The sequence below is a fragment of the Hibiscus syriacus genome, unplaced genomic scaffold (assembly GCF_006381635.1).
Source record: "Hibiscus syriacus cultivar Baekdansim isolate YM2019G1 unplaced genomic scaffold, ASM638163v2 tig00116954_pilon, whole genome shotgun sequence".
NCBI lineage: Eukaryota > Viridiplantae > Streptophyta > Magnoliopsida > Malvales > Malvaceae > Hibiscus > Hibiscus syriacus.
In genome coordinates this window covers 525,963-656,412 of record NW_024063483.1, presented here as the reverse complement: position 1 = coordinate 656,412, position 130,450 = coordinate 525,963, and the positions used below count along the sequence as shown (strand labels likewise).

The following is a 130,450-nucleotide window of genomic DNA, read 5'->3' as shown; positions in this document are numbered from 1 at the left end:
TCAAATACGATGATTAACAATTGTTTATGTATAAAATATAAATGTGATTACCCTAGGTCTAGTACTAGTCATCCTACAATCGAAGTATTTATACCACAAAAGAGACTAAAAAAGAGGTTATTTCCTCCTAGCTTTCACTAAAATCTACTATCTTTCATTCAACATTTCCTTTATTATTCTCCCATAATAAACCTATCAATGAACGATTGTTTTCTTATTAATTGTGATTTTTCGCCCAAATCAAAAGGAAATTGTCAATGATCAATGAGACAATATTGTTTCCATCAACAGTTACTTAATTGCACCATTAAGAAGTGTTAGGTACCTAACTTCACCCAAAAAAAATTGGTTGGTACCAAATTACACATCAGTGCAGAAATTATGTACCAAGAGTTATATTAAGCCTTTTAAAAATACAGATATCAGAAGTACAGGGACCTGTGCGGAAAATTTACGTATAATAACATTAAATTGTGTCGTTCTTTGTGTTCGACGTAGTAAACCCTTCCAAAACCCTTGCTCACCCCTCTCATTTCCGGAAATCGCCGCCGATGAAGTTCCCGAACCACGTTATACAAAGGCGCCACCGCGGCTGCAGGACCTTCATGGACGGTTCCGCCGCCACCACCGCCATCAAATTCGTCAGAGACCGCGGCCTTGATCATGCAGTGGAGCGAGAGAAGAACCTTTGCCCACTCCTAAACGTCAAAAACCTTATCAAATCGGAGCCATCAAAGTCCCTTCCGATTTCCATAATCTCTCAGAACAGAGATTCACTCAAAATCCCTTTTCGCCCCATCGAATTCATCCGCAAGTACCCTTCAGTATTCCACGAATTCCACCCCGGCGGAATCGAGACCCACCCCCATATCAAGCTGACACAAGAAGTGCTCGATGTCGATGCTGACGAGCATTTGGTTTACGAGAGTGTTTCCTACAGGCAATTAGTAGCTGACAGGCTTTTGAAACTGCTGATGATATCGAGAATGAACAAAATCCCCATTAGCATCCTCGATAAACTGAAATGGGATATGGGTCTTCCGCAAAATTACTTGAAACCCTCGTCCCGGAATTCCCCGATTATTTTCGGGTTGTCGGGGCGGATGGATTTGGTCAATTGGAGTTGGTTTGTTGGAGTGAGGAATTGGCTGTTTCGGTTCTTGAAAAGAAGGCTATGGAAGGAGGTTCTGGGTATTCAAAGGGGATGCCTTTAGCATTTCCAGTGAAGTTTTCTCCCGGATTCGAGATGGATAAGAAGGTGAAAAAATGGTGGGACGATTGGCAGAAATTGCCTTACGTTTCACCATATGAAAATGCTCTTCATCTTTCACCAAAAACTGACGAATCCGATAAGTGGACAGCTGCTGTTTTGCATGAAATTTTGAATCTTTTTATCTCGAAAAAGGCCGAGAGGGATGATGTGCTGTGTCTTGGGGAGTATTTGGGCATAAGGTCTAGGTTCAAGAGAGTTTTGCTTCAGCATCCACACATTTTTTACTTATCTAGTAAGATTGGAACTATACAGTTGTTTTGAAAGAGGCATATAAAAGGGGACTATTGATTGAGAGTAATCCATTGATGAATGTCCGGAATCGATATCTTCATCTAATGCACACTGTTAAAGAACACGGTAAAGACCTTTCTGCGTCGTCTGGAAGCAGTCGAGAAAAGAAAGCAGCTAGCAATGCACCCAAAAAGGAAGCTGCTGCTGCTACTGATGATGATAGTGAAGAGGAGAAAAGTGGGATTTTGAATGCTTTTTCCGCTTCAGAAACTGAAAATGGTGATAGCGATGATGAAGAGGATCGATTCGAGGGTGGGCTGCGAGGATCTCGTGAAGCTGTTGCTGTTAGTAAACGAAGAGCAACAAGAAGTAAGAGGAGGAATGTGGACTTGAAAGCTCATTCGCGAGATGGTGTAGGTGAAAGCAAAATGAAAAAGAAGCATGGTAGGACTAAACCCAGAGTTCCACTTGAAGCAAATGCTTCTAGCAATGTCCATTGGAGATCTCAACAGAGTTCTTCAAATTTACATCAGAAGCAGTAGGTGAATTGTCAGAATTGAATTCTGTTTAACCTTTAGGACGACTTGTTCGGTACTTGCTCTGATTCTTTTGGTATGAATTGCGAAAAGAAAAAGAAGGGCAAAACGAGACCAGTTTGAGCTACAAAGGAAGGTTTTGTATTGGTATTGAAATGAGTGAACATGATATTTGGTTTGTCTTTGTATATTAAATTTTCTGGAAGCATATTCCTTGAAAATTCATTCAGTTTAAGACTATGTTGGCCTTTGGTCTTTATCCACTTTTAACTCCATGCATGTATCCCTTGAATGTAATTCTAATATGCACAATTCCAGTTAAACAAAGTTTTATAATCCACTTCATCTCCGTTTTGATGAGAAAATGAAAGAAGATGTAGAATTTAAAGAGTCAAAATCAACCACGGTTTAGTTGTATGTATAGCAACTGTATATAGGTTCAATGACAGCAGAAGTAGATGCATTCATCCATGTCAGGCAGTCTGAGCCTCCTCCTGACATGGTGGTTAATGGGGGTGGTCCGGATATGGTCAGGGAGTAAGACATTAAGGCTTTGAAAAATAGTTTTAGGTTACATACCAAGAGCTGAGGGTGATGGTTAGGTCTTGGCCCTAGCTAGCTGGACTTGGTTGCTATAAGCTATGTTCCTGGGGTTGGTTGGTTTATGTGTTTTCTGCGGGATTTGACAAATAATTGATGTTCATTGGAGTCGAGGTGATCAACTAGTCGAAGGTGCGGGGAACCTCGCTCTAATGGTTAGAGCTAGATGAGTTAGTCTCAGAAGAGCCGAGAGACAGTATCACTTGCGCTCCTAAGGGTCATGACCTTGGTCGTTAGACTTTACAGATTGGACTGTGCTCCCCAAGAGGCAGAATTGGCTTTGTAAGTGAGGCCATCACAGAGATGGAAAATATGTGAATCAACAATTAGACGAGAAAGGAAAGTAATTCCCACCAACTAATATATTTATTGCCAACCAAAGTCGGATGCAACCGATTCACGCTAATTTCAAACTGCTCATTCAATCGCCAAAGTCATAAACCCATAACCCTACCAACCTTCATTGCTCCGATCCAAAACTATCCCGACCCAGAATTATGATAGAAATCATAACCATAGCAATAAAGCACACAAAAATCCGGTATGAATTCCAAGGCAAACAAAATCCAATAGACCAACATACACTTGATCTTTACATGTTTTCACCAATTAAACTGCTTTTTGTGTATGTTCAGAAGGTATTGAAAATGGTCCTAATAAACCAGTAAATGATCCACTTAATCTTCCACATAATCTCTCTTTTCAGGTTGTATTATACAATAAAAAGTTTGAACCACAATAAAAGCAATTTATATTCTTCATTGCCTTTTTCTGCTTTTTTGCTCGGAACACTCTCAACCAAGAAGAATAAATTAAAACAGGGATTGACATTTATCCTCTCCTATGATAAAACGATGACGGTGAGGGGAATCCTGATGGATGAAGTTACCTCCATCACTTGCTCTCATCCATGGGGTCGTTACGATTACATGATTGAGGTCTTACATCTTTGTCATCTTGTTGCGTTTCCCCGGACTTGGAGACGGAATCTTCAAGTGCCTCGAGAAAAGATAAAACGGTGAACTTGTCTGCAAGAAAAGGAATAGGTGGTTAAATAAGTTAACCATGAAGCACCATCACAGTGTCCACTGCAAAAATTTACTAGCAAAGGTATGTAGTATTGGAACCGCAGACTACTCACATTTACTTGGATCGATACCGAACTGAGACAAATCTATCTGTCCAGTTCGAAGTACCTATAACAGAGAGGAAGAAACCTCATGAAATCTGAACAGTGCCATGCGAAATTACAAACAAATAAAAGGGTGGGTTCTAATTCCTCACATATGTAAATGAATCTACTTGTTGACGGAAAGGAGGGCTCTGCAGCAACTCTAAAAGATCCTCTGGTGTCCATTGACCCTGAAACTCAATAACTTCAAATTCCGAAAAACATAAACTAGAGAAAGAAAACTGGAACAATTCAGCTATTATATACCTCAGGTAAATATGAAGCTAATCGCTCTTCCAACGACAATGACTCAATCAATGGAAGTATCAAATCTGGCTTCAAAATATCATCCAACCCCAAGCCTGGTAGGACAAAAATGGTTAGTGTCAAAGAAAAAGCGAAAAAAAATGTTTGGTTATGCCTCAAACTACCTTCTTTCTAACGGTATGGTATCAAATATGAATAGTGGACAGCTCTTGAGAAATAATGGACTAATAAAAAATCTCTAGTACAAGCAAAAAGTTAAAAGATGCAACATAACTTTGAAACAACTTCAAGCAGAAACTGACATTTCAAGAACTGCATATCAGACTACTATCACTCTTAAAAAAGTGCTAAATTGTTAAAAGTATTGGATCAAAAGCATAATAACTAGCCTCACGCTGATAATATGAATATAATTTTATTATGAACTCTACAAATCTACTGGAAAAACACTTCACATGGAAATACACAAGATCTGAAGTCTTAATCAACTTGGGATGCAGGAAGCAAAACCAGTTTCTACTGACATATACCAAACACCTCACTCTCCCCAAAACAAAAAAAGGTGCAAGCAAAAGTTACTTCAAACATTCACAGGAAGTAAACAGCCCAGAAACTATGAGAACCATAAGCTCAACAACTTCGACATTAATATTACAAGATACTATTAAATGTGAGGAAGAAAAGAAAATCACCTCCATCTGGATCACCAGCTATCTCTGCAACAGATAAAACCTCAAAACAACCATGTTAGAGCTCAAAATGATCTACAGTAACAAGCATTATGCAAATAATGAATTGCATACCTGCTGGCCCGATACTGCTCAATATTCTTTGCAAGTCCTCCAATTTAACTGGCCCTGATGAAGAGGTTACATCACTAATTGCTTCAGCCCCTAAGTTTGGAACAGACAAGTTTCCAGCTCTGAAAAGTTAGGATACAAAAATCGTAAGAATCTTGAACGAGTGGCTAATATCTTGAACAAAAAATGGGACAATATGATAACCATTCAAGAAATCTTCTGAATAAGATCACTTAAAAAATTGCATAATATCAGATTAAATTGCAAATGTTCCTTCAATTTCCTTTCAAGGAGGCACACACAATGACAGCAAACTGCCCAACATATGCTCTTGAGAATATGTATACCAATGTTGTTGCATGCTTAAAATTTAGCTCCAGGAAGTCTGGATGGAATAACAAAGTATGAAATACCTAACTCATTTTATAATGAAAACATTACCCATTGGTTCAGCATTGAATCACACACGGCCATCCTAGGCTTATGTCTTTAAATTTTTAATAAAATCTGGCTATCGTGGCATGCTATATTAGAGCTCAAATTTCAAATGTTCTTTCAGCCTAAGCCAACCAAGATCTATGAACAAAGGAACCCACGGGTACTTCAATAAAACAACACTGATACATTCAATCTTAAAATTGATTCTAAAATCTAAGTCCTCTTAAGATATTTATAAACACTAAAATCTCTAATTCTCCTAGAACTAATCCACCACAAATCATATAAGTAGACTCTTCAATGTGACTAACCTTGTTTGTTAATATTTTTTTTAATTAGGAAGTTTCATAACCATTTCAAAACCATTTTGTTAAGTAATTGATAAGGAACAGGGTAGGCTAGACCACAAGACATCTGAAAACAAATTTCATAACATTTAGCTTTTCAATTGAGTTTCCAAAAACAAATTTATTTATGATCTTTCAGCATGGAGGGTATCTTTATAACAATAGCTTTACCTTGACGAAATATCATCTTCAACCATGTCTTCAGACACTTGCAAAGGTTCAGAAGCATCAGGCTCTTCTACACCAAGTTCTGTTGAACATAATTAAAAAATTGGTTTAAGGAAACCGCCCCCAATCCCACCCACATTGAGCAATATATGAAGTCCTAGACCACTAATAGAGCAATTTTGACCAGCGGGGAAATACACCGAAATCTTAAGACAAAGAGATTAAAAAATAAGTAGAAAGCAAGAAATGGCACCTATGCATGCAGGGGTTTCCAATTTCATATAATGAAATATATTACAGAAGATGGGGTGAGAATCAAGCGAAACAAGAAGCAGACTTTGATCAAGAAAGCCATGTTTGATTATGTGATTATTTACATCGGAGCTGCAGGAACCAACACACACACACAAATTCCTTTATACCTAATGGTTGATTGATGAAATTATTGACTGCGATACATAATTGTGAGTCATCTTCAGCTTTTGGCTCCTGAGAGAATAAGAATAAAAACAACTTATCAATAAATAGCAGACACTTAGCTACACAGGAAGCATATCAATAAACCTAACCTGCATCCAGAAAAAGAACTTCCGGTCGTCGGTATTGAACTTTAATATGTAAACCCTGCCTGATGCTTGATTAACCTGAGTTGTCCAAGAAAAATAATATTCAACATTATTTAAAGGAGCTAACAGAATCCAATTTGACAATTAATTATTTAAGATCTAAATGGTGCAAAAGGAAATTATATACCTTCTCAAAAACAGCCTCATCAGGAAAAATAATCTGATCCTATAATATGTCACGTCAAGGAAAAAAAGAGTAGTCACAATAAAAGAAATTATAAGATAAGTTATATGAGCATCTTTATGAATCACACAATAATAACAGGGTTAAGTAGGCATATGGAAATGTTAATCACATATCTGAATATTAACTGTGATAAGCTATTCGAGGACAACAATTAAAAATCAATTCTTAACAATACCAGTTAACCAGACGGAAATATAAAAAACAATGTGTAACACAAGAACAACAATGCTACCGACTACAATAGCAAAGATGGCAACAGAGCAAACCAGATCAATTCTTAACATACAATATGTAATGTGCATACATGCTGAACCGATATTAAAATAAAAAAACCCCCTCCCAAGTGCATTTTAGAAAGAAATGCATGCGCATGCATACACACATGCAAAACAGATTCTTAGACTTCCAAATCTGAAGAAGCATAAAACAAATGCCACAACAGAAAAACTGTTGCGATAAAACCTGCAAGCTTCGATGTAAATATGGAATGAAATATTTTTAAGTCAAGCAAAAAAGCAAACTATAGGAAGTGGGATACATCTTCAATAACATTTTGAGTTCGATCAAGCCACTGAAAATGAACCAGTCCCTCCTCACCCTGGAACAGAAAAGCGGTAAGCTTGCAACAATTTCAGATAAAAATTCGTTAAACAGAAATCTGAAGAATAAAAATCCTATTATCTAAACACGCCGCATAAACCTAGTATAACATAAAAGAAAAATATTACTATAACTGAAATTGCTTTGATTAATAATACCCTGGCTATGCGAATGAGTCCTTTGCGTGTATCAGGTCCAACCCTTTTCCCTTCCAACAACATTTTACCAGCACGAAACTCCAGCAATGTTTCCTGCCAATACAAAAAGGCGAACTGATTTCAAGCACGATAGCCTATGACATCCATTCAATGCAGAAACTTTTTTTTTCGGAAAGCTTTCAATTTGATTTTAATGTAGTTAGCTAAGGACATTACCTGCATTGCTGGAAAAGCTTCTGCAAAAGACGAACTCATTTGCTCCACTTCTTTCAAAATCATGGGGAAAAAATAGAAAAAAATCAAAACCAAATTCAAAACGCAAACCAGAACAAGAGATGAAATTCAAGAAACAAGACGACAACAAACGCAGTAAAATAATTAAAAATTGATCAACAAAACCCTAGAATCAGATGTACAGGGTTTAAACAATATATTGCTTCTCACAATCGGTAAAGATTCAAAGGCAATAGAATACCTGTTTATATATAGCTTTACTTCTTGCTGGATTTGATCAATTTCTTCTGCATGTACAAGATTTGTGATGTGAAGGAAACACGAATTCTGTATATCAGCTAAGGCCGACTTTTGGCTTTCCAAATTCAGACATTAACTCTCCCAATATTACGAAATTGACAGGACTTTTTGAGGACTAATTCTACCTTTAGTCCCTATACTATGCTGAAATTTAGATTTAATTAAAATATGGTATATTTATATCTTATTTGTATAATATTATCAGTAAATTTAAAGTTGTTTTATTTTTTAATTTGATTAGTATATGAAGATTGATAATATTATTAATTATTATAGTTAAACTAATAATATGAATTTTAAAAAGTAGTTTTAACCATTATGTTGAAATATAAGATTATTATCGAACACAATTAATTAAATATTTATATTATCTTATTTGTGTGAATTTTACATCATCATTTTAATTATAATAATTGATATTATAAATAACATTATAAAATTAAATAATTAAATTATGTCAAATAAAATAACTAAAATTTTCAAATTTTATTATAATAAAAGGACTAAAATCACAATTATCTTTTGTATTATTCTTTCATTTTCTAGCATTTAAGCGGCAAACTGACGAGGTAGGGTTCGGTGAGCATTAATTTGGGTTTTAGGGTTAAGCAAAATTAAAAAGTAATATTATATTATGTTTGTATATTAATTTATTCTTCCAATTTGGATATTTTAATAGAAGAAAACTAGATTTAAAAAATCATCTTTATAATAGACCTCCGTAACATTTAATATGGATTAATTGATTAATAAGTCAAATACAAGTGATTATATTAAAAAAATTAACGAATTAAAATATGGTTAAACTTTTTTAGAACAAATATTAAAATTTCACAGAATTTCAATTACATCAAACTTCAAACCTCAAATGCTCAAGCACAAGCTTCAAACTTTAAGACAAGACCCATTATTATTGTTCTTTTATTTGTTTCTTTTTATGTTCAAGGCAATCTGACCAAGAAAGCTCAAAAATAATGATAGTTAATGATAACAAACAATTCATGTATGGAGTGAGCGATGTCAACAGCGGAAGACAACTGAATGTGAAGTAAAACAAATTAAGTTGCAGGAGCAGTGATTAAAACTTTCATTGATATCCGTCTCGATCGGTCTCGGCTCGTCAGCTCACAGTAGTCAAGGGTTGAATAGCAGCAAGAGGATAACCATCTCAACTGGTGTCGGTTCATCAGCTCGCTGCAGTCAAGGGTTGAATAGCAGCAAGCGGATTTACTTGGTACGAAAATGCAAGTTCCCACAAGTCCACCAAAGGCTTCCTCACAAACAAAGCTTGTCTCTTAACAATCCTATAAACAACAACAAATATATATCATATATATTTCCTCTTCTCTGCAAAACAAGCATTCATCATTCGATATGGCACCATTTAGAATTTTCGGTCCGTTTTTCCTCGTTCAATTTTTTGGTAAACTGAATATATTGAAGTGAGAATGCAGGACTACAGATACATGCAGTATTAATACAGAATTGCAGATAAATATTGAATATCCTGTGTTTTCAGGGTAATTAAGAACATTAAGCATGCTTGAACCATTTATGAATAACTATTAGAGGATAAATAGTTAAACAGCATTTCGATTCGGGGAACACTGAAGAGTTACTTAAAAACAATTTAACCATGAATCTAATCAAATTACTGATATTGACATCTAAGGCGTGCATGAAAAAACAAGAAGACAAACTTACCTCTGTAAAGAGACTCCTTTCCTTCGAATGATGTAATATACGAAAAGGATGAGACAGCCAATCAAAATGTTACCATTTGATATGACCATCTGATGATTACCAAACTTCAAAGTGATATTACGAAACCAAGATAAAAAGCCATGTGATTGTCTGTACAATTTCAAATTGGACTGCTTTAAATCTTTCTCTCCATTAATTAGGTAGCTGGCCTGTAATCCTCTCGATGTCCCCTCAGACACATTTGACCCCTTAGCAGAAGAATGAGATTCATGGTTTGCTAGAGGCAAAGGTGACAAGGAGCCTTGTGATAAATGAGTTACCTTTGTGGAATATAGGGAGTGCAATCTTCTCAAAAGTTCCTAGAACAATATACATAGAAAGATAGTAAGTCGGTGTAATACTCTTCTATTCAACAAGAAAACTAAAAATATACCCTCATAATTAATAAGAATCAAGAACATTCAACACCAGTCAAGCAAACGACTCAATCTAACAGTGGACCAAGACAGAAAATTATGCTTAACATATATTACCTGTCGGTTTTTCTCTGGCAAAGCAGCTTGCTTGACCCAAGAGATAGCAAGATCGACATCACTGGAAACTGTTCCAAGAAGCATGACAGCATACAGCTCAACAACTTGAATATACGTATCAGTTCCCAGGACAAAATAACTATCACTTCCTTCCTTGAAATTCAAACTTCTTTCAGCACTAGCAAGGACATAATAATGTTCGTCCACGTATTTCCACTTGCTTATAAATTCCTCAAGAAATTCTTTGGCTCCTAAAGTAGAACCTTCTGATATTTGGAAACATACACTGAAAATTAAAAAATGGAAGGAAATTTAGCACCAAGGCTAAATTCGATCATGTTTATGGTACAGTGGTAAATCAAGATGACTGAAGCATTTAAACTGGACGTTATATAATATAACATTGGTAGGGGTGAATGTACAACTTTCATTCACAAGTGAGAACTCGACAAGTATGGCAATGTCAAACTGCAACATGATTAAATCACTAGCCTCTGAAAATAAGAAAGAGGGAAGCATCATTGTACACTCATCAGAAGTAATAGTAAAAATGTAATATTGGTAAGGGTGAATGTACAACTTTCATTCACAAGTGAGACCTCGACAAGTATGGCAATGTCAAACCGCAACATGATTAAATCACTAGCCTCAAAAAATAAGAAAGAGGGAAGCATCATTGTACACTCATCAGAAGTAATAGTAAAACCAAAAAGTTAAGAGACAAGGATCAATTTGACTTTGGCTGAAAGAAGAAAAGGGGTAAAATTTAACACTTTGACCACCTATGAAGCTGGATTCGGAATGGGATAACAATTTGGAAACCATGTGATATTCTTTTTAAGATTAGAGAAGCACTTAGAACACAAAAATAGGAAGCATTTTGAATGAATTGCTATGCCACTCAGACTCTTTATCTTCTTTAAATTCAGACAAAGGAATTGGGATATGATCCTCGAAATATATATGCATACATAAAGAGATAAAGCATATCCGTATCAAACACATATTCATACCCGACACTCATTCTGGAGTCAAGATAACATACACATATAGAAGAAAGAAAAAGATTACCCAATAAGAAGAACTTGAACAGGGATTGCTTCAACTGAAACAAACAAAGTTTTGAGCTCATTCAGAATCGTAGATGTCCTGCATAAGATAACATCGTAAACAAATATAATAAGCAAAAAAGGAAGTCATATCATGTTCTTTTTTCCATTGTCCCTCCCAGAAAACAAAGAAAACAGAAGGTAGCTGTACCTCGAAAGTTGTTTCAAGGACTGAACCAAGACCATACCAGCGGCCTCCATGGCTTCATACAAATCAAACTCAAAATCATCATCAACGGAATGCTTGGGTCGGCCTATTTTCTTTATTATGGAGGAAGCTAAGGATGCAGCCTCTTCATACATGGAGCAAACCAGGAAACTTTTTACAAAAAATCAAACGAAATTTATCAATAAAGACATAAAAACTTTAATCTAAAAACAAATTTCATCAAATTAGTCATTGAAATTACCTTTCGGAACGCTCAATCTCTGCCCAAATTGCGTCAGCCATCTTGCTCGTCCGATAAAATTAGGGTAAGATGAAGATAGTGAAAGAACGGGATGGCTTAGATGATGTGAATTTATCTTTGCTCAGAATCAGAATTGATTAAATTCGAATAAAGGATTCAAATAACTATCTAAAATACCCGAAATTATTCCTTTTTTTAATGATTCCTCTGTTTAATGATTAAAGGCGTTAGTATATTTTATTCATTCCTTCGCGAGAGTGTTTCTTCTTGGCATGGTGGTGTTATGTGAGTGAACATTCAATCCATTCAAGTTAATTAAAAAAAATAAATTATTTGAATTAATGAGTTGTATTTTATAATTTTAATTTATTTTCGAATCAAATTGAGCTATTAGAATTTTTATATTAATTTAATTATAATTATTTATAATAGTATAATACATATTTGTTCCAATTTTTAGACTATTTCTAACTATATAAGATATATATATATATATTTCTTTATATTCTTTTCGCATTATATTATAATTTAATATATCACGTACAATCTAAAATTATAAAATATATTTTCATTATTATATTTCAAAGAAGATATTTTGAGGATAAATGATTGATAGGTAGGGATGGCAAAAAAACTCGAACCCGATGGGAAAAACCGAAAACGAATTAAACGGGTCGGGTTCGGGGATGATAACGGAGACGGGGACAGGGACGGGGAAAATCTATTTATTTTAAATGGGGGCGGGGACGGGTTTGGTAATCCCCACCCCGATTACCCGATTACCCGGCCCGATACCCGACCCGATAAATATTAAAAATAATTATTTATATATATATAATATTAATAAATTTAATTTAAATAAAAAATATATATTTAATTTAAATATATATATATATATATATATATATACCCGGCCCGAATCTCGGCCCAATACCCGTTTAAATAACCGTTTATGCTAAACGGAGATACCCGTTTCCCGCGGTTTTCCCCGATTACCCGACGGGGATCTCCGTTTAAATCTCCGTGGTTTTTTAAACGGGGACGGATACCGGTTTTTTAAACGGGGACGGGGACGTGGGGACCAATACCCGGCCCGAACCCGACCCGTTGTCATCCCTATTGATAGGAGTATAAAGGGATCAAAGATCCGATGTGAAGAAATTATTTGTAAACAATTATAGTCAAAGAACTAAAATGAGTAAAATGCAAAGTTGAATGATTAAATTAAAAAGACGCGTACAATTTTAGTAAAAATAATAATAATTGGAGTTATATAAGTATTCTATAATGGTAGGGGAGCATGTGGTTTAAATTTGGTAAAAAACATACTTAAAATGAAAGATGAATTGAATAAATACGGAAATCATGCAAAAATGAGAGACTAAATTGAAACAATAAAAAAATTTCTATCAAAAAGTGAAACTGATAGGACATATATATTCTATGATGGTTTAGGAGCATGTGGTTAAAATTTAGTAAAAATTGACTTAAAATGAAGAAGGAATTGAATTAATAGGAAATTAAGGACCAAATCATAAATATGTCAAAATTCTCATACAAATTTTTTATTTTTCGAGTTACTTGAAATTTTGAAACTTCAACTTGAACTCGAAAACCGAATTGATATTTCGAGTTAACTCAAATAACTCAAAATAAAAAAAAAATTAAATCGAGTCGAGTTTTACTCACTCTTATACTAGATGTATATAAGTTTTATATAATCTTTTCACACACATATATATAAGAGTCATCATGATCGAACTGAATCAGATTGAGATTTTGGGTTATTTAATATTTAATTTAAATTTTAAGATGAAAAAATTATATTTAACTTAAACTCACGTTTATATAAGAAACAAATTTGTATAAAAATTATGAATCTAAATAAAAATATATAACATATAAGAGTATTATAAGAATTATCTTTTAATATATAGATAATTATATTATTATTTTTGAATAAATTAAAAAATATTAATTTCAAATTCAAATTTTTAATTTACAGTAATTATAAGATAATATTTATTTAAAATATTTTTTAGTCATTAATAGTGCATACATACACATCATATTTTATGAATACAAATGTTTAAACTCAAAATTACAAAAAAAAAATGTTTGCATTTATCACTATGGTCGCAGAATTAAAAAAAAAATCTAATAACACATGGCATGTTATCTGTGTCAAATTTATTTATTTTAGAATGTAGCCAACTAATACATGACACGTTTATAAACTCATAAATCATTACTCTTATTCTAAATTATCCTCAAACTTTTAAACATTTTAAATTTATCCTTAAATTATGACCTTTATTTTAAATTAACCTTTAAACTTTTAAATATTCTAATCTCATGCTAAATTTATCCAAATATATAATTAGTTTCAACCATAATTTAACATTTTTTTTAAATATAATAATAGAACTTGGCCTAATGATTTTATTAACAGTGGATGCGATTAGCATATATCAATAGTTTAAGATGAAATTGAAATATTCAAAAGTTCTAAGATCAATTTAAAATGAGAGTCATAATTTATGGATGAAATTATAATGCTCAGAAGTTAGACAACTAATTTATAATGAGAAACATAGTTTATAAATAAAATGAAACGTGCAAAAGTTTAGGAATGAATCTGAAATAACAGTCAGAAATTGTGAAGGTGTAATATAATTAATTCTTTTAAAATTAAATAATTTGTTCTGTGATTCCGTTCTTCCACGAACAACTCGAACAACTTAACCTTCTAAATCATAAATCCACACTCGAGTTGCTTGAAATGTCTGAAAATTGAAAACCTGAAATTTATTTCACAAAATTTGAACTTAAATAAGGAATGTGACAGATAAAGGAGAAGACGAAGACGTTATGAACGCAACACATGCAGAGCCCTTCGTTGAAACTCACCCATTTAACAAACAACTCAATCCATTATTAGCAACTCAATCTCTCGTCCTCTTTCAAAGCCATCCAAATCCCCACCACTTCTCATTTTTTTCTCCTTTTGGTTTCATCCGCATTGTAGGTCCCGTGGCGAAGGGGTGCACGCGCCGCCCTCCTTCACAGAACGTCAACGAAACCCTCCGCCATGGCCACATCTCAGTTTTACCTCCGTTTCATACTATTTTCGATATCGTCGATGCTTTTTGTTCATTCTTATTCGTTATCTGAACCGGACACCCTTTTGAAATTCAAAGCTTCTTTAAGAAATGCTAGTCATTTGGATTGGGAAAAAAGCCCCAAGCCGCCGTGCAACGGCCACCGCTCGAGATGGGTCGGCGTCGTTTGCATGAACAGCTCCGTCTTGGGTCTGCAGCTCGAGGGCATGGGATTATCAGGCACCATTGATGTCAATACATTGACTGGGTTTCCCAACTTGAAATCCCTGAGCTTTATGAACAATCGTTTCAATGGTTCCATGCCGGATTTCAGGAAACTTAAAACCTTGAAATCCCTTTATTTGTCGAAGAATCAATTTTCCGGTGACATTCCGGAGAATGCATTCAAAGGTTTAATTAAGATGATGAAGTTGTATCTGTCGGGAAATAAGTTCACCGGTGAGATTCCTTCGTCGGTGTTGGATCTTCCTAAGCTGAAAGAGATTAAACTCGATCGGAATCAATTTTCGGGTCGGATACCTGACTTTAGACAGACGAACCTACAAGTAGCAAACTTCTCGAACAATGAATTGGAAGGTCCTATACCGGTAAGGCTTAGGAGGATGACTGCTACCATGTTTTCAGGTGAGTGTGATTGAATTCCGGCGAGGTTTATTATAGTTGATGTTATAAATATTAATGAAAATAATGTCAAAAGTATCAGTTTTTCGAAAAATATAATCAAATTTTTTGTTTTTCTACACACAATTAGACTTTTAAATTGAAAAATTAAATAAATTACTTTTTAAAATATAACAATCAAATCAATTATGCTTTTCTGACTAATTTGATAGTTAATTTTTAATATTTTTTCTGAAATATTATTATTACACTATACAATATAAATCTATGACATGAAATTTACATATTTTTGAAGAAATTTTAAAATAATTTTAATTTAAAAAAAATAAATTTCTGAAAATACCACTTAATTATGTAACTTGTGGTATCAAATGATCTAAAAAAATATTAAATTTAACTATCAATGTTGAACAAAGGGGTGAATTGATAAAATTTTAAAGCACAATAACTTAATTAGTGCAAAAAAAAGTAGGATTTAATTGATATTTTTTAAAATTCAAGTGTTTTCAACAACATTAAACCTCTTTTTCAAACATGAATTTTTTTTAGTAGTTTAAAAACCTATCCTTTTCTTTGGTTGCATGCAGGTAATAAAGGTCTTTGTGGAGCACCATTGAAGAAAAAATGTTCCTCCCCATCCCCCTCCCCATCTCCATCCCCACCCCCTCCGCCCGCTCCTCCGCCCACCCCCACCGTCGCTTCTTCCAAACCCTCCACCACCGGTGCCCCTCCCCCTCCACCGAACATCATGAGATCACCGATATGGCTTTTCATGATCATTTTCTTAGCCGGGGTATTAATACTATTCTCCATATTTACCGGCTTCTTAATGGATCGGCGCAGAGAGCAACCACCGAAATCGGTGGAGACTCCGCCTCCGGCAGTTCGAAAAGCGGAGGCCGTAAAACTTTGTTTCTTGATGAATGATAGGGAGAAGTTCGATTTGACGGAGCTACTGAAATCCTCGGCCGAGGTGTTGGGAAGTGGAAGCTTCGGGGCGTCGTATAAGGCGGCGATACGGACAGAGCCAGCAATGGTGGTGAAGAGGTTTCAGCAGATGAATAACGCGGGGAAAGAAGAGTTCCATGATCATATGAAAAGCTTGGGGAGATTGAGACATAAGAACTTGCTTCCCCTCATTGCTTACTTTTATAGGAGGGAAGAGAAGCTTCTCGTCTCCGATTTTGTTCCCAATGGAAGCTTGGCTGCTCATCTTCATGGTTAGTCATTCATTACTTTGAAATATCATCAGTTTTGCTACTTTTAGGAATTCAATACACCATCAACAACCATATACATGACCCAAATTTAAGTAGCGTATCATTTTCACTAATAAACTTTAAACTACTTTAATTTCGAGCTTAATCAAAGTATTGTCACACTAAATTATTAAACATCTAGATGATACAGTAATTTGATAATGGTGTAACAGCCAAAAACTGATTTTTTTAATTATACACCATCGTATTTCTCATCAAAGTTAAGACCTTTTTTTACTCAATTTTAATTACGATTGAAAACTATCATTCTTCGTTACTTTTTGCTATCGAACTTTTACCAAAAAAACTGATTTTACATAGATGAAATTGATAGGAAAACTAAAACTCAAAACTTATATTTTAAGTGTTTTAAAATTTAATGATAAAATTGATACATTTACGAAGGAAAAACGATTTACTGGAAATTAACATCTAAAATTCAATGATGATATAGTTTGCCTCTAGAAATTATTTTACCCTATAAGCATATTGTCCAATCTCAAATGCCAACACATTCACATAGAAATAACAATCATTTATATCTTCTATAGTGTCAGAATAAATAAATAAATAAATAAATAAATAAATAAAACCCTTTTATTGAGTATTAACCATTTCTAATCAGATCCATAACTGATAACTCTTGTTTTTTGCAGGTCATCGTAGCCTAGGTCAACCGCCTCTCGACTGGCCAACACGGTTGCGCATCGTGAAAGGTGTAGCCAGAGGCCTCTACCATCTCTACAAAGAGTTACCAGGTTTAGTAGCACCCCACGGCCACCTCAAATCCTCAAACGTTCTCCTGAACGAATCCTTTGAACCTCTCCTCATGGATTACAGCCTAATCCCAGTTATCAACCAAGAAAGCGCTCAAGAACTCATGGTGGTTTACAAATCACCGGAGTACGTCAAAACCGGGAGAATAACGAAGAAAACCGACTTGTGGAGCCTCGGGGTATTGATTATAGAGATTCTGACGGGAAAATTCCCTACGAATTTCTTGCACAAGGGGAAAAGGAACGATGATCAGGATTTGGCAGTGTGGGTGACGTCCGTTGTGGGTGATGATCATGAAGATTATGTGAAGAAGATTGATTTGATTTTGGATAAAGATATTGGGGAAATAAGCGATGGTGATAGACGGTTGATTGTTGAGTTGTTGAAGATTGGGTTGAGTTGCTGTGAATTGGATATGGAGAAGAGATTAGATTTGAAGGAGGCTGTGGAGAGAATTGAAGGATTAAATGTTGATGAGAAAGAATGATGACGATGATGTCCCAATGAAACTAATAATTAATTGGATAAACTTAGTATTTAGTTGCAACACTATCACTTTAGTTCTATTTTGATCACCCAATTACATTTTTTAAAAAAATCATCACTAACGTTGAACTCATCAAGTGACTTCAATGGTTAAAGGGAGTGTTGTTCTCCCTAGAGGTCTTGGGTTCAAGCAATTGTATTTGTGGGTGTAGGTGCATTATGAATGGTTAAGAAAGATTTGAACAAATACGATCTTGTAGTTATAATCACCCTAAACCATTAAAAAAGTTATCAATGACATTACATTTTGGTTATCCGTCGTTAAAAAATTGGCAATGATGTTGACATGTCACCATAGGATATTTCCATGTCATCATTGGAAAAATAAAATAATACCACGTCATCAGTTCAGTTAATTTTTATTGATAGGTGATTAAAATGAAACTAAAATGTAATGTTAGTAATTATTTAAAAATAATAATTAGCTGATCACCAAAATGAAACTAAAGTGATATTTGGGTGACTAAATACTTAGTTTACACTTAATTTTAATTTTGACTAATTCTTTTACGGTTAAAATATATGTCAAATCCATGTACTCTTTGTACATTTAGAATTTGATCTTCCTAATTTTATTTTTAACATTTTAGATTTTTTTTGATTTAAATTTTTAAGTTTAACTGTTAATCTTGTTAATTTTTTTCTATTAAATTGGTGGACATGACATTCAAAATAATAATGTTGTAACTGATCTCGATTTAATAGAAGAAATCTAATGATCTAAACTATTAGATTTAATTTTTTATAATTTTGGAAATTACATGAACTAAATTCTAAATAATCAACAAGGTATAGGGATTTAGAGTGTATTTTAACTTATTTTCTTGGTTTTACTTCTAAATATTGTTGGTAAATATTTAAATTAAGCACAGTGAATAGCTTTAATTAAAATTTTATAAAGAGATTTTAGTATTTATTAATCTTTTTTTAAAAAAAATTATTCTAATCCATTGCTAACTTTCAAATCCTAAGAATATATTTTATAATCAAAATACCTTTGGAAACTATAATAATATTAATATCAATTGAACTAATACTCATTCTAATCAAATCTTATTTTAATTGAATTAATTAATACTCGATCCAAAATATTCTTTAAAATACAATTATAAGAATAATTATTATAACTTATAATTGAACTACTAATCATAATATATCTTAATTGAAATAAATATAAATCTAAACTCACTCTTTATAATATTCAAATTAATATGGAAAAAGGAGATCAAATCTTATAACGAAACCCTATAGATTTGAAGCCTAATATATAATATTATTCACAAAAAAATAGTAGAAGAACACAGATTTCCATAAGCTATGCTGTTTGAGCGCCATGTAAAGTGAAAGCCGAGAGAGATCGAAACACAAACCTTTCCCCACGACGGCGGTATCGGAAGACGGCGACGAGGAACGCCAGTGAACGACGATCACCAAAATCAAGGAGGTCAAAAGGAGAGCCCTCGCGCTCCCAGAAAATGCATTTTCGTGGTTCCGACGTTGACATTAGTGGTTGAGTTGACGATGGTGCAAGCACGAGCTGCACTGCGCGGGGAGGAGAAGCGAAGAACGGTAAGTATGGCGACCAGCGCCGCCACAACTGGAAGTGGCACCGGTTCTTCGGAAGGAATCTCAAACATGAGCCACATTTTTTGACGTAATTGATACTCACACTCTCCCGTCGTCCACCACCACCAGCAACAATGATAGATATGCGGATCCTGATTGATCAGTTTCTTATTGTTTAGATATTTAACTTTGATTTTGACGATCGGAGTTAGTTATTTGTTCCCGCAATTTTCAAATCTGAATTCTAAATGATCAGTTAAGTTTTTCCATTTTCCTTGTCAGTTTGATCGTAGTAATGTTTTATTAATAGTATAATTAGTTTTTCGTAAAATTAATTTTACATTTAATTTATAAAATAATTAATTACACCATATATTCTCAAATTATGATTTCATTATTGAATTGATTTTTAAACTTTTAAATATTTAATTTTATCTCTAAACTATAATTCTTAGAGTATAAAAATGATTATAATAGTCATTTTAAATTAGTATTCGAACATTTAAATTTCGATCTAATCTTCAAATTCATACGTAATTAATTTCAATTATAACTTAAATTTTTATGATATGTATAGAATGTTGTATGTTTTAAGAATGATTTATTTATCATTTGTCACTTAGATATTACTGACTTTTTTTTGTTTATTTTGATCAGGAGCTTCATTAAATAAATTTGTGGAAAAAAATAAAAATAAAAAAAACCAGCAGTTAAAGGAAGAATCCAAAATTTCACCAAGAATCGTGGCAAGAGTCATAGGCATGACCTAAGGCTCGATGCATTATGAGTCTGACGCAATAGATTTCGATGGTACAGTCTGCAGCTTCTAGAAAACAACCCAACATTTATCTTAACGTCAAAATTCAAAATTATCTTAAAGATAAATGCCTGGAAGATAAATAAGAGCCTATCGAGAAGATAAAACATAATTCAACCAAAACTACAAGTCTTCAAATATTTATTTATATCTTTTGCGATAAACCTTCTTTTTGTCTTTATATTTTATTTAGGATTTTTAGTTATTTTATATTTAGGACTATCCGTATAAATACATTGGACAATCGGTTATTCCTTCGAATAATATTATTCGATTCTCTGAAAATTAGGAGTGACAATCGACTATTCTTTTATAAATTACTACTCCAACTCAAAAAAAAATCGTTGGCTTGAAGGTTGTTTTGACTTGCGATTTGGAAGTTGGATCGATTGGCTGTAATTTAGTTTCCTGCAAACAAACTTAACAACGACCCGTTAAAAGGAATCAATATTGAGTTCGCCTAAGGGGTTAATATTTTATTAATCTTTTAAATACAAAAAGAAATAATTCACAATCTTCTGGTTAGGATCGATTTAAACCAATATACTATGTGTATAATTCAGTATGTCAACTATTAAACAACTTATTAGAAATTGAAGACAACAAATTAGAAATGTCACGAAATCCCCTGCTCTTGGGGGATGTCCTCAGCACCGAGGTTAATGTACTAGAGTGCATGTGCGACTTGTTCAGATCACGAGCTAAGAAATTTTTTTTTTTTCAATATCAACGATAACTCTATTCAGTATCTAAAAAGGATAGATCTATAATATCCTTTTATTGTGTATTAAATTTATGATTTCCGTTGATGAAAATTCAATCTTGGAATTTAAGAAGATTATCGAAAAGACATTATAATTAGAATTGACTAGACAATGTGCCATCTAAGAGACAATTATTTCAATGGTCAATCGAAATTTAGGTTAACAAAATCTAAGACTGTATCATTACTATCGAATTCTTCTACCTTTATTAACTTTTATTTATTTTTCATCATTTTTTTAAATTATTTTTACCTTATTACTCTTATTGTTTCTAGATTCCTCTTTCATTTTTACAGTTAACTCGGTCCAGGATAAGTGTTAATTTCTTAATCATAGTAAATCGACTCTATTTTTTAAAAAATAACATTTTAAAATTGAATAATACAATTTCGACCTAATACTCTTGTTAACGGGATATAACTAGTGTATCAATAATAGATGAAACTAAACGTGCATACACTTAAAACCAAATTTAAAAATAAATTTCATAATTTAAAAATAAAACTAAAACATTTAAAATTAATTTAAAATAAAGAATCATAGTTTAAAACTAGAATTAAATCTTTAAGAGTTCAAAAACTAATTTAAAATAAATTCACATTTAAAAAACGCATGATATATAATCAACTCTTTGTAAAATGACATATTGCCAGTAGCGTCAATTATCATACAAAATAATTCAAAGCATACATTCCCCAAAATATTATATATATATATATAAATTAAAATCCACTTACATAATATAAAACTCTTTAATTTTATACACCATTAGATGAAAAAATAAATAACTAATTTCAATTTTTTTTTTAATAAATATTTTCTCATTTTCAATAACCTCAATCATTTACTTTCACTCATCATCCAACAGACCTAAATCTATAGAAAACTAAAAAAATTTTATATTATATAATAAGATCTTATCTCATATATATTCGCTCATTTAAAAAAAAAAAGCAAATATGGTTATCAACATAATATTACTTTTTATATCTACTACGAGAGCAAATAGATGTATAAACATTTATTTTCAAAATTTATATATAATTGAATTAAAATCAAATTTTATGCAAACAAAAATAGAAATTTCATACATACAATTATATCAAATAACAAAGTTCAACCATAAATTTATGACTAATGCCATAGTACAGGTGTACCTATCTCATAACAAAAACAAATAAAAGAATCAAAATATAGAAAAACCATCAACAAGCTCTTTTCGAGAAGGAAATATATAAACAGGTGTAAATGATAACGGTATTCACCAAGCTCTAACCAAGACATTGATGTATTTAAGAACACGACTCTATTTCAACACACAGCAGTTGGGGTTAAACGAAATCCGAAAACGTTGTCGTTCAACTTCTCCGTGTCTATGATCGGATTCGTGTTAAATAAGGCCAGTTTCCGAAAAGAAGGGGGAACTGTCTTTTAAGATGCAGCATTTGACTCGCCATGCTTTTGACTACCTGAAAGATCCGAGTGGAAAACGAAATAATCAGACCACTAAAGCATATAATCAAATATCAATCACCAATTAATCTGATGAAATAAAACACCAACTTCAAGATCAAAATTCGAATTTTAACACTGTAAATAAGAAAGAACGAAAAAAAAAACTATATATTGAAAAGAACATCTCCATAATGAACTTTTGTAATACCCGATCCAGATAACTGATCGAATAACCATGGCTATAAGAAACAATTCAAAAAGAAACTATAACCAAATGATCTCAAATAAGACTAGACTTTCCAATAGGGTTATTCTGGTTCGGTTGTTATTCTAAATCAAGTCATAAGCAAATTCAGACATTTGACTTTTATGGTTAAATCGAGTTTAGGTCAAGTTTTCGGATTAGACTCGAATTTGACAAATCTAGAACAGACATAAATGAAGATTCTTACTTTCCTTTCTTCGACGTTTAACAATTCTCGAAAAGAACTTGCTGACAGGTTTTTCCGGCACCGGTATAAACTTCCCAATGAGAGCAAGTGGCCAACTGATTGAAAAGCAAACCAGTAATTAGATGAACTCTTAAGATTATAATCAAAATTATTAAGATTTTTCTTGAAAATATATAATTTTTAACTTCAAATCCACGTAGGAAAAACTATCAACCTGATGAAACCAATAGCAACCGATACCAGCCATAGCTGCCAGCTAAGCTGCACGGTTTTAGCAAACTTCCCAAGGAACTCGACGATGACAGCCTGGACAATGAGAAAAAAGAATGTAGAACCAAGAAAACAACTAGAATGAACGCTGATCAGATCGATTGCTAACATACGAATCTCACCTGAAGTATTACTGTTATTGCCACGATCCCAATGAACAGATAGTTTTTACTGAGTCCTCTGAAAATGTTCACTTCATCCGGCTTACGAGCATTGAATTCGTTAAAGATCTGCAATTAACATAAGTTATATTTACATCAATCCGTTGTTGTTAGTTGCATATTCAAATTCAAGCTTATTCGGGTCACTAATTTAAACTCCATTAAGAAGGCAACAAATATGATCAGCCGAGGAAAAATAACATTTACCAGTCGCTGCCAAAACATAAAAAACGAGATTTTCTAATCTGACTAACAATAGTGTGTTTCTGGTGGGTGAGGGTGGGGGCGCAGACAAGTCGTGGCACCCCTGATTTCAGTTATGCTAGCTGAAAAGGATAGTTGCCAAACAACAATACAGCCGGTGTTTCAACAAAAAGCAAACGAGAAGAAAACAATGTTTCAACAAAAAGCAAACGAGAAGAAAACAGAAGTTAAGACTCGATCATAAAACGGGGCTTATCAGTTCTAGTAGCATGCAAAAGCCATAAGCCCCTAATAAGTACTATATTTAATCCAACAGTATTAAATTCTATTAAGTTCTTATCGAGTAATTGTGGCTTACCTGACAAAGGACAAATGCATTGAATATCAGTGTATTCTTCTCTCTGGTAGCATGCTCGCTGCTTTGATGTTCCAGATGCAATATCTTCTTGCCGTCAAAATTGAGAATGAGCAGGACAGTTACTTGATATACAGCCTGAAATTTACATGGACAATACCAGCTTAGTAAAATCACCATCGTTTAGCCATGAGCCACAGTAACCAGGAGAAGAGCATAGTTTAGGAGTAAGGCAATTAAACGTTACCTGTATAAGCAAGTTTCTCCACATGATATTAGTTATAAGAGGCTCCCTGACAAAGCAAACCATCATTTTAACATAATCCTTATTTGGAAGGGAAATGAATCGAGATTTAATCAAAATTTCATACCTTCGACCAACAGGGGGGCGGTGCATCAGATGGTCGGTTGGAGGTTCGGTAGCTAATGCTAATGCTCCAAGAGTATCCATTATAAGATTGACCCAAAGAAGCTGTGCACAGAGTGAAAGTAGAATACAATACTCGTATATTCATAATAGTTGAGAGAAATAATGCATATAAGCACACAGTGAACAAACCTGTACTGCATTCAGAGGAACATCACCAGATGAAACAGCGGCTACAACATTTATAACAAGAGCTGCGACATTAACCGTAAGTTGAAACTGGATGAATTTCTGGATATTTGCATAAACAGATCTACCCCATCTGACAACCTAATTTCATAAGATATTCATGATTATGTTGATTTAAGAAAAGAAGCTTCCAACATTTCTGATAAGTAATAAAATGGGAAGAAAAGAATACAATACCTTCACAACCGAAGCAAAGTTATCATCTAAAATGATGATATCTGAACTCTCTTTTGCAACTTCGGTCCCTTGAATACCCATTGCAAGACCAATGTCGGCCTGTAGTCCAAAGACAAGAAATTCAGCAATTGAATGCTAATCACATGAAACCATGTTTAATGATTAAGATCGTCTAGCCTTGAATCCATTCCTAATAATTGCAGTCAAATAAGCTGGTGTAGCCATCTTCTGGTAACCAAAATTTTATAATTTGCATTGCACTAGAAGCAGGATGGTTTGGACTATAGAGTTCCAACTTAAATTGCCTTACATTCTGGAAGGAAAAATAAAGAAGAAGATCCTAGAATGACATAATAATTTATCTTGATTGATAGTCGAGAAAAAGAAAAATGAATATCAGACCTCGTGTAGAGCAGGAGCATCATTGGTTCCATCTCCAGTTACAGCAACAACATGTCCCCTTCTTCTTAATGCTTGGACAAGCAGAAGTTTATCGTTGGGTGATGATCGTCCCATCACCTATGCATCAATAACATAATTTAAATTCTTTTGATCATTTTTTTAAACCGCAAGGCAAATTCAGAAAATGAATGGCAAAGCAGAACATACAGATAATTTCTCAGCAACTTCTTCCCTTTGCGAATCAGTTAGAGAACGGAAAACTTTCCCTTCAATGAGACTTGACTCAGATGCATCCGCATCTGACGATAATATTCCACACTCTAAAGCAATCGCCCTTGCTGTTTTAAGATTGTCACCAGTGACCATGCGTACCTATGGAACAAAGATGGAAAATCTCTAAATTACTCGTATTTTTATAATCAACCTCCAACTTCATATCAGTATTAGAAGATGAAAGGCAAAGAAAGAAAAATACAACAGTTAATGTCATTGAAAACGAAAGGACTATTTTGTATAATAATCAGATCTTATAGATAGAATGTAGGGAGATGTGGTAAAATATAACCCAAGGCACCACAAAAAACATTGGTTTTATATCATATGGTTTTAATAGTGGTTAGTTATATATCATATAAATAATTATACCTTGACACCAGCCTTTTGGCATAACTGCACTGATTCTTTGACACTAGGCCGACAAGGATCCTGCATAAATTCTCAAAAGTAATTAAAAAGCATATTACAAATCGAGCAAAAACTAAATTCATAACATTCGTGAATGTTAAATTCTTTACAAACTTCAAACTACAAGTCCACAAACAACTGAGCCTTTCTAAATATTTAACGTTAGTCAAATGAATCATATTAGGTCAGCTGAACTCAGAGCAATATCCTCAGTAAGCTCAAGAAAGCTAGAAGTCATTATTTTACAGTTTCCAACCCTATCCTCTTTGGTCTTACTTTCTGTTAACATGGGTATCATCCTTTAACTGAATATTCTGATGAATTTTGTAGTCGCCTTTTACATGTCTCAACCAAATGAAACTGTTTTCTGATGTTGTCTGAGCACATATTATCTCTCTTCAACACTTATTCCCAGCTACATCTTCTCAACCATGCTCATTTTCTTGGGAATGTTAACACTTACACGCTCAACATTCAAATTCATAATACACTGTTGGTCTCATAGCTATCTTCAACCTTTTATTTAATTCCTTGCATTTTGCAATCTGACACAGTTGAAGACAGCACTTCACTCACAAGAAGACAAATTTGCAATTCAAGGATGAAGACTGGTTAGGGATGAAAATATACCATAAATGAGGAAAAAATTACACTATCCCAAATAGAGAAAAGAATGATGAAAAATGAAGCTGCGAAAAGTAGTAAGGATCAGACTATAGCATAAGGACTTCCTTAATTGCTAATTTAGGTGTTTCACATGGAAGGCAAAACTTGCAAAGGGTGGAAAAGTCTATTATGAGGAAAGGTATTTTATATATCAAGAGGAATGAGAAAGTTCTGCGGAAAATGAAGATGGTACAGAATGATATTGAGGGCAATAAACAAACATTTCACGAAGATTATCAGTGGAGAATGACAAGGCAGTGCTAGTGCTTCTATCATATCGTCTGATCTGTCCTCCATATATGAGCATTGAAGTAAGCATAAACGCCTCAAACAACAATGACCATGACATGACTAAGCTCTTTCCCCATGTGCAAATAATAAATAAAAAATGGACCAAGATAAAGACATGAAAGTGCATAATTATTCCCTGAGATAGATACCTTTATACCAACAACAGCAAGAAAAACAAGGTCGTCTTCAGGTACAGCCCATCGAGCAAGCTCTTCTTCATTAGTTGGAACCTTTTCACTTTCATATGATCTGTAAGCAATAGCAACACAGCGCAAACTACCAGAAGCCATAGTTTCAATTGCCTTCTCAAAAAAGGCCACCTGAAGACAAGAATTTCAAGAAATACAAATTCTTCAAATGTTAGCAACCCAATCCTAACAGCATCAAATTACAAGCATTATAAACAACAGAACTGAAATACAGAAAAAGTTCAAGAAATAAAACAATACAATAACCATGATTCAAAAGAAAGTGATTAAAGAAAAAGGAGACACCACCAGTATCCCCACAGGCAAAGTTTCTCAAACCTTTTCTTCGTCCATTGCTACAGTTTCACCGTTACTGTCAAGATACGAAGTGCATGCAGCTAACACTATTTCAGCAGCACCTTTCCAGTGAATACGAACTTTACCATCCGGCTGGGAGACAAATTATCATAAAAAATGGTAGTATCAGAAGAAAAGCCCTTTAACTGGCTAGAGGAAGATATTCTGAATAAAAGTATGTGTATAATTATTTCGTAAAACAATCACCATTATCTTTCAAGTTCAACCTAATACATTTTTAGATACAGTTGCAGCCTGTCATGATGAAAGAATATTTTATATACAATTACGCTATTGATGTTATTCTGAGTAATAATATGATGATATATTGATATACAAGGTGAAAAGATCTAGAAAGAAAATTTGACCAGTATTATTTTTCTTAACAAATTTAATCTGAAGTCTTAAGTTATTTTTAAAAAATTAAATAAGCCTTCGAATGAAAAAAAAAGTTACTTATTCAGCAGCCGTTGCCACTAATCTTCCTATATCTGTCTTTATCATTAGCGTTAAAACAAGTTCAACTATTACTATTATAATTCACTACCGATTCGTCAAATACTAAACCAGAAGGGTTTGTACCGACGTCTAATAGAAAAGCCACCTAACTGTGTCACCCGTTACCCAGAACCTTCTCAAAGAATGACCATAAGCAAACCACACCAACCGAGCTTCATAAACTCCAAAAAAAATGAAATAATGAAATAAAAGTAGCAAAATCTTGCAACATAAACAATCTGAATGGAACTTCAATTGAATGTGTATGCATGCATAGATTAAAACTCAAAAAGAAAAGAGGACCAATAGATATTAAAGGCAGATAACAAATATCCATCCAAAAGGACACATCATCGAATTTCTAATTTTATCTTTGCTCGAAAATCAATCACAAAAAGGGGTCAACATTCAAAATACAGACAAAAATAAAAAAAATTGCTGATGAAAGCTAACAATATAGTAACACTACCAATCGTATTGCAACACCGCCTCGTTTTTTCTCCGAGTTGAAGGGGAATACATTTAGAATAGACGAGCAAGACCTAACAGCATCAAAATCCATACCAAGCTACAAGATTCAAAGACTAACAATTAGTACGGTTAGAAACAAGGACAAGAAGATATTACGAGGTTGAATATGTAACCTTTATTCCCCAATTAAGAATTGCTTTTTCTGTTGGCGATCCAGAAACCTCGACAGCACCTCCCTAAAGAAACAAAAAAAGAAGAAAGTGAAAATAAAAGATATCTAATAAAGACAACTTAATAAACATGGTTCGGAAAAAATGCAAGTTACTGAGACATACCTCTGGGGTGAAGACACTGCCATTGGCATTCACAGCAATGCTCTCAATAAGTAATGAAGTTAGTGTATCAGGCAACTCCGAACTGCTGTCTGGAGGATCAATTTTTCTGCCACCAGCATAAGCTTCAACCACAGTCATCTGTGCAGAATATAAACATTATACACTGATAGACAGACATAGAGTTTTTACTGTGGTCATTCTCCTAGCATTCTATCCCACCCCAGTGGGACCTCCGGAACCTGTTTGTGTAGAAATCATTTAGGTTTTGGCTTAGACTTCCTATAATTTACTCTACATGTTGTATAATATTTTAAATTCTCCTTGCACTTTAAAGGCAAACCCAGGAAGCGGATTTAGTTAAGTACATTGTTTTTTACTGATATCACTAGGGCAAAGATTTTGGTGCTATCCTGGAATTAGAAATTTAGAACTGCGGAAAAAATAACACATCCCAACTTGCCTGATTCAATGTCAAGGTACCAGTCTTGTCACTGCAAATTGTTGTTGCAGAACCCATGGTCTCACAAGCAGAAAGTCTGCGCACCTGCAGCTCAACTTCTATATTAAGCATCATGAAAAATCTATTCCAAAGAAGGAATTTCACACCTGTCTAAAAAATAGATTAAAAGTACTCATCACACATACCAGAGCTTTATCTGCCATCATTTTCTTCATTGAGTAAGCAAGGCTGCATCATAATCAAATAACACAGCTATTATATTGAAAAAGAAAAGGGAATAGATGAGTCAGACTTATGTATATGAACATTTTTGTTACTACTATTTGAATAATTACACTTCATAAACTGCAGCATCTGCCATACGAGACACAACCAAATAAATTTGGAATCAATGCAACAAGAGTACAAAGTATCACCACAACAGAAAACAACTAGGAGAAAAGGAGACAAATGAACATGTGAGAAAAAACATGGCAAGAAATTTATGCGACCTCCATATAAATTGCAACCCAATATCAAGATATCCAATAAAAATTACAACTAGGGACCATGAGTGTTTTGGATTTCGAAAACTTTTACATAAAAAGCAAACTTACGTTAGGGTGACAGCTAAAGGAAGCCCTTCAGGCACCGCAACAACTACAATTGTGACCTACAAAGTTCAAAATGTCAAGACATACAAAAACAAATATGCCCTTAAGCGTGCACATAAGACATGCAATTGGACAAAGGGTGATAGATCAGGAGCACATACTGCAACAGTGAGAATCTTAATGGCTCCATCTACAGCACGACCCACACTTGTTTTGCCTGCAACAAACTCCTTTCTTCCATTTGGGTCTTCGGTGTGGCCAGTGAAGTACCTAAGTCATTCAAAGAACCTTAAGAACAGACCAAATAGCAGAGTGACTGAAAAACAGAAAGTGGGAGAAGCAAAAGATACTGTCATTAAGCCCAAAGTTACCTAACTAAAAGGATAATCAAAACAGCAAAAGCAACACTGAGTCCAACAAAACCAATGAAAGTTGCAACCCCATTCAATCGCACCTAAAAAATTAATTGAGGTAAAGATAACAAGTAAAGCCTAAAATTTAACCAATTGTTGTCATGGGAAAAAGAAACCTGCAAGGGAGTTTCTTCACCATTGTCTTCTGAAAGATTAGACATGAGCAAACCCCACTCAGTATTAATCCCGACTCCTGTTACCTGAGAATTTAAACAAAGATAATCATAGCTGAGCTAAAAACAGATACAAGGTTTCAATACGCCAAAAAAGAGTAAGGAAAGAAAGAAAGCATAGAGAGAGAAGACAGTAATAGTCAAGTTCTAAAATAGCCAAATATAGTTCTCATCTACATGAAACATACATTTGATTCTAAAGAAGAAAGTGAAAACTGCAACATAAATATTTCCAATTAGAATGTGGTAAGCAAATTATCAAAAAGAGGGCCCATGTACTCAAATACATAAAATAAAGTTGGTTAAGAGAACAGAAGAATTTTTTGAATTAACTTCAATAACTTTCAGATCCAGCGTGAAAAGTGTATATGGGAACTGGAACAGGGTGATTGCTGTAAAAACACAATAAAACGATTTAAAGATAAGGTAAAAGAGCAAAGATTACCAGCATAGTCCCACTTCCATCTGCCACTTTGCATCCAGACATTAAAAAAGGCTGTTTGGCATCCTTGTGAACCTATGTCAAGATGAAATAATAGTTTCAAGAAATCTAAGTGTACGAGTTCCATTGAATAGCACATCAGGTAGTAAAGCTTACAATATCACTCTCTCCTGTCATACTAGATTCATCTATTGCAAGTGAATGACCAGAGATTAGAATTCCATCAGCAGGGACCTAAAGAGCATATTTAGAAATTCAGACAAAATGCATTCAAAATAAGCTAAATGTAAAAAGAACATGATAAAGCCACATACCTGATCACCAATGTTGAGGGGTACAACATCACCAACAACAATATCGTAAATTGAAATTTCAACTCTTCTGCCTCCTCTAACAACCTGACAGGTTGCATTTGAGCATAAATTCCAGAAGCATATTGTTCATACTCAATTCAATGGTTAAACAGTGGATACCAACCTCCAAATGTATGTTTCTCTTCTCTTCATCTAGTTTTTGGAACTGAAGAGATTGTTTATAGTCACTGATAGCTGCAAATTTAAAAGCTAATACTAATAAGAACAGAACGGAGAAAATATTCGCGCATTATGCAAAACTTTAAACAATCAGTTGAGCACCTGTCACAACAATAACAAGCAGAACTGCGAACGCTATGCTACCCCCATCATACCAGCCTTCCTTTATGCCCTGTAAATGAAGAATGCAACACAGTAGATGAAAACTGAAAAGTCTTATTTACAAAGCCTAAAGGCTTAGAAAAAGAAAGACTTGCAGAAAAAAATAATGCACTTCAGGGAAAAAAATAACACTTAAAATAATTATTGATCACACTCCAGAAATTATGTTAGTTCTACAATGCAGGGAAAATGTACAGTTGGCCATCATATAGCACCACTGAAAAAATGTTCTAGCAATGCTACTGGAACTCATGATAATAAATATTAAGGAACATATAATCCAGTCCCTGTGAGGCTGTGACACTCTAATTTTAGAATCCAAGTAGTGCATCCAAGACCAAGATAATCTGAATCCTTAAAGCTATGTGACAAAAGACCAGCATTACACAAACCATGATTATCATCCTCATGTATGATTTTAAGAAACATAAGATGGCCCCTTCTATTTGTATTACTCACATAAGGAGTGTTTTATATATAAAAGTAAATCTAATTGACCATACAGAAAAAGCCTCACCTCTGTCTTTATACCCAAAGCCAGAGAAGCCACAGCAGCTACCACCAAAATCATCAAAGTAAGATCTTGGCAAGCTTCCCAAACAAACCTCTGTGTGCAAGAAAGCAAAGATTATAATAACATTACACTCAGAACCAAAAACAAAAGATGATCGTTTTAATAAACATTATATTAGCAAGGAGGCCAAAAAAACAACAAACATGGAGAATAGAAAGAGAACGTGAAACTGGGATATCTAAATACATACCCAAAAACTCCTTCCCTTTTTCTGAGGATACGTGTTTGAACCAAATGCATTCCTCCGTTTCAGTAAATCAGAGTCATCCCCTGGAATACCTTTCTCCAAATTTGTTTTTAGTGACTCTGCCAGCCCATTAACCTGAATTAGAAACCAAAACATAAAACCTGAATAAGTGGGAAAAAAATACCAAAACATAATATCAACATGTTCTATTTTCACTAACTTACCCCTCCATATTCCAGCAGAGTATTAAAATTGTGATCCCTAGACACTGAAGCAAGTTGCTCTGGTCCAACAGAAAAATCACTGCCGGGAACTCGTGGTGGAATTTTTGTTCCTACAAATCAAAGCACTGTGATGAACATCTGCATAGAAATGCTGATATTTTATAAGCAGTTGCAGCGCAAGAACCATTGAGTACAACAGAATACTACATTCAACCAAAGTTTTGAGATGAATCCAATCAAGAAAAGAAGACAACTGACCTAACAAAGAGCCATATCAACTTAATTGTACAGCTAATAAAAAGTTCAAGTTGATAAAAAGAGTAACCAACGGCTATACTCATTAGCATTGAACAAAACAAAGGTTTGACCAGCAGCATGATAATAAATAGTTAGAAATGTAAACATTCATTAGAGATATAATACCCATGAGCAGTTTTTCTAAGACGTGAAATTCGCAACTATACAATCATTTCAGTTTATCAATGCATGCTGCTTCTGTCTAACAACTCCCAAATACTAAAGTTTAAAATAAAAGGAAGAAAAAAGTCATGCATTTTGGGAGATACATTTGGGATAAAGCAAGACAGTGAAGAATAAAGGGCAAAGACAACATATAGCCAATTATAATTTGAACGGAACTGCCAAAAACATAGAAACATGTAAAGGATTGAACATCAAACAGAAGTAGTAAAATATAAGCACTATCCTTAAACATTATTCCACAAATATAAGGAGATAAGTAGGATAAATAAATTACCATTTACTTGTTCCCCAGCTTGTTTGAAAAGATATGCAGCCTAACATAAACAAAAGGTTACAGGGATAAATATGCAACTACATTTCAATGAGAGAAAACTAAAATCAAGGATAACATACTCGTATAGCTTGCGCATGTGCTCTAATCTTCCTTAAAATTTGTTTCTTCTCTTCTTCCTTTTTCAAGTCTAAGGTGTATCTAAATCGACGAGATGCATTGAGCACAAGTGCAGCTTGCTACAAAAGGAAAAAAAAGAAAAGAAGTCAAATAATATTCAGTACCTATGAGTAATTTCACATTGTCAGTAGTAAAGAAAAAAGAAGCCCAAACATAACATAAAGAACTGAGACAAAAAAACAGATATGACACCTAGAGTAGTCAGGTAGACAGATATAGTTGGGTCTGGAATGGGATAATTACTTTGATTGGAAATATTTTAGGGTCATCTTGTTTTGAGTCATTTCAGTTAGAATTGTGTTCATATCCTTTTAAGCCTATATTAGTGAGTTTTATTTCGTCTTCTTTGTGCAGGTTTAGATCATTCTGTATTCTAGTTAATTTGAGTTCAGGTTGTGTCTGGTAAGGTTCAAACTGGGTGGATTTATACGGCTCAGGTTGTTTAGGTAATTTTGGATTCTAGTTAACTGAAGTTCAGGTTGTTTCTGGTATAAATGGAGCAGGTGTATATTGTTCGTGATGTTTGGGTAATTTGGGATTTTAGTTGATTGTTCATGTTATTTTGGTTCAAGTTGGGTGGGTTTATACTGTTACCATTTCTTGATCAAATTAGGAGAGTTTGAGCACGTTACTTTGGTTTGGTTCAACTTTGCAGCTCTAAAAATACTCAGAATATGAATAAAAGGAAAAGCAACCATCCCCAAGCCACAAAGTCGGAACAGCCACTAGGAACTAGGAAGTTAAGGGTATTTGACAACCATGCTCAAGCAACCAACTCACACCTGTTGACTTATGAAAATATTTTCCATTCTTAGTCTCCACTTGTTCTCTACTTATGATCAATGAAGTGAAGTATTTGACAACCTGCTTTTAGTATTAAGAAAACTTGAACTGAAAAATAATCTAAAACAGTTGTCTAGTTCTTCTGAAAATAAGAAAAGCATGGGCCTCCAAGTTTCATTAATTATCCTATTTATGTAGGTAGTGGAAAAGCATAAATGCAAAATCTAGAATCCATTCCAAAACTGGGGGCAAGAGTCCAAAGCTATGTTGGGTGAAAATCTTTGTGATTGCTACTTGTTTCCGCACAACTATCTCACTTGCTATGGTAAGCTTACTCAAGAGGGTACTGTTTCAGCTATCTCCCAACCCCCCATGTTTCAGCCATCATTAATTCACCTTTACTTCGATCAGAATTCATTTTCACTTCAAAAGGCCAAAAGGCTAGAAGGTTCGTTTGAATACAGAACCTTTTTTTATCATAGAAGTAACAAATATTTTAAAATGTAAATAATAATACTAATAAAATGAAAAAATAAAAAATTTTAGAATAATTATCTTATGAGTTGGTGATGCATATTAATCAATTATAATGCTTCAAATCATTTCCTTTTGCTTTTTAAATAAGCAAAGAGAAAAGAAAACCAGAAAGCAAATTGAAAGAGCAAGCCAGCGAAACAATTATAACATTGCTCTGTAATTCAAGACAGGTGATACCCATCAATATTTTCTTGAGCAGAAACGGGAAAGACCAACTTAAAATTTCCGAAAAGAAAGAGAGAAAATGACAGGAAAGGAACAAAAATGATAGAAATTGAGGGGGAGGGTAAAAAAATCAATTAGAAAAATAGCAGTTCAGTGTCCTCTTGATTCATTTAGAGGCACCCAAAAAACTATGCACGATTAACCCTCGATATAACTGTTTCTCTCTAATCCGCCTAAAATTAGCAATCTAAACCACCCAAAATCAAATGCATAAAATAATACTAGATTCAGCATATAAAACTTGACAAAACACATAATATATCAAATAATATATCTATTATCTTATTAGAGAGAGAAATTAGGGCATTACCCTCCAGCGGCGGAGGCGGTCGATAGGAGCATTCTTAGTGCTCGGGATGTAAAAGGGATCAGGGGAAAGCTCACGATCTTCATCTTCGGAGTAAGCGGAGCGGCTGCTTCCGGCTTCCACGTCATTCGGCCGCCGGTACGGCGACCCCTTGAATATGTTACTCATCACTCTGTTTATGTCGCAGGAGAGATGACACAGTCACTCTATTTCTCAGGAAAGCAAGTATTATTTCTCATTCAACATCAACTTTCTTCTATTTTTTCAAGCTCCAGTATCGAATTTTTCCCTCTCTTTTATCTTTGTTCTTTTTTTCACAGAAAGAGATGGATACTTGATGTTTCTTTTTTCAAAAGTTAAAACTAAATTAGAAGAAATTCAAAATACTTACTCCACTCAATCACTAAATTTCTAAGTTTTAGAACTTCCAGCAAGTGACGTGATGGTCCTTTGAAAAAAAGGCAAAAAAGAAAGTGATCAATGCTCTTATTTTATCTTTTCCTCTTTTTTCCCGGGAAAAATCCACTGACGAAGAAACCAAGTTCACACTTACAGAAAAACTAATTATACAAAGAAATGCTAAAAAACAATATTAAAAAATAACAATAATTCAAAAATATATAATTAGAGTTATAATAACCTGATCTCCTGACAAAATAACAAAGGCAATCTTTGATTTATCCACAGAGAACCGTTTTATTATAGAAACTTTAGACCGACTCAAGCAAAATCGAGAGAAACAAAACGACAACCGATGAGGCCGACGCATCGGCCGTTGAACCATGCACGGGTATTTTTTATCATCGAAAGAATAATGCAACAAAAAAAATGTTGATTTCGTTTCATCGATTCCAAAAACTGTACCTCTGCTTTAGTGTTTTCTGGTTCTCTCCTCTGTTAGGAACTGCCGAAAGCAATTTGTTTTAAGTTTCTTTTCTTCGTCCTTCACTAACGCTTCCTGGTTGCTTTCTCTGGCTGTTATTTTGAAATTTGAACGCAACAGTTGATCTGCCTTCAATTACAAACTATACTATATACTCAGGGGAAGAAATTCTTACTCATTGAATCAAACATAATATATATATATATATATTTATAAGATACCACACCTTTAATATACGGTTAAAAAAATATTATTAAAAATATTAATATATTTTTAATATTTCTGATAAAGTATTATTAAACATATTTTTTCTACCGAAAATATTAATATTAATGTATCTAAAATATTTAATATTTTCGATAAACGCTACAAAAGACATTATTTTTTTTACCGGAATTGTTAATATTGGATGCTACTTAAAATATATTTTTTTACCAAAAATTAGGTAGCGAAATTAACATTTTTTAAAAAAATATTTTAAATAACGCTTTACATGAAACATTAAAAAATATTAATATTTTTGATAACATCTTTAGATATCCGTATATTAAGGTTGTCGTACAGTATAACTACTTTAATATATATACTGTTTTGTATGTAATTCATTTATCTGGATCCGCTTATTCTCCGGCCAACGAGATTTGCTTTTTCCTTTTCCCTTTTCCCTTTTCCTTTTTGGGAAAAAACATAATTTGGAAATAAAAATATATACTTTTTAGTTACATATAAATTAGCTTAGCTGAATTGTATGATTAAATTATTTTTATTAATTTTAAGTTAATGTACCAAATCTTCCAAATTATGGTTAGGGATGTGATTTAAATCCCGCGGGCTTTGACTTAATTTGCAAAAAAAATTAAAGAAATAAGGTCGATAAAGAATTTTTAATTTGATTTGAGATAATAATATAATTTTTTTATATTTAGAGATCATTATCATCAGACATCTTTATCTATACTTTTTTAATTAACTATTTATTTTATCAAATAAATATAAAAAATTTCATTATATTTATGTTACATCTAGTTGAATGCAGATTTTTTATCTAAACTTAGATTATGTAAGCTTCGAATAAAATAGTTATCTTTATCAAATCAAGTTGAATTAATAAAAAATCTAACCCAAATCAATTTTTTTTAGTACATACCAAATCAATACGTTGTATCCCTAATTATGATTTTTTAGATAATTATAGTTTTTTCTTAATATATTTATATATATTATATATATATATATATATATATATATATATATATATAAATGATAGAATGTACAACATCGGTATTTTAAAATTTCAATGATATTTTATTTCTTTCTCTATTTAGAATGTAAAATGTAATATTTTTTGTCATTTTTTCTCATAACGTTATTGTTATGTATCCCGAGTCCATAATCGATTTACATACATATCATGTAAAAGTAATTACTTAAACTCAATATTTTAAGAATGTATAATATTTTCTTTAACCACTAATGACTCAATAAATTCTTCAATATTATTATTTTTAGATTTAAATTATTTTTTATATCATATCAATACACTCTAATGTTTCTATAGGCAGTTTTTCTCCTTCTTTAGGGTGCTACGGATAACATTAGTTAGAATTTTAAATCTTATCTTAGTTATATCTCAGAGTTTAATCAAAATATATGATTGAAATTATACGTTACCAATTTTTTTTTAAAATACGTGTCAATATTTACCGTATAAATAAAAATTAAAAAGAATACAATACATTAAAAAACATGTAAATTAAGATTAAAATGATATGTATATTTACCGTATAAACCGCGTAACGTGTTAAACAAAATAACAGTAATAAAAATGGTTGTAAGTGTTTAAGGGGTTAAAGCCAGCTGTGGGAGGTCTTTTTCATATTTCATGCATCGTTGACACGAAAAAGAGGAAAAGAAAAAGGAGAAAATTTAGGATATAAAACGTGGCATCACATGATATTGATTTCTTTAGACGTGTGTCCTTCCCATGCCAGCTTCCCATCTCCATCTTTATTTTTTTATGATAAATTATATATTTAGTCCTTTAATTATTATTTTAATTCCATCTTAATTGTTCGACTATTGTTTAAAAAATTATGTTTAGTATTATATTATATTTTTTTTATTTTTATTATCTATAGTTAAAAATAATAATAATATTGATATATTATCGTAAGATAATTTTACTTCATCATTAAAAAAATTACGTCAATAATTTTATTTATTTTTTACCAGTGAGTGATAAAAATAAAATCATAATAAAATATTAGATATTATTTTTAAAAATAATAATTAAATAACTAAAACAAAATCAATGTAATAATTAGATGACTCAATAATTTATTTCTATTGGTACACATCGCTCCTCTCGTTTTTCCCTCCCTCTGTATCACACACAAAACATGATATCAAAATATTTATATATATATATTATTCGTATTGGATTTATTTGTTGATTTATCTAAATCAAACAATGTAAAATTATTATATATTGTAACGCTTGATATTTAATTAAGACAATCCGATTTAAACAACAAATGTAATATTAAATAATCCGATTTTAAAATATATATTTTTGAAAATTTGATATTATTATCAATAATCTCTAGAATATGTGATTAAAAGTTCTTATTTGATATGTCTGTTTTTCTCCATAAATAATAATTATTTAAAAAAGAAATTGATCTTTTTTAAAGAAATTAACATTAATCAGTTAAATTAATTAGCAATTAAAGATTTTAAATTTATTTTTGTCCCTATTTATTATTTTAATTTTAACTTTGAAATGCAAAATTTTTGCTATCAGTGCAATTGATAAAATCCACAGAGTGGTATAGTTGACATTTTTTAGGATCTAATGGTCGACGGTCGGTGGAGGCGGCAAGGCGTGTTGCGTGGTCTCAAAATTGTGACTGTTTGATCTAATAGAGTATACAAGATTCGAGTTATTTAAGTTGATGAATCAGATTTTATAATTCTAATTTGATTTAAATTTTTTTGAGTCTAATTATTTTTTGAGTTTCTGTTTAAATTTAATTATAAATATTTTTAATATTTATGATATTACTTAATTATAATTTAAATAATTTTTTATAATCATATACATATATATATATATATTCATATGTAATATACATATATCATATAAAGTGAGAGATTTATCTCAAATTTAAAAATTAAATAATTAATTATTAAAAGTTATGAGTTATTCAAGTTATATTTTATAATTCCATTTAAATTTAAATATTTTTCAAATCAAATTAATCAAAAATTCAATTTTTAGTATGGGGTCTAATTTTCTTCCTCCTAATTGTAAATAAGCCTCAACCATGCCGCCCGCGCCACATGCGTGGCCAGAAAGAGCGGTAGCTGTGACGGAGGCCACCGAGCATGCCACCAATAAAGGATCCTCGCAAGGTCTATTTTGGCAGAATAATTTATTGGCCCCTCAATTTTATAAGTTTAATTGTTTTATCCCTTGTACTTTTTTTTGGGTGATAAATTAACTCAAGTATGACGGAACATTAACAGATTGGACATCAACTACGTTGTACTTTCTAAAATACTGATGTTAATTATTTTATTATTTTTGCACATTATCAAAATTTTAAAATATTAAAAAAACTTTACAAACATATAAAAGTCGAGGTTGGTATTTCAATAAAAATAAAATAACTCATATTTAGATAAAATTAATAAAAATAATCAGAATAAAAATTTAAAAACTAAAATAAATAATTAATAAATTTGAAGGCCAAAAAAATTCTCGGGGAGGATGATAACAAGGGCTTGGATAACTTGGCACCCACAAAGTTGTAAGGAATTTGCATTATATATCTAAAATGTTTTTAAAATTTTAATTAGACCCCTTAATTTTTTAAAAAATTCTCATGAAGTTTTATTTTTTTCTTTTAAAATTGTTTTATTTTTCATTAAACCTCTCAGAACTCTTACAAAGATTAATTAAATCCTCATATTTTTAAAAATCGTTAAATTTCTTAAAACTTTTGAAAATTTCGATTAAACTTCTTAATTTTTTGATTAAGTTGTCAAACTAAGCGTCAAGATCCGTCATTATATGGTTTATTTTAAATAATTTTAAAGCCCCCGATTTTATTAATTATTAATAACAATTCGTAGATGAATTAACTTGATTATTAGAGTATAAGACAGGTGTGGGGGCAATGACAAATGTTGGGAAAAGCAACATGGGGGGGCCTGGCATGTTCTGCCGAACCTACGTGTCTCCTCTGCTTTGTCAAATGAAATTTGTTTAAAGGAAAACATCATCAGTTGCCGTTGCAAGAAGAAAAGGTACGAATAAGCTTTTCTTTTTAATTATTTTATGTTATGTTAATCCAAGCTGTTTGGCTCATACTAATAACACGTTCTCCTTTCCTTGCACTGATTTGATCATGTACTTTATAAATTTTTTCATGAGTGAAATGATTATAAGTCAAATATAAGAATTATAAGAAATAATTATAAGGTGATTATTTTTGACGATAAATAAAGACATAAGAGACTCTCGTCGGCATAATATTTATTATATATATTTAAATATAAAAAATAATGATAAGAATTGAAATAGAAACTTATTAATATATCAATATTTGACCGATATATATATTTTTTCTCTCCTGGACCTAAAGAGCTGTCCGACAAACTAAATAAATGTCTTTTAAAACAGAAAAGTAAGAATCCCTTTTTATTGGTCTAAAAGGCAAATTTGTTCTTTCTTCTCGTGCTTTGGTTCTATCCTTCCATTTGGAGCAAACTACTTTTAATATAAAAATGTGCATATTCACCAAAGTATTCAAATCTTAATGTTCACCAAAGTCTTCGAATGTTAAAAGCTTCAACAACGAATATTAACAGTATATTGATTCTCCAATACTTTCAAAAACAAGATCACTAAAGGTTAAAAAGATCAGACGTATCTTTTCAAATCTCAACATTTTAATCCATTGCACCCAACCTAAAATCTACAACATTTGTTTCACATTTTTTTCTTGTACAAGAAAAAGTTTTAGGGTATGGGTGATTCCCCCAATTTAGGTCAAGGGTATATCTAATACCCAATTAAGAATCACATAGGAATTTACAGACTGACCACCGGGAGTGACAATGGTAGGATTCAAACTTGACCTTACAAGCTCAATTCTTGAATCTCAACCATTTGTACGAACACTCGTTGGCATTTGACATTTACTTTTGGCATGATGGATCGATGGTTTTTTTTAGACAATAGTATTCTATAATTTTGATTTCTTATATATTTTAAATTAGTTTTTTCTATTTTATGTTGATGATTTTATTCTCTATATCTTGAACTTTTAATATAATTTTTTTAAACGTTTACACGTTTAATATAAAATCTACGTCCGTCCCTAATTTTGAATAAAGCATTTGGTTGAATAAAATGAGCCGGCGAATAGAATCTAATTACTTGGCTTAATCACAAGCTTTTAATATGTATCCAAAAAGCAAATAAATATATGGAGTTCGTCAAGTAGTAAAAAGAGTTTAACATTTCTCAGATAATTGTTTTAAATCTAATTAAGTTTTATAGATAAAAAGTAGCGTTAAATAAATTGGAATATAGGAAATAAAATCTGATTTGATTCAAATTCAAATTTAATTGAAAAATTTATAACTATGGAACATCAGTCGTTTCAACCAAAATGCTTTGTTCAAAATTCAAAGTAAAAACAGTGAAACAACTACAAAATCAGCAAAGCATATTATCTCAAAACCCAATCAAGAAGCAAAGCTGGTGTGAACCAAATATATAAAATGTTCAATTATTAATTTCAGCGAAGCTAAGCAAGGAATAAAGATTAATTATATGTACCAAAAAGAGACAAAGAAAAACGACATATTAATATTATTATTTTAACATTAACTAATTATATATATATGCAATAAATAATATACAATACAATAATATTTCTTTTTCATGGATAGTTTATTATTGGGTAAACAATACGTAATCCCTTATATTTTCAATTTAATCGATTTTAGTCATCAGATTCAAAAAAAGTAATTTTGATCTCTTACATCATCGATTTGTTCGATTTAAATTTTGAGCCGTTAACTCTCGTTAATCTATTAATGAAGTTTGTAACACCCTCAACCCGTACCCGACCCGAATACGAGTCCGAGGTGTCACATTGACCTTTCAAACTTTGAAAATTACAGAAAATCAGGAAAATTTTAAACTTTCATTAAAATAAAAATTGGTAATTTACATAAGTCGACCAAAATAATACAAAATCGATCAGAGCATTTGTAACTCACGATTTCATACATGCCAACACACTATATACAACAAAATACTTACTTTGTCAGTTACTTCTGATATGATATTCTAATAAGGTATGTTGTTCGTGCCACTCCTAATTATGGTCTTCTTGCTTCTTGGTACCTACGTGTAAATCACTTACACACTAAATCACAGACTTAGTGAGGCATAAAAATAAACATATGACAATAAAATCATAAACATGTATCATTATCAATCTATTATGATATTACAATGTACATATACATATATATACTACACTATAACATGTACAAATATGATATGCACTGTAACATCCTCAATATCAGGTTAGTGACTAAATTGTAAAGTCTTATAATTTGGTGATTAAAATAGAATGATTGAATAGTATAAAGATTTATTTGTAAATTATTGTATAGAATTGAATTGAAAGGAAGAAAGAATGAAAGGGCAAAGAGGTCATTTATACGGAAATAATAAAAGGAAGGGTTATATATTAATCCATGTGGGGTTGAAGAGGGGAGAATACAAAGGCTTCCAGAGTTTTTTTCTTCTTCTTTCTTCATTGTACGAGTAAAGCAAAACAAATGTTAGTTTTCTGATTATTGAGTTTCTTGTTAAATTTAAGATTGGGTTTTGATTATTAGATTATAACTAAGCTTAAGGAAAGCTTAAGTTATCTTAAAATCAAAGGATGATAAAGTTAGAAGAGATTAAAGAGTAGATGTTCTTGAATGAAATCTTGAAATATAGTTCATATCTAGAATTGGAAGTTAAATTTGATTTGTCATCAATCTAGTTAAGACATATTAAGTGTTAGAAGTGGAATTAAATCATGTTGCAAAGTTGGTATAATTCTTGAATTTATGAGGAGGATATTTTGAAGTTTAAGATGAAATAAATGAGTATAGATTGGTTTAAGTATGTGTACTGGAGTTAAGAATATAAAAGGGAATGAAAGATGAAGGAATTAAGCTAAAATGGATAAGCTTTCCGGTTCAAGAAGTGAATTCTAGGCAGAGTGATTCGATACACATCTATTGTGTACCGATGCATCAAGGATAAAATTCCACAAATTGTTGAAGTTGCATCGATGCACATGAAGTGTATCGATGCACTCCTTTAAAATAAAAACATTGAATGCCATCTGTGTATCGATGCACAAGTAGTGCATCGATGCACCCCTTAATATTCAAACATCGAATGAGATTTGTGTACCGATGCACAGGTAGTGCATCGATGCACTGTAGAGTTCATCGATGCATACCTTCATTAAAAGATGAAAATAACTTCCTTTTTAGCCTAAGAAGTAATAGTTTAGAATATATCAATTAGTATTCTTATATGTATCAATGTATTAATTACTATGTAGATATAAAACATAATCTTGTTCCGGAACAATCAAAGTACTAGAATCGAATCAAAACAAGGCTAAGGTGAGTGCATTTTATAGTTAAAGTGTATAGAGACAAGACTTGTGATAAATTTATATCTGATAGTTGAATTCATGATTTTATACTCATGTACATGCATACATATATTATTGTTATAGTGATATCATGCATAATTTATTATGCTTTAATATGATATTATGTGAGCGAACGCCATTACAAGAGAAACAATCCAGGTATGTGAAATAATGGAAATGATTATATGTGTTTATATGAAAAATGATGATAGAGATAAGAAATGAGAAACGTATTCATGTTTAAGCTCATGTTATGTGATATGAGAGCTATAGGTATGGTTGGCATGCCAAGAGTCGAGGGTTACAGTGGTCCTTCGGGACATATCTAGTGGTCCTTCGGGACATATCCAATGGTCTTTCGGGACATATCCAGTGGTCTTTCGGAATATATCCAGTGGTCCTTCGGGACATATCTAGTGGTTCTTCGGGACGTAATGGTCCTTCGGGACATGTCCAGTGGTTCTTCGGGATATATCCAGTGGTCCTTAGGGATGTAATGGTCTTTCGGGACAAATATTCACTGCCCCTAGTGGGAATTTATCGAGCTGTGGTGACAGCGTTAGTGCATAACCTCAATGTACTCACGTACCTTTGTTCTCAATAATGTACATGGGCAATTGAAAGATAAATTAAAGTGAAAGTGATACAATAGGTAAGTTTCATATCTGCATGACATGATTGTATATGTTATAGTGAAATATATATATGTATATTGAAATGTCATGATCAAATGGTAAGAATGCATATTCATGAATCTATTGTTACATATTCATTTATTGCCTCACTAAGTCTATGACTTAACGTGTAAGTGATTTACACGTAGGTACCAAGAAACAAAAGAGCAGTACTAGAAGTGACAAGATCAACATCACTACTAAAAGATCAGATCAGAAGTAATTGACAAAGTAGGTATTTTGGGTTATGCATTGAGTGTTGGCATGTAATAAGTTGTTAATTACGAATGTTCTGATCGATTTTATATTTCGTGGTCTCTCTTATGTAAATTAACATATTTTGTTTTAATGAAAGTTTAAAATTTCCATGTTTTTCTTTAAGTGTCAAAGTTTGAAAAGCCAATGTGACACCTCGGACTCATATTCGGGTCGGATACGGGTTAGGGGTGTTACATGCACAAATGAACTTTAATTCTTATAAGCGTTTTCAATCAATTTATCTTTGGATACCCATGTATAAGTATGCCGAGCTATATATTAGAGAAATTATACGCTTGCATGGTATACCTATTTCTATAATTTCTGATCGGGATCCTAGATTCACATCGCGATTTTGGAAATCATTACATGGAGCGTTGGGAACTCAGTTGAACTTTAGTACAACATTTCATCCTCAGACTGATGGACAATCCGAGTGAACTATCCAAATTTTGGAGGATATGCTTAGAGCTTGTGTAATTGAATTCAAAGGATCGTGGGAAAGGTATTTTCCACTTGCTAAATTTGCATATAACAATAGTTATCAGTCAAGCATCAAAATGGCTCCCTATGAAGCTTTATACGGGAGAAGATGTCGTACACCCTTGAATTAGTTTGAGCTTAATGATAAAGAAGTTATTGGTCTCGAGTTGAATCAGGAAATGGAAGAAAAGGTTCAAGTGATTCAGAGTAACATCAAAACAACAACTGATAGACAGAAATTGTATGCAAATTTAAAGATAAAGGAAATAGAATATCAAGTTGGAGACAAAGTGTTTCTTAAAGTTTCTTCTTGGAAGAAGGTTCTGAGGTTTAGACGTAAAGGAAAATTGAGTCATCGGTTCATTGGACCATACGAGATTATTAAGAGAGTAGGACCAGTAGCATATCAGTTAGCTTTGCCATCTGAAATGGAGAAAATTCACAATATCTTTCATGTTTCAATGCTTCGGAAGTATCAATTTGATCCTTCCCACATTATGACTCCATAAGAGATAGATATTCAACCAGATCTGACTTATGAAGAGGAATCGGTTAAAATCTGAGCTCATGAGGTTAAACAACTAAGGAACAAGACGATTCCATTGGTTAAAGTCTTGTGGAGGAATCACAAAGTAGAGGAAGCAACATGAGAACGTGAAGAGAACGTGAGGATTAAGTACACCCACCTCTTTGTGTAATAAAAATTCGAGGACGAATTTTCTTAAGGGGGAAGATTTGTAACATCCTCAATACCGGGTTAGTGACTAAATTGTAAAGTCTTATAATTTGGTGATTAAAATAGAATGATTGAATAGTATAAAGATTTATTTGTAAATTATTGTATAGAATTGAATTGAAAGGAAGAAGGAATAGAAGGGCAAAGAGGTCATTTATAAGGAAATAAGAAATGAAGGGTTATATATTAATCCACGTGGGTTGAAGAGGGGATAACACAAAGGCTTCCAGAGTTTCTTTATTCTTTCTTCTTTGTACGAGTAAAGCAAAACAAATATGAGTTTTTTGATTATTGCGTTTCTTGTTAAATTTAAGATTGAGTTTTGATTATTAGATGATAACTAAGCTTAAGTTATCTTAAAATCAAATGATGATAAAGTTAGAAAAGATTAAAGATTAGAGGTTCTTGAATGAAATCTTGAAATATAGTTCATATCTAGAATTGGAAGTTAAATTTGACTTGTCATCAATCTAGTTAAGACATATTAAGTGTTAGAAGTGAAATTAAATCATGTTGCAAAGTTGGTATGATTCTTGAATTTCATGAGGATGGTAGGATTTTGAAGTTTAAGATGAAATAAATAAGTATAGATTAGTTTAAGTATGTGTACTGGAGTTAAGAATATAAAGGGAATGAAAGATGAAGGAATTAAGCTAAAATGGATAAGTTTTCGGGTTCAAAAAGTGAATTCTGGGCAGAGTGCATCGATACGCATCCATTGTGTACCGATGCATCAATGATAAAATTCCAGAAATTGTTGATGGTGCATCAATGCACATGAAGTGTATTGATGCACTCCTTTAAAATAAAAACATCAAATGCCATCAGTGTATCGATGCACAAGTAGTGCATCGATGCACCCCTTAATATTCAAACATCGAATGAGATTCGTGTACCGATGCACATGTAGTGCATCGATGCACCCGTTAAGGGATGCATCGATACACTGTAGAGTGCATCGATGCATACCTTCATTAAAAGATGAAAATAACTTCCTTTTTAGCGTAATGAGTAATAGTTTATAATATATCAATTAGTATTATGATATGTATCAATATATTACTATGTAGATATAGAACATAATTTTGTTCCGGAACAATCAAAAGACTAGAATCGAATCAAAATAAGGCTAATGTGAGTGTATTTTATAGTTAAAGTGTATAGAGACAAGACTTGTGATAAGTCTATCTCTGATAGTTGAATTCATGATTTTATACTCATGTACATGCATACATATATTATTGTTATAGTGATATCATGCATAATTCATTATGTTTTAATATGATATTATGTGAACGAACGCCATTACAAGAGAAACAATTCAGGTATGTGGAATAATAGAAATTATTATATGTGTTTATATGAAAAGTGATGAAAGAGATATGGAATGTATTCATGTTTAAACCCGTGTTATATGATATGAGAACTATAGGTATAGTTGGTATGCCAAGAGTCGAGGGTTACAGTGGTCCTTCGGGATATATCTAGTGGTCATTCGGGACATATCCAGTGGTCCTTCGGGATGTAGTGGTCCTTCGGGACATATCCAGTGGTCCTTCGGGACGTAGTAGTCCTTCGGGACATATCCAATGGTTTTTAGGGGCGTAATGATCATTCGGGACAAATATGCACTGCCCCTAGTGTGAATTTATCGAGCTGTGGTGACAGCGTTAGTGCACAACCTCAATGTACTCACGTACCTTTGTTCTCAATAATGTACATGGGTAATTGAAAGATAAATTAAAGTGAAAGTGATATAAGAGGTAAGTTTCATATGTGCATGCCATGATTGTATATGTTATAGTGAAATATATACATGCATATTGAAATGTCATGATCAAATGGTAAGAATGCATATTCATGAATCTATTGTTACATGTTCATTTATCGCCTCACTAAGTCTATGACTTAACGTGTAAGTGATTTACACGTAGGTACCAAGAAACAAAAGAGCAGTACTAGAAGTGACAAGATCAACATCACTACTAAAAGATCAGATCAGAAGTAATTGACAAAGTAGGTATTTTGGGTTATGCATTGAGTGTTGGCATGTAATAAGTTGTTAATTACGAATGTTCTGATCGATTTTATATTTCGTGGTCTCTCTTATGTAAATTAACATATTTTGTTTTAATGAAAGTTTAAAATTTCCATGTTTTTCTTTAAGTGTCAAAGTTTGAAAAGCCAATGTGACACCTCGGACTCATATTCGGGTCGGATACGGGTTAGGGGTGTTACATGCACAAATGAACTTTAATTCTTATAAGCGTTTTCAATCAATTTATCTTTGGATACCCATGTACATTATTGAGAACATGAGGTACGTGAGTACACTGAGATTGTGCACAATATTGTCACCACAGCTTGAATAAATTCCCACTAGGGGCACTGAATATTTGTCCCGAATGACCACTGTCCCGGAAGGACCACTATGTCCCGTAGGACCACTATGTCCCGAAGGACCATTGTTAATCCCTCGACTCTTGGCATGCCAATTATATCTACAACTCTCATATTAAATGTCATGGGCTTAAATATGAATACATTTCTCAGAATATTTTGTCCCGAATGACCTGTCCCGGAAGGACCACTATGTCCGTAGGACCACTATGTCCCGAAGGACCATTGTTAATCCCTCGACTCTGGCATGCCAATTATATCTACAACTCTCATATTAATGTCATGGGCTTAAATATGAATACATTCTCATTTCAATCTCTTCATCACTTTTCATATAAACACATAATTCACTTCACATGCACACGTATATCATTTCCATTATTTCACATATCTGTAAGTTTCTCTTCTAATGGCGTTCATTCATATAATATCATTTAAAGCATAAATGAAATTATGCCATGAAATCACTATACATTGATTTATAAATATATATAAATGCATGTACATGGATATAAAATAATGAATTCAACTATAAGAGATAGACGTATTACAAGTATTATCTCTATACACTCTATCTAGGGTATGCACTCATTTTAGCCTTGTTTGCTTTGACTTGATCCTAATTCTTTGATTGTTCCAGAACGGAATTACGTTCTATATCTACATAATAATACATTGATACATATCAATATACTAATTGATATATTCTAATCTTCCATTTCTTAAACTAAAGAAATGTACTTCATCTTTTATTTAAGGTAGGTATCAGTACACTCTATAGTGTATCGGTACATCCCTTAACGTGTGTATCGGTACATCCCTTAACGTGTGTATCGATACACTACCTATGTATCGATACACAAATTACATTCGATGTTTTTCAATACAAGGGGTTATCGACACTTCCTATGTTCGGTTCCTTTGAATATTTTCTACATTTTACCCTTGATATCAGTACATATTGAATCTGTACCGGTACATCTTGCCTAGAAATTACTTATTGAGCCCGAAAAATCACTCAATTCAACTCAAATGCGTCATATTTCATCCCCTTTTATAATCCTAACTTACATACACATACTTAGCCTCATTAATATCTATTTATCCCATCTTTAACCTTAATATCCTCTTCTCTTTATGAAATTCGAGAATCGTACTCAATTTCAACATGTTAAATTCAATTCTATCTCTCTTAAATTTCAGCTAATAATCAACTATTAAGAAATCTTACATTTGCAATTGGAGTTCACGACTGGGAGAAGGAAGAAGAAAACTCTGGAGACTTTGATATCTCCTACCCCAACCCATGTGGAACCATATATATCCCTTTTCAAATTAATTATATTTTCTACTAAATGACCATTCTTCTTTCTTCACTATTTAATCTTACACAACATTTCTCATATAAGTCCTTGAGCTATTCAATTACTCTAATTTAATCACTAAATTCTGATTTAATCACTAACCCGATATTGAGGATGTTACAAAGTTGGTAATAAAAAAAATAAAGTTTTTCCACGTGGCTCTTATTCTTCTATAAACCTGAAGTATATGAAAGAAGAAGAAATAATTTCCTCGGAGTCAAACTGTCATTGAAGATTTTCTTTAAATTTTCAATTGTCGTTTAACAATTCCGTTAAGAGATTCCAAAAATATAAGGAATCATTTGTATAGTTTATCCTATATTAATTTCGTTTTACAAGTGGTAAGAAGCTCAATGTTTCATAAATAACGTTTTAAATTTAAGTATTACGGATAAAAAAAATACCCGAGAGAGAGGTTGATGTTGGAAAAATGAGGTGAATACATGGACGAATTTAATAATTACCCATCAATTCTGCTTCCGGAATCAGGTATTGTACCCAGCTATGAAGCCATAGAATTGTCCTTCCATAACCGGTTTCATGTTATCCTGTTGACAATAATAACTTAATTCTCTCTGCTTTGCCAAAGCAAAAGTTCAAATCTATGCATTTAAAGTGGTTTTTTACCTCTCGAAAATTGTTCGTTGAAGAACAGAGTTGCATAGATGAGCTCGTTCCAGGCATCGGGAACCCCCGGAAGACACCAATGACTACAATCTTGATGCCTTCCTGAAACCTTTTTCCCTTCCATTGCTCCCTTGCGGTAGATTGACGGGTGGCCATCCTTGCGGAAGTTAGTCAATCTCGTTATGTTTAAGAGTACCACGGGAACCTTCATATCGCGAATCACTTCTTCCACTATTTTCATTTTCGGAGGATAGGTTTCGATGAAGGCACCTCCCTTCAAAATCGGTTCAATTTCCCCGTTAAAAGTTCCACCTGAGTCCCAATCCCCACCTCTATTTCATGGATCAGAAGTTAATTAGCCAACACAAGTTAATCCTATATGCATATCAATATGTCTATATGTGTACGTATGCATGTATATATACAATATGTTTGTATAGCACTTACTACCAGTATATCATACCGGGTTAGATAGTCTGTTGGTTCCCAGTTTAATCGGTCCAGTCTAGCTTTTTAATCACTAATGGAATGAGAATGAAACAAGTCTAATAAAATAAACTGAGTTTCAGCTATACCTGAAATGAGCAGAAGAGTATCCGCGAAAGAAAACCAACTGTTTTGAGGGTTTAATATTGTCATCAATCCATTTTGCCCAGGTCTTCAAAGCTCTTCGATAAGCTTCAATAGCATCAAATTTCGGATACAGATAACCACCTTCTTTGTAGTAATTCATCCTGCATCAATTGATCATGTTCATCATTCTCCGTAAGGCTTTGCTTGATCGAGCGATAAGTGACGGGACAAATGGAAAAGTGGAAAGAAAAAACTTTGAAAAATTTGAACATAGCCATATTCAACACTCACACCCGAGTCCGACTAACATGGGGAGAATCAATATAATAAAACATTTAAAACACTGAATCGAACTTGAAATACTTCATAGAGGTGACAAGCATCCATGCTTGTAAAAAACTCAACTGAAACTAAAGCAAATTCAATGATTGAAATAAGGAAAAACAAGAAGAATAATGGTAGTAAGATTGGTAACGTACCCTCGGGCGGTCTTCCCATGAACCCACCAGTGGCCAGTATGAAAATGAGAATATCAGCCCGCTTCCATTTACGAGATGACTTATCAATTAAATCTATCGATAAAGTGCGGGCTCCTTGTCGTACAAGAAAATGAGACCTTACAAATTCCACTGTACTGTCATAGTCCTGCTCAGAAATTCAAATATATCATATCGAAATAAAAAATTGCTGTTTTTCATATAATCCTTCTCTGGTTTCATTTGTCTGTAAGTTAAAACTTAAAATGACATGATAAAGAAATGCAAGCTCCATTAGCAATTATCGTATGGATTTTAGTTTATTTTTTTGAAATAAAAAAATAAAAGAATAGGGTCGTCAAATGCGGAGGAGGGCTTCGATACTCTGTTGATTATTACAATATCTTAAGATTTCGTACTGTAAACTTTTTGACCACTTTTGAAACGAGATACAAGACTGCAAATAGAAGTATATTACATAATTTCACCAATAGCAGATTACTGCATTGGATAAAGTCGTATACTCTTGAATCAAATCATACATGAAGTGCTTAATGAGGTCAAAAGGTTAACCGAAAAATATGTGTTAAAAAATTATTTCCTAATTAACGAAACATGAAACCTAAAGAAAGATTTGAGAGATGATGAGGCAATTTCGAGTGACACTATGGAAAAAAGTGGTTTTCTAAAAAGAAACATATAAGCATTTTGTTACCTCAATTTTGAATGAAAAGTACCCTCTTCCTTTCGATACTTTGTTGCCACGGGCCTCACACATTTTGCTCTTATTGGTAAGGCCTTCATGGAGAAGGCATAAGATTGACTCAAACTGATTGCGGTTCATTGAGTCTCCGACCAGCATCACCTTTTTACCTCTTAGTCTCTCCAAGAAGTCGGTAGCATTAAACCTGAATTCGTTTGGCAAATAGATAAATAAATAAATAAGATATTGTAATTGGAAAGTAAATGCAAAAAAAGGTTAAATAGAGAAGAAACAGGCATTAATCAGAAATAGAGTTGAGTGAAAAGGGCAACTATGTCAAAACAGACAATAGAAATTCATTGAAATAAGATATCATCAATACGCTGCATTTATAGCTTCAAAGATAAAGTAAAAGTTATTAAAGTCCGAACGATGAAAGTATTAATTACATTCTTAGGTTCTTGTATGAACACTTGGAGTGTGCTTTGAACTTGAACAATGATAGAAAGTCCAAGGTTAATATTACCAACGATAAATGCATGGAATGAGAAAAGATACACCACTTCTTTAGGTCCAAATTTCAATAACTCGATTTCTCATCTATTACCAAGTGATTTAGAGCATTAAAATACTCAAATAATCATCTATTCTACTATTCAACACACACAATAAATGGAAGGGACTTAAAAGAAGACATTCTCTCTGTTTTTTTCTGCAAGTGATTCTTCCTTTGTTTTCTTGTGACTACCCGAAACTCTAGAACCCAAAATAACCAAAGATTGGCCCTTTTATGCTCTTACATAATACGAACTTACAACTGTAGACAGTCTAAACCCCAACATGTAAACACGATCTGTCATTCTGGGGAAATTTCATATGCATTGGCTGGGGGAGCATGCTGCCAGGAGTATGGTTCTTCTCCACACTCTTAGATCAATATAGCTGGACGGATTACGTTCTCCTAAAACTCCCTAAGTTAAATTTACAGTTTTTTCTTAAGCAGGGTAGCAAGGAAATTACTCTTGATAAGTTACGGGGACTCGAGATGGGGCCTCTAATATGAGTATGATTCCAACTCAGGCATTTCATGTTTTCCGGAAATCCTTTTGCAATAATTTTGAGTATCGTGTCGGCCTCAGCGGGTTTAGGATAAAGCAAACAGTTCGTGAAACATGATGTTCCAACTTAGTGCTTGTGAATTGTGATAACTAGAGTTACTCATCCTTGAAGTACCATATCACCGAAGTGGTGTAAAAGAGAGTATTACAAACATTATGAACCGGCATCGATCTATGATAAATCTAGTACTTTTATGAGAAAAGTTGTCATTTATTCATACAACTGATTGTGTGGCATTTGAGAAAAGTTTTCCGCATAGTTTAATTTCAGCAAAAAAATAATATGAAAAACGTGAGAAATAGTAAATTTACTTAATATACTAAATTTTCAATGACACTAGAACAAGTCTAGGTAAATCAAGTCATTCATTTAGCATGAGTATTGTACTATTAGCTCGTTTGAATCATACAACCATTCTTAAAATGTGATATTCTCAAGAAGCAACAATTAACCATTTCACTAGCATATCCATGGCAATCGGAAATGAAGAGAGCTTATACCTTGGTAGATCGCAGCCATCAGGCTTCCAACGCCATTTCAAGTAATCAGTATCTTCCTTCCATTCCCATGGCAATCAAAAGCGTCATCAATGAAAGGACATGAACCCGGCTTGTAAATCGGGTACTCTTCATCTTTCACCCAGGTTCCAGTGTAAAGATCACATGTTTCCCTCTTCTTCTCTTCGCCATTTTCAACAACTAGGCTACTCGGCGGTGGTGGGTCCGGCATCTCTGGAGTAGCTACTTCATCTGCGGTCGGGTCCGGCTTCTCTGGAGCAGAGAGTGAATCGTCGATGCCGGTGGTATTCGAAGAAGGGTCAAGCTTATCAGCTTGGGAAACTGAAAGAACAAGCTCATGGTTGGTTGATAAGTTCCCTGGCTCCGGTGGTGGAAACGAAGGCGGTGGTGGGTCGGGAACGGTGGTGACTGAAAAGGATTGCTGGTAAACGGAAACGGAGGGATCAAGCGTGCGTTTGGTGAAAAGGAGAATGCTGAAGAAGAACAATACAATGAAGAAAATGGTGGTTAATCCGAAACGGATTTTTTTAGAAATGGAAGAAGTGTCCATTTGGGATTGGATTTGGTCGGTGGCGATTGCATCGAATCTTTTGATTTCCTTGTTTTGCTGTCGTTTATTAACTACGAACAGACCACTTTGCTCATCATTCTGCTTCTTATGTCATTTTGTTCTATTTTAAAAAATATATATAATGTGATTTAATTCATTTTTTATTAAAAAATAAAATCTCAAATACACTCACATCTACACGTCGTATCCAGTAAACATTTTATTTAAAAAACAGATAGAATTTCGAATGAGATAAATTTTTCTTAAATTTAATCAAAATGCATAATAATAAATATAATACTCAAATTTTGACCCGGCCCAACCCAATCCATGTACATCATATAAACAATCCTTGTTTGATCCACGGTATCCGTTTCGTTTAATCAGTGGCCTTCATTTTCTCCCCAAGCGAGTCGAAATAGAAACCATTCTAAGCGCCGACCAGCTCTCTTGCGAGTGACTCCCGCCATGGAAATCGCCGACGCCTCGGAGAACGGTTCGAGAAATATCCAGCCAACGATGGATACAGTATCCGACCCATCAGAAACGATCTCCAACAATACAGCTGCAGAGAAGTGGCCCGGCTGGCCTGGTCACTGCGTGTTTCGGCTCATCGTTCCGGTTACGAAAGTCGGCAGCATAATTGGCCGGAAAGGTGAGCTCATCAAGAAGATGTGCGAGGAAACCCGCGCCCGTATCCGCGTCCTTGATGGCGCTGTTGGGACTCCCGATCGGATTGTAACTCCCTTATCTTCTCTCTTTTTTTTCACCTTTGTATTCTAAACTGGAAATATTTCTTTTCTTTTGTTAATAAATTTTGTGGTTGTCGACTCATTCGGTCTGGCCTTTGATCTTGTTAGTTGATATATGCTTTAAAAGAAAGAAATAATCAAAGAGTAAAGGGTAAAAGAAGACAACTTTCAACCCTAATTAATCCATATTGATATAAATCTTGCATCTTTTGCTTCAAGAGATTTCTTTTCAAGTGAAAAATGCTTTGAAAGTAACAAGTGAGCTCCAATTGTGAGATTTCTATAAATTTAGATACACTTTTGTAACTTTTACTGTCTAGAGAAGTACAACTGTTGTATATTAGGCAAAGTTTTGGCTTTTGAGCTAATGGAAAAATACTTTGATATGTTTGTGTAACATAGATTGGAGTATTTCCTGCTGATTATTCTTTAGTTTTTGGATTTCACCACCTGTTGTTGATTTAAGACAAGATATTGGAGTTAAATTACAGTTTTCTCGTTACCCTTTACTGGTTCAATGAATTATTTGGCTTTTATTGTAGGTGCTAATAGCTGGAAAGGAAGAACCAGAGGCACCTCTTTCCCCTGCAATGGATGCTGCTATAAGAGTTTTCAAACGTGTCTCTGGATTTCCAGACAACGATACCGATGCTAAAGCAGTTGGAGCTACATTTTGTTCGATCCGATTGTTGGTAGCATCTACTCAAGCAATCAGTTTAATTGGAAAGCAAGGCTCCTTAATCAAGTCGTTACAAGAGAGCACCGGTGCATCTGTTAGGGTATTGTCAGGAGGTATGTTTTTTACATTTCAAAGTATTTGTTTAATTCATGAGAGGTTGAGTTCCCTTCTTGCTCATCCATGCATTTAGGTTTCAATTTTTGCATAGGACTTTGAATTGATTAATGAAATGTCTTTATCTTGGAACTTTAATGCCCTCGTCCCATTTGATGGCTGATGCAACTATTTTTGTGGGATTATACATTCTTCTGCCTCTCCATAGGGCTGTTTAACCCTATTCACATAGGATAATTCCAGCTGCTTGTTCTATGATAAATATGACACTAAATTAGAGGTTATCCTATCCATTCTTGAGCTACACATGAAATGAACCTCAAATCAATATAGTTGTGGTTAAATTCTTCATGGCTCTGTTCATTCTGGGTGGTCTTATGAGGGATCATTCTGGTGCAATCCTTGGTTCTTTTCAGGAACCGGATGGTTTTGGACCTCCAACATTGAAGGAACTTAAAGCTATCCAAAGGGGTATCTCTTTCTTTACCTCTGTCCTAGGGAGGGTTAAAGATAGGTTGATCATAGAGAGTGATAGCAGAGTTGCAGTAGACTGGATCAATAAGGTTGTCTCATGTCCAGCTGTTTATGGTTTCATTGTTAGAGATATTATTGAGTGTCTTAAAACTATCGGGGGGGTTGTTAGATGGATTGCAAGGACAGCTAATATGGATGCCGATGCTCTAGCAAAGGCTGGTATAGGTTGATTATTATGTTGTTGACTTCTATAGTTCGGTTTTAAGGCTCAAGAATTGTTGTAAGGGTTCTACTTGGATTTTTCTTTCCAAGGTTGTAATTCTTATTTTCTTAAATGAAATTATAAGGCACTCTTTTCCTCCTTCCGATGATTAAGAAGCTTCTTTACAAGCTCCATTAATCAAGAAGGAGGTTTTTAAAGAGACCTTCAAATCTTATCAAAAAAAATTACATGGATAAAAATTGAAATTGTATGCTTCTTTCTTGATTATTTCATGTGTTCGCATCTATGTGCTTTTTTCTAGTTGCATGTCTTCTCAGACCTGTCTTCCATTGGCTGTGTTATGGTTATCTTTTTACAACTACAAAAAGAAGGCTAGATAGTTATTAATTTGGAAGTCCATTTCTTTTCCGGCAAGAAATTTTGGAGGATTGTACTTTAATACCGAAGCAATCGCTCTTCTCTTGACAACTTTTACATGTCAATAATGAAATAAAACTTTTATTTGTGTCTGCTTCCATCCCTGTCAAATTAAGGGCTTACCTTGATGGTGCACAATGTTTTCGAATCTGCATAGCTTAAAGTTCCTTTTTCTGAGACTGGAATAAGATACTGATACCAGCTGTGTGATTTTAGATATATTCTGGATGGCTGATTTTTTGCCGAGTGTTGTTACATTGAGGAATCAAATAAGTGGCTGTCTTTGGGTGCAATTTAAAATCCTGAAAATGTTGGTGTTATTGGCTGCTTCAGTCATTTGATCCTTTGATACTTTATCTGAATTTTACTACTATTGTAACTCAATCCATTGTGATTATGTAGTTCTAGACACATAGAAGCATTTTTTCTCACTTGTAAATGATACTTTCTAGTGGTAAAAGTAAAATAATTTTGTTCTTTTCGTTGATTATTTTAGACAACCATAGTTATACAAATTGTACAATAAATCCAAGCTTTTGCATCTTCTTTTCTGTTCAATAAGTGCCCTATAAATCATAGGTTTTGGGATTTTGTGTTTACGGTGAACTGTTTCTGTTCTGCAGAGGAAACTCCATCTTATGTGGTAGCAGATGAGAGGATTGCGGAGTTGCAGGGGGAAGCCTTGAAGGTTCTTAAAGCTCTTGAAGCTGTGGTGGGCCACCTGAGGAAATTTTTGGTTGATCAAACTGTTCTTCCTCTCTTTGAAAAGACAGTAAGCTCGATTTCTATCAAACTGTTTTATGTAACTTGCAACTGTTTCATGTTAAGTGGTCCCATCAATGTATGCAGCATAATTCAATGGGCACTCAGGACCATCAAGCAGAGACAAGGTCTGAAAAGTCATCTCTGCTTACTGCTTCTCAAAGTGGAATAGGAATTGATCTTCCTATTAGGAGAGACTCTTTGTTCCTGGAACATGAAAAACAGTTCGAGCAGCGAATCCCATCTTCTGGAATTTCATTCTATGGGCAGGATCCTGCACTTTCGATGGTGCGTTCTAGTTCAGGGCTTCATCGATCTGCTGTTCCTATAGTTACGCAGGTTTGTTTTTGTTTGTGCCTGAATTATTATTTCTTGTTTTTAATTTCTTTTCCCAAATGAGCAAGAGTGAAAATAGGGATTATGATGCCGAACAAGGAAGAGAAAAGGGTATATGGAGATCATATTGAAAATTAGAGGACAAAACAGAAATAGGAGTAAGAGGGGAGAGAAATGAAGAGGGCCGACCATAGGGAAATCTAGTACTCAATATTCCAATCTCGGTGAAGTATTCATATATATATATATATATATATAAACATAAATCCTTTACATAAGAAGGCCAATAAATATACCCCATGATGATTCTCCATGAAATTAGTTCTATGTTAATTATTAGTTAATTTGAAAAGGTGAGAAGAAAATCATTTTGAGCCAGATTTTAGGTCATTGATGCCCTACTTGGTTTACATCACTGCTACTTGTGTCAAAGAGCTTTAATGTAGCAATTTTTCTCTTTATTACAATGCTCATCTTACATACATTTAATTCAGCTTGGAGATTTTGCGATGGTACTTTTTAGTTTAAATTAAGCTTTTGAAGAAAAACTTTGTTATGTTTGCCTAGACATATGCTACACATTCTTCATACAATATATATGTATATAATTGGTTTTTGTATTATCATTTATCTTATTGCATTTCTGGAATCAGATTGCTCAAACCATGCAAATTCCATTTTCTTATGCTGAGGACATCATTGGGATTGGAGGAGTTAATATTGCACACATTCGGCGCACTAGTGGAGCCATCATAACTGTGCAAGAAAGTGGTGGCCTGTCTGATGAAATAACCGTCGAAATTAAAGGCACCTCAATACAGGTTCAGTTGGCTCAACAACTGATTCAAGTAAGAAATGACTTCTAATTTAACTATAGCTTGCTGGTGTTTAAAGTTTCACTTTCGCTTATATTAATTACGGAACTATGCCTGCTTTGTATTCTCCTTCATGGGTTTGATCTCTTTGGATTTCTATATTGCTCCAATGCTTCAATTATCATTTCCGGATATGGGTTTGGATATATGATCTAAGAACTTTTCAGATGCATGACATACTCGTGTATACACACTCAAGTTCGAGTTACGTAAATGGATGTTATTAACTTGTTGAGATTGCTGATTCTTTGGTTAATGCAGGAGTTCATGAGCAATCACAAAGATCCGATCACAAGTGGCGGCAGCTACAGAGACACGGGGTATAGGCCCTCCTCGTTTTCACAGTTGGGCTACACACCTTCACTTTCGTCTCAACAACCCTATGGCGGATACGGAGGATCTTCTAGTGTAAGTGGCTACTCTACTTTTAGGCTTTAAGATAATTATCGTTTAACCTTGTTAGACTTTGCAGTCTCTTTGTTGGAATGAATTCGTCTGGGTGTTTCTCTGTTGGGGATTATTAGACTCAGGTTAAGTTTCAGAAAACTTAATATATTATATATATAAATATATATGTAAAATTATCGGTTCACACTAATGCTTTCTTCAAAACATTTGATGTAATGTTTTACATCCAAGTTTGACAACTTAAAACATTAAACATTCAATCTTCTTGCCTAATTCTAACTTGAATTATCTTACAAAAATAATAAGGGTAGTGTAGACCAGAAGTCCCTAAACTAGGCTCAAATGGTTGTTTTTAGTACTGAACTTTTAAAAATTACAAAATGATTGTTAAATTTATTGAAATTTTCACATATAATAATGTCCTAATCTTTATTATAATTTTAGATTATTTCATTAATTATGTAATAATAATAATGCAGATTACATAATTCTTATTGTTAAAAAAATTGATACATAATTTTTTATATAATTTTAATGATAGTTACATAATAATATGCTCCTCACATTTATTTAGCTCTTATCATCTTTTAAGTTAGGTTTGTTTACTTAGAAGCCATAAATAAATACTACTAAGGTTTTGAAATATAATACAAAAAATTAAAATATTTTAATTTTAATTATGAAGTTATTAAAAAATCAAATTTCTTACGGTTTAGATTGAGCTTTGGTTATAATTGATATTGTTATTAATTTTATCAAATAATCCATAAATTGTTCATAATGAAACAAAAGTTAATTTTATAAATTTGGGTTTGGTCCTCTTAGCCAATCACAATTGCTCATAGCGTGGATGTTTAGCTATTTGATCCTCAAATTTAGCTACAAAAAATGTATGGATACTAATATAAAAAAGGTTTTTAGACTTTTACCATTTCTTAGATATAAAATGGATTTGTATCTTAAAATTAAATTTAATATTTGAGATGTGTTGTTTATATATATATATATATATATATATATAATTATGGGGAGAATACAATATACTAGCTATCCAAAGATTTTCAATCATTTCGTAATAAACGTTCATGCTCTTGCATAAGTGGTATTTGAACTCAGGACCTCAAGGGATAAAAACAATCCTTTAATCACCGAGGTCACTTATTTGTGATATTAATTTAATAAAAATATAATCACATTAGAGATTATTCTTCTGAAATTTAAATTAATAACGATTTTAAAAATAAATAAAGTGATAATTAATTTGTAAAACACAATATTTATGTAATTATTTTTCTAAGTTTAAATTAAATTTTTATCAGAAATTATGCGAAGTATTAAAGTAAAATGTTGATAAAACAATAAAAAAAATAACTCCAAAAACGAGTCTGATTCATTTAGGGATGGGTATGGGATTTGATTCAATCGGGTTAGGGTTTATTTTTTTAAAAAAATTGGGTTCGGGTTGGGTCGGATTTTTTTTAAAGGTGATGTTTGGGTCGTGTTGGATTCGGGTTTAGGGTGAAAAATACCCGACTCGGGAAAAAATAATTTTACCTTATATATTTAGAAATAATTACAATAATACTTTTTTATATATTATTTTTTCAATTGAAACACTATTTTTATTGAATAAAAATAATATTTTTTATTATTTTGGATCGGGTTTGTATTTTATCTCAAAAAATCGGATTGGGTTCGGGTTGGGTGGAGTGTATATATTTTCGGGTCGGGTCGACCAAAACCCGACCCATGCTCATCCCTGGATTCATTGCTTTGCGAATATATTGTAGGCAAAACTTAAGATGAGAATTAGCATTTTATAAGATAATAATTGTAAAGATTACAACAATTATATTAACGGTTTACTAGTAATAATTGTAAAACATTTTTGTAACTTCTAATTTGTTTGTTTTGTGAGAAGAATTTGATAAATGATTGTTTTAAAAATATAAGTATATAATATGATACAAATAGATAATTATGTTAAAATTTGTAAAAATATATAATATATTGAGTATTATTATGCTATGGAAAGTAGCATAACACATGAAATAAAATTGGGAGTTATTCTTATAATGATTGATTTGGATTTAGATAATATTTTTAAAAAATTGGTTTAATACCGAAGTGTTTAGTATTACTGTCAGAATGTGATTTTGAAAAGATACATTATCATTGTAGATACAATATTGTAGATTAAAAATATATTCAAATCATATTTGAATTTTTTAATATTATAATATATTAATTTAATTTATAATAAAAATATAAAACAAATTTTATTAAAAATAATTTATAATAATTGTGTGTGTTTTACAAAAAATATATAAAATTTAAAAAAAATTATAAAATGAGAATAATTTCAAACCATAAATAGTTTGCTGATCATGTAATTATATATTAATTAAAAATATAAATTTTTAAATCGTAAAATAAGTAGATCTTACTATTATAAATAAATATTAAAATTGTAATTGTAGTTTTGAAAATATTTTTCAAATGTAAAAGTTGAAATTTTCAACATATATTATCATTAAAACTGTTTTTTAAGAGTTATTATCTGATACACGTGTATTTAAATCTTAAAATCTAAATTCTTAAATTCAAACCCTAAATTTTAAACTCATTTGAATAGAACACACAACATTAAAATAAATATGCTTGTGTAAACTAAAGTTATTGGTTTAGTATTTCTCATGATTCAAACATAACGTTAAACGGGATTTGAATTTGATAATTTAAAGTACAAAATTAATATAGATACAATATGAGAAAATGTTTAGAAATTAACACGAAATAAAATGATATATAACGTGGTAAATAAATGGTTAACATTAGAACTTACCACAAAAGTATTATGATGTGTTATGTTGGTAGGCAGCAGATTAATCCGTCGTACTTTGGTGCAATTTTCTTGTGTGTGTGCGTGTGGTATTTAAGTTATGGAAACTGTTTGAAAAGCAGATATGCGTGTGTTAATGTCTGACGATGCGTATTACCGGTGATAGGTTCGACTTTTAGATGATCTAATGGAGCCACTACGATATGATAGCCCTCCATTTGCGGCTGATCTCCGACTTCGATTTCAGCATAAGTGATGCTGGAGACGACGGCAACCCATTCAAACATATTGCAGTTCATTGAACATGGTTTTAACCGACGGTTTGCCCCGTTATAACGAAGCACGGAAATAACGGAACGGCGGGTTTAGGGTTTCGCCCGATGATGATTGGTTCGGGGTGATGGGGGTGCTATGAAAAACACAATCAAGCTGGATGGCAGACGAGCATTACTCTTGGTGAATAATTACATATGATCCACGGCAGATCATGAACTGGAATTTCGAAATTTCTCACCCATGCTTCTATTCAGTTCATGAATCCGATATGATTTTTCTTTTGTTTAATCATCCATATTCAATCTATTAATCAATGATCAAATATTTTAAAAATTCATTTATGATGACATCATCTTAATTTAATTTGATATATTCACAATTAGGGGTAAATAAAACTCAATTCGGTTCTAAAAATTATTTTTTTTCAATTGAGTCATAAAATACAACTCGAATAACTTTTTATGATATATTTTTATCATATATAAAATATATGAAGAAACATATATTTATTGTATATGATTATAAAAAAACAATTTAAATTAAAATAAAAAAGTGTCATGATTTATAAATATTTATAATTAGTTTTATACAATAACTAGAAACCCCAACTTGAATTTAATAAGTGCGACTCCAATCAAGTTTGAGTTGTAAAATAACTCATCAATTGGAATAAATAAATAAATAATTTATTCGAGTAACTATAAAAAAGTAAATAATTCAAATTCACGATATCAAAATTCAAATTCTTACATCTCATTCCTAGACTAACTATAAAATGTTATTCATAATTATTTAAAAAATGTTGCATGAAAATATCAAATAATAATCGCATTTGATAAAAGACAGTATTTTACTGCCCAATAGTCTTCCGAAATTACAACCGAATGCATTAAGCCATAAGCCCCCACCCCCCTTTGACCTGCAAAAGCCAAACAATGAAATGATAAAATGTTCGCAATCAGGATGGATTTACATATATCTACATAAATGCATGTCATCGCGGATCCAGAAATTTTCTTAAAAGATGGGCACACATGCATTAATAACATAAAATTTTAGTATGGTGTAAATACAATTAATAAAATAGATAAATAACCAAAGAAAATTGAGATTTCACGTATCCACCCTGATCCAAGGGTATATATGACTGTCATAGTACTAGTTAAAATCATTATGTACATCTTCATGCATTCTATCAAATGACAGTCAAACCAAACTGTAAGTCGAAGAGTTGATAGAAAACTTTCCAAAGAATTATAGTCGGACGACTAAACTAAATAAAACGTAAAATTAAGTGACAAGATTGCAAAAAGATTAATTGAATTTACACGTCTATTCTCCAGCGATTGAAGAGCATGTTGTGGTTCCAGTTTGATTAAAATTTGACCTAAAAAGAAGGATGGATTGAAGAAACAATAAAATCAGAGACAAATCACAAAACAATCAAATTATTTAGCTAAAGACCAAAACGATGTTGTTTTAATTTCCGATCTTTTGATTATTCAAATTTTGCAGATTAAAACTCGACTTGAACTCGAAATTTAAATCAATAATTTGAGTTGACTTGAACAACTAGAATAACTCAAAATAAAAAAAAAAAAAAATCAAATCGAATCGAGTCATACCAACCCCTAATTTTGTATGACCAATGAATTCCCAAATACAATCAAGTGCACCATCTAAACAATCAAAATCACAAATCCTTCATCAGTTAAACTTCATCAGAGTCAAAACATCAAAACAGATTCATGTATAATACAATATCATCAAAATCATTGATCCAATAAGCATTACCAAACATGCATGCGAAAACCCACCAATCAAGTTCAGAAAAGAGTCAATCAAATCAGCATCTAAGATTCCCAACATTTCAACAACTAAACGTGAACTTCAGACATCAATCACCCATTTAAAATAATAACCAGATCAACATAACCAAAAAAAATCCAAAAATAAATGGGGGAACATTAGAAATACCTGGATGGGATGGGGATCAATGATTGCCATGTTCCTTGTGCTCAAGATGGCGACGCTCGTTGGGGAGAGCGACGAGGTAAGAGAAGATCATCCCACCGAAGCAGACATGGTAAAGAGGCTGGATTGAATCAGTTTGAATGTATTTGGAATTGTAATTGTCCAAACCCCTTTGAAAAGCTTTCTTCACGTAGTCCATGGATAGCATCGGCTTCACGTAGTTAGGGACTTCCTTCACTTTCATCCCTTTGATCTCGCTGTAAACTTTCCTCATTGCCATTTCTCCCAATCCAAACCCTAGCTTATTGCTTCTAGGAGAATGCGAAATTTAGAGGATGGATTGATGATGATGATGGGATTATCGAGCTTGTTTATTGTTTTTGTAAAAGAGAAGACTATTCTCTCTTGGATTTAAGCCTTCTTAATTGGGCCGGCCTGCTTCACTTCTTCAATTTTATTTTTCAATATCAGTTCGAATGGGTTAGGTGGATTTTGTGAGGAAGAGAATTGGGGTGGGACAAAAACAGGTTTATACTAAAAATTCCAACTTCATTCAATTTGAATAATTATTTTAATATTTTTCTATATTTAAATCTTTTATTATCTTTAAGGAGGTGTCATTCAATCCGAGAATCAATCTTTCTTCACTCGAACTTGATTTAATTTTTTAGAGACGTATAATCCAATTCAAATTTTGAGCTAAAAATTTGTATTTAGTCTGACTCAACACTAATAACTAAAAAAATTATTTTATTTGATAAAATGCAAATCTAATTAAAATTATTATTGAGAGGTATATTAGAGTAATTATCCTTAAATATATAGAAAAAAAATATATTAATATCTTAAGTAAGTTTAAGCCGTTGAGTAAAGTATTTTTCACCTTTAACATTGAACCTAATCCGACTCGTCCTTTATAATATCTTTCTGATCCTGAACCTAATTTTTTTTTAAAACTCTAAATTTGTCATATTCAAATTAAACTGTAATTCCTAATTAAATATATTTTTAATGAATTCTGAAAATATAAAAATATATATAATATAGCTATATAGAAATTGGAATCATTTGGGGCAGTGAAGTGGTCAGTCACATGTGGTGTACTGGTGTATAAGGGAAACGACAAACTCTGGTAGGGCAGACTCACATGTGCTTCAATCTCTCTCCATCGAGCTTTCCCTATTAATAATTAAATATATAATTATCCCCTGTTTAATTGAATTTAATTGTATAAATTATATATATAATTGAAAATTATATTAAACAAAGCTGTTCCACAAAAAGCAATATATCTTGAGATGGAATTAAGATAAATATTAAATTTAAAGGATTTACTTTTAAATATGATTGTAATTTAAAAAATATTAAAAAATAATTTAATAAATTTTAAATTTATAGGAACTTAATGAATATTTAAATAAAAAAGGATGGAAATTATCTAATTTGACTAACTACAAAGCTTTTAGGGACCTAAAATGAATCAAATAAGAAAATTTAAGGGGTTCGAACTTAATTTGATTTACTTCAAAACTAATGTGGACCTAAAAGTAATTAACCCATAAAATTTAGGTGATCGGGATCGCTCTCGGCTCGTACCCAATGTAAACAAAGACTGGACCACTAATGGAAGTTTTCGGTTTTGGCTCTAGGATCGAGTGTGGATTTCATAAGTGGAGAAAAGCACTTGTAAATCATAATTGCCTAAATATCTATTTTGGTATTTTTATATAGTTTTATTTAATTATATATTTGAATTTATATTCTATTAAACAAATTACTCTAAATTATACTTTCATTGAAAAAGCATTAAGCATTTAAATTCAAATTCAAATTTATATATGAACTTAATTTATTGATTCAAGTTAGTACTTAACTTAATTTTTTTAAAATTCAAATTTAAGCAATTTATACAACATAATTCAGGTTCAGATATATAATTAAAAAAGAAAAAGATAAAAGTATCAAATTAAACTTATAAACTAAGTTCAATTACTAAAATGTATGTTTAAATATCTATAATGAAAAATGAAAAAAAATCATTAAAATAATATTGATTTTTTTAATTAAAATAAACTGAACATGAACAAGCTTAATGTTAGAGTTTATGACTTGAAGTCTTTTGCTTTAGCTTGAAATTTTCAAAATGTGACATATTTGATAATGAAATACGGAAGAAAAATAAGAATCTACAGTAGATATGACAAGTCTCGAGCTGATAGATCTAAAATTGTAGCTCACCACTGATCTTATTGGGGGACTTGGGATAGAGTTTTGATGTATGATACAATTTTATTCAGTTCTTAGAGTTTGATGTTATTGTACAACTATATATATATATAAAAAAACTGTTAGGATTTGATGTATTATTCTACAATTCTCTTGTAATTCGTCGTTGCTTATACATATTTGTATTTGATTATCTTTTAAAAGATTTCCATGTATATATATTTTAGGTCTACTCATGTACAAGTGTGATTTATGACACGTGACACGACTCTAAAATTTGAAAGGTCACACATAAATGTCATTCAAATCCGTTTATATGCAATCTTTGTGTCATAATGATATTTTATTTTAAAGGGAAAACAAATTTTTCGTTTGGTTCTCTGGAAAGTGACAAGAAAAATTGTAAGCAAAGATTTTGATTGTATCTTTAATTATTTTTCATGATGAATTTTGGTAAAAAAAAAAACCTCGTAGATCCCTCGTAATTTCAAATTTGATAAATTAATATTTATTATAAAATATTTTAAGAGTCTCATTTTAAATATTAACATAAAGATAACATATATTTTGGGACGGACCACTATATATTTATTATTATCTGTAATACTTTAAAATAAATAAATAAACATTAATAGAAATTCATTTGCTCAAACTCAAATCTATTTTCACCTATGTTTGAAGGGTTAGAGTTGCCATTGCCAACACGTGAAAACAAGGACTCTGCTGTAGGGAATCTCAGCACACAAACGGCTGATGCATGCGACGTATGGCTTGATTTCCTCTGGGTCCCCCTCTTACACAATGCACTGATGCTTTGTAACTCGGTTGTCTTGAGATCCAAATTAGGGAGATACAATGAGCCCATTTTCTGATAATTTTACTTTCAAATAAAATATTTTATCTGAATTCACGTTTGATTATTTTTATTTGTCTCAAATTTATATTAAAATTTTTTAGTAAATATTTTTTATCGATACATTTAATTTTTTGATATAATGTTAAAATCAATCCTTAACATTTGTTAAAATGATCATTTTTAGTTCATATTTTTTAGAATTTTTTTGCCATAATATTTTATTTTAAGATAAAAAGACTCATAACATTTGATAAAATAATCACTTTCGTTCTTATTATTTTTTTCTATATCCTTTTTACTTTCAACATTTTATTTTAGGGTAAAAATATATATATTTTGAAGTGTTAATAATGTGTTAAGTTTATAAAAAAAATAGTGTGTTAAATAACAATTTTCATTTATAGAGGATTTTTTGTTTTAAAATAAAACGTTGAAAGTTAATTTTAGCATCATGTATAATTTTTTCATATTTTCAATAAGATAAAAAGATATCGTATATATATTAAAATGATTTTTCTCTGTTAAAAGTAACGAGAAAATAAATGCTGAGAAAAAAAATTAAAAATGTAGAGATAAAGATTAAATATTTAAAAAACTAAAGATAATTGGACAATACTCTGTAAAGTTGTGGATTGTTGCACACTTGCACTTATCTTCGGTGAAAGTCGTCTATAGGAGATTATGTTTAACCTTTAACCAATTCCAAGGACATCCCCAGCAGTCGACGCTTTGAATTTTGAGAAAGAAAAAGAGAAATCACCTGCAGGAGAAGATGACTTCCACCAAAGAACTTAAACTTCACTCGGTACTATTCAAACATCTCTAATAATTACTTTTCTTCTTCACAACCCTATTTTCTTTTCTCAAGATACGCTTCTCACTATGTTTTTCTATTTCTCTTAATATTTATATATATGCGACATAATAATAATAAGTATTATTATAATTCGAGTTTAATAAAAGTTTTTTAATCATAAATTTAACTCTATCCGACCCTCTCTTTTATAAAGATTATCTCAAATCTGATACGCTTTTATTGAAAATTTAGTTTTATAAAATTAAATTAGTTGGATTTATATATTTTGATATACATATTAAATTTACTAAATTCAGTAATTTTTGTTTATATATATCTTTCGCCAGCTGGCAAAGCTAGTATTATATATGTTTAATTAGGAGAAGTAGGAAAATTAATTTATTCACGTGAGAACATTCTGACTTTAACTCGGCTCATTTACTCGATTTTTCTACTTTTACTCCCTCACCATTGATTTTTTTTTTCTTCTCCCATCTTCACTTTTTCACCATTGATTTTTGAATTTTTTTCCAACGTTTGTTAATGTTCAAAGTTTACTTATTTTTAGACAATAATATTAATTTTAATGTTGATTATCGACCGTCTGTATTACTTATTTTTTCTTAATTTATTTTTTTTATTTTTCAACTCTATCTCTCTGTCACGCTTTCGTTTGTCTTTATAATATGTTTTACTTTACCTTTGTTATCATGTTGATCTTCTATGTTCTGGATCTTCAAAGTGGGTTTAGATATACGGTTTGCATTCAAAAATAGTCTTTTCATACGCTCAACTCTAATTTGTGATTGTCGATGATTTTTCAATAGTTTGATCCCTGTTGTGGTTCATTTTCCAATACAGTCGGATCTATTTATATATGTATTTTGTTCGAATTTTTAGATGAGTTTTAATCTTTTCTTTGTATGCTCCTTGATGATCTCAAATGATTAATTTATTGTATTAATAATTATGAGATATGTCTTAATTATATGTACATTGTAATATTGGATATTATCTATTTTTAAATAAAATTAGTAACTTCTATTTGTATAAAAAATCCAAGGTTTAATATGCAACGAATGGAAATTTTAAGGGACAAATTGGGTAAAAATTGTTAAGGAGCAAAGTGGAAAAAGTTGAATACTTCATGGGTAAACTGTGTATTAAACTGTAAATTAAATATTAGTAGTTGCATCCATTCGTTTCGGTCCAATCAGATCCCCTGCCATGCTGCTCCCTTATCAACTATCCACTCAAAGGTTTAGTTGTGGTTTTAATCCCTCTTTTATATTAAAATTTAAAATCTGGCCACTTTCCTTTGATTTGACACAATATGGTCTTTTATTTCATTAATATTATTAGTAGGTTCAAATTGACAATGTTGACAGTTTCCATTATCAAAGGAATGACCGGATATTTTCAAGACAACTTTAGCATTCGGTTGGTTTGTAAATTTATCATTTGTTAAATATGACTGAATGAATTTTCATGTGACCCTAATTACGAGACGAGATAACAAGAACAGATTTCACATTATTACTTAAATGTAAGAAACTAACGGTGTTTTCGATTTGAATCTATTACTAAGATCATAGAAGTGGATAGACCAAATAATATGAAATTAAAGTTGGGGAGTTAAAATATCATATTTTAGCATGTTGAGGGGCTGAGATGGGAATTAGATCCTATCATTTTCACAACTAATTTCCAGGGTAATTAAGTCATTACAACCGAACAATCAGCCCTACAGCTTGCGCCTCTCACACGATAATTAAAGATAAGAAGAAAACAAAAATTACTACGGAAAGGCAATTCCATTAAGAGAAAATAATTTTAGTGACAAAAAATATCTTATAATATATCATTTTAATCAATTTTTTTTAGATTTGTCAAAATGATTAACTAAATCGCAATGCGATCGATAATTCGTAACGCGATCTCCGGTATTGCAAATCAGTTTCTAGATTCGCAACGCGATTCTTACTATCGCATTGCGATTTTCCAAATTCGCGTTGCGATTTTTCCTAATTCGCAATGCGAATACGTAAATCGCAATGCGAATACGTAAATCGCAATGCGATTCTGACTATCGCAATGCGATTCTGACTATCGCAATGCGATTTACATAGCGTCATTCATATTAACGCGTTTTTTTTTTTCAAATTCTAAACACGAATATATTAATATATCGGAACACTGAACCGTCCACAGTATATCCCTTAATTGCAACTCATAACCTAAAACCCTAAATCACAACTCAGTCTCATCTCCATCTCTCACTCTCTAAGGCGATCCGTCCTCATCTCCGACGAAATCAGTCCCCACGATGATAACAGTCTCCATCTCCGGCGAAATCATTCACGGTCAGAAATGGAAAATCAACCAAATCAACCACCGAGGGTTATTTTTTTAATTATTTTTTTTGAAATTTTTACATTATTATTAGGTTTTTCATATTGAAATTGATGATAAGTTTACTAGTGTTTTCAATAATAGATTAACCATTTCACTTAGATTGCTTATTATATTCATTCGATTGCTGCCAATAATGCTAAACTGTTTAGTCTTTAACCCTGTGAAGTTAGTATTTGTCTTTGTTTTGTCTTTTGGTTGAAGTAATGCAATCCATTCAAGTTTCTTTCAATTTTAGTATTTGAAATCGAGAATGACTATCGCAACGAGTGAATCGTAACGCGAAAATGACTATCGCAATGCGAATTTGACTATCGCAACGAGAGAATCGCAATGTGATTTTCATTTCGCGTTGCGATAGTCATTTTCGTGTTGCGATTTAAAGTTTCATAAACTATTCTTCTTCTGCAAATTGAAACTTGAATGAATTGCATTACTTCAACCAAAAAACAAATATTAAATTCACAGTGTTGCAAATTTAAGTTTGAAGAATAAACTACTACTCTTTATTGTTCATATCTTCACAGTGTAGTTTTTGGTATATCTAAATTGGTATGTTTATTGTTTTTGCAGAACTTTTATTCGGCTCAATTGACCTTAAGAAATAAAGTAAGCATGGCCAAAACAATTGCGTCGAAGCTTTCACCTGCACAAAGAAAAATATTTGAGGATACTTGCTTCGGGCCATGGCTGAAAGTACAACATCCGGGTGGAGATGCTATGTTGACCCATCTGTTTCTTCAAACCATGACTAGCGATCTACCAGAGACTATACAACGTCGTGATGAAGAGATATGGTTTGATTTTTCACGGCGTATACGGTTTTGGGCGGGAGGAGTTTTGCTTAATCACCGGTCTACGCTTCGGACACGATGATGTAGATCGGTACACTAGACATATTACCCGCCTATCATGGTTTTCCTTGGTTTTTCCTGAGCAGTCAACGGAGAAGTCGAATTTACACGTGGAAGACTTGACGAGATTATTGAATAAGAAATATGGTTTTACTCGGATGGATAACGTCGATGTTGTCCGAGTATGCATTCTAATACTTTTGCAAGCCGACTTTTTAGGCAGAGAGGCCCGATAACCTATTCCTAATGATCTAATTAAATTGGTAGAGGACCTAAATGCATGGAACCTATTTCTGTGGGGTTCGTATCTATGGAGAGCTACATGGAATAAGTTGTCGTCTGCCTTTAATGATCGGAAAAGTTTACGTGGCGATGGTTCCAAATACACTTTGTCAGGCTTTATTTGGGCCTTTAAGGTAATAATTTTTATATAATGTTTCCAAAATTATAATTAATTCTTTAACAATTACTAATGTTTGTTATTATATTGTTTGTAGATTTGGATATTTGAGGCCTTTCCCGCCATGCAGACATATGCATTAAAAACTTCTAATGATATTCCTAGGGCTATTTCCTAGAAGAGGAAACGATCCTTGTTGCAATGGGAAGATTTACTACCGTATACTACAATAAATAATGTAAGTTAACACAAATACTACCATATGTTTATAAACAAGTTATTACTAGTACACATTTAACTTTGTTTGAGCTTTTATATTGTTAGGAGGCCAACACTCCATTACAGAGGCTGACACCCACTGAAGATGAGTTTGCCACTGATTGGTGGCAAGCTAGTAAGCTTTTTTTTATGGAACGGATGATGAGCAGCCACCACTTTGAGAGCCATCACCTCACCCAGAGCCATCACCTGATCGACCCGAATATACACCTCCACAACGAGAGTCATCACCTATTCTGTCACATCATCGAGCCTCTTCTTCACCATCACCTCATGATAGGCGACCGGTAAAGATGCCACGACGTTTATCTCCCTGTTCTCCACCTCCACCTCCACGGGATGAGTTAGGGGAGTTACGTAACGAGGTCAATGCCTTGCGTGAGGAGGTCGGTAATTTACGCGATGACAATGGTGCATAGCGTGTTGAGGTGTCTACTTTACGTGGTGAGGTAGCAGCTCTACGTGAGATTGTAGCATCGTTGCAGAAAGAGGTTCATACTCTACGCAACGAGGTAAGTTTAATATTTTTCATATTTAACTTGATGATAAATTTACTCGTAATTTCACTTAGATTGCTTAGTAAATTCATTCGGTTGCTGCCAATACTGTTTAACTGTTTATTCTTTAACTCTGTGAAGTTAGTATTTGTTTTTGGTTGTCTTTTGGTTGAAGTAATGCAATCCATTCAAGTTTCAATTTGCAGAAGAAGAATAGTTTACTATCGCAATGCGAAAATGACTATTGCAATGCGAATTTGACTATCGCAACGAAAGAATTGCAATGCGAAATGAAAATCGCATTGTGATTCTCTCATTGCGATAGTCAAATTAGCATTGCGATAGTCATTTTCACGTTGCGATTTTGTTGTTGCGATTTTCATTTCGCATTGCGATTCTCTCGTTGCGATAGTCAAATTCGCATTGCGATAGTCATTTTCGCATGGCTATAGTTATTTTCACATTGCGATAGTCATTTTCACGTTGCGATTTTAAGCTTCAGATTCTATTATTCTTCTGCAAATTGAAACTTGAATGAATTGCATTACTTCAACCAAAATACAAATACTAACTTCACAGTGTTGAAAATTTAAGTTTCAAGAATAAACTACTACTCTTTATGTTGTCATTGAACCTGCACTAAACTTATATGTTGTCCTTTTAAATGTTTATATAAGTGCTTACTTCTGGAATGTTATCTGATGCATTTTGTGAACAATGATATAATAATGACTTGGGTGAATACCGTGCAAGTTTGAAATATATTTGTATTTGTTCTCACTGTTTAATATCATGTCTGTTTATTTACTGATTTATGTATTAATTTATTTTTAGCGGCCCGCTAAAGTGGATGCTCTACGTCGGGTTTTTCTTGCAAGACGGAGTTCACGCATCAGACGGTGTGCACGTGCCATTACGTCTCCGTTCACCCCAATAGTGCGAAGAATCCGTAAGAAAAAGCCCGACTCACCTGTCATCGTTCAAGAGGCCTCCCCTATCGTTCAAGAGGCCCCTATCATCCCTCAAGAGCCCCCTCCCACCGTTCAAGAGGCCATTGTCATCGTTGAAGAGGTCCCTCCCAACATTCTAGAGCCCGATTCACACGGCGTAATATATCGAATTATTGAGAAGCCCACTCACATGTCGGACATGATGGATGACTGTTGGCTTTCATATAAGTTACCGGCCAGTACCATTCCTGCAGATGAAGTGGAGAGTAAACAACTACCGGAAACAATTCTGAATAATACCCTTTGGGCTAAGACCGCAGTTGATTTTTATCTACATGAGCGGAGCCAAGGGTGTTACGCTGACATATACAAACTCAACGATGATATGCATTTGTTGATTGAACGGTCTTGGTGGGGTGTATTATTAGGGGTTGAAGACAACGGCTATTTCGATGGGGGTAAGTCTTATATTTCTTATATTTCAGTTTGATTAATTTTTTTTAAAATTTATGTAATTCACTAATATATGTCTTTTTTTGTAAAACAGCATATTGATTCATGAGTGACACGTCTTCTAATTGTAAGGAAATTGAAGAAAAATATTAAAAAAACGCGATATACAATTATGCCGACGTCTTTTCACATAGTTCACTTGAAGAATCAACGACATGAATCATATGTGTTGGCTAATAGACAAGCTAAACTTTATCCTGCATGGTGGGAGGTCGATAAGGTTAGTATATTTGTTTAAATATTTTAAAGGTGTTCATAAATAAGTGCGCAATTTGAATTATTATATTTCGATGCAGGTGTTTATCCCTGTTTTGGACCGTACTCATTGGCTTCTCGTCGAGCTTAAGCTCCCATCCCTAAAGACAATAGTATATGACAACATGATAAATTACATATCATTGTTTGATTTGAGAGATATGATTAAGGGATGAAGCTCTCATTTGGCTAAATTCTTGGATGCAATTGATTATTGGACTAAGTCTGGAAACAAGAAGCCAAAGAAGTTTAATGTTAAAGTTATCAGAGACGAGACCGCGCCACAACAAACGAATGAAGCCAGAGGGGATTGTGGTCCTCTCGTATGTATGTGCTTGGAGCGTTTGACGACAGGAAGTACACATTTTCTACCTCCCACTGATAGAGATAGAGGTGCAGTAGGCTTGTGGTTTCGGCATTTTATGGCTAGAGCGATATATGCGAGACGCTGTCTACCTGCATCCGCGTTATGAAAGTGTCCATAAACAATTTTTAAGTCAAATGCAAGTGTTGTTAAACATATTTACTCTTTTTGGTTTGAAAATGTTTGGTTAAGTAACTAGAATTCAATAATTTGCTATTTGTAGGTTTTAGATGTGTAGAAAGTGTTGTTGATTCAATGTTTAGTTTCTGCAGGTTAATCCTAAAGTGAGCTGCGTGAAATGGATGTATGGGTGCAAAAGTTGATTTCATTATTATTTTTTGATTGTTTAATTGATTTGTAAAAGATGATTTGTAAATGTTGATTTGTTTAATTGATGTGTACATAATATTTGTGCTTGTTTAATTGATTGAAATGTAATAGTTGATTTGTTGATTTCAATCTGCATTATGTTGAATGTAAAACAGACTATTGCAACGCGGAAATGACTATCGCGTTGCGATTTTTATTTTCGCATTGCGATTCACTCGTTGCGATTTTCATTTCGCATTGCAATTCTCTCATTGCGATAGTCATTTCCGCGTTGCGATAGTCAATTCCGCATTGCGATAGTCATTTCCGTGTTGCGATAGTCATATTCGCGTTGCGATAGTCAAATGAATGTCTAATAAGTGATAACAACTGAACATATCATAACAATGTTCAAACTCAAGTTACTAATACATGCCTAACTAAAAATGTTAAAAGTTCACACATAATATACATATAATACAATGTTTGCATTTAAAAATCACCTAAGTTAACAGTCCCAAAAGGTGAAGCCGGTTGTGATTGGGATTTTGATGAGGACCCATATTTTGGTAGAGGAAAAGATGATTGTGATGGCACTGGTGATCCACATGTCAACCTTGTATGACCACTTTCCTTGCACCGACTACATGTCGATCTCTTCTTCTCTTCACCCTTAGACGGTATACGATCGTGACTTTTTGGTCGGCCAGGTAGCCTTCTGTCCATGGCTGGTGGCAAAACTGTTTGTAAGTAATCTGGTATGTCCCACTCAGAAGGATGTGGAATAGGGTAGACAATCTCGCCATAAGTCTGTCGATATACTTCTGTAGTGTAGCAATCCATAACGTATGCGCTTGAATCATCTTGGTTTAGATGAAGAGAAACTTTTATAACATGGACACACGGATAACCAGATGTTTTCCATTTCATACAACTACACGTCTTTGCATTTAGATCGACAAGCACATTTAAGTTATTATCCAGTACTTCAAACAAAGTGTTTGAACATGGTTCAACTCTCCATGACGTTGACTTCACAACACGTTTCGTTATCTTTTTTTCTGTCCATAGTGTAACACGATGTTCCAATGTTCCTGTAAATTTAAATAAATAATACTTAGTAAAATATATGATAAGTTACGAATTTAAAGAAATAATACCTGCATGATTTCTTTTCTTGTAGTACCACTGTTGAATAGAGGCTCGAAAAACCTCCATTAACATAGTAATGGGTAATTTTTGGGAATGACGACTTAGAGCGTTGATTGATTCTGTACTATTAGACGTCATGAAACCATATCTTTCTCCAAGTTGATGTACTTTTGACCATCTTTCAAACCCGACATCTTCTAGTGCTTGAGCACACTGAGGCAAAACACGTCTTAAACAGTTTATATGCTTATTAAAATCCACTTCCCGATAAGCTTTTACAGCTTTCCAGTATATCCATTTATGTTTTTTTATACCAGCAGACCTTGATTTTAGTTTTCTATACAAATGAACACCACAAAGTCCATGAAAAGCATCTGGGAAACACCTTCTAACAGCGTTGTCAATTGAGTTTGCCCTATCGGATATGATTGTCAGATTGCTAATAGGACCTATGTAATCCCTAAGATGCCCCATAAACCATGTCCATGAATCAGAGGTTTCAGATTTGCCAACCCCGTAAGCTATTGGCAGTATCTCATTGTTAGCATACATGGCTACTGCTAATAAGTTTACTCCAAGGTATCGACCTTTTAAATGTGCTCCGTCAACTATAATAACTGGGCGAATGCAATTAATAAATGAACGAATCTACAAAATCATATACACAAGAAATATAATCATTTAAATGTGAAATGCATGTAACTAACAAAAATGAGTCAACAAAATTATATTGATTTACTAACCGCAGCACCAATGGCGATAAACAGCAACTCAAAGCATCCATCTCTATCTGTTTTGATATGAGTTACCGACCCAGGATTTTTCAGCTTTAAATTGTGACAATAAGCCGGCAGTTGGGCAAACGATGCTTCTGGCGACCCCCTCAACAATTCCAAGGCATAACATTTGTCTCTTCAAGCTTGAGAATATGAGATACTAATCTTGAACCGAGCATTCATGTCAGTCATAATTTCATGTCCCCGATATACCCTACCATTCAAAAACATTAACTCAGCCAGAAAACCACCCAACACCTTTTTGTTTGCCTGTCTATGGTGAGGAAAAACTTGGGTTCTTGAACATGTATGTTTATCAATAAAAGTCCTAACTTGAAACATTTCACAATCTTTTATCCTCTTTGCAATCATACGCCACATACAGTTTTTGTCAATCATACACCTTATTTTGAAACGATATTTGCTTGATTTGTTAACTTTTAGTTGATAACCATCTTCCACACATTTCGTATACAAAGCTATATTCAAGTCTTCATTTGTATCAAAACAATCATCTTTCTTGATACGAATAATTTTTGTGTAACAATCAACTGCTATCTTTACCAACTCTTCTTCCGGTATCTGAAGTAATTCTGACATATTCCAGTTATACTCCCGTGGCATTTTCTTCGGGGACTTTTCTTTGGGGATTTTTTCTTCTTCTTTTTCTTCTTCAGTGTTATATGAATTACAGAATGGATGTTCAACATGTTCATTTACAGTCGTAACTTCCTCCTCATTATCATCAACAACATCTTCATCGGCAACGGCTGTTTCATCATCAAAATTCGGGTATTGACCAATATCAATATCATTACATGCAGGGTATGTTTATTCTTCTGAAAAATCATCAAAATCCGAGTATTGACCAAGATCAAAGTCCGGGTATTGACTAAGATCAAATTTCGAATACTGACTAGTACTCACAATTTTTTCTGTTGGCTCATCATCGTCTAACTGGTCAATACGAGAACCGGAATTTGGTGCTGAAAGTTGATTGAGATTTGGATTAGGGAAAGGTTGCGGGTTTTGAGATTGTGTTTGGTATTGGAAATGTGGTGAAACAATATTTGCTTGGTGATGAAATTGTGGTGGAACCATTAAATTTTGAGCACCATAAACTGGGGTTGAAAAACTTAGTTGATTACTACCCGCTACTGACCCAACTTCACTACTTCTAGGTTCAACAACATACAATGTAACATCATCACTTGAAACACTAATGTAAGCAATGAATCGTTCAACATCTTCATTGTCGGTTAACAAATAAACTTTACCATTTCTCTGATAAGATAGCCTAAATCCACTTAGGGGCTTTAAATTCAATTTATTTGCAACACGTAACATTAGAGTTTCATAAGTTAACTTTTTTAATGACAGTTTTAGTTGAAGATTCATGGGTAAAGGCATATATTGTAAAAACACCATGAACATTCTCCCATGACCCTCCAAAACACAAATCTATCCAAACATGATCAACATTAGATGATTTCATTATTATAAATTAATTTACTAAACAAACGAGCTGCGAAACTAAAACCTGTTGCCGGATGGGGAAGGATGTCGTTGGATATAGGAACGGATGTCGCCGGAGAGAGTGATAGATGGAGATGGAATGAGTTGCGATTTAGGGATTTAGGTTATAAGTTGTTGTTGCTGCGTAGTTATATACCCAAAACATTTGTGTTGCGAAATTAAAACCTGTTGCGAATTCAAAAATCGAGTTACGAATTTGAAATCCAGTATTGCGATAGTCAGAATCTCGTTGCGATTTATAGATTCGCATTGCGATTTACGTATTCGCATTGCGAATTAGGAAAATCGCAACGCGAATTTGGGAAATCACAATGCGATAGTCAGAATCGCGTTGCGAATCTGGAAACTGATTTGCGATACCGGAGATCGCGTTGCGAATTATCGATCGCATTGCGATTTAGTTGGTCATTTTGGCAAATCCAAAAAAAGTTGGTTAAAGTCGTATATTATAAGGCATTTTTTGTTACTGAAGTTATTTTCTCTACCATTAATTCACCAATAATATATATATATATATATATATATATATATATATATATATATATAATATTATTACTTAAAATAAAAAAATCAAGAAAACCACTAAAATTTAAATTTATTATTTCATTAATTAACCAATAATTTTAAATTTCATGAAAATGTTAAAGAAAATACACGAGAAATCATATGAGAAAGCAATATAAAATAACATAAGTACTTAACCGATTGCAACTAAAAGAAAGAAAAAATAACAGCAAAAAGAGTATTATGAGCCACCAAAGTTTTAATTCGATAATTCGTCATCTTTCAGAAAATGTAAATTTTGATTGCGAGAATTTTAATCGAGAACTTTTTTTAGAACCCTTTTACGTATGAGATAATAAATTGTTATACTTTTGGAAGTCATTCACAAAATTAACTTTTCATCGGTCAAAATTTTCGAATAGATTTGAGTTTTCAAATGATCAATATCCTTAAACTATAAGGGTATCGTAACTTCTAAACTAGTTATAATGTATAGACAATATATCTAATAAACACACATAATATCTTAAAATGAAATCTAAAATTTCACAAATAAATTTATTTAACATGCTGACATACGACTAATCATAATGATTATACGCTTGATACCATGAGACAAGACTAATATAGATATCTTTCAACTATAATAAAAAAGTTTTCCTCTTTCCATCTTCGTACTATTTGATTAAGAGTAAATTTTTATTTCATAAAAAAATATGACCAACGATTATTATGGTAACTTTTATTTGATTAAGAGTAAATTTTTATTTCATAAAAAAATATCGATCAACGATTATTATGGTAACTTTTATTCTAGATAACTTTTTATTCAAGTTAGAAAAAAAAAGGTAAATCACCAACTATCGCCTATTCAAACTTGTTCCAATTAACATAAATCAAAAGTGAACATCAAATTAAAGTCCAATTATACCAAACTAAAGTCAAACGAAAAAATGATAATAATATTTTTTATTTAAAATTTTAAAAAGTAATTTATTTAAGTAAAATATCAAAAAATACAATTAATAACTAATATTCATTTAACTTTTTTAAAAGAAATATATATATTAAAAAAGAAACTACCTACCTCTCACACTCGCACTTAATCTCTGTTCTTCCTCACTGCTCAGACTACTAGCAAACCTACAGACTTTACTCCCTCTGTTGCTTAGATCTCTAATTTTTCCAGCAATTTCCTCTCATTTTCGTTGTTTGGTTTGAATGAATAAAGATCTCTCTATGAACTTATCAGAATCTCTGCAGACGTGAATAACTTCATCTCTCTCTCTCTCTCTCTCTCTCTCTCTCTCTGTGATCCAATCATTTTCTCCTCTGTTTTTTCCTTTCACTTTTACCTTTTTGTTGCTTTGATTGAAATCGTCTTCTAAAAGCTTCCTCGATTCCCTTCTTTATTACTTGCGTAAGTCTAAATTTTCCTTCTCCTTTTATTTGTCGTTCCTTTTGGTTTTCGAGTGATATTGCCGTGATCTTCTTTACCACCGAAACTGCTTATGAAGATTATGGGTTTTCTAGCTTTTTCCCCCTCTTATTTTTGTAACTATTCTTTGTTTGGATCGTAGTTGAAAGACGTTGACGCAGGTTGACGTTAATGTAAGACTAAGAAACGCAAGCTTCCGGCTGGATTGGATCGGGTTTTTTCTAGTCTCTCTTCGAGGTAAATATTTTTGTTATTCCCCCCTTATGTTTTTACTGATTTAAGTACTGTTTTGTTTTTTTAAAGAAAAAATAAGATAGTTTATTTAAGTAGCTGAAACGAGTTTAATAAAGGACAACTAATCTAGTCTCCGTTGGGGTAGGTTTATTTTTAGCAGGAAGGATCTGAATCGAAGTTAGTTAATTTATATTTCTCACTATAAATGTCAATATCAAATAGTCGCTTTTTTCTTAAGTCTTTATCCTTACGTAGAACTGTAGTTTTTTTGGCCTTTTTAAGAAGCAAAAAAAGTAAGTAATTTCTGTTTAAAATTAACTTTGAAATCAGGAAAAAAAAGGCCAATAATTTTTCTTGAATTACTATTTTTTAATACGAAACAGATATTGTAAGCGAGAAAAATGAAGGCGGTGGAGCTTGGGTGGGTTGTCCTGGTGGTGCTATTGGGGCTTGTGGCTAGTGGGAAAGCAAATGTTTACATAGTGACAGTTGAAGGAGAGCCTATCATTAGCTACAAAGGTGGTGAAAATGGGTTTGAAGCTACGGCTGTGGAGTCAGATGAGAAGCTTGACACTGCAAGGTAATTTTTTTTGCTATTATATGTTTTTGATGATTCGCCATTGTTTTTTTGTAATAATGTTTTGTCAGATTCTGCCGTGGGGTATTCACTTGTTTGATATCCTGTTGAGCAATTGACGTATTTGAATGATATATGCACATTTTTTGGGCCTAAAATATTACTATGAATTAGACTCGACTTTGTAAGTATATAGTATTAGTTTATATTATTTGGATTTAAAAGCGAATATTTGAATCTGAATAGGTTCTCAATATGAATATATATTTAGTTTTTGAGTTTCTTTTCATATGTTCATATGCTCTTATACATGTATCGAACATGGATATCGACATATTGTACAAGCGTATTTCTTAAAAGCTCTTTCTTATATTTAGTAACTCATCTTTCCTACCATATTTCATTAAGTGCGGAATACATGCTGGACATGAGTATAAAAATGAAAATTCCAAGTAACATATAAAATATATATCATTAGTGATTAGAGTTTCTTAATTGGATTGGCTTAGTCGAGTGATTAAAGTTGCACATTATTTTTTTGTCCACTCCTTTATATTCTGTATAAATATATTCTTTAAAGAAAAAACTCTATATTGTATATTTTCTGGTTGGAAATTTTGGATCTTTCACCTCAGTGCAGCAAACTCTGTTGTGCTTACTGTTCTAAATTTCCAATGGAATATTTTCAATATTGTTACTGTAAATTTTGATGATGATTTAATCCTGTTTTTCTGTTGAATAATGGTTATTATCAAAGTGAACGCTAGCTTACTCTGTGTGTGAAAACTTGTTACAGAAATAAAATAAAGTTAGGGAGTTTGAGTTATATTAATTGAAGGGGAATTTAGAATAGAGGTGAATGTATAAGAGAGAAGCAAGTAAAATGTGGTGTTTGAAGCTCTGTTCTATCGTGGAGAGTTGCTGTGAAGCCTTAGAAAAGAAACCGACCCAGGTTCACCTCCTATTTTGCATTACTGCTACCTTAGATTCTTGGATGAACTTCAAGGACACGACCTTGTAATTCTATGTTTTACCATTAATTTCAAACTCAAGCAAAATTTAACCCTACTTTGCGATTAATGAAATCTCTTATGTAACACAATGATGTGGTTCATTGTACTGTTGCAAAGTCTTTTGGTATATAACTTACTGCCTTGACATGAATGATTTTGACTTATTTCTCTCACTCAAGTAGATTGAAAAAGCACAATCTATCTCTTAATTGATATAAATCTTCCATCGCTTGCTTCGCTAATTATCTCCTCTTCTGTTTTCTTTGGTTGTTGTTTCAGTGAATTAGTAACATCCTATGCTAGTCATCTTGAAAAAAAACATGATATGCTTCTTGGTATGTTGTTTGAGCATGGGAGTTACAAGAAACTCTACAGTTATAAACATCTGATAAACGGATTTTCAGTTCACCTTTCCCCCGAACAGGTGAAATAAAATTTTAACTACCTTTAGCTGAATAACTTGCATTTTTTTCCGAATCCAATCTCTTTCATTCTCATTCCTTACACTTTGACAATACATTAGCAGGCAGAAACTCTAAGACGTGCTCCCGGTGTAAAGTCTGTGGAGAGAGATTGGAAGGTGAGGAGACTTACAACGCATACCCCACAATTTCTGGGGCTCCCAACTGGTGTATGGCCAACAGGAGGTGGTTGTGACAGGGCAGGAGAGGACATCGTTATAGGATTTGTAGACTCGGGAATCTATCCACATCATCCAAGCTTTTCATCCCATCATACTGACCCGTATGGGCCTGTTCCAAAGTACAGAGGAAAATGTGAAATTGATCCTGATACCAAGAGAAACTTCTGTAATGGCAAGATCATTGGAGCCCAACATTTTGCTGAAGCTGCAAAAGCAGCTGGTGCCTTTAATCCTGCTATTGATTTTGCCTCTCCCTTGGATGGTGATGGACATGGAAGGTCAGTTGCCATACTCAGTTGCAGTTATATCTTTAAATAGGAAACAAATGCTACCTTATCTTAACAATTATACCTTCGAGAGAAGTCTAACTTTTATATGCTTTCTACATTGTGGGAAGGAAAGTGCTGGGAAGAGGGTGATATATAATCTTAAACTGTAAAAAAATATGTTCAGTGTGCATAAAATGAGGTGACTACCTGTAATTTCTTGCACCATTTCTGGGCAAAACTAAGCAGCATAAAACTTTTCTTTATAGAGCTTCTATTTTTCTCACTTTGCAAGAGATTAGCATTTGATAGAAGATTCTTATGTAAAATTACGAGTATTGAGTGAAAAAAAAAATTGTATCTATTATTTCATTCTAACAAGTTCCCCTTCTTTGTTATGCCACTTGTTACCAGCCATACAGCAGCCATTGCAGCTGGGAATAATGGTATTCCTGTGAGAGTGAATGGCCATGAATTTGGAAAAGCAAGTGGAATGGCTCCTCGTGCCAGGTGGAGATTCTTATATCAACCTGGATTAAATGCAATTTAAAGCTGTTTTATTTTCTTTGATATGGAAAATGGCAACTTTCTCTTTTCTCAGGATTGCTGTCTACAAGGCACTATACAGGCTTTTTGGGGGCTTTGTAGCTGATGTGGTAGCTGCAATTGACCAGGTGTGCTACAATCTTTACTTGTGATAGTTATTTCTATGATTCCTATCCATCTGTTTTGAGCTTAGTTTTTCCCTGGATACAAATTCAACATTATTTTAGGTACTATTTTCCTTTTACACCTAATATTTGGGACTCTAGGTAACCAGATAACAGATCTTCCTGGCTATTGTCTTATATGTGTCTCCTCTTGCTAACAATTGAGACACAGCTTGGATATGTTTTTCTATAAAGAACACTTCTCCTTTGTAAAGGTGCAGAAAATGTAGGAGAAGGATGATGATATTATTCTAGTAATCAAGAGTATTTATCCAAAAAATGAGCCAAAACTACCTTCTAAATTATTGAAGAATCAATCAAACATATCAAGAGATAATTAAAAATCAAAACTAAAATGGTTCAATAGTTGTTGCTGCGTATTCAAAATGAAAAGATAACTTTTCTTATAGCAAAAATGGTAGATGACCAAGTCATGTACTGATACTTTGATGATTATCTTCTATAACTGGATATGTTGGTGACTGGCATCTTCCTTTCTCAAGAAAAAAGAATGAATCTGTTTTCGTTTTATTTATTGAATTCTGAACGTGTACAAAGAAGCAAGGGAAGGAAAAATGGAGTAAAATTTTGAGTTTTTTCGTGATATGCCTGAAAAGAAGAAAAAAAATGAAAAGCTATATTTTCTGTTATCAATGTGATTCTGAAAGTTGCCTATTTACCAATCAGTTTTAGACTCTCTTACGTTATATTTGTCAAATATTTATGATTTGATGACTTAAATGAACAGGCTGTTCACGATGGTGTTGATATTCTCAGTCTCTCAGTGGGACCAAATAGTCCGCCAACATCCACGAAGACCACATTTTTAAATCCTTTCGATGCTACACTCCTGGAAGCTGTCAAAGCTGGTGTTTTTGTTGCACAGGCAGCAGGAAATGGAGGCCCTTTCCCTAAAACTTTGGTTTCTTATAGCCCATGGATAACATCTGTTGCAGCAGCAATTGATGATCGTAGATACAAAAACCATCTGACCATGGGAAATGGAAAAATTTTAGCTGGAATTGGATTGTCCCGTAAGTTACCTCAACTTTGGTAATTTTTTTTGTTCTGATCTGGTAACCTACGGGGAAAAAAGTGGAAATATGCATTTAACCTTTGGAAAATGTTTTTCGATAACAGTAGATGAAAATGATTTGGGATCTACACATGAGACTCATATTTTGTTAGTCTATCAAGGATAGGGATTCAAACAACTTGGACGTTCCTTTTTCTAGTTAATGATTTTGTTTTGCTAATGCCTTCGGTATTTGTGGCAAATTGTGTACATATATATAGATCATTAAGGCTAAACTTCTCTGCTTGAGTTTTCGCTGGTCTGATTTAACAAAACAATCATCCTTTAAGATTTTCGATTTTATGCTGTCTGATGTGGTGCAATAAAATTTTCTAGGAAAGAAGATTTAGTTCGAAATTCAGATTAAGCAAACAGAATTGAAAATTTCATACAATGAAATTTTATTCTACTACAATATTTCTGTGTTTCATGTTTGAAGTTAGCTTAAAGGAAAGATGGTACGTTAATTACTTTGGATTAAATTCAGGGTTTAAACTTTCCTCCAATATATGATTCACATGATAATGTAATGAGCTATTAGTCTTGTCATCAGCATGGTTGCTGATTTGCCTATTCCCCATCCTTTTAGTTTCTTTGGATAAATCTGTGTTCTTTTGAAGCTGAAGTGTTTAACTTATGAATTATTACAGCTTCTACACATCCAAATCTAACCTACACCATGGTTGCTGCTAATGATGTGTTATGGGATTCCTCCGTATCTAAGTATAGCCCCTCCGACTGCCAAAGGCCAGAAGTTCTAAACAAGAAGTTGGTTGAGGGGAACATTCTTCTTTGTGGCTATTCCTTCAACTTTGTTGTTGGCACTGCATCAATTAAGAAAGTCTCTGAAACAGCCAAGTCTCTTGGTGCAGTTGGTTTTGTTCTTGCAGTGGAAAATGTTTCTCCTGGAACGAAGTTCGATCCTGTTCCCGTCAGTATACCTGGAATCCTTATCACTGATGTCTCGAAGACAATGGTGCTTCTCCTTGCCCTTATTACCTATTCTTTTTATATGATTATTTAAACTGATAGCTTTCTCACTGGGCCAGAATCTGCAACATGCTCTCATTTGCTTGATAGAATTTGATTAAAGTTGTTTAACTTGATAACGCAAAATTTTCTGATTTGTCTCTTGGAAATCTTTTTTGTAGGATCTTATTGACTACTATAATGTTTCTACGCCAAGAGACTGGACCGGACGAGTCAAGGGCTTCAAAGCTATTGGTAGCATTGGGGATGGTTTGATGCCAATTCTCCATAAATCTGCTCCAGAGGTTGCACTATTTTCTGCTCGAGGGCCCAACATAAAAGATTTCAACTTTCAAGATGCTGATCTTCTCAAGCCTGACATTTTGGCGCCCGGTTCTCTAATTTGGGCTGCTTGGTCTCTGAATGGAACGGACGAGCCTAATTTCGTTGGTAAAGATGTGCTCAGTTTTTTTATTTTGTTTCTCTTCCTCGTATTCTCAACTCTCTCTTTTAGAAAATTGTCACATGTTAAGAGGAAGAGAAGCTAGCATCATGCTTCTACTGATGGAAAATTTGAAATCTTAGTCAATTCCTTATTTTGAGCAGGAGAAGGTTTTGCTTTGATATCCGGAACCAGTATGGCTGCACCGCATATAGCAGGGATAGCTGCTCTTTTGAAGCAGAAACACCCTCGTTGGAGCCCTGCTGCCATAAAATCAGCCTTGATGACTACAACGACAAAGCTCGACCGAGGAGGGAGGCCTCTTCAAGCACAACAGTATTCCGAAACAGAGGCCATGAAACTTGTAACTGCCACTCCTTTTGATTATGGGAGTGGTCATGTCAATCCGAGAGCTGCTTTGGATCCTGGACTCATCTTTGATGCAGGTATTCTTGCTTTTGCTATGTAATTTTACCCTGCAGGTATTCTTACCTTGGAAAGAGGATGGTCTAAATGGGCTCTGACTGTGTATATATTCAACCGGTAAAAACGGACAGAAAATGGATTGAACCACTAAAAAGCCGAGTATATATATGTTTTATATATATATTTTTTTCTTCAAAGTAATAACATAGCCTAAAAGCTAACATCTAACTAGGTGCATTGTAGCCTTGCAAAATCATTTGGATTCTTTATTTGCTTTCCTCTCTCCTTTTGTAGGTTATGAGGATTATCTGGGATTCTTATGCACAACACCTGGTATTGACATTCATGAGATAAGGAAGTACACAAACACCCCCTGCAATACCACCATGGGCCGCCCCTCGAATTTCAATACCCCATCAATCACAATCTCCCATCTAGTTGGAACTCAAACCGTCACTCGTACCGTAACAAATGTCGCCGGGGAAGAAACCTATGCCATCACAGCCAGAATGCATCCATCCATTGCCATCGAAACCAGGCCTTCAGCCATGACCCTGAGACCAGGTGCATCAAGAAAGTTCTCCGTAACCCTTACCACACGGTCAATAACCGGCAGCTACTGCTTTGGATCGATCACCATGAAAGGCAGCAGAGGACACAAGGTGGTTATACCAGTGGTGGCCATGGGACACTGGCGATAGATTAAATCGGTAAGCAGACATGAATGTTTTATGGTTGTATAATTAGGGGAGCATTTCATCTGCAATGTTTCAGGTTACTACATCCTTGCAATTATTCAATCACAAACACTGAATTGTATGGTTTTCGGTTCACAAGTTTAAAAAACACGGATTTTGATATGATTCGGAATTGTGATTGGTTAATTGTATTGTAGTAATTGTCGATGAATATGGTCTGGTATTGTTATTCTTTGTAATTTGTGGGTTAATAAGGTATGATATTTAGATTACATCTATATATATATATGTTATATGTATGTCTGAAATATAGATGTGGAATAGTTTGTATAAGGTAAAACGCTTTGGCATCTTCCTTATATAAGTTTTGCTACTAATTTCATTGCTAATTCCATAAGAAAGAATGCTTCCTTTTGTTGGATTTTGGTTTCTGTGGTTGAGCTAAGTGAAGTTTATTTAGCTAAATTTCAAGAAAAAATCTGAGTCTATCTTCAAGGAAAAATCTACTGCAAACTTTCACCATTGTTGGCGGTTGTAATTCATTTAATAAAAAATAAGCATTTTGCAACATAAAAAAAATGATGTGTATTCGATCAAATCAAATTAAAAGATTTTGAGTTAGTTGAGTTCAGAGTAGAGATGCACAGAAGCCGGATTTCAATCCGATCCGGATCGGATAAAAACCGATCCGGTTTTTTCCCCCAATCCAAAAATCGGATTTTAAAAAAACCGGATCGGATCTTAACCGGTTTGGAGGGCCGGATGGTGTAACCGGTGTAACCGGTTTCGGTTTGCAAAAAAATTGGTTTTTTTAAAAAAACCGGATTTTTTCGGATAAAAATCCAGTTTTTTTAAAAACCGGATTTCTTTCGGATAAAAAACTGGTTTTTTATCCGGTTTGAAAAAAAACCGGTTTTTAATCCGGTAAAAAAACCGGTCGTTCAATTTTTTCCCAAACCGGTTATACTATCCGGTTTTTAAATATCCGATCCGGTTTAAAAAAACCGATTTTTCCAAAATCCGATTTCGGATATTTTTTTATATAAAATCGGATATTCGGATTTTTTGTGCACCTCTAATTGAGAGTCCTATCATAAGATTTAAATTTTATTTGAAATTTTTTCGCTTTTGAAATACAAGTTTAATTTTTAATTTTTTGTCTAAAATTAACTGTAAATATTTATAATGTTATGCTTTAGAGTAGTTCAAGTTAACAACTGTTTTTAATGGTGTAAGATAGTCATATTCTTATATATTTTTCATATTCTTTTTCACATGTTAGTTAATAAATTAAATGTATTATAAAATTATAAAATATATTATGATATTTTTAAAGGAAAACATTTTAGAGACAGAATATTGATGGAGGTATAAAAGAATCAAGAAATAGATAGAAAAAAGTTATAAAATTTATAGTAAAAAAAATAAATTCAATAAAATATAAAATTGAAGGATTAAATTACGAAACGAATATATTTATTGTAAAAATAAAAATTGAAATTACTTGAATATTTTATAATATCCGTGTGATTTAAACTTGATGAAAAATAGACTTAAAATTGAGTTGGTACATATGGCGAACATGAATGTCAAAAACAGATACGCTATGAAAAATGAACCGGATCAACGCCACTCATGACTCAGGCTTGCATACTTTATGCCGGGTCAAGTATTCGATAAATACAGAAACGAGTGCATCGTGTTTTGCAACTTTTACAGTGAATTGTTTCACATATATGATTATGTACTAATGGTACAAATGGGGGAAAGTGGACAATAAATTATCCGTCTCTAAGGATGCAATCGAATACTAGTCGAAACTCTAACCCCGTGATATTAACCCGTGGCCACGTTGTGATCCTTGCACAACAAGTCTGGTGGCAAAGCATGGCCAATTTACAAACGTATAAATCTAGATGTAAAACAGAGACGGAACGAAAGGATCAAGAAACTACGACCGACCCGACCGAAGAATTCGATCATAAATTGAGTAGTGTCACCAGTTTATCCAAGGTTTCCGGATAGAATTTCCTCGCAAACAGGAAACACGGTCGTCTAATGCCATTCCATAGGCAAGGTTGTAGCAGCTCATCACCCTGCAACAAGGGCAGACCAATGTCAACACTATATCCTGAAAAGCACAAGAAAATGCATGTGGAATGCATACCTTACCATTACTTGTTATGTGGGTCTCCTGGTAGAGCGACTGCGAAAATCGACACCGAAATTTGTCAGAATATAAACTTATTATACGACGGGAACCACCCATTTTCGTTGTATCGGTTAAATGACAAGGTGGTAAGTTGTTGAGTGTTGGCCGTACTACATAACTGTTACTTCCTTAGCATCGAGAACAAAGAGATGAGCATGCGTACCGTAATATTCCGTAGAAGCTCGTAGGTAACATCCTGAGCCCTATATGATTTCGGGTGCCATTTTCTCTCGGACCAGTCGACGTGTGTTACAGACCAGTTTGCGATACCACCGGGATCAACCAACTGGAGGCGCGTAAAGGAAAACACATTAGAAGAAGCAAAAGTGACAGTATGAAACAAGATGCAGATTATGGTTCTCACATGGAAAAAGGTTGGGAAGTAATGCTCGTCGGCGATGCAATTTTTTCCGTCCATAAAAGGCTGTAATAATCAAGAACATGAACTATTATGTGTCAGCAACATAAACTCTCTCATCCATGAATACGAAGTTGCTGTAAATTCAAAACAAAAACAGATTAAATCAAGTTGCATTCAAGATTAAATTCACCTTGCAGTAATCCCGAAACCTCGAGTAGTAAATACTGTCAGCCATAACTATCATAGCATGCTTCCGCTTCATTGTGAACCACTGCATAAAATTCAACGATTTAAACTAGCCGTAACAGGGCACTGTATAAGTTTGCTTAAGGACGTCTGCTGAATGCTGAAATATTCCATAATAAGAGACTCCATTGATGGAAGACTCAAAATGAAAAGGATACATCAATATCTGTAACTAGGTGTGCTAATTTGAGAAAGTTTAGGACACTAGCAGGGATGCATGCCCTTCATGTTGTCACAAGCAGAGTTCACGGTGGCAAAGTTCAGTCGCATATCCCAACTCCAGACCACGAATTTACCATTCAGATTGATCAATCGTAAAGCATATTAAAATATCATATCAAATGAGACATACCTGTGCACCTTTTCTGAAGTCTTTCTCTTCTACTTCTGGTAACATGTGTGCCGAATACCGGCCATTTCCATGTGGCCCGGGATCCACAAAGCTGGAAAACGAGGTGGGGGGATTGCATTTAAGACATGGGAAACAGTTTAAGAGATCTTTCATGTGTGTGTGCATGTGTATCACTCTTAAGATTTCACTTACCAGTCAATGAAACTCATATTAGCATGCATCAGATAATTGTAGACATAATCAAAATTATGCAATGGAACACAACTGCAATGTCACCATCAATAATTCAGATTCGATAATAGTGTATGTAAATAGGGTTTAGGGTTTGTTAACGAGACGAACTATTTTACCTTTTGGAGAGTAAAACAAAATGTTGGTTATCGGGATCTTTTAGAGCATATGCCTATAACCGTCTCTCTGCATCAACCATATTAAATCCTCCCCATTGAACCTGCAAATTCAGATAAAAAATCTCAACCACAAATTTTGTTATTAAAATATCACAAATGCACACCTAAAAGCATTAAAACCGCGTCTAGTAGTTCAATTAACAATGATGCCGAAGTAAATAATTAGTAACAGTCTTGAACTCAATGCTCAAATCAATGTTGTCAGGCAAGCACATTTTTAGCACCTTGCACCTCAAGCAATATAATCGTTGTAACACATAAAGTGTACCTTGCACTCTTGAGAATACTGACTCGAATGACATAGCAGGCATTGTGATAACGTCATAGGGTTTATTTCCCGACAATTTTCCCAACGACAAAAGAAGTAGGACTGTAAATTAAGACAGACTGCAGGAACATAAAAAGAGACAGACTATTGATATTGCAGACAAGGATACAGGGCAGTCCACCCTTTCTGCTGGAAACCATTATCAAGTCCACAATGAATGAATTACTGTATATTTTTCTATCAACCATTGCATAATCAGGATGCTTGGAATAAAGAAGTATGGGAGATAATAAATCTAAGAAACCTACCACAGAACTGCGAATTTCGCGGTTAAGAAAGTAATGGCTCACATGCAGTGGTTTTTCTTTTGATGCATGGACATAAACAGAAAATCTTCCCTCGTGTCCCTGCCAGGAAAATTGAGCAATTTTTTTTTATCAAGATACACAGTAAATAACATCTCAAAAGTAACCAAAACTAAGAAAAAATATACAAAATGATCACAATTCCATCCTGCAAGAAATGTATTTGCAATCAACAAAGGAAATGTTCTTTACTTTAATGGAATACATATGACTCTCACACAGACATGTTCTTTACTTTAATGGAATACATATGACTCTCACACAGACATATGCACTATTTGATTACTTTATTTGGATCAATCCAAAGAAATGTAAGTAACATTTGCTTCACAAGTAGATACATCCAACAGCTTTTCGATACTACTATTAGACATTCCAAAGTTCCTATACTTAGGTACTATAAGTTTCTAGTTAGTTCAAACAGACTACATTCTATGTTATTGGAATAAAACGAGTAAGTCCAACAGCAAAACACAGCTTCACTCCCAGTCCATCATACTAATAAGCTATTTTATTTTTCTACTTCAAAATCTAATGTAGACCTGAAATGGTTCTTAATTCCCATCTTAAGGTTATAAATAACAAATATTGGCACTTTCTTATGGTCATTAATGAACAATTTACACATGCAAAATGCATTCTTATGCAACATAAACAGCACCAGAGTGTTTAGAACCTCCAAATGTAATATCATTACACTCCAGTAGAAATTTCGCGATTTTGACATGTATCAAAACCTGAAAGGCTAATGCTAAAAATCACCATCTCCTATGTTACCTAATGGCTAATGCTACAGATTTAAGATACAGCTTTATTACCGAAAGTGTTCACTTCAGCCCCTAATAATGCTATGCTCCTGGATATAAATCAGTACCAGGTTTTCCCAGCTGCATAAATGCAATGTTATGACTAAGCAAAACATTTCCCCTGCAAGGCCTCACCCCTCTCCAAGTATTTCTCAAAATAGCACCTTTATACCTATAAATATGGCATTTCTTTCTAAACAATATCTATTACATGGTAGATTTTGTATATGATCTATACAACCCTGCTATATAGGAGCAATCCTTAAACGGATTTCTTCCCAATATATCAGTTCATGGAAGCCAATTTCAAGGATAATAATCATGAAATTTAATGGAATAAAAAGAATTCATGAAGCATATGAAGATGATACAAAGGAATACCGAACCAACAGCCGAAAAAGAAATAACTCACATGGAAGAACATATCCCAAAGCTTCTCGAATGGCAGTGATCCTGGAGTTAAGAACATGAATGCAATTTTAGGAATTTTAGATTGGAAAGGAGGCATATTCAAAATATCCCTAACCACAACCCGTGATATAACCTCCTCATCTGTTAATTCCCTTTTAGGAGCTGGAGGAAGCCAATCACTAAGGGCCTTGCAACCTCTAGAAGAAAATGTGTAACATGCAACATTGCCATTTGGCAGATAGAGATAACCACAAAGTAAAAGAAGGCTGGCAAAAGACACCATTAGAATCATCCATATCGGCCTCTTCAACGGAGGCCGATGGCGAGATCCGGGCAATATCTTGATATCGCCCATGCTGCCTAGTCGCCACCCCTTAGCTTCCTTCATCTAGTATAAACAGAACAATATTCATGTGTTTCCTCCTCAAGGTAAGGAATTAGTATCCAACAATCAACAACAGATTATTCTTCAATGGATCAACGTAATGTGATCTGGAAAATGAAACCATAGGCGAAAAAAAGCATTACAACACTTGGTTTGTAACACAAGCATCCATCATAAATGAAAAACAAAACTCAGCTAAAAACGTCAACTTCAATACCAAGACAAACCTGATCAAACCCTTAACTTCAAAGCTCCATACAGGTAAAATCAACCAAACGTTGTAGACATTTAAGAACAAATTAAAGCAGAAAACAAAAATTAATTTTAATTTGTTATTGCTGGATAATTCAAACGGCTCAAGAGCAAACAGTTCTTATTTCCCAACATATGCAAAGAAGAAGAAACGTAAAAGGATTTGTATTTGCCTAACTGTTAAAAACAAAAACACAAGCATCTTTCAATCGTTTTTTCTTTTTCTTTTTCTTTCTTTTTTCTTTTTAAAAAAGTCAACCCAAATCGAAGTCCTCGCTGATCTCCAACCTACCAAAGCTAAGACGACTAATTCAAATCTAACAAAAAATATTGTAACATTCAATTTCTCTCCTTAGTCAATACCAGACCACAACAAATAAACAATTAATCAGTTCAACAGTGAATGAATGAAACAATGTACAGCAAAGTTACCTGAGCAATGGAGGTGGTTGAAGAAAACGGAAGATATCTGAAAATCCCAGAATTTGAAAGATCCAAAGAACAAAAAAAGGCAATGAAGATCTAAAGGAAAGCAGAGCATCAAACAAGAAACAAATGAAAAGAGATTTATGTATGTGTACATAAATACATACATAAATATATAGATAAAGATCAATCTCTGTAAATATTGAAAGCGATTAATCTCTGCAATAATTTAGAGATTTGTCGACGTGATTATATCTAAAATTCTTTCCTTTCTGGATTTTGGATTTTTTTTTTGTTGTAAATTTGTTTGTGAAAGAAGAGAGGGAGAGCGAGAGGAGCTGGCGGGTTGGCATTTTAAGCTAATTTTCAAACAAAAAACAGAGCCGGCGATTTATTCTAATTTATGGATAAATTACATCAGAGGTCATTGATACATTCATAAATGATTGTTTTGACCATTAGATTTCAAAAATTAAAATTAACATTAACATTAAATCGTTAAATTATATGAAAGTATTATAAATTTAATGATTATATTATAATAGTTTGATAAAATTTAATAAACAATTTATGAAATTTAATATTTTTATAATAATTTGATAAATTCAATAATTATTTTAAATAAATGAGTCAGACAACTTATAAAATAATAGTATATCAAATATGATCGATCCGATGATGATTCTCCTTTTTTTTGTCCTCCCATAAGTACCTGTCATGTGATAATGAAGAGCATAAAAAGGAATCGATCATCGTATAATAAAAGAGGTCGATTTAAAATTTATTTTTCCCGAATTTTGACATCATCATTTTTATTTTTGTGATTCTTTATCTAAATTAAAATGGATGAATTTATTTTGATCCGAACGGTAAAATTAACTTCTAAAACAAATAATAACAAGTAAAATCAGAATCGATCTCTATCGTAACCAGGCCGACCAATCTCGTAAGCTCGATAGCTATCTTTTTCTGTCACCTCAACAATATAGAAATGTTATAAAGTTAAAGGACTAAATATGAATTTATTCCTTACTCTTGTAACGCTAAATAATGAGCCAATCGGCATAAACAACACGCGAGACAAAAGTGAGTGGAGACTCTCTCTCTCCCATATTCCAACATGCTACTTTGCTAACAGAGTCGAAGTATATACGACGACTACGAGGCTTCTTAAGGAGCAAAATGGCGCAAATACCCTTACTGTTTACTTATTTTGTAAGTCATGTTTGGTGGGCATTTTAGGCAACTTACACTGTACACGTCATCTTCATCACGTTTCGTAAGTATTTCGGGTAACTTATTTTTATATATTAACATTTTTTTATCAAAGATATTATAATTTTATAATTTAATTTATTATTTAATTAATTTAAGTCAAATATTATAAATTACCAATTGTTGATTATAAGGTCGATCTTCCAGATTATATATACTCTTGTCTCTACTCAAAATAATGAATTTTAAAATTATGAATATTTATTAAAATATTTATAAAATATTTTAAAAGAGGTTAAGGTTAACTTGCCTAATGTAAAATTCTTTTAGTCTTATACAAACTTAGGATAATTGGATAAATAAAAATAGATTATTGAGATTAAATCGTTGTTTTTTCTTCAATAAATATCTTGTAATTTATACTGTTAATTTTAATTATATATTTTCACTCGTTGAACGATCTTAAATCTATATAAAACTAAAAGAGTTTTACATTGTGTAATAAAATCCTAACTCATTTTTAAAATTACAATAAATATATAGAGAATTACTATCAAATTACACTATAAATATTTATTTGAAAATACGAAATCTTAATGGATAAAAGAAAAATACTTCCAAATAAACCTCAAAGTTATATAAGGCTTGTTTCATTCTTTTATTTTTTTTTAAAAATAGTTTCCCATGATATACAAAGTAGTATATGATTAGAATTCTTTTAATCAATTGACAATACATATCATATAAACGTAACTGCTCAAACTCAAAACCGATAAAAAAACGTCGTCCTCTTTTACCACTTGATGGATTCCTCGTTATTTTAATTTAATAAAAGAAAGTTTGAAAATAGCATGATGAAATAATTGAGAAAGTCATGTTGAATATAATATTGTACTATTCTTGTTAATAGAATAAATATGTGAATTAACTACACCCATTTTCTTGCCATCTTCCATCTCAAAACACTGTTAGAAGAATCGTTTGCTGACGACAGATTCTTCTAGATCTTTGCCAGATCATGTGAAATTTATTTAATTTTTAAACTCTAATTTAATTAAATTTATTCGTATAATCATTGGTAAAAAATAATATAATTATTAACAAATTATACTATTAATCACTAAACTATTAATTCTTTTCTATTTTAATCATCAAATTATTTCTTTTACAACTTTAGACCCTTATGTTACATTTTTTTAATTTGATCACCGATCATTAAAAAATTAAGGAGATAATGACAAGATCTGATATAATAATAATTTTAATCTCTAAAACTTTTACAATCTATTAATTTAATCTTAATTTAAAAAACAATACATTTAACCTTTATTAATTAAAAATCTTAGCAATTTAATCCTCATTTTAATTCTAAATAACTTAATAAATTTAATCCTTCAATAACATAAAAGACATCTATCAATAAAATGAAAACTAAGAAAATATAGATGGAAATCAACCGAAGAACAATAGGCAGTGTTGCATCTCAGATGTTACAAAAGTCATGAAACTTATCAAACCATTACAAAATGATCTTTACACATTATAAAGTAGTAATAAATTTCGTAAAGTTTAAGGACAATTTTGTAACAGTTCAATAGATTTTGATGACTGTTATGTAACTGATTGAAAAGTTCAATAACCATTTTATAACATTTGAAAGTTTGTTGACCAAAAATCAGTTTGACATTGTTCAGTGACCTCCAATGTACTTTACCCAATCAAAATATGCAGCCAAGCTACAAAAATCATAATCTTTAATTTATGTTCTTATTTACCACAATGTTAATGCAAATACTAATAGTTCAACCTCAAGAGGTTACTAGTAATTAATCATGGGACAATGTCAGTAATGTGTACCAGATAAATGAGAGATTGGTCTCAATCAAAAGCGATGCCTTCATCTTCGTCATCGAGCTCCATGTCACCGGAATCATTTCCGCCCATCAAGGAGAGAAAAAGCAGAACCGCGAGTAGCTGGGCTGCTAAGAAATACTTTGCCCTCCGCTTAAAAGTTTTCTCCTCCTCCGTTTTCTCCCTCTTTGGCTTGCTCTTCGGCTTTGAACCTAGTCGAGAACAAAATGAAACCATGTTTATTTCAATACCAAGATTTATTGATTGTAAAATTAACACATCAAAGTAAATCGGGTTTTGTTAATATAGGTACTAAGGAAATGATTAAAGAAGATAATGAAGTCCAAGACCGGACAGCCATAAACCAAATTAATATCAACTAATTAACGAAGGGAAAGAACAAAATAAGGTGCTTCGTGGTAACTTACTCCAATTTGAGGGACCTCTTTTTGGAGTTGATGATGAAGGGACAGAGTGAAATTGTGGACCAGAAGATGATGAACCGGATTCGATCAACTCCATTTTATGTTTTTCAGCATACCTGACAACATTACCATGCTCCAAGAGTTCGCTTCGAAGCACCGATGTTTCCTGGTAGTGAAGAATTGCAAAAGAACATGTTTTAAAGAACTTCAAAGGCGGGGAAGTTCTGTATTATAGAAGCTGTAATATACATATTATCTTCAATATTCTAATTTGAACATGTTTGTTTCCTTTCAAGAAGAAGTATTTTTACTCGGAATATGACAAAAACAACTCATTTTAAGAATATCTGTCATGCAATTTGAAGGAATTCATTGTCCAAACACAGCATTTGTTAGCGAAAACTATAAAAATTGTTTGTAAGAAAATGTAACCAGCACAAAACTATCCTAAATCATCTTCTGGAACAAACAGCTAGAATAAAATAGTATAGCTTCAAAGTAACTCACCGGTAATGCATGAAGGGTAACAAGAACATGTCCGAGAAGAGTTGCATCCAAACTTGAAGGCCTGCAAACATGTAATAATCCAGTTGTCTACATCATCAACAGGTTTAAGTAAAACGATATTCCATTTGAGAAACCACTCAATTAAAATGGCAAATAGGTTTTAATATCCATGTCAGGATACCAATAGGAATTACCTATCATCAAAGAGGAAGTTCTGGTCTCCTAACCTAGTAGATAGAGCACCATAAGCAATTTTTGCTCTCTTGTAAATCTGCCCACAGAATAAAGAAGTGCAATTTTGAAAATCTAGTAGCGACCCTCAACGCGTGCGTGCACACACACGCACATCAATAAAAGAAAGCACACCAGTAGAGATTCTTGGTAGCACAAATGCAATTTTTGTATGAATTAACATGTATGTGCACGTAGATTCATTCAAGAGGGAAAAAAGATGGAAAAAAACAAAGGTAAAAGTGGGACCTCATCCTCTCTCTGTTCGGCATTGTCTTTAGTAATTCCAAGACGCTGTTTAACACTGTATACTTGCTTCAGGAATAGAACTTTTCCTATTGGCCATGAAAGATCAGAATAGTAAATCTTGTAGGCCGATTTTCCATCAGAACCAACCCATAGTTCATACATCATTGCATCAGCTAACCAAGAGCTAATCATGGCTTTCATTGCCACCCAATCCGGTACAGATTGGAATTCAGAGTCCAGATCAACAATACCATCTCGCTTTAAATTCTCAATCACCCCGCCATTCTCATTATTGTAGGCAACGTAAGTACCAGATTCAACATAAGGAATTTGATCTGACATAGAAATTTTATATAAAAAAATGCATTATCAAGAATGTCTAAACCCAAATACAATTTTGCATATGATAAACACAATTTACATACAATAGGGAAGTAAAATTTTAAACAGTTAAAATATATTAAACAGTTAAAACAACACCAACAAAATCCTTTCCCATGGTGTGCAGTTGACTGTCATATTCCAACAATATGCCCCCATACTAAACAATTATTTAAAAGCATTCCAATAAGATTGTTTAAGAGAATTAGAAAAGAAGAAAAGGGCATCACCATGATTCATTTCTGATTCCAATTGAGAATCAATGCACTCAATTAATCCTACCCAAGGCCCAAACCCCAATTTAGATTAACAAGAACAATCCCTCAAGCAACACCCTCGAAAACGTAATGCTTTAAGTGAAGCAGTTATTACAGTGTTATAAATTACATTGTATAACCAATAAAGCTAAGAGAATTGAACTATATATCAACACCCCTAATATATAAATAACTAAACACAGACGATTCTGATTTGATGCACCCAACATTCAATTCAGCTGAGCATCCATTTTTTTAATTAAATTGACAATCAAAGAAGATAAAACAAAATGAAATAAACCCAATTGAGTAGCGGAAAAGCAAAGAAAAACCTGAATCGGGGAAGATGGAATTGGAAGACAAACGAAAGGGGAAGTTGGCAAGCTTGAGATAAATGAAAAGGGGCAAACAAAGAGGGCAAGCAGTTGGGAGATTGAAGTAAGGCTTAGTTGCGACCAGCGTGAACTCTTCCGGTTCTCTCTCTCCGTGTTGTTCCATTGTCTTTCTTCTTCACTTCACTTGCAGCTTATCTCTGCCTGTAGTTAGCTCTGAGATGTTGTAGGGTTTTGGTGGGTTTTTTGTTCTTTTAGAAGGTAGGGTTTTTCGGGCGGGGGTTATTGTTTTATTTATTTTATTTTATTTCTGTTGGATTTATATATAATATTAATAAAATTATTCAAATTCCAATTATTTTAAAATATAAAATTTAAATTCTATTTAAATTTATTGGTATTTATAAATTATTGATCTAAATTCGTTTCTATTATGTGTTTTTTATTTTATAATATTATGCTAATTTTAATTTATTAATTATTCATAGCTTATAATTATAAATTATATTATAAATTAAAAAACAAGTATGAGTAGGAACGTACCAAGATTTTATATTAAGAGGACGAATTTAGAAAATTTAGAAAAAACAAACAAAAAATTTGGGGATGAAAACAAATTATTATTAGAAAATATAAAACTATCTAAAACGCATGAGAATCTAAAAATTTTAAGGTGAACGATTGTTCTCATCCATCTCGCATCCCTGAAAACAAATATGATCAAAGCTTAAATCTTGAATGTTAGTATCCAAATTTGATTTATATTTTAAGTAAATCTAATTTTTTTTCTATCGAATCTAATATTTTTTATCTAAAACTTCATATTTGAATGAATAAAATCGTCAGTAAATTTGAATTTTTTAAAAATATATAGAATTATAAATTTTATCTATTTTTTTTGACATTTCACATAAGAATTTAGAGTTGAATTAATAGACCGTTAAGGCGTTAACAACGACGAGACTTCTCATTGAAAAATTCTAACAAATAATTTTAAATTATCAAATCTCACTTAAAATTTTAAATCATTGAAAATATTAAGCTTCAGCTAATTATTTTTTTCTACAGTTTATTTTTCACTATTGATAATATTCATTGCGTAGTATTCATATACGATACGTTGGTGATGTTCTAATCAAAAAGTTTTGGATGTCGATTGCTTACTCCCTATTGTATTATGTACATCGAGGGTTCATCGGATCTTGTTTGAGGTAAAGACCATTGTTGTTAGAATTTAAATAGGAAGCCATATCATATAATCTAGTACCTAACTAATTAACTAAACTCCCGACTGAATTGTTATCACGAGTCAAACGAATACGGATTTAATTGAGACATGACTAATTGAGAAATTCTTGCATGACAAACATTGCAAGGATCAAACATCAACGATGCACAAATGTATTGGTGAGGTTTAGACAGTAACAAGAAGCGATCGGAAATTTTTTTAGGAGATAACCCTTACTGTCAATGCTGCGATCCGGATTCGGATTCTAGACGTTCGTTTTCTTTCTTGAAAAACTCGAATTCCTGGAGGAGCTTTGTCAGCTTCGCAGCGTTCTCTTCTTGAATATGAGATGGAACTTTTTCTTGATATCCCGATGCATTGATGATCTTCTTCAACTTCTCTTGCTGCCTGTTAAAACCAAAAAAAAAAAAAAATGACCCCGTGAGTTCTGGCAACTCTCTTCCTATATTACCGGACTATGTTACTCAAATGCGCCTGTTGGTTATAAAATGCGAGTTCAGGCAACTTTCTTCATGTGTTGGAGAGCCTTTGTAGGGTCCTAATACCTAAGTTCGAATGGGTCGGACACAAGTGTCGAATAATATTTCAAGAAAAACGAAAAGTTGAAACAAATACCGTTCGTGCCTATATCATTCATGATAGAAAGACTTACTTCAGTATCTCCTCCATTTTAGTCTTGATCTTTTCGCGTTCGGCGTCTGCATTTAAGGCGCCTTGAACCTTGAGATAAACTTTAAGGTTTTCATTAACATTTTCAACCGCACATCCAGCTGGAGCATCATCTACACCACTCAGTAGAACCTGGAGAACGGTAATATGAAAACGTTAAAAATCAAACTCAATTAAACGAGAGATAATCTAAAATTCTGAAGTGGAATTTGATGATGTCGATTTTAAGTATGGCACAATACCTTAAAAGATGATAACGTGGCAAGGGTTAAGATCTCTAATTCGCAAGATCTCATGATTTTTGCCACATCATCATTTTGACAGAATGCAAAAGCAGGTAACCTGAAACAAAATAAATCAATGCAATGCAATAAGGCAAAGCGATGATGAGAGTTACATTTTTGACAATTTAAAATAACTATATACATATATAATGCTTCATGTTTGAACCTTTCATTCTTCTGCTTAGCAAGCAGCTCAGCTCGAAGCGACCTAAGAGACCTTACTGTGGACTCTACAAGGTCCATTTCATATTCCGCCCTTTCATTTGTCCAGCTCTGCAAAGCGGGAAGTAACAACCAATGCAGAAAACCAAAATTAAAAGCTGAACATGAACAATTTTTCGGTTTTTAGGATAATCAAACCAAAATATTTTATCCGGAGGAAACTGGAACTTACCTCTACTGGTGATGGGTATTCGCATATCATTATAGATTCTTTCTTTGTGTGGCTCTTTACTCCTGGAAGGCGCTGCCACAATTCTTCGGTAACAAACGGCATAAATGGATGAAGCAAACGCAGCCCGATTTCCAGACAAGTCCAAAGAGCGTCTTGTGCAAATTTCCTTTCAGAGGAAAAGGCTGCATTATCTCCAGCGGAGTATGGCTTAATAGCCTCGATGAAAATGTCGCAGAACTGATACTGCCACCAGGAATACACACTGGTGGTAGCATCAGAAAATTCGTACGCATTTAATGACGACACAGTCTTTGATATAGCCTTATTCAGCACTGAGAGTATCCAGCGACAACTGAGAGGCATTACCTCAGGATTTATGGATGATGGAGGAGTATAGTCATTCGGAAGCCTGCTCATGGCAAAACGAACAGCATTCCATAATTTGTTGCACCATTGTCTGTAGCCTACTACTCTTTGGATATCCAAGTTAATTTTATCCGACTGAAACAAATAAAAGGAAGGAAAATAGCTGAGTGATGCAAAGATCCGTAAGAAGAATGGAAGCAACAAGAAGTTTAATGAATGGTGTATCATAACAGGACAAGCATGTAGAAAGTATGAACCTGAGCAGTGTAAGCAACAAGAAGTTTAATGAATGGTGTATCATAACAGGAGAATCATGTAGAAAGTATGAACCTGAGCAGTGTAGGAAACAAGAGCAAACCGGAGAGCATCGGCACCACATTCAGCAATACCATTAGGAAAATCTTTCTGCTGCCCTTCTTTGGCAGTGGCCAGCTCATTTGGATCCAAGTTACCCCCTTCGAGCCTCTTATGGAGGCCTTCAAGTGATATACCATTTATCACCTCAAGAGGATCAATTACATTTCCCAGAGATTTTGACATCTTACGACCATGGGCATCTCGGATCATGGGATGCAAGTAAACCTGAAAAGAGTAAAAATCATCAAGGGTTAATAGAAAACCTGAAGCAGTCTCACAAGATAGCTGAATATAATTTAGGACAAAGATTGCACTTACCTTACTGAATGGTACATCACCTCCCAATTGAATTCCCAACATAACCATCCGAGCAACCCAGAAGAAGAGAATATCATGCCCAGTTTCAAGGACTGATGTTGGATAAAATGCTTTTAGATCAGCTGTATCATCGGGCCAACCCAACACAGATAACGGAAAAAGGCCAGAAGAAAACCAGGTGTCAAGCACATCAGGATCTTGACACATCTCAAACTTCTTCCAGGAAAATTTCTTCCTAGCTTCTTCCAGAGCCTGTTCCTCATCTCTGGCAACTATCCAGTGATCATTGTAAGCACCAGGTTCCTTTTGTTCATCATCTTCCAATGAAACATACCATGCAGGAATACGATGACCCCACCAAAGCTGCCTTGAAATACACCAATCACGGATGTTGTCAAGCCACCTGGAACATTGAAACATCTTACTTAGGTTAGGCAGCCAGAAACTCGAAGAGCATCAAATAAATATGACAGAGTATACTAAGAAAGCCATCAATGGAGGCCATCAAGACTTGTTAACCTAAAACTTTTTTTTTTGATAGAAGTTGGAGGTCTCATTAAAAACTCCCTTCTTATTCGTTCACATACTTAAAGTATGTTAACGAACATTGGAAGGAAGAAAATAGTACCTCAAATTTTATTGATAATAATACCCGATACAAAAGACACCACGAAATATCCTCTCATGGTGATGAACACCATTACAACAAACACCTTAACCTCATATAACCTCATACAAAGCCACAGTCTAATCACCTTACTTCTAATTACACCACCAGCAGTAGGAATAAAATAGCGCAACAGAACATAATGCAAATTAAAAGCAACACCTACAGCCATATGAACTAAAACAAAACCACAATTGAAGAAACAAGATCTAATGAGACTCGTCTTCTTCAGGAGCCCAAGAGTTTGGTTTGAATGAAGGCTCTATCTCATGCACCATGACCTTGAAGAAGTTGTCACCAACCTTCAATTCCACCATCGCATCAATTCTCGCATCAGCCTTTGTGAGGACTTGAATTTTTGCCCGATCAAAGGATGATGGAGAATGACAACTTTTGTCGATAGCTAGTAATAAACCCCACTTATCAGCAATGTTCTTGAAAGTATTCCAATTCCATGTGTGAAAAGGAACACCCTCGCAAACTAACTATACTCGACGACACTCCATTACCAAACTCTCTGACCAAGCTTCGACTAAGGAGAACCACTCTGCGAGAATCTTTGATTTATCGTTCTTTACACTTATCAGTAAAGCATTGTCTTTGAAATTCATTAAAATCGCATTACCAGCAGCTCTCATTAAGGTGAAGCCAGTGAGGCCCTTCGCTTGCATTTGTCTAGCGAGATGACCAATTTTGACAAAGTCCTTGCACCACCCCACTAGACAATTGCTCAACACCTGAAGTTTTTCTTCATCTATAACACCTTCAACTTTATAATGATTCATCCTCGAATCATCTTCCATCCCGGACTTGCGAAGAACACCTGTCAAGGACTTTCTCCAATAGGAATGTTCTTCCTTTTTTCCAATTAAAAATTTCAGGCTTTTTCTTAATCAAATCGCAGCAATCTAAGCCAAATACGAGAACCCGACAACACCCAACATAAAAAATAGTCACAATACTTGAGCAAGATCATTATTCTACAACATATTGGCAGAAAGTAATAGAAAACGAGTACCTTTTCCATTCTGCAGTATACTGCTTTGGAATGAACTCAAGCTTCTTGTTTTGATCATCCATAGCTGCATCAAGAGCCTGCTTTCCCATGGTACTGCAGTTTACATACCACTGGGGCTTTATCATTGGCTCCACAACATCATTGCTTCTTGAACAAAGGCCAAGGCGCATCTCATTGTTTTGGGCTCCTCTATACAATTTCTAATGATGAAGAGATAAGTTAATGAATAAAAGATCATTCATGGATGAAAATAGAAATTATTTAATACCAAAAATAATACATATAAATGTGTGGAAGGCAACAATTGGTCAACAACTGAAAGACTTTTCATGCATAAATCAGGACACAATCAATACTACCCTTCCTTCTAGCACTTTCTTTCTAGGAATTTTAACTTCACTAGTTATTTATGTTGATGCCAGGGGTTAACCATATATGTGATCATAAGTAGAGCACAATTTTGAAATATCATCACGTGTTGATCCAGCATGGTAGGAAAAGACCTTCTTGGAAGTTTGAGGCAAAGCATTGAGCTTTGAAATCACCAAATGGAGGCAGGTTTAATTCTTGCTACATATATAGATGAGGTGCAAGGGGACGAGACACCCATAATCAAGAAATTTAACAATCAATACAGCAGCAAAGAAAACTACACTTAACAAAAATTTGCATGTTCTCACAGTGAAAATAAGTCTTCCTAGATGCACATCAATAAAAGTAAATACCTTCTTTTGCAGTGCATCAATCACTGCCTCACGAGCCTTAAACCGTGGCATTCCAGCAAATTCTGCTCCACCATTGCTATTTATTTTCCCATCATCGGTGAAAATGTTAATAAATTCAAGATTATGGCGCTTGCCCACCTCAAAATCATTTGGATCATGAGCTGGAGTTATCTGTGCAACATTGAAGGCAATGACAAGAAATATAAACAAAACAATGAGAGACTGACGGTCACGGAATCTCAAAATCTATGATAAAACTCTTACCTTTACTGCACCGGTTCCAAAACTTGGATCAACTAGAATTGCATCACAGATAATTGGGAGTTTTCTTCCATTGAAAGGATGAATTGCAAATTTCCCATGTAGATGACTGTACCTTTTGTCTTCTGGATGAATAGCTACAGCTGTATCACCAAGCATTGTTTCCACCCTTGTAGTGGCAACAACAATTTCACCCAAATCTCCCTCCAAAGGGTAAGCAAATGATGTTAATACTCCAAACTCCACAGGTTTTTCATAACTGGGTACCTTTAACAAAGTCCTTTCTTTGATGTCTGTATAATCTACCTAGAAATATGAAGCAACTTCAGGTTAGGCAGCAGAAGATGCAAAAATAAAAAATTACCCAAAAAATTGTCTTACCTCTATATCAGAGATAGCAGTTCGCAAGACACAGTCCCAATTGACTAACCGTAAATCCCTGAAAAATGCAAGGAGAAAAAACAAAGAAGCAATTTAATTAGAAAAGGCAAAAGATAATGCTTAAAGGATACCTATCATTCTAAATGCTACAAACAATTCATTTTTACAGTCAACAACATAAATTCATCAAATCACAGCCTATCAGAAAAATATCCATGTAAAACATACCTATATATAAGACCCTCCTTATAAAGCCGAATGAAAGCCTCTGTCACAGCCTTTGATCTATTTTCATCCATTGTAAAGCACTGGGAGAAGTAAACAAAACAATAAAAAAAATGAAAAAGCAGCAAGAAACATGAGAGATATTAATAGAACAGCTTAAGAAAAATTGAACAATAAATCCATAGCCAATATAAGGAGGCACCCATTACCTCACGGGACCAATCAAGGGAGGCACCCAAACGTCGTAGCTGACTCAGAATGGTACCACCATACTCGATCTTCCACTTCCAAACCTAATAATAGTGGCATCAATAAAAAACCTTGAGATGTATTTGCAGAGCAAATCAATAAGATCCATCTTAATTTCAAAGTTAAACTCACTTCATTTACAAACTCTTCACGACCAACATCATGTCTAGTTAAGCGTCTTTCACGCATTAGCTTTTTCTCTACAACCACCTGAAAATTTCAGACATTAGAGCAACTTCAAGCAACACTTGTCTATCTATATCAAACAAAAGGCAAAAGATAGAGCAACATAAATACAATACCATATATAAGGAAATGAAACTTAAGCTTTAACTGATCCAAATAAATACTAAAGAAACTCAACCTGTGTAGCTATCCCAGCATGATCCATGCCAGGTACCCACAATGTATTATACCCAGACATTCTTCTCCAACGAATAATAGTGTCCTGCATACAATAAAATTTAAATGTAAACGAAATTCAATGTAAAAGTCAGAGAGCAAATATAGCAGCAGTAGCATTATACAACGCAACCTGTATGGCACCAGTTAGTGCATGGCCAATGTGTAGGGCCCCAGTCACATTTGGTGGAGGGAGAACCTGCAAAATCAGTCAAGTTAATGAAGATACACAAAATTAGGGGTTTTTTTAAAGAAAAAAAGCGAATACAAAGTGTGAATTCCAGTTTGAGTCATACAATCGCAAATGGTGGTTTTGAGCTGCTTGCATCAGCCTGAAAAAAACTAGATTTCTCCCACCAAGCATACCAACTAAACATACAAAGACAAAAAAATGCAAAGTTAAATAAAAATTTAACTTGAAACCATATCGAATCTACCAAACAACCATAACGTGAACTTTTTCAACACTTACGACTTCTCCACGGCAGCTGGACTGTATTGTTTAGCCATCTGATTAGAGAGTCTTTTCTTCTCGCCTGAAGGAGTCTCCGGATCCACAAAATCCTCCAGATTCTCATCATCCGCTTCTCTCTTGGCACTCTTCTTTGCACTCTTTTTTGGGAGCATTTGAACCTTGTTGCGCCTTTGTAGAATTACAATAAACAACAGCATAACACTCACCAATTTTAACATCGCTAGAATAAAAACAAACCACTTATATCAAGCAAACCATGAATAAAAATTGTATCTCAATTTTACTTTTCTAGCAAAAGTATAACGTAAGCAGTTAATCACAACAAAAATGATCAAATGTGTAAAAATCTCGAACAAAAATACAAGCACTTGTATTAATTTGTAGTGCCAATCTTGTTTAAACATAGTGTCAAAATTTGTTAACCGATGATATGCCGCATTTTAGTCTCTTATCCTAGATCATCTAAGCCTAAAACTAATTACTCGAACAGTTCCACGAGCTTTTTAGCAGATTCTTCGTTGCGAGCTTACCTTAAGTTTGGCTGCCTCAGCTTTTTCTAAGGCCTTGAGTTTCTTCAGTTCCTTCTCCCTCGCCTATCAATCAAACAAAAAAGAAAAGGTAAAGCTAAATAACAATAAACGAATCCATATTTCGAAAGTAATTAAAGTAGAACGGAACAAAAATAAAGGAACCTTTTCTTCTTTCTTCTTCTTTCGTTCGAGCTCTTCCTCAGTCAAAGGCTTCGTATCCGGTTGCTGAGACTGCAGATTCAATCCAAACAAAGTTAATTTAAAAAAAATGAAAAGAGAGAATAATGCGATTGATGAAAAAACTATGGAAAAAGGGAGGGAGGAAGGAAGGAAACCATGGCTGCCGCCGACGTTGAAGAGAGAGAAAACGGAGCGGCGTATATAAAGTGTGTGGGAAATGAGGGTTTTTGCTATGAGCTTTAGGCTGGTACTGGATGAAAGAGAGAGCATAAAAACAAATGGAATTTAGCGTTTAAGTTGTAATGGAATTTTTACCTTCCAAAAAATAAAATGTAAATTTTCAAATATTAAAATTATAGTATAAAACTAAAATTAAAAGATTGGTTTTCTGAAGATAGAATGACATCTTCGTCTTTAACTTTGTTAGTTTAGTTATTTTAAACTTTTATTGTGGTCTTTTATTTCTTTTTTATTAATTTACTGATAGGAACGATACTTTTAATTTCATCATATCCATGCTCTTACCAACCGGTTGATTTAAATAGTAAACAATTTAAAATCGTTTAAATAAATCTCAAAATTTTAAATTATTAATTTTATTACATTTTAATATTTTAATTTTTTTCTTTTAAAATCATATCTAATATTTAATTTAAATTTTATTTTAATAGTTTAAGTTTTAATTTGATACACATCGTTAAAAATATATTATTATACCGACTATTAAACGATCACATATCCATCCATTAATAAGTTAATGATTAACTTCAAGTGACAAAAAAGTATTTTTTTAATCCAATGACCAAAACATAACTAATAATCAAGTGATTAAGATAGAATTTACCTTTAAAATTACTACGTAAACATAGCAAGATATGTATCAATACAAGAACAAAAAACATATATTAGCCACTATAGTAATTACTATGTAAACGAGCTCATCGCCAAAAATTCCGGAACCGGCATGTTCAAGATTATAACATAATAGCCATCGTCAGAAGCGAGCTTTGCGTTTTCGAGCTGTGTATTTGGTGTCTGGGGGAACGGCATTCCCCTTCCTTCTCATCTGTTCCTTCTTCCTCAACACCCATTCTCTGCCCTTTCCTTTCTTGTTTATTTTCTGCTTTTTCCTAGGTCTATGCCTGTCCGAAATGCTAACCTGCAAAACCCCGGAAATACAACAATCGACCGAAGCAACTATGAGCAAAGCAGTAAACCCCTTCATCTACTCATTTATTTATTTCCTCTTTATAAAAAAATAAATGACCAGGAAAGGGCAATAATGTGATGTGATATTATATATATGTATAGGCTCACCGTCTGATTTTCTTCATCTCCACTGCTCTCATCATCGGAGCAACTCTCTCTATCTTCACCTTTTGGCGGGCCACAAGTGTGGACAAGGTATTCTTTTCTACTTTTGGTACTGGCAGATGATGATTAGTTCATGTTAGAGCACTTAAAATGATATCATGAAATGTCAATTCAACCCATCTATCCACTTAAAAGGGATATTGAACTCTCCTAACTTCCTGAATGCATATTTTCACCAGAATTATATCCCGTGCCGCTAGAAGCAGTAGCACCTTCCCAGCACTAATGAAAAAAAGCATATAATCGATGGGCGAATGTATTATAAACACAAATGCAAACGCTCAGTACACGAGGTAATTAACAAGGTAAAAAGAATCGAACGCTAAGATAAATACACCCATTAGGACAGAATAGCAGAAAAATAACATCAGTAATCATGAAATGTTGTAGACAAATTCATGCAACACATTGCATTGCCTTGCAAAACTCAGCAAATGGGACTGTGAATCTTTTTTTAAAACAATTTCAAAACAGATGGTCCAACAAGATACATAAACAATCGATCTAAAACAAGTTAATCGAAAACAATCAAAAGACATAGATGCAAGTGTTGGGAAATAAACCGAGTACAATTAATTTTCCTATAACCAGATTAGTGAGAATGCGAAATAAAAGCGGAAAAATAATACCCGAAATTGATAACGGAGTTCAGCAAATTGTGTCTACGTCTCCGGACTGCTGTAGATCTTTTACTAAAGAGAAAATTTACAGGTGTTTACACAACACACTTGAGAGAGAACTAGAAGATTTTGGGATGATTTTTAAGCTAAATGAGCTAGGGTATTTATAGTTGAAGCTTATGGACTAATCTTGTAGATACCCTAAAGTCTAGTGACTAAAAATAATTTTCCCATGCTTAAAAATATCAACAAAATCTGCCAAACTTTTGACAAAAAATAGCCGCCGACTGCTTTGAATTGTTGGCTGCCCACCGGCTGCTTTGAATTGTTTAACAATCTCCCACTTGAAGACTGATTTTAATCTGTCTTCACACCTCGATCAATGCATCAACTTTTTTAGTCTTGTTACTCTAGCATGCCAACTGAAGCTGAACACAACTTCAGTTTGTCCGTAGTCACCGTCTTTGTTAACATGTCTGCCGGATTTTGAGCTCCACTAATATTTTCAAGTTTCAAAATCCCATCTTCCAGAAGAGACCGGATAAAATGATATCTCAATTGTATGTGCTTCGTTCTGGAATGAAAAGACGGATTCTTTGCTAGATTAATAGCACTTTGACTGTCGCAGTACAAGACATTGTTTTCTTGTTTCTTGCCTAATTCTTCCAAGAAACTTTGGAGCCACACCATCTCCTTGCTGGCTTCCGTAACAACGACATATTCTACTTCAGTTGTGGAGAGAGCAACTATCTTCTGTAGTTGAGAAACCCAACTCACTGCAGTTCCTCCGAGAGTATAGACATACCCTGTAGTGCTTCTTCTGATGTCAACATTTCCAGCTAAGTCAGCATCTACATAGCCTGTCAGTATCGCATCTCCACCTTTGAAACAAAGTGCTTTGTTTGTGGTACCCCGCAGATATCTGAGGATCCATTTGACTGCTTCCCAGTGTACCTTGCCCGGATTATTCATGTACTTGCTAACAGCTCCCACTACTTGAGCAATATCTGGTCTGGTACAAACCATGGCATACATTAGACTTCCAATTGCTGAGGCATACGACACCTTCACCATGTGTGCACGTTCTTCCTCCGTCTTTGGTGACTGTTCTTTGGAGAGTCTAAAATGAACACCTAAAGGTGTACTTACTGGTTTAGCATCTTGCATATTGAACCTGGAGAGTACTTTGTTGATGTACTCAGCCTGTGATAACATCAAAGTCCCGACTTTATGTCTCTCTTGATCCTCATCCCAAGAATCTGCTTTGCAGCGCCCAGATCCTTCATAGCAAACTGTTTCGACAATTTTTGCATTCAAGTTTATAATCTCTTGCATGTCTGAGCCTGCAACGAGCATGTCATCAACATACAACAATAAAATAATGAAGATGTTGTCGAACCTCTTGATGTAGCAACAATGATCTGCTTGGCATCTGGTAAAACCAATGCTACCCATGAAACTATCGAACTTTTTGTACCATTGTATAGGAGCTTGTTTTAAACCATACAAACTCTTCTTCAACCTGCATACCATATTTTTCTTGCCTGCCTCTATGAAACCTTCTGGCTGCCTCATATAGATTTCTTCCTCCAAATCATCATGAAGGAAAGTTGTCTTTACATCTAACTGCTCAAGATGTAAATTCTCTGCAGCTACAATTTTTAACACCAGTCTTATTGTAGATAGCTTCACGACTGGAGAGAAAATTTCATTGTAGTCAATACATTCTTTTTGTTGAAAGCCTTTAACAACCAATCTTGCTTTGTAGCATTTGCTCCCATCGTGCTATTATTTGATCTTGTAAATCCACTTGTTATGGAGTGCTTTCTTGCCTGATGGTAATTCAACTAATTCCCACGTCTGATTTGACATAAGCGAGTCAATCTCATCTTTCATAGCACTCTAGTTCATCATTGTCAGTCAGCAACAAGTAGTGCAAAGAAGAAGAATACCGTTGGGTTGGTTTAGGAATTCTGGAGGAGAGTCTCAGTTCTGGTGTGTATAATTCTTCTTGAACTGCTTCAGGAGTGATCGGAACATTATTTCCAGAAATCTCCTCGAACTCAGCAAATTCCTTTATTTCAGCTTCAGTATTGGAGCTACTTGATTCTACAGTTGACCTGTCTTTGTACATCACATTCTCATTGAAAATGATATCTCTGCTTCTGATGATCTTTCGATTTTCGTAGTCCCAAAATCGAAAACCGAACTCATCACCACCATAATCAACAAAGACGCATTTGTTGGACTTGGCATCAAGTTTACTTCTTTCAGCAGAATCTATGTGTACATGAGAAATACAACCAAACACTCTTAAGTGTGAAAGGTTTATTTCTTTCTTGCTCCAAACTTCCTATGGTATTCTACCATCCAAAGGAACTGAGGGCCCACGGTTGATCAGGTAAGCTGCAGTGTTGATAGCTTCAGCCCATAGAAATTTGGGCAATCCGGAATGTATCCTCATGCTTCTGGCACGTTCATTTAGAGTTCTATTCATGCGCTCTGCTACGCCATTCTGCTGCGGTGTCATGGGAACTGTTGTCTCCATCTTGATCCCATTGTTTGCGCAGAAATCTCTGAATCTCCTATTTATGTACTCTTCTCCATTGTCAGACCTCAACCGCTTGACTTTCAGACCAATCTCATTTTCCACCATGGCCTTCCATTTTCTGAAGGTATCAAAGACTTCTGATTTCTTCTTCAGAAAATAAACCCACACCTTCCTTGTAGAATCATCGATGAAGGTGACATAATATAATGAGCCTGCAAGAGATGGAACTGGAGATGGTCCCCATACATCAGTATGAACCAACTCTAGCTTTTCAGCCTTGGGTGTCTTACCAATCTTTGCAAAGCTGACTTTCTTTTGTTTGCCAAAGATGCAATTCTCGCATAGTCCGACATCTACATTCTTTAGATCTGGTAGTTTCCCTTTTGACAAAAGTGTCTTCATCCCTTTCTCGCTCATATGGCCAAGCCTTTGGTGCCATAGGTTTGATTTTCCATTAGCATCTGCTACTGCAATGATATTCTCTAAATTTGAGGTTATATAGAGAGTACCAGTTTTCTTACTACGAGCAATGACGAGTGCTCCTTTGGTAATCTTCCATTCACAGCCTGAAAAGGTTGTGCTAAATCCTTCACCATCAAGCTGTCCTACAGAAATCAAATTTCTTTTGAGGCCATGAATATGTCTCACTCCTTTCAGCGTCCAGGTGGTCTGGTTTGACAACTTTAGTCGGATGTCTCCTTTTCCGACGATCTTCAAGGTTTCATCATCAGCTAGATGAACCTTCCCAAAATCACCACTGACATAGTTCTCCATGATTTCTCGGCATGGGGTGGAGTGGAAAGATGCCCCTGAATCCAAGATCCATGATTCAATCGGACTGTTGACGCTTAGAATCATTGCATCACCTATCTCCTCTATCACGTTAGCAGAATCCTGTGCGCCGGTATTTTTCTTCGGTGCTCGGCAATCTCTTTTAAAGTGACCCTTCTTGCCACAATTATAACAGGTAAAATCTTTCTTTCTCGTTCTGGATTTTCCCCGTCTAGATTTCGATCTGCCATGATTTTAATTTCTTTCTGAAGTTCTCCCTCTGGACTTCATGTGCAAGGCTGAGGAGGTTGATGCTTCATCCGATTCTCTCCGTCGAATTTCTTTGCTCAGTACCAGATCCCGAACATCATCGAATTTTAATTTATTATTTCCCGATGAGCTGTTGACTGCTGTAACAGTAGCATTCCAACTGTCTGGTAGAGATGATAAGAGAATTAAAGCTCGAACTTCATCATCAAATTCAATTTCCACTGAACTCAACTGGGTTGTGATTGTGTTGAGTTCATTTAGGTGTTGTGCCATAGATGCCCCTTCCGTCATCCGCAAATTAAATAATCGCCTCATCAAGTGCACTTTGTTTGAGGCTGATGGCTTCTCATACATACTGGAGAGAGCCACCATAAGACCCGCCGTGGTCTTTCCTTTGCTATGTTGAAAGCAACATTGCAAGATAACGTCAGTCAGATAACTCCGAAGGCTTGTCTGTCGAAAGAGCTCAGTCTTCATTTTTCATTCCCTCTGGTTGTTTTCCTAAGAGAGGTTGATATAGATTTTTCTGGTACAAAAAATCTTTAATCTGCATCTTCCAAAAGCCAAAGTTCGTACCATCGAACTTTTCAATTTTCAACTTCCCTTCGTCTGCAGCCATCGCTCCCACTCGAATCTGGCTTTGTTTGGATCGTTTCCGACAATTCTTGCGAACCACCGTGTATTAGAACACCTCCGTCGACAAATTCGTATCACCGACAAAATTTTTACTATTCACAAAATTTACTATTCATGTGAATAGTAATTAATAGTATCCTCGCAAAAAATTGACAAAATTCACAACGAAAAGCTCTGATACCATTTGTTGGGAAATAAACTGAGTACAATTAATTTCCCTATAACCAGATTAGTGAGAATGCGAAATAAAAGCGGAAAAATAATACCCGAAATTGATAATGGAGTTCAACCAATTGTGCCTACGTCTCCGGATTACTGTAGATCTTTTACTAAAGAGAAAATTTACAGGTGTTTACACAACACACTTGAGAGAGAACTAGAAGATTTTGGGATGATTTTTAAGATAAATGAGCTAGGGTATTTATAGTTGAAGCTTAAGGACTAATCTTATAAATACCCTAAAGTCTAGTGACTAAAAATAATTTTCCCATGCTTAAAAATATCAACAAAATCTGCCAAACTTTTGACAAAAAATAGCCGCCGGCTGCTTTGAATTGTTTGCTGCCCACCGGCTGCTTTGAATTGGTTAACATCAAGTATATGTAGTCATGGAGCAGAAACAACTCTCAGTGTCGATGATATACTTGACATCATTAACTCAGGCATCCATCATTGAATCTAACAAAACATTAATACAGATGCAAAAGAGGAGGTAATTTTAACTCATTTCATAAATTGTTCATGCAGAATAGTGTGGGTAGTCAACAACCACACCACCAGCAAATCCAGCACGCATTGCATAACTCAAAATTAGTTCACGCTGGGCTAGGTTTTCAGGATATACTCGGAGCGTTGCTCTTTCTCCCCTTGCCAGGCATCTATATAATGATCCAAAAAATGCCCTAAAAAGTCATGAGAATCATCACATTAGATTTACATAAATACATTTTTCATTTGTATGTATGTACGAATATCGGTTTAATTTATAAAAATAGGTATGTAAGAACCCAACATACTTTAATCTCAGTCTTGGCTCATGAGAAGAATTGTCAACATTTGTTAGTAATCTGGACTAAGCATAGAATTCAATAAACATTGAATGCATCTTCTCATTCATTCCAGTAATTGAGTACATTGTTTTATATCAACTTAACAGTAGTTTAGCCCTAGTCTAGAAGCTTTGTAACTACTCTAACTGATTACTAACAGCTCTAACAACTCCTAACTGACCTCAGCTTCTTAGTTCTAATATTCCCTATACTTTATCCTCCTCTTTCAACACGGTAACACGCACATCTTAGCCCTAAACATTTTGAACGCAACTTTGGTTAAAGGTTTAGAGACCATCTGCCACCTGAAAGTTTGTTGGAACATAGCTAACACACAATTCTTTGGCTGCAACCTTTTCTCTAATGAAGTGGACATCCATGTCTACGTGCTTAGACTGAGCATGATAAACCGGGTTCGTGCTCATCACAATGACACTCGTGTTATCACACTAGATAACTGGTTCTTCATGCTGCTTCAAACCCAAACTGGTTAGCAACGCATTGATCCAGGTCACTTCTGCAGCTGTATCAGCTACACTACGGTATTCGGCTTCCATGGTCGACCTCGAGACCATCTTTTGTTTCTTTGAACTCCACACCACAGGGCACTTCCCAAGAAACACAGCATGACCCAAAACTGACCTTCGATCATTTACATCGCCACCCCAGTCAGCATCCGCAAAGGCAATGACCTTATGTCCTACTTCATTAGCCACAAATGTGAGGCCATACTCTAGGGTACCAGCCAGGTACCTGAGTATACGTCTAACTGCTGCCATATGAAACTCACATGATGCATGCATGTGTTGAGCAACTTTTTTCACACTAAATGTTATATCAGGACGGGTGTGACATACATACAACAGTGCACCAACCAGACTTCTATACTCACGAGCATCAGTAAGTACCTGTCCTACTTCATGAAACCATTGGGGTAGCACTAGAGTTAGCATTCAACATATTTACCCTTTCTAGTAGCTCAAGAATATACTTCTTTTTTTAGAGTACTAGTTTGCCACTACTCCTTTTAACCTCAATTCCAAGGAAAAAGTTCAACTCACCTAAGTCCTTAAGGGAGAAGTCTCGTTGCATGAGTTGAATCACCCTCTCTATATCTTCCTTAGACTCACCAGTGATGATTATATCGTCCACATAGACCAACACAAACGTGTAGTAGTTGTTCACACACTTTACAAAAAGCGACACATCCAGTACCGACTCAATAAACCCTATCTACTGAAGACTAGCCTTGAATTTATCATGCCAGTTTCTGGGAGCCTGTCGAAGCCCATACAAGGCTTTATGTAACTTGAAAATGAGAGGCGATCCATCAGCAGTGTAACATCCTTCATACCGGGTTAGTGATTAAAGTGTAAGATTTTAAAATGTCAGTGATCAAATTCAATTAATCGAAAAGTGAAGGAATTAATTAAAGATGTTGGGTAGGATGAATTATTAAGTGAATGAGAACTAAAAAGGTAAAAGGGTCATTGAGAAAAGGTAATAATTAAATAATAGATAATGGGTATTATAATATCCAAGTGAAAGAAACAATAGTTTCCAGATAACTCTTGATTCTTCTTTCTTCTTCAACGTGAAGAGCCAAGCTAAGGTGAGTTTAATTTCTCTTGATTAATCATTCAAATTCAAGCATGGTTTTAATTATGGAAGCCTTAAGAAAGATTATAGAAGGAAAAAGAGTTGTAGAAACTCAAAGAATTGTAAGTTAAGGGAGATTAAAGGTTAGAAGCCATTGAATGAAATATTGGATTAGAGGTCATAATAAGAATTTGAAGTTGGATTTGACTTGTTATCAATCTAATTAAGAAGTATAAGGTGATAGAATTAAAGTTAGAACATGTTGGTATTTGAGTATGATTCTTGAATATCATGTAAAAGATAGGATTTTGAGTTTAAGGAAGTGGTTATGGAGTAGAAACGAGTTTAATTATGTGTATGAAAGTTAGGAATATTAATGGAAGTGAAGTATGAGGTATGGAGCTGAAAATGAAGGGATTTTCGAATTCAAAAATGTAATTCTGGGCTAGGGGAATCGGTACCCATTCAAGGGGAACCGATACCTCTTCAAGCGAATAAAATTTCCAGAATGTCATGGGGGAACCGATACCCCCACAGGAGGGAACCGATTCCCCCTAAAGGAAAATTGTGAATATGGGTTTAATAAGTTCGTTTAAGTTCCTAGTATCCGATTACAAGGTATAGGTATCTAATAATTGTCTTAAAATGTATAATTATGTAGATTCAGAGCCTAAACGAGTTCCGGAATCATTGACAAGTAAGATCGATAAAAAGGGAAGATAAGAGATTGGAATGGACTAGTGAGGCCAGGTGAGTGCATACAAGTTAGTTTATGATGTTTAATGGAAATAAGACTTGCGACGAGTCTATTTCCTATATTATAATGCATTAATTTATGATCATAGGCATATGTTTGATTTGGGTATATGTGATATATATACAATATGTGTTAATGATTATGTGAATACATGTATTGTGATAAGTATAGGAATTAATATGAATGGTCTATACGATTGCATGGGAATGTGAAATAGGTTATATGATAAGTGGCCATACATGTTAATAGTATAAGTGATCAATTATAAGCATTTATATAATAGATTTATATGACTACATGAGAAAGGTGATGAGTTAAATAAGATTAGACTATAGAGTAATATGAGAATAATATATTAGTGAAGGGAATTGAGTATAAATGATGATACCAAACCATAAGATAAGTATTTACTTATAGGATAATATGATATTATATGAATATAATATATAACTTTATGAGGAAGAATTGGGTGTTATATGATTTAGGTATGAAAATGATCTATGCGTAAGTATATTACGTGATTATATGACTATGTGTGAAATAGAGTAAACTAGGTAAGTATAAGATATGTAAATATGGCTATGGAACAAAATGTTATTTGATTTATGATTTGATATGTGCATGGATACATGAAATGGATATAGGTTATTATATATGTTACATGATTATATGCATGTGTGATATATGCTATGAGACATGCCCAATGTGAAATGAAATAAGCCAAGTGACTATATGAAATATGTGAGATATGATATAAATCATATGAGAAGTGAAAAGAATTACATGAAAATAGACTAAGTGATTACATGTATATGTGAAAGAAGCTATGAGATTATATGAACATATGATATGATATGGAATACATGGTTACACATACATATGGTATGTGACAGAAGAGAAATGACAAGTAATGTGAACTGTTAAATGACAATGCCCATGTTATGTGTCATGAGAGCTAGGGGTATAGTTGGCATGCCAAGAGTCGAGGGTCTATGTGGTCCTTCAGGACATATATGTATTCTTTGGAACATGTGTGAAGTCTGGTGAGACACATACTTGATCCTTGGCATATGTATATGATTCTTAAGGAATGATATGTGGTCCTTCGGGACATTGTAGTCCTTCGGGACATATATGTATTCTTTGGAACATGTGTGAAGTCTGGTGAGACGCATACTTGATCCCTAGTATATGTATATGATTCTTAAGGAATAATATGTGGTCCTTATGGAGATTATTATATGGCACTACGGTGCAATTCTACGCGGTACTACGGTGCAATTCTATGTGGCACTTCGGTGCATTTATATGAGCTGTAGTGACAACATTAGTGCACAACCTCCATAAACTCACATATCTATAGTTCTCACATATGTACATGGGCTAATCTAGAGATATGAACAAATATATGTTAGTGGTATGATAAATGTTTTAGAAATGATATGATGTTGTGTGTGTATAGTGTTTGATTGAAAAGGTTAAGCATAAAAGTATGTGATTATATGATAAACTGTTAATGATGAGTTATGTGTATGTATGTATTTACTGTAATTAATCTCATATGATTTTATATGATACGAAGAAAGCATGTAATTTGGTATAACATGATATAACAGAACATGCCTGTATTGATATATGTTATAAAGTGCATTATAAGTTTTTATGCCTCACTAAGTCTTCGACATAGAATGTGATTATTTCACACGTAGGTTTCGAGAAGAGTAAAGAGTAATGCGGAGCAAGACAGGTCAGTTCTCCTTACCAAATGTCAGATCAGAAAATATATATATTGTATATATAGTGTAGTTGGCATGTAGTCTAAAGATATAAATTGTATGAACTCTGATATATTTTGTAAACGTTTTGAATAAGTTAAATGTTATAAAAGTTTTTAAATTACTCACTATTTTATAAGAATAAATGTTTGAAAAGTCAATGTGACACTTTGGACTCGTATCCGGGTCGGGTACGGGTTGGGGGTGTTACATTTAATGGTATCAGAGCTAAGGTTTAGCCGATTCTCGGCATAAACCGAAGTCCAAAGTGTCATAAAAGGTGTACATGCCAACATAGATTGAAAATTTTCTGATCTGATAGTGTAAGGAATATGTTGTCTTGCTAATAGAATAAGAATAGTTTAATACAGTAGAAATCCGATCGTGATAATTTTGAAGTAAGTGAAAGGTGATATTCCTGATTATGATAGCTATTCACCTGCCCTGGCCAGGTAGGATGAAGAGCGGACACCTCAGGAAATGCCTAGTAAGATCAAAAGTTGATTTCAGAAAGTTGAAATCATATTTGAATAATGATAGAAAAGTTTTCATTGTTTTGAATCGGAAACACGATATAGAGTAGTTTTGTTATTATGTGGATAAGATAGAATATGGTGAACAGGTGTCACCATAAGAATGTTAAAAAGATCTAATGATGTGGTGAGTACGTATAGAAGAACTCAAGGATAAGTGCATCAGTGACAAGTGTATAAGATGTATAAAGTCAGAGCTTATGAGTTTGAAACGAAGTGATAGTATTACGCATAAACAAGAGTATGTTTATGGTAAGGGTTTGCAGTTAAGATGGAAATAGTTAGCATTGGCTAACTAGAGTATGTGATAAAAATGTACTGGAATTATAAGATTATAAGATATTGTCAGGATATGATAACCAAATCTGCAATGGATCTGGATACAGTTGCATATTTGGATCATAGTAATGTGGTATAGTAAAGGAAAAGGAAGTAAGAATTTGTATATTTAAGTAAAGCTGAGGATTGACAAGAAGAGTTTGAGAATGTGTATATCGATGATCAGATTATAGGACACAGGAAGTCAGAATGTTGAGTTTGAGCAAAAGAAATTTCAGGATGTATTGATAAGTTGAGTAAACGAATTTTGAGATAATTTAGATTGGAAAGGATGTATATGATTGGTATAATAGGGCTTGTGCCCTAGATTGAACAAAAGTTATTATCTAGCTGTCAGAGTAAAGGTGCTAGAGTTATAAGATTGGAGGAAAGATAAAGTGGAGTTAATCAAATATGATATGAATCTGGATGTGGTTATGTATCTTGATCATACCGATATGATGTAGGCAAAGAGATAAGCATTGGTATGTTTTAAAAAGTGGCTTTAAAGAAGAAAATACAAATACAAAAGATGATAAAGAATAAAGATCGGTAGAAAAAATAGGGATATCAAAGTTATGAGGATGCAATGAAGATGGTTACACAGAGATAAAAATAAGTGATAAGACAAGAGTATGTGAACATGAAAGGAAAGATATGATTTGTATATAAGAAGATTTTGATAATAAAAGGATAAATGGATAAAGAAATGAAAAGATGTGTTTAAATGAGTAAATATGATAAAGGGTTATAAGGAAGTGCAAATTATAAGTTTGATTAGAAGTAAGAAAGTAGTAAGGTTATATGAAGAGATTATGTGTATCGTAATACAGACAAGGATGAAGAATGAGTAAAAGTTTGGATTGTGGGAATTAATTAGAAAATGAGGAAAGAAATGAATTGATTGATTTTTGATTTTTAGTGATAAGAATTGATGTTACTGTCTACAGGATAAGTAACATTATATGAATAGAATCAGAGTTATGAATCTGAAACAAAGGGATAGTATTGTGTATAAGAAAGAGTGTGGAGATGATAAGGATTTGTACTTTAGAATGAAAGAGTTAGCGTTGACTAACAAGATTTTGTGATGAAATTGTATTAGATATAGTTGTATATTTGATTACATAAACGTGATATAGTGAATGAAGTAGGATTGTATGGAAGTGTAAATGATAAGTTCGATATAGAAACACGAAAAGTGTGCAAGGTGATGTGAAAATATTGTTTGACTCCTTAAAGTATATGTTTAATCACAATTGAAAAAGATTTAAAGTTGTGTTTTGGTCAAATGATGATGAATACAAGTTGGTATGGTTATAAGGTATTAGAGAGTTATGAAGAAATAGATGGATTCATAATAGAGTGATGAGATGGATGTTACTGTCAACGTGATGAGTGACATTATATGGAATTTTATAAAGGTCAAAGGAAAAATGCATAATCGAATGAGAGAAAAGACAACAATGGATTGATATTACTGGTTATTGTTTATATGATAAGCAACAGAAGATGAATGTATAAACGAAAAAAGATAGTTGGAAAACTAAAGGATTGAAAAGTAAGTTTTGATGATGACAAGAAGAATAAGTCAGGGAAGCAACATAAGAACATTAGAAGATATGTTCTTATTAAGATGTGCAGTGAAAATTCGAGGACGAATTTTCTTATAAGGAGGAGATTTGTAACATCCTCCATACCGGGTTAGTGATTAAAGTGTAAGATTTTAAAATGTCAGTGATCAAATTCAATTAATCGAAAAGTGAAGGAATTAAGATGTTGGGTAGGATGAATTATTAAGTGAATGAACTAAAAGGGTAAAAGGGTCATTGAGCAAAGGTAATAATTAAATAATAGATAATGGGTATTATAATATCCAAGTGAAAGAAACAAGAGTTTCCAGATAACTCTTGATTCTTCTTTCTTCTTCAACGTGAAGAGCCAAGCTAAGGTGAGTTTAATTTCTCTTGATTAATCATTCAAATTCAAGCATGGTTTTAATTATGGAAGCCTTAAGAAAGATTATAGAAGGAAAAAGAGTTGTAGAAACTCAAAGAATTGTAAGTTAAGGGAGATTAAAGGTTAGAAGCCATTGAATGAAATATTGGATTAGAGGTCATAATAAGAATTTGAAGTTTGATTTGACTTGTTATCAAGCTAATTAAGAAGTATAAGGTGGTAGAATTAAAGTTAGAACATGTTGGTATTTGAGTATGATTCTTGAATATCATGTAAAAGATAGGATTTTGAGTTTAAGGAAGTGATTATGGAGTAGAAACGAGTTTAATTATGTGTATGAAAGTTAGGAATATTAATGGAAGTGAAGTATGAGGTATGGAGCTGAAAATGAAGGGATTTTCGAATTCAAAAATGTAATTCTGGGCTAGGGGAATCGGTACCCATTCAAGGGGAACCGATACCCCTTCAAGCGAATAAAATTTCCAGAATGTCATGGGGGAACCGATACCCCCACAGGAGGGAACCGATTCCCCCTAAAGGAAAATTGTGAATATGGGTTTAATAAGTTCGTTTAAGTTTCTAGTATCCGATTACAAGGTATAGGTATATAATAATTGTCTTAAAATGTATAATTATGTAGATTCAGAGCCTAAACGAGTTCCGGAATCATTGACAAGTAAGATCGATAAAAAGGGAAGATAAGAGATTGGAATGGACTAGTGAGGCCAGGTGAGTGCATACAAGTTAGTTTATGATGTTTAATGGAAATAAGACTTGCGACGAGTCTATTCCTATATTATAATGCATTAATTATGATCATAGGCATATGTTTGATTTGGGTATATGTGATATATATTACAATATGTGTTAACTGATTGTGTGAATACATGTATTGTGAAAGGAATTAATATGAATGGTCTATACGATTGCATGGGAATGTGAAATAGGTTATATGATAAGTGGCCATACATGTTAATAGTATAAGTGATCAATTATAAGAATTTATATAATAGATTTATATGACTACATGAGAAAGGTGATGAGTTAAATAAGATTAGACTATAGAGTACTATGAGAATAATATATTAGTGAAGGGAATTGAGTATAAATGATGATACCAAACCATAAGATAAGTATTTACTTATAGGATAATATATTATATGAATATATATAACTTTATGAGGAAGAATTGGGTGTTATATGATTTAGGTATGAAAATGATCTATGCGTAAGTATATACGTGATTATATGACTATGTGTGAAATAGAGGTAAATAGGTAAGTATAAGATATGTAAATATATGGCTATGGAACAAAGTATGTAATAATACAATGTTATTTGATTTATGATTTTGATATGTGCATGGATACATGAAATGGATATAAGTTATTATATATGTTACATGATTATATGCATGTGATATATTGCTATGAGACATGCCCAATGTGAAATGAAATAAGCCAAGTGACTATATGAAATATGTGAGATATGAATATAAAATCATATGAGAAGTGAAAAGAATTACATGAAATAGACTAAGTGATTCATGTATATGTGAAAGAAGCTATGAGATTATATGAACATGTGATATGATATGGAATACATGGTTAAACATACATATGGTATGGACAGAAGAGAAAATGACAAGTAATTGAACTGTTAAATGACAATGCCCATGTTATGTGTCATGAGCTAGGGGTATAGTGGACACATACTTGATCCTTGGCATATGTATATGATTCTTAAGGAATGATATGTGGTCCTTCGGGACATTGTGGTCCTTCAGGACATATATGTATTCTTTGGAACATGTGTGAAGTCTGGTGAGACGCATTTGATCCCTAGTATATGTATATGATTCTTAAGGAATGATATGTGTCCTTATGGAGATTATTATATGGCACTACGGTGTAATTCTACGCGGCACTACGGTGCAATTCTATGTGGCACTTCGGTGCATTTATATGAGCTGTGGTGACAGCATTAGTGCACAACCTCCATAAACTCACATATCTATAGTTCTCACATATGTACATGGGCTAATCCAGAGATATGAACAAATATGTTAGTGGTATGATAAATGTTATAGAAATGATATGATTGTGTGTGTGTTTGATTGAAAAGGTTAAGCATAAAAGTATGTGACTACATGATAAACTGTTAATGATCTGATATGATTTTATATGATACGAAGAAAGCATGTAATTTGGTATAACATGATAGAATAGAACATGCCTGTATTGATATGTTATAAAGTGCATTATAATTTTTATGCCTCACTAAGTCTTCGACTTAGCGTGTGATTGTTTTCACACGTAGGTTTCGAGAAGAGTAAAGAGTAATGCGGAGCAAGACATGTCAGTTCTCCTTCCAAATGTCAGATCAGAAAATATGTACTGTATATAGTGTAGTTGGCATGTAGTCTAAAGATATAAATTGTATGAACTCTGATATTTTAGAAAGCATGTAATTTGGTATAACATGATAGATAGAACATGCCTGTATTGATATGTTATAAGTGCATTAATTTTTATGCCTCACTAAGTCTTCGACTTAGCGTGTGATTGTTTTCACACGTAGGTTTCGAGAAGAGTAAAGAGTAATGCGGAGCAAGACATGTCAGTTCTTACCAAATGTCAGATCAGAAATATGTACTGTATATAGTGTAGTTGGCATGTAGTCTAAAGATATAAATTGTATGAACTCTGATATATTTTGTAAACGTTTGATAAGTTAATGTTATAAAAGTTTTTAAATTACTCACTATTTTATACGAATAAATGTTTGAAAAGTCAATGTGACACTTCGGACTCGTATCCGGGTCGGGTACGGGTTGGGGGTGTTACAAGCAGCAACCTCTTCGAAACCTGGGGGCTGGTGCATAAACACTTCTTCAGATAGCTCCTCGTTCAGAAACGCGTTGTTTATATCAACTTGACGTATAGACCAATTCTTAGTGACAGTAAGGGAGAGCACTACATTCAGTGTGGTAAACTTCACGACTGGGCTGAATGTGTCTTTAAAATCGTATCCAGGAACATGCAATACCCCTTGGCAACCAACCTTGCTTTATATCTTTGAACTGACCCATTTGGGGTTCTTTTTTATCTTAAAGAGCCACTTGCAACCGACAATGTCACGCCCTCTGGGCAAATTAACAAGAGACCAAGTCTTGTCTTCATGTAACACATCCAGTTCGGCATGGATGGTTGTTTTCCATCTAGAAGATTGTAGCGTTGCACGAACAGTTGTTGGGACTAAATCATCATAAAAACTAATATATACCTTTGGCTTGATGACACCACACTTATTGCGTGTGAGCATTGGGTGCCTGTTTGCAGCAAGTTAACCATCTGCTTGCTGCTCTTGAACACGCACTGATGTAGTATGCTCATCATCCGCATTCAGCTCTTGAACATGTACTGTTGCATTAACGTTATTAGAGTCACCATGAACATGACTGTGGGACTAAGCAGTAGGGTCAGCACTGTTGTCACCTAAGCTAAACCTTGCTGTCCCTAATACTTCCTCATGCTCAGTTATTGAATCTGCTTCAACTAGGGACAGTCTGTCGCTATTGGACCTCTGTCTTACAACCAATGGAGCAGCATTACCACACCCACTGAATTTTCCTACATCTGCTACCACTTTAAGAGATCAAGGTTGTTGGCCATTTTTGCAAGCCGAGAGCCTAAGACAAGTGGTGCCTGCAAAAGGAAAATTTAATTCATTAAATATCAAATGACGTGATACATATATCCGACCATCAAGTGCGAGGCACTGAAATCCTTTGTGATTGGGACTATAACCAAGAAAAACACACGGCTGAGACCGAAACTCAAGCTTGTGTTTAAAGAATGGTCGTAAGTGGGGGAAACATTGGCAGCCAAACACCTTTAACGCCCCATAGTCTAGTTTCTTGCCAAACACCTTTTCAAAAGGTGACATCCCTTGTAACACCTTTGTAGGCAGCCTGTTAATCAAATGCACTGCCATGATAATTGCATAAGACCAAAATCGGATTGGCATGGACGCTTGAGCAAGGAGCACAAGTCCAAGCTCAATAATATGTCGATGTTTGCGTTCGACCACACTATTTTGTTTTGATGTGTGTGGGCATATTACTCTATGCATGATGCCTTTTTTGAGCAAGCAGCTCAACAAGTGTCTATATTCCCTTCCCCAGTCGCTTTGAACTGCCTTAATATGTAAGACAAATTAGTTCTTGACTAGTTGCTGGAACAGTCCAAATGCAGTGATGGATTGTGCCTTGTCCTTTAACAAATACAGCCAAGAGTGCCTAGTATAGGCATCAACAAAATTAACATAATATTTGAAGCCATTCGAAGCGACTGGTGCAGGTCCCCATAGGTCTGTAAACACAAGTTGAAAAGGTGTATCGTACACTGTTTTTGAATCATGGAAAGGCAACTTATGATTCTTTCCCATATGGTAAGCGACACACACTTTATTCATTTCATTTGAAATGTTTACATTCAAGTCTTTACAAATCTTAACTAAACTATCATGTGAGGGGTATCCCAACCGCCTGTGCCAAAGCTCATAGGAATCAAAGGATGCAGCCATGACACTTGATTCTGTAGCAACAAGGGCTGTTACTTGAGGATCAACAGCAAACAAATACAAGCCATCTTCTTCTTTCACACGAAGCAACACCGGTCTCTTCATCACGAACACAACATTCTCGTGCATGAAACTCAAAGAAGGCATTATTATCCCTAACAAGCTTTGAAACAGACAAGAGATTCTTTGTTATCTTGGGCACATGAAGCAAATCATTTAGTAATAAGGCTCGTGAAGATGAGCAAAGAGTAGAACTACCAACTGCCTTAACGCCCAATGCTACTCTATCACCAACTATCAACTTACCTGGGCTATTATAGTCATCTTTATGACTAAAACCTGCTCCATCAGGTGTGACATAGTGCGTGGCACCCGAGTCTTTCACACATTGCTCACGGACTGCTGTTGAGACAAGGGCTTGGGGGCATGAATCAACATGTGAACCATTGTTTCGAGTATGACAACACTCACACTCATTGGTATTTGTTTCACACATGGAGTAATAGGCATTTCCAGTTTGTTCCTTAGAGTAAGCCTTACTGCCAGCTGTGACTCCAGGGAAATCTTGGTCAAAACGGTGCCAACAGCTGTACAAGATGACCATTTTTACTGCAGAGTTGACACTGCATGTGTCGACCACGACCTCTGCCTCTTCCACCAGCCCGTCCACCAGAATTGACCGACTGCCAAGAGGGTTTATGATCATAGTAATAACCAGAGTTGGAAGATTTGTTCGAGCTTGTCCCTTGAGCAATATTTGCACTCATTGGGAGCATCTCAGTTTGATCACCAAACCCAACTAGTTGGGTTTTTGCATCCAATAACATAGTGTACACAACATCAAGAGATAAGGATTCTCGCGTGGTGGTTATAACGGCCACAAAGGGTTGATACTCATGAGGGAGGCACTTCAGTATGCTAGCAATATGTTCAGCTTGAGAGACAACGCTTCCACATGATTGTAGGGCATCACACACTTCTTTTACACGTGTGATATACACTTTCATCGAATCATCTCCTTTCTTGAGAGATTGCAGCTTATAATGTAAACTGATCACAACCGTTGTGGACATGTTTCCAAAGAACTGGAGGACTGTGTTCCAAACCACTGAAGCCGTTTTTGCACCCACGAACTGTGGGAGAAGCTGAAGACTAATCGTGGAGAGTAACCACGATGTGAGGGCACTGTCTTGTGCCACAAAATCCTCGTAGAATTCATTCGACACAACCTCACCATCATTGTTAACCACGGTTTCAGGCGGAGACCTTACTGTTCCCATCAAGAACCGTTCAAGGTGATGGCTGCGCACCGTTAATAGAACTTATTGCTTCCAGAGGAGGAAATTTGTTTCATTCAGGACCACATTGACCTTCTTATTGGAGAACGCCTTAGCACTTCTTGCGGAGAACTCCATGAACGGAGACGACTCACCACTGTTGAACATGGCAGGCAACAAGAACCAATTTGCAACAGAGGAGAGCTCCTACGTAGTGAGAAACAATAATATTTTCCCAGGAAAATTGGCTCTGACAACATGTTAGTAATCTGGGCTAAGCATAGAATTCAACAAACATTGAATGCGTCTTCCCATTCATTCCGGTAACTGAGTACATTGCTTTATATCAACTTAACAACAGTTTAGCCCTAGTCTAGAAGCTTTGTAACTACTCTAACTGATTACTAACAACTCTAACAAGTTCTAACTGACCTCAGCTTCTTAGTTCTAATAGCATTGCACAACCACTACATGCCAAAGCAACAAAAGGGGGGGGGATCACGAGCAATAATAGTCTTTTAACTAACGTGCCTACGAATTATGAGAACACTTTGGAGAATACAGCTTATGAAGGTTCTCGAGGTTAAAAAATAGCTGATGGTAAGTTGCAGGCTTTAGTTGCATTTATTCCCTCCATAAAGAGAAATTTTACAAAAAGAAAAAAAAATGTGTCAACCCGTAAAAATTCAAGTAAAATTATTAAGTCTTTCCCCATCAAATCTCCGAGCAACATTTGGTATTTTACTGTAGAAACCAGGAGACAGTACATATAATTTATTTTTATATAGTGTAATTGTACCTATTGAACAAGGCTTCGAATATAAGCAAAGTCAGGAAGGTGTACCTATTGAACAAGGCTTCGAATATAAGCAAAGTCAGGAAGGTCCAAATAAATACAGCATTTACGGCATTTACAGTCACAGATAGGACGTTTCACAATTGGAAAGTGGTTTGGAAGTGTACACCTGATCATTGTGCCATGCACAACTTCAAAATCGACTATAATTGAGAGTCATTTGACAATATTTTAAACTCTGATATTATTTTATTTGTCTACAATTTTATTTTTATACTTGAGTCATTCTTTAAGAGACCAAATATTTCATTTGCTTACAGCTTCCATATCTTTAAGATTTGGTTGAGGTTTGTCTCTTCTTGTTTAGTGGCACTCCAACCAGTTATTATACATAATAGTTGTTGGTTGTTTGATGATTTTCTTTCTCTATATCCAACGTATTTAGCTATACTTTTTATGTTGATGGGGCTCTTTTTCTTTTTTATTGTTTCTTTTAAACTAAAAGTTGTCTTCTGTAACGTTGTTATTTCTTTTGAAAAAGGTTTCGATTAAATAAAAGTAATCAGTTTATTTTGATCCAGGTCGGCCTTGCCCGGACCAGGCTAACAGCACAGAATGGGCAATCGGCCCATGAATATTATTGGTCAGAGTCAATTCATATTTGGAACGAATGGTTCGGGTTATGCTATTCGGGTGTCGATGTAATTATTCTAAAACCTGCTGTGCCTTCCAAGTTGCCTCTGCCTTCTTCCGGTTCCTTTGTAAATCTACTTTCATTAGAAGACGCTTCACAAAACTCATCTGATTGACTCACCAACTGATTCTATCACCGAGACCGAGGTCCCGTTTCTTTACTCACATTCTCTCTTTTGTTCCAGTGGGGTTTTCTTTCAGCTTGATCTTTCGGAATTGTACGTTTGATTTTGTGTTTTTCTTTCAAGGATTCCTGGGTTCTTCTTGTTTCCCAGTGTTTTCAAATTATTCAAATTGTTCAAGATTGTATAATAAACATGAATGGAACCCCGTTGAAGTAGAAGTAAATGAACAATGTTCTCTTTAGCTTCAATTCTGTTGAAATTATGGTTTTTCATTGAATATCGGAAGTTATTATTTAAGCGAAACAGGCCCCTCTAATTTTATTTGTTTCATAATCTTCATTGTTGAGGACTCGTTTTCTATGTT

General features: G+C 33.7%; 12 protein-coding genes and 3 pseudogenes across 20 annotated transcripts in view; 6 read left to right on the top strand and 9 right to left on the bottom strand.

Annotated features, from left to right (window-relative positions):
- The first annotated feature begins 494 nt into the window (after positions 1 to 494).
- Positions 495 to 2,417, top strand: LOC120189318 (annotated as a pseudogene).
- Positions 2,418 to 3,231: 814 nt separating this feature from the next.
- On the bottom strand, positions 3,232 to 8,002 carry LOC120189320 (26S proteasome regulatory subunit RPN13-like). Of its 3 annotated transcripts, none has more exons than XM_039192631.1 (14): positions 7,878 to 8,002; positions 7,619 to 7,678; positions 7,403 to 7,495; positions 7,183 to 7,242; positions 6,585 to 6,623; positions 6,401 to 6,475; positions 6,254 to 6,320; positions 5,835 to 5,913; positions 4,882 to 5,000; positions 4,771 to 4,797; positions 4,079 to 4,173; positions 3,925 to 4,002; positions 3,782 to 3,836; positions 3,232 to 3,668 (listed from the first exon to the last, which is right to left on the bottom strand). In XM_039192631.1, exons 2-14 carry the CDS (start codon positions 7,655 to 7,657, stop codon positions 3,535 to 3,537), a joined length of 960 nt encoding a protein of 319 aa, XP_039048562.1. In that variant the 5' UTR covers positions 7,658 to 7,678; positions 7,878 to 8,002; the 3' UTR covers positions 3,232 to 3,534. The 3 variants fall into 3 exon arrangements, with proteins under 3 accessions (XP_039048562.1, XP_039048563.1, XP_039048564.1); XM_039192632.1 differs by having other exon boundaries at positions 4,771 to 4,794; XM_039192633.1 differs by lacking the exon at positions 6,401 to 6,475.
- A 958-nt stretch (positions 8,003 to 8,960) lies between these two features.
- Positions 8,961 to 11,809, bottom strand: LOC120189319 (protein APEM9). Its single transcript, XM_039192630.1, has 7 exons — positions 11,693 to 11,809; positions 11,434 to 11,601; positions 11,245 to 11,322; positions 10,174 to 10,459; positions 9,641 to 9,999; positions 9,106 to 9,240; positions 8,961 to 9,045 (listed from the first exon to the last, which is right to left on the bottom strand). Exons 1-6 carry the CDS (start codon positions 11,731 to 11,733, stop codon positions 9,123 to 9,125), a joined length of 1,050 nt encoding a protein of 349 aa, XP_039048561.1. The 5' UTR covers positions 11,734 to 11,809; the 3' UTR covers positions 8,961 to 9,045; positions 9,106 to 9,122.
- Positions 11,810 to 14,814: 3,005 nt separating this feature from the next.
- On the top strand, positions 14,815 to 15,452 carry LOC120189345 (pollen receptor-like kinase 4). The gene has a single exon (XM_039192651.1). It carries the CDS (start codon positions 14,835 to 14,837, stop codon positions 15,450 to 15,452), a length of 618 nt encoding a protein of 205 aa, XP_039048582.1. The 5' UTR covers positions 14,815 to 14,834.
- An 812-nt stretch (positions 15,453 to 16,264) lies between these two features.
- On the top strand, positions 16,265 to 17,961 carry LOC120189344 (pollen receptor-like kinase 2). The gene is made up of 2 exons (XM_039192649.1): positions 16,265 to 16,655; positions 17,351 to 17,961. Exons 1-2 carry the CDS (start codon positions 16,265 to 16,267, stop codon positions 17,956 to 17,958), a joined length of 999 nt encoding a protein of 332 aa, XP_039048580.1. The 3' UTR covers positions 17,959 to 17,961.
- Positions 17,962 to 22,264: 4,303 nt separating this feature from the next.
- LOC120189384 (calcium-transporting ATPase 10, plasma membrane-type-like) lies at positions 22,265 to 36,326 on the bottom strand. Of its 2 annotated transcripts, XM_039192676.1 has the most exons (35): positions 36,158 to 36,326; positions 35,297 to 35,465; positions 33,384 to 33,500; positions 33,265 to 33,304; positions 32,508 to 32,617; positions 32,287 to 32,418; positions 32,040 to 32,129; positions 31,463 to 31,532; positions 31,305 to 31,375; positions 31,142 to 31,225; positions 30,984 to 31,061; positions 30,831 to 30,902; positions 30,329 to 30,412; positions 30,171 to 30,253; positions 29,961 to 30,069; positions 29,803 to 29,858; positions 29,392 to 29,434; positions 29,207 to 29,290; positions 28,747 to 28,884; positions 28,585 to 28,647; positions 28,410 to 28,508; positions 27,425 to 27,535; positions 27,047 to 27,217; positions 25,902 to 25,961; positions 25,464 to 25,628; positions 25,257 to 25,373; positions 24,855 to 24,953; positions 24,621 to 24,758; positions 24,433 to 24,533; positions 24,309 to 24,354; positions 24,065 to 24,199; positions 23,464 to 23,571; positions 23,286 to 23,377; positions 23,072 to 23,166; positions 22,265 to 22,633 (listed from the first exon to the last, which is right to left on the bottom strand). In XM_039192676.1, exons 2-35 carry the CDS (start codon positions 35,459 to 35,461, stop codon positions 22,596 to 22,598), a joined length of 3,264 nt encoding a protein of 1,087 aa, XP_039048607.1. In that variant the 5' UTR covers positions 35,462 to 35,465; positions 36,158 to 36,326; the 3' UTR covers positions 22,265 to 22,595. The 2 variants fall into 2 exon arrangements, with proteins under 2 accessions (XP_039048607.1, XP_039048606.1); XM_039192675.1 differs by lacking the exon at positions 36,158 to 36,326 and having other exon boundaries at positions 35,297 to 35,621.
- Positions 36,327 to 50,248: 13,922 nt separating this feature from the next.
- On the bottom strand, positions 50,249 to 54,458 carry LOC120189285 (annotated as a pseudogene).
- A 323-nt stretch (positions 54,459 to 54,781) lies between these two features.
- On the top strand, positions 54,782 to 62,746 carry LOC120189228 (RNA-binding KH domain-containing protein PEPPER-like). The gene is made up of 7 exons (XM_039192546.1): positions 54,782 to 55,143; positions 55,700 to 55,949; positions 57,688 to 57,836; positions 57,914 to 58,165; positions 58,816 to 59,010; positions 59,299 to 59,445; positions 62,454 to 62,746. Exons 1-7 carry the CDS (start codon positions 54,874 to 54,876, stop codon positions 62,541 to 62,543), a joined length of 1,353 nt encoding a protein of 450 aa, XP_039048477.1. The 5' UTR covers positions 54,782 to 54,873; the 3' UTR covers positions 62,544 to 62,746.
- A 563-nt stretch (positions 62,747 to 63,309) lies between these two features.
- On the bottom strand, positions 63,310 to 64,926 carry LOC120189424. 3 transcript variants are annotated; one of them, XR_005522513.1, is made up of 3 exons: positions 64,541 to 64,926; positions 63,892 to 63,950; positions 63,310 to 63,482 (listed from the first exon to the last, which is right to left on the bottom strand). XR_005522513.1 is itself a non-coding variant. In XM_039192711.1 (2 exons), the coding sequence occupies exon 1, from the start codon at positions 64,815 to 64,817 to the stop codon at positions 64,557 to 64,559; it is 261 nt and encodes an 86-aa protein (XP_039048642.1). In that variant the 5' UTR covers positions 64,818 to 64,926; the 3' UTR covers positions 63,310 to 63,482; positions 64,541 to 64,556. The 3 variants fall into 3 exon arrangements, 2 of the variants coding, with proteins under 2 accessions (XP_039048642.1, XP_039048640.1); XM_039192711.1 differs by lacking the exon at positions 63,892 to 63,950; XM_039192709.1 differs by lacking the exon at positions 63,892 to 63,950 and having other exon boundaries at positions 63,310 to 63,485; positions 64,549 to 64,926.
- A 15,571-nt stretch (positions 64,927 to 80,497) lies between these two features.
- On the top strand, positions 80,498 to 87,979 carry LOC120189280 (subtilisin-like protease SBT2.5). 3 transcript variants are annotated; one of them, XM_039192592.1, is made up of 12 exons: positions 80,498 to 80,636; positions 80,816 to 80,891; positions 81,272 to 81,468; positions 82,758 to 82,902; positions 83,005 to 83,399; positions 83,802 to 83,897; positions 83,989 to 84,061; positions 84,846 to 85,131; positions 85,823 to 86,148; positions 86,324 to 86,591; positions 86,748 to 87,029; positions 87,304 to 87,979. In XM_039192592.1, exons 3-12 carry the CDS (start codon positions 81,290 to 81,292, stop codon positions 87,708 to 87,710), a joined length of 2,457 nt encoding a protein of 818 aa, XP_039048523.1. In that variant the 5' UTR covers positions 80,498 to 80,636; positions 80,816 to 80,891; positions 81,272 to 81,289; the 3' UTR covers positions 87,711 to 87,979. The 3 variants fall into 3 exon arrangements, with proteins under 3 accessions (XP_039048523.1, XP_039048521.1, XP_039048522.1); XM_039192590.1 differs by having other exon boundaries at positions 83,002 to 83,399; XM_039192591.1 differs by having other exon boundaries at positions 80,531 to 80,636; positions 80,797 to 80,891; positions 83,002 to 83,399.
- A 1,655-nt stretch (positions 87,980 to 89,634) lies between these two features.
- On the bottom strand, positions 89,635 to 95,894 carry LOC120189282 (annotated as a pseudogene).
- Positions 95,895 to 97,125: 1,231 nt separating this feature from the next.
- Positions 97,126 to 99,882, bottom strand: LOC120189213 (mitochondrial outer membrane import complex protein METAXIN). 2 transcript variants are annotated; one of them, XM_039192531.1, is made up of 7 exons: positions 99,650 to 99,882; positions 98,680 to 99,014; positions 98,394 to 98,470; positions 98,200 to 98,260; positions 97,696 to 97,858; positions 97,280 to 97,479; positions 97,126 to 97,238 (listed from the first exon to the last, which is right to left on the bottom strand). In XM_039192531.1, exons 1-6 carry the CDS (start codon positions 99,813 to 99,815, stop codon positions 97,295 to 97,297), a joined length of 987 nt encoding a protein of 328 aa, XP_039048462.1. In that variant the 5' UTR covers positions 99,816 to 99,882; the 3' UTR covers positions 97,126 to 97,238; positions 97,280 to 97,294. The 2 variants fall into 2 exon arrangements, with proteins under 2 accessions (XP_039048462.1, XP_039048461.1); XM_039192530.1 differs by having other exon boundaries at positions 97,126 to 97,479.
- A 1,076-nt stretch (positions 99,883 to 100,958) lies between these two features.
- On the bottom strand, positions 100,959 to 108,654 carry LOC120189404 (valine--tRNA ligase, mitochondrial 1-like). Its single transcript, XM_039192692.1, is given in 22 exon segments — positions 100,959 to 101,285; positions 101,551 to 101,699; positions 101,810 to 101,909; positions 102,018 to 102,124; positions 102,246 to 102,746; positions 102,942 to 103,193; positions 103,287 to 103,689; positions 104,972 to 105,171; positions 105,697 to 105,867; positions 105,961 to 106,263; positions 106,339 to 106,396; positions 106,567 to 106,646; positions 106,773 to 106,856; positions 106,945 to 107,022; positions 107,177 to 107,260; positions 107,348 to 107,413; positions 107,511 to 107,583; positions 107,687 to 107,835; positions 107,837 to 107,857; positions 108,220 to 108,282; positions 108,382 to 108,450; positions 108,555 to 108,654. Coding segments are annotated over 22 exon segments (3,183 nt in total). The 5' UTR covers positions 108,558 to 108,654; the 3' UTR covers positions 100,959 to 101,116.
- Positions 108,655 to 109,276: 622 nt separating this feature from the next.
- LOC120189343 (18S rRNA (guanine-N(7))-methyltransferase RID2-like) lies at positions 109,277 to 116,050 on the bottom strand. The gene is made up of 5 exons (XM_039192648.1): positions 116,007 to 116,050; positions 115,638 to 115,688; positions 115,374 to 115,523; positions 109,717 to 109,828; positions 109,277 to 109,558 (listed from the first exon to the last, which is right to left on the bottom strand). Exons 1-5 carry the CDS (start codon positions 116,048 to 116,050, stop codon positions 109,394 to 109,396), a joined length of 522 nt encoding a protein of 173 aa, XP_039048579.1. The 3' UTR covers positions 109,277 to 109,393.
- Positions 116,051 to 130,003: 13,953 nt separating this feature from the next.
- Positions 130,004 to 130,450, top strand: part of LOC120189259 (2-methoxy-6-polyprenyl-1,4-benzoquinol methylase, mitochondrial-like) — a 4,142-nt gene continuing 3,695 nt past the window's right edge. Inside the window, exon 1 of the mRNA XM_039192568.1 lies at positions 130,004 to 130,108. The gene's annotated coding sequence lies outside the window, so the exon portion shown is untranslated. The remainder of the gene's footprint in view (positions 130,109 to 130,450) is intronic.

Coding starts and splice junctions, on each gene's coding strand:
- LOC120189280 (XM_039192590.1), top strand. CDS start 81,290: ATGAAGGCGGTGGAGCTTGGGTGGGTTGTCCTGGTGGTGCTATTGGGG. Junction 83,400..83,801: donor GATGGTGATGGACATGGAAG/GTCAGTTGCCAT, acceptor ACTTGTTACCAG/CCATACAGCAGCCATTGCAG. Junction 85,132..85,822: donor AGCTGGAATTGGATTGTCCC/GTAAGTTACCTC, acceptor GAATTATTACAG/CTTCTACACATCCAAATCTA.
- LOC120189320 (XM_039192631.1), bottom strand. CDS start 7,657: ATGAGTTCGTCTTTTGCAGAAGCTTTTCCAGCAATGCAG. Junction 7,243..7,402: donor GACTCATTCGCATAGCCAGG/GTATTATTAATC, acceptor TTTCTGTTCCAG/GGTGAGGAGGGACTGGTTCA. Junction 4,174..4,770: donor AGCTGGTGATCCAGATGGAG/GTGATTTTCTTT, acceptor TTGTCCTACCAG/GCTTGGGGTTGGATGATATT.
- LOC120189343 (XM_039192648.1), bottom strand. CDS start 116,050: ATGGATGTCCACTTCATTAGAGAAAAGGTTGCAGCCAAAGAATT. Junction 109,829..115,373: donor GTGGTTGTTGACTACCCACA/CTATTCTGCATG, acceptor ATCATCATCTGC/CAGTACCAAAAGTAGAAAAG. Junction 109,559..109,716: donor GAGATGAAGAAAATCAGACG/GTGAGCCTATAC, acceptor GGGGTTTTGCAG/GTTAGCATTTCGGACAGGCA.
- LOC120189424 (XM_039192711.1), bottom strand. CDS start 64,817: ATGGCAATGAGGAAAGTTTACAGCGAGATCAAAGGGATGAAAGTGAAG.
- LOC120189345 (XM_039192651.1), top strand. CDS start 14,835: ATGCTTTTTGTTCATTCTTATTCGTTATCTGAACCGGACACCCTTTTG.
- LOC120189213 (XM_039192530.1), bottom strand. CDS start 99,815: ATGGAACAACACGGAGAGAGAGAACCGGAAGAGTTCACGCTGGTCGCA. Junction 98,261..98,393: donor AACTTCCTCTTTGATGATAG/GTAATTCCTATT, acceptor ACATGTTTGCAG/GCCTTCAAGTTTGGATGCAA. Junction 97,859..98,199: donor TTACCCTTCATGCATTACCG/GTGAGTTACTTT, acceptor CTTCACTACCAG/GAAACATCGGTGCTTCGAAG.
- LOC120189228 (XM_039192546.1), top strand. CDS start 54,874: ATGGAAATCGCCGACGCCTCGGAGAACGGTTCGAGAAATATCCAGCCA. Junction 55,144..55,699: donor TTGGGACTCCCGATCGGATT/GTAACTCCCTTA, acceptor CTTTTATTGTAG/GTGCTAATAGCTGGAAAGGA. Junction 59,446..62,453: donor GATACGGAGGATCTTCTAGT/GTAAGTGGCTAC, acceptor TACCGGTGATAG/GTTCGACTTTTAGATGATCT.
- LOC120189344 (XM_039192649.1), top strand. CDS start 16,265: ATGGATCGGCGCAGAGAGCAACCACCGAAATCGGTGGAGACTCCGCCT. Junction 16,656..17,350: donor CTTGGCTGCTCATCTTCATG/GTTAGTCATTCA, acceptor TGTTTTTTGCAG/GTCATCGTAGCCTAGGTCAA.
- LOC120189384 (XM_039192676.1), bottom strand. CDS start 35,461: ATGAGTAACATATTCAAGGGGTCGCCGTACCGGCGGCCGAATGACGTG. Junction 31,376..31,462: donor GCTTGTTATTGTTGTGACAG/GTGCTCAACTGA, acceptor TTAAATTTGCAG/CTATCAGTGACTATAAACAA. Junction 22,634..23,071: donor TAAACGTCGAAGAAAGGAAA/GTAAGAATCTTC, acceptor CGGATCTTTCAG/GTAGTCAAAAGCATGGCGAG.
- LOC120189319 (XM_039192630.1), bottom strand. CDS start 11,733: ATGGCTGACGCAATTTGGGCAGAGATTGAGCGTTCCGAAAG. Junction 10,460..11,244: donor GTTCAAGTTCTTCTTATTGG/GTAATCTTTTTC, acceptor TTTAATTTTCAG/TGTATGTTTCCAAATATCAG. Junction 9,241..9,640: donor AAAGGAGTCTCTTTACAGAG/GTAAGTTTGTCT, acceptor TGTTGTTTATAG/GATTGTTAAGAGACAAGCTT.